Below are 113,178 nucleotides of genomic sequence, written 5' to 3' on the forward strand. Positions count from 1 at the left end.
CCAAAGCTCATCTCCACAATACATTCATTTTAAGAGAAAGCTGAATCCCAGACTGCAGCTGCTCGGGTGTCACTCAAACACCTCAGGATGACATCATCACAGAAGATTTAAATTGTCCTTTGTCCTTTTGTAATAAAGGATGCAGAGACAGAGAAGTTTGATATGGCATAGGTTTCATTCAAAATTCAATCAACAATTTTCTATTTCAAAACAAAGGACACTGAAATCGTCAAACCGCAACTCTTTCTGTGCATCCTTCGCTCTGTTCATCCAGTAACCTTAGCCTCGAGGTAAAAGCTCAATGTGTCCTTTGTCTTGCCAGTCCGTGTCTGTCAAGCACCACAAGCAACAACAGATCATCGTTACACCGATGGATATTAGAAGATGCAGGGATGATTTGGAGTTGAGTTTCAAACAGGAGTTTCATGTTAAAAATGCTTTAGGAAGTGGGTCACTCTAAATTGTAGAAAGAATATCAGTGTCCCGACCACGTCTTTCCTGCTGCAGGATACTTCACTCAGAAAATTACCATTTGTATATCAATTACTCACCTAGTGTTTCCTTGAGTTCTTGAATAAGACTTTGTTTTTCTCACATGCCTCCAAGGTGAAAAACGGAGAGAAGTCTTGATGAGTTGAAGTAATGTCAAAACATTCACACACCTCGTGCACTATAATCTAAGTCTCATTTATCCAGTTGTATGCTCACTACTTTTCCAAACACAGGTATCTTCTCTTAAACCTTAATTTAAAACACTTCCGCATAACCAGTCTCACGCTTACGCAGGCGCACTACTAGTCTGAAGTGTTTTAAATGGTAAGGTTTTAGCAAATTATCAAGACTTTTCTTCGTTTTTTGAATCTTCGTTCACCATGGAGGTATGCGAGAAAAAGGTTTTCTTCAAGAATTCAACACGCGCTGAGTAACTGATATACACATTTTGTGGGTGAAGTATTCATTTAAGGGAGATAGCTGTGATAAATGTCATATTCAAACCAATCTAAATAAAAAGTTACACACTGATAATTTACTTTTTTTTCATGCCACTTTTACCTGCAATACACTAAAGTGTTATGACTAATTCATCAGACATTATACCCATCATTATGTAAGTCGTAGGTGTATACTTTCAGGTGTGTTTGGTAAAGGTATTTGGTGCTTGAATACCATAACATGTGACTCATACAGTAGCAATATGATATGTGAGACTGGAGTGACGTTACACCCTGCATACATTTTCTACTTTTCGGTCTCTGTTCCGCAGTGTAGGATGCCAAACGATAGGAGGAGAACACACACAGCTGAGATGAACGCAGGGATGGCGAGTATAATTGGTGAGAAATCCCAAATGTTGTTCCTATATTTCTATAATTTTACTGTATTATTTTTGTCAAAATATGGCAGTTCATTCAACTGTAATAACACGAGTTGTGCCTCTTACAGTGGCTCTGCAGCTCCTCATTCAGACTGGTAAGCAACATATTTTAAGAACAGGAACAGGAGTGTTATAATTAAATTTGTTTGCAAAGCCAATGTTTTTTTTTTTTTTATTATTTCTTTTTCGTCTTGATCCAGCAACCACAGCCAAACTGGTATGTTATTTCACCAACTGGTCGCGGTACAGAACTGGTGTGGGGAAATTCCTGCCAGAAAACATGGACCCCTTCCTCTGTACCCACCTGGTTTACGCCTTCGCCATCATCAACCACGCTAATGAGATCAGCGAGTATGAGTGGAATGAGAAAAGCCTCTACAGATCATTCGCTGAGCTCAAGAACAGGTAATGATTGATCGGTAAATGGATATTATGTATACCTGCAATGAACATTAGGATTTTAAAATGTAATGTCATTTTCTTTTGTGTGTGCCTGAACAGAAACCCCAAGCTGAAGACTTTACTGTCAGTCAGAGAGGAGGACGATGGATCTCAGTGAGTTGATTCTCTGTTGTAGAACTCCTCCATCTGCTGGCAGAAAGCATGAACGGCTGCAGAGGAACACTTTGATTTGACTGAAGTTGATTGTTTGGCTGTGAAGAATGACTATTCTTCAGTAGGCTACAGTATTTAGACAGACTATTGCCTTCTTATGCCAGTGTAGGTAACGTTAGGAATTTACATTAGATCTTTGTAAGTACACATTACTTGCATGAATTACAGGAGTAATAGTAAACTGCCGTTTTAGAGAACAAACATCTTCCTTATCATCTACTGCAGGTTCTCCATCATGGTATCCTCACCAGCCAACCGTCAGACTTTCATTCAGTCTACTACCAAATTCCTGAGGACTCATGGATTTGATGGTCTGGATCTGGACTGGGAGTTCCTCGGATCTGCTGGAAGTCCTCCAGAGGACAAGCACAGGTTCACTCTGCTCTGCAAGGTACACTGACTGACTGGACACTTTCTCCTCTAAAATCTATATTTATTCAATTCGTGTTCTACTTTAAGGTTTTCTAGGTCTAGGTCTAGGTTTTTTCTTGTATTTTTTTTTCATTTTAACTTACAACCGCGAGTTAATTCTTTCTTTTCTTCCATTTATTTTTGTCTCTTTTTCTTTCTTTCAGAGCAGTACATAAAAATACATGTAACAACAAACACATTGCTTACATCAGTCAGCACATCAGGATATTGCAAATTGTTTTTATTATTACCAGTAAGGTACGAGTGCACTGCTCTCAGCGTCCTGTTGCTCGCGCTTGTGCTCGCTCTACATAGACATGAACGAGCTCGCTCAAAACAGTGAGGAGACACACGTCAGCTAAAAGCACAATATCACTCTATATTTCAGCTGCTTGGCAGTAATGTTAGCTGACCAGACCAAGGTCTCTCCATGAATCAATGCTGATCCTAGTGTTGGCTTTTCCTGCCTCAGCCTCCCGATCGTGGCCGGAGGGAACAGGGGAGACACCGGAGTTTTGGTCAGAGACGATAACGTTTCTCTCTGCGGAGCCCCGTCACTTCACAAGACACGGGAAACCTCTGTTGATCTGGAGGAGCTGCAGCAGTTATTCCTGCACAAACTTCCACTGTACATTCACTAGATATTCTCAGAGCTAAACTAACTATTCTGCAGTGTGGAGTGTGCGCGCATGCACGTGAGAGGGGGAGCGAGTGAGAACGAGCGCGGTGTGTGAGTGAAGGCAAGCAGGCAGAGTAGCAGAGGAGCCGACTACATCGGAGACTCCGGCCCTGGAGACCAAAGCTACGGTCTCCTCTGTGTCCTCTGACCGCGGTCGGGGGGCTGAAGCAGGAAGAGTTAACACTATTTAACAGACGGGCTTCGCTAGATATAACTTATCGGTTTTGGTGCTTCCGTGTAGATTGTGTTGGAGTCTGAGTCTGAACAGCGTAGCCACACGCATTGATTTATACGTGTAAAAGGTTACAAACAGTCCCTTTAATGCAGCGCAGACATTTCAATCAGTTTAAACTGATTGCCACACATTGAACAGTTACATCACATATGGTGTTCAGTGTGACGGGTTATCTTACAATTTCAAGTCTCCGCATGTTGGTGACTGGACTGAGCTAAAAGCTGCCTGGTAGATTGGGAAAGAGGTTTCTAACATAAAATATAGTGTGATTTTTGTTGTTCTGGTGTACATTTCGGACCACTGACTAAAGTGCAAATGAATTTCTATCGATTTCTAGGAAATGTCAGAGGCCTATGAAGCTGAGAGTCAAGGAGTCAGTGAAACACAACTGATGCTCTCTGCAGCCGTGGCAGCACAAACAGATGTTACTGACACAGGATATGAACTCTCTGAGATGTCAAAGTAAGACTTAGATTTATGTCAGCTCCAATCTGAATGCTTTTGTCATTTCATGATCACATTATGCTTAAATGCCGCCTCATTCTATGTTGTATTTGTGTGTGTGTGTGTGTGTGTGTGTGTGTGTGTGTGTGTGTGTGTGTGTGTTTAGGTACCTGGACTTCATCAGTGTTAAGACTTTCAACCTCCACGATGGTCAAGATGGAGTGACGGCCCACCACAGCCCACTCTACTCTGAAAACAAAGCTAACATAGTAAATCACCCATTTTATTTAAAGGAGCAGTGTGTAGCATTGAGGGGGATCTATGGGCAGAAACGGAATATAATATTAATAAAAGAAAATAAGTCATGTTTTCGTTACCTTAAAATGAGCCGTTTATACATACAGAGGAAGCAGCTCCTCTTGCAATTTTTTTTCTTTCTTTCTTTTTGATGAGTATTTTTGTAGAGGCAGATTTTTAATGTTTGAAGCAAACAGTCTAAACATAACTGTCTCTAGAGCAGCCATCTTTTTTTTCTTTTTTTTTTTTAGATCTAGGCTTTTAGGAGGCTAAATGGTTTGATATAAATCCCTCACATCATTAACAACTCTTCCTCTTCTTTCCTGTCAGGATTATGTGATGCGGTACTGGATGGAGCGAGGAGCCCCAGCAGGGAAGTTGTTGCTGGGATTTCCCGTTCATGCTCGTTCCTTCACGCTCTCCACCACAGCAACGGGCCTGGGAGCCCTGATCAGCGGCCCGGCCAGCCCGGGGCCCTACACCCAGCAGATTGGTCTCTGGTCTCACTATGAGGTAACACCAGCACATTGACATACACATTGCTCCAGTCTTTTCACAGGTGCGATGGTCTCAGTTTGAATTTAAAATGATTAAGAAAAGAGGGGTATGTTTGGAGGGTTAATGATGTGGAAAACTTTTGGTCAATCTTCACTTGATGAATAATAGAATAAACTGGATGAGCCTCAGTTGTCCTTACTTGAATATTTGGCTATTACAATACAAAGCTGTCAATCATGACGTCTCATCTCATTTTTATAGCATCAAATAACTAACCATTTTGTCCCAGCTGTCCAGACGAGTTTGCTCATTTTAAACATTTAATTAAAATGTTTACCGGCATATGAAGGCAGTAATCGCACTTTGGTGTGGACCAAAACAAGCGGGCATTTGTTGAGATGGACACAGGTAACAACATGTTAACATGAGTTGGAGAGCACTGACTTCTACAGAAGTCCAATGTTTGCTTGACATCTGGGAGAGCACACAGGATATGCTAAATAAAGTCCACAAATATAGTGACGTTTACAGTATAAAGTCATTTGAGAGAAACTGGAGGAGAAGGGAATTGTGACACAGTAGATCAGTGCCGAGTCAGAGTGAAAAAACTTCGACAGCAATATTTCAAAGTCCATGATTCCCTGCATAGAAGTGGCAGCTATCGAAACAAAAAAAGATACACACCCCCTCAGCAAATTACGTTTTTGATTTGGACTGCTTTGATTTGTGCACTGTGAAACCAAACCAGACTAAATAGAAACCAAACCAAAAGTATTAATTTCATTCTGATTCAGACAAGCCAAACAGACTATGGCTTGTGAAAGCCTGTATAGGGTCCGGGTTGAAAAATACCGAAGTTACCCTTTAATTCAGAAAGTTGTCAGCGATGTCATTCAAGTAGATATTACGTGCGTATTTCTCTGCAGTCTGTGATGTTGACATATTTTCCACTGCTTGCGTTAACCCCAACATTAATCCCAGCAAAAGGGAAAAGAAATCTCATGAAAAGAGCGCACATTACACATTATGAAAAATGAGCTTTAGTGCCTTTTCTGAAAATAATAGCATGATTCAACTCTTGGAGGCTTGTAGATACTCAGCATATCAGACCTGATGTTTAAAATACTGGTCATTCAAAGAAAATTCTTGTATCAGTTTTTGCGTCATTTATTATGCGTACCGAGATGTCTTTATGGTCCTGAGGACATCATGTAACCTGCGGTTCAAACTGTGTCCACGTCATGTCCCTGCATGGGGCCTTCTAACTACCACTACTAATTCTGTTGTACTGCAGCTCTTCTAGTATTAGTGAGACCATTACTACTCCTGCTACCACATCAACTACATCCTCTACTACCACTACTGCTACAAGTACTACTAGTACTACTCCAGCTTCATCAGCATGAACAACACTTTCCTTTCAGCTGTGACCAACATCATCATACTGTGATGTTTCTTTCCCAGACCTGCTCCTTCTTGAAAGGCACGTCAGTCGAGTGGATCGACGGTCAGAAAGTTCCTTACGCGGTGAAAGGCAACCAGTGGGTCGGCTTCGATAACCAGAGGAGCTATGATGCCAAGGTACAGTGTGTGACTTTGTGGTGGGAAAGAGCAGATATTTCTACATGAGAGGTGTACTTGTGTTGCTTCTGATTGTCTTACAGGTGGACTATCTGAAGAGCATGCAGCTGGGAGGAGCTGCCGTGTGGACGCTGGATATGGATGACTTCTCTGGACAGTTCTGTGAACAAGGCAAATATCCACTGATATCACATCTGAAACGCAAACTCAGTGAAGGTGAGGCTACAGCGTCTTACACTTTCTTTACTCCATGCAGACATTTTGAGAGGCAGTGGCTTACAGGTCCATGTTTTTAATTCTCTCCTATCCCATTAATCACCGTGTTACCTCTCAGATTCATCTCACGACCCCTTTGGGGGTCCTAAAGGATCCTGTAGCGTCCTACAAAAGCTATTGGAAAAAATATATATAATTAATATTATGATTAATGTGTAGTCAAGATTCTGTTGCATTTTTCTATCTTTAAAACATACATAAATGTATATTTTCCTTTCGGCTTTGACAAGAGAAGCTCCTCCTGAAAACACTAAAAATAATCAGAACTGATATTACTGTTCCATTAGCTGGGCCTCTTTTAATTTTTTGATGTGCTGTATGTCCATTATTTCTTTTTTACTTATCTAACCTTGATTTATCCAGGCATATTTCCCATTGAGATTCAAAATCTCATTTTTGAAGGAGTCCTGGCCAAGATGGCGGCATAAAAAGTTTCACATAAAAGAACAAGCAGCCGACTTAAAACAAACAACATCAAACAATAAAATTCGCAGTGGGATGAAATTCACAGCATATCTATTGCCTCCACACGGCTCTCAGCATGGCGACGGTGCTAACAGCGTTAACAGTTCAAACAACGACAACAGACAGACAGACCAACAGTGTTAATACTTTGCCTCTAACCTATTTTGTCATATGAATAATAATAATATTTCTATATTTCCTATAAAAAAAAGTTTTAAGAAGGGATTTAAAAGAAGTAGCAAGTCTGATTTCAATAGGCAGAGTGTTCCACAGTCTGGGGGCTTTAACCGCAAGCCGAGATCTGGGAACAACCAGCAAAGCTGCATCCACTGATCTAAGGGAACGCCCAGGCACGTCGGGGGTCAATAGATCCTCGAATAGTTTGGGGCAAGGAAGAAACCTCATGTAGCATCACTACTTACTGTAAAGGGGGAGTCTAGCAGTTTAGTATTGCACTTCTATAAGGTTGGAAGTCTTAAAGGTGAACAAAAGAATGATAAAAATCAAAGCAGCAGTGGTGGAGACATCCAGACTTGTAGTCCATAGTATGGGCCAAGTTCCAAAAACACTGGATCCTACATTCCCCATGCAACAAATACCATCTTTTCATTAGACCTTCTCTTCTTGCGAATTTTTGTTTTGTTTTTGTCAAGTCATATTTTCTCAGACAAAGCTTCTCCAGAGCCACAGACAGAGATTAAACAACTGTTTTCACACGTTGAGCAACTACAGCTCATGATGCGTAAACTCAATTTCATGTGTCAAATTGGTGGTGATTCCCCTGTAAAATGACATCCATCGGTGTTAAACATTACAGTTGTGATTGATTTCAATGCTGTTCAATATCTTTCTCCTAGACTGGACAACACAGGAAACAGCTCCAACGGAACCTCTCCCCACGACCTCTTCCTTTCTTTCTGACAGCACACAACCCACACAGGAGCCATTCACCACAGTCAGCAGCACCACCACCACCACAGCAAAACCAGACAACAGCTGCTTCCAGAACATCACCGTCATGTATCCTGTCAGCAGCTTCTGCACACGCAGAGCTGACGGACTGTATGTAACATCAGACAATCCAAAGACATTCTACAGATGTGTGCAGAGGAAGACGTACGTCACAAAGTGCCACACCGTGGGAACGCAACACAGCAGCGGAGTCACAATTATACCGTCAAAGAATTCAGTTATAGTCAGCTTCGTAACAGCCACTCTATTCCTGTCGTTAAAGGACGTGTAAAGGAAATTCTGAGATTTGTTTCTAAACACGTTATAAATGTTGGAAAATAATTACTGAAACGTGAAAAGGCTGTGAACATTGTAGTACTGGATTGTGGAGTTAGACCGCTAAACTGTTTTTCAGCAGTTTTGTGTTCAGGATTTTTTAGGCGTGGGCTGAAATCATGGCTCGATGACGCAGTGGAGCCATCCTTAACATGACCCCATCCGTCTTCACAAACCTGATTTTGGAAAGCCAAAAGAGAAACCCAGAGATTTATTAAGGGTTATCTCCGTTAGCTCAGTCGGTAGAGCATGAAACTTATTCTCCTAGGGTTGTGGGAATGAGTTCCACGTTGGGTATTCACACTTTTATCACTGTTTTTGTATTGTAATGTATTTTTATGATTGTAATCCATCCAATGTCCTATGTATATTTATTCTTTTTCTGTAAAATTGTAAAAAATTAATAGTCTTTAAAAAAAAAAGAAAATGACAAAGTTCAGGTTTCAGAAGAGTACAGGTGATTTTGCTTTGTGTTTGCTAAGTGTGCAGTGAGTAAAGCTCCTGGTTTACTATGAAAGAAAAGATGGTATGAGAATGTCAACATTTAAAGCTGAACGGGGTACGCACATCGAAAGAACTTCAACAGGTGCTGGATCGACAAATACAAGAATCAAACAAAGCATCCAAATTGTATTAAAAGTTCCCAGCAAGTTTAACAGTGCAATGCTTCTATTTAACAGAGATCTTTGTCAGGCATTTTAGAGCCATTTGTACAATGGAGAAATAACTGGATAATTGATGATGTGTTTTATTTGCTTAAGATAAGTAGCTCTGTAGTTTCATTGCAGTGTGCTCAATCAGGACCAATTATGACTGCAGCCAGCCCCGTCTTCTGATTGGGTAAAAGCTAAATTGTGCTGCATGTGCTCATAAAATGATTCAGTTGAAGCTATGGAGCCTTGAGAAAACACTAGTCTTTTGTTCTTGCTTGTTCACTGCTTATGTTTTTGATATTTTGTTACTATCTTTTTTGTATTTGAAGACTTGAGAAAGATTTTCAGTAAACAGTTGAAACGAAGAACATGGACTACGGAGTTTTATTGAAACACGCGTCTACTACATGCTTGGACTCTATAGCTTAAGTGGGCATTTTCAAGAAGTAGACGGAGCCACACTTAGAAAGCATTGTCAAAAACCTTTTAAAGCTGCCAATCAGGCTCAATGAGGCAAATAAGTCTGTGATAGATGATAGAATAAACATGATGCAGTGCTCTCTAGAGTGGCCTTAACACTGAGAAAACATGATGCAGTGCATAGGCTTCCCTACATGCTAGAAAACTTTCTGCGTGCTGGTGCCCCACCATGTGCAGCTGGCAGCAGTTTTTTTAATTTATTTTATTTTTTGTAGCAGGGAAAGCATTGTAAAAAGGATGGTAAAAGCGAGTCTAATGATCAAATTGTGAAAATGTGCATTTTGAATGTAGGACCCTTTAAAATACATATCGTCCAGCGCCCCCCAATGTTCTCTCGTTATCTGAACGTCGTTGAGAAATGCCAAACTAAACTAGATCCTGTTCTCTTATATGCTCCTTCTGTAAAACAGAATCTGAATCCATATCTCACTTATTCTATGAATGCACATTCTCTCTAGAGTTCTGGGTCGAAGTCTCCCAAACGGTTTATACAAACTGTAATATATTAACACCAATATTGGAGGACATGGTCTTGTTTTTGAAATGTAATACAACATCTTATTTTATCAACAATGCTATGAAGCTTTTGTGTCTTGTTAGTAAATAGCATATACATAAAGCTAGAGTGCTTCAAACAACCCCAAATTTCCACTTATTTTGTGTTGAATTGTAATATCTCTTTGACTCTGTCTCCAAGATCACTACAAACAAAAAAGCTATTTTGACTCACAATTGACAATCTCTACTCAGTTGGATATTTGTAACATACAAATTAAAAAGTATTAATCTGTATCTGTTTTTAACTTTAAAAAAAATGATTGTCATAAAATACTTGATCATTGTATCTCCCATGCCATGTAAATATGTGTTGGATGCAACTAGCATTGCTCAACACACAGCTTCACAACATACACCAGACACTGCTGCACAGCAACACTGCCACTTTTCTGGACATTTAAATTTAGTTTTCCATACATCATTTCGAATATTCATACATATCCTTTTATGTATTACACTGATGTCATCGTCCTTTGATGTGATGTCATCGTCCATTGATGTGATGTGATCGTCCTTTGATGTTGTCACACATTCTGGAACATTAGGCTAATTTGGGTAGACACTTGAAGCGTGCTGCTACAATACACTCACAGTTGACAATCTCTACTCAGTTGGATATTTGTAACATAAATATTTTTTTCTTCAAAATAATGCTTCTTTTCAAGAATATGGCTGGTATTAATCTGTATTTTTTTTTTACTTTAAAAACTAATTATTGTCATGAAGTACTTGATCATTGTATCTCCCATGCCAGTTAAATACCAGTTGGATGCAACTCACATTGGTCAACACACAGCTTCACAACGTACATCAGACACTGCTGCACAGCGATCTGCCACTTTTCTGGACATTTAAATTTAGTTTTCCATACGTCATTTTGAATATTCATACATATCCTTTTATGTATTACAGTGATGTCATCGTCCTTTGATGTGATGACTTCGTCCTTTGATGTGATGTCATCGTCCATTGATGTGATGTGATCGTCCTTTGATGTTGTCACACATTCTGGAACATTAGGCTAGTTTGGGTAGACACTTGAAGCGTGCTGCTACAATACACTCACAGTTGACAATCTCTACTCAGTTGGATATTTGTAACATAAATATTTTTTTCTTCAAAATAATGCTTCTTTTCAAGAATATGGCTGGTATTAATCTCTATTTTTTTTTACTTTAAAAACTAATTATTGTCATGAAGTACTTGATCATTGTATCTCCCATGGCAGTTAAATACCAGTTTTATGCAACTCGCATTGGTCAACACACAGCTTCACAACATACATCAGACACTGCTGCACAGCAACACTGCCACTTTTCTGGACATTTAAATTTAGTTTTCCATACGTCATTTTGAATATTCATACATATCCTTTGATGTATTACAGTGATGTCATCGTCCTTTGATGTGATGTGATCGTCCTTTGATGTGATGTGATCGTCCTTTGATGTGATGTCATCGTCCTTTGATGAGATGTCATCGTCCTTTGATGTGATGTGATCGTCCTTTGATGTGATGTGATCGTCCTTTGATGTTGTCACACATTCTGGAACATTAGGCTAGTTTGGGTAGACACCTGAAGCCTGCTGCTACAATACACTCACAGTTGACAATCTCTACTCAGTTGGATATTTGTAACATACATATTTTTTTCTTCAAAATAATGCTTCTTTTCAAGAATATGGCTGGTATTAATCTGTATTTGTTTTTAACTTTAAAAAAAAATTATTATCATAACATACTTGATCATTGTATCTCCCATGCCAGGTAAATATGATTTGGATGCAACTTGCATTGCTCAACACACAGCTTCACAACGTACACCAGACACTGCTGCATAGCAACACTGCGACTTTTCTGGACATTTAAATTTAGTTTTCCATACATCATTTTGAATATTCATACATAACCTTTTATGTATTACGGTGATGTTATCGTCCTTTGATGTGATGTCATCGTCCATTGATGTGATGTCATCGTCCATTGATGTTGTCACACATTCTGGAACATTAGGCTAGTTTGGGTAGACACTTCAAGCGTGCTGCTACAATACACTCACAGTTGACAATCTCTACTCAGTTGGATATTTGTAACATACATATTTTTTTCTTCAAAATAATGCTTCTTTTCAAGAATATGGCTGGTATTAAGCTGTATTTGTTTTTAACTTTAAAAAAAAATTATTGTCACAACATACTTGATCATTGTATCTCCCATGCCAGGTAAATATGAGTTGGCTGCAACTCGCATTGCTCAACACACAGCTTCACAACGTACACCAGACACTGCTGCACAGCAACACTGCCACTTTTCTGGACATTTAAATTTAGTTTTCCATACGTCATTTTGAATATTCATACATATCCTTTTATGTATTACAGTGATGTCATCGTCCTTTGATGTGATGTCATCGTCCATTGATGTGATGTCATCGTCCATTGATGTTGTCACACATTCTGGAACTTTAGGCTAGTTTGGGTAGACACCTGAAGCCTGCTGCTACAATACACTCACAGTTGACAATCTCTACTCAGTTGGATATTTGTAACATACATATTTTTTTCTTCAAAATAATGCTTCTTTTCAAGAATATGGTTGGTATTAATCTGTATTTTTTTTTTACTTAAAAAAAAATGATTATCAAAACATACTTGATCATTGTATCTCCCATGCCAGGTAAATATGAGTTGGATGCAATTCGCATTGCTCAACACACAGCTTCACAATGTACACCATCCCAAGTATACAAAAAAATATCATGTAAAGAAAATATTAATAAATGAACTATACAAATTGAAAACATCTAGTCATTTCCCTTGTACTAAATGTCATTCTGTCGCTTATTTTTATTCATTATATGTTTTTATTTTACTGATGTCATCGTCCTTTGATGTGATGTCATCGTCCTTTGATGTTTTCACACATTCTGGAACATTAGGCTAGTTTGGGTAGACACTGAAGCATGCTGCCACAATACACTCACAGTTGACATCTCTACTCAGTTGGATATTTGTAACATAAATATTTTTTTCTTCAAAATAATGCTTCTTTTCAAGAATATGGCTGGTATTAATCTGTATTTTTTTTACTTTAAAAACTAATTATTGTCATGAAGTACTTGATCATTGTATCTCCCATGCCAGTTAAATACCAGTTGGATGCAACTCACATTGGTCAACACACAGCTTCACAACGTACATCAGACACTGCTGCACAGCGATCTGCCACTTTTCTGGACATTTAAATTTAGTTTTCCATACGTCATTTTGAATATTCATACATATCCTTTTATGTATTACAGTGATGTCATCGTCCTTTGATGTGATGACTTCGTCCTTTGATGTGATGTCATCGTCCATTGATGTGATGTGATCGTCCTTTGATGTTGTCACACATTCTGGAACATTAGGCTAGTTTGGGTAGACACTTGAAGCGTGCTGCTACAATACACTCACAGTTGACAATCTCTACTCAGTTGGATATTTGTAACATAAATATTTTTTCTTCAAAATAATGCTTCTTTTCAAGAATATGGCTGGTATTAATCTCTATTTTTTTTTACTTTAAAAACTAATTATTGTCATGAAGTACTTGATCATTGTATCTCCCATGCCAGTTAAATACCAGTTTTATGCAACTCGCATTGGTCAACACACAGCTTCACAACATACATCAGACACTGCTGCACAGCAACACTGCCACTTTTCTGGACATTTAAATTTAGTTTTCCATACGTAATTTTGAATATTCATACATATCCTTTGATGTATTACAGTGATGTCATCGTCCTTTGATGTGATGTGATCGTCCTTTGATGTGATGTGATCGTCCTTTGATGTGATGTCATCGTCCTTTGATGAGATGTCATCGTCCTTTGATGTGATGTGATCGTCCTTTGATGTGATGTGATCGTCCTTTGATGTTGTCACACATTCTGGAACATTAGGCTAGTTTGGGTAGACACTTGAAGCGTGCTGCAACAATACACTCACAGTTGACAATCTCTGCTCAGTTGGATATTTGTAACATACATATTTTTTTCTTCAAAATAATGCTTCTTTTCAAGAATATGGCTGGTATTAATCTGTATTTTCTTTTACTTTAAAAACTAATTATTGTCATAAAATACTTGATCATTGTATCTCCAATGTCAGGTAAATATGAGTTGGATGCAACTCACATTGGTCAACACACAGCTTCACAATGTACACCAGACACTGCTGCACAGCAACACTGCCACTTTTCTGGACATTTAAATTTAGTTTTCCACACGTCATTCTGAATATTCATACATATCCTTTTATGTATTACAGTGATGTCATCGTCCTTTGATGTGATGTCATCGTCCTTTGATGTGATGTCATCGTCCTTTGATGAGATGTCATCGTCCTTTGATGAGATGTCATCGTCCTTTGATGTGATGTGATCGTCCTTTGATGTTGTCACACATTCTGGAACATTAGGCTAGTTTGGGTAGACACCTGAAGCCTGCTGCTACAATACACTCACAGTTGACAATCTCTACTCAGTTGGATATTTGTAACATACATATTTTTTTCTTCAAAATAATGCTTCTTTTCAAGAATATGGCTGGTATTAATCTGTATTTGTTTTTAACTTTAAAAAAAAATTATTATCATAACATACTTGATCATTGTATCTCCCATGCCAGGTAAATATGATTTGGATGCAACTTGCATTGCTCAACACACAGCTTCACAACGTACACCAGACACTGCTGCATAGCAACACTGCGACTTTTCTGGACATTTAAATTTAGTTTTCCATACATCATTTTGAATATTCATACATAACCTTTTATGTATTACGGTGATGTTATCGTCCTTTGATGTGATGTCATCGTCCATTGATGTGATGTCATCGTCCATTGATGTTGTCACACATTCTGGAACATTAGGCTAGTTTGGGTAGACACTTCAAGCGTGCTGCTACAATACACTCACAGTTGACAATCTCTACTCAGTTGGATATTTGTAACATACATATTTTTTTCTTCAAAATAATGCTTCTTTTCAAGAATATGGTTGGTATTAATCTGTATTTTTTTTTACTTAAAAAAAAATGATTATCAAAACATACTTGATCATTGTATCTCCCATGCCAGGTAAATATGAGTTGGATGCAATTCGCATTGCTCAACACACAGCTTCACAATGTACACCATCCCAAGTATACAAAAAAATATCATGTAAAGAAAATATTAATAAATGAACTATACAAATTGAAAACATCTAGTCATTTCCCTTGTACTAAATGTCATTCTGTCGCTTATTTTTATTCATTATATGTTTTTATTTTAATTTAATTTCATGTTATTTCATTTGATCTCTTTTCTGTCTTTATTCTCATGTTGTCATATATTGATGATTAATAAGTTACGATGTAAAAACCTAATTTTCTAGTTCCATGTAAAGTGTATTGTTGAAAGAATCCAATTAAAACAAAAACAATAGATCCTGTTCTACATACTCCGGTACGATAGGAGGCAGTATGCACCGAAGTTATTGCAAAAAAACGCAAAGAAGAAGAAAAAATACCGAAATGCTTTTTAGGAAATTGAGTTTTATTTGAATGTACAGACTGTTAACGGAAAGGGTCTAACGAGTCACCGTGTACTTCATTTCCCACAATTCCTATATCCATACTTCCTGTCTGTTAGATTACAGGCAGCTTCCGGTAGCATCACACAGCTGTTAGTGAGCTCCAGAGGTGGAAAATAGCGACAAACGACGACTTTTACCGACTTATTAGACGCATCTACGATTGTTGGTCACTTTATTGATTTACTAACGTTGATAATAATGAAGCCAGAGTGGCGCTTGGCGCTTTGTTTGGCCTCGTATGTAGGCTAAACTGTGTTATATCGAGCTAACATTAACACGACTGGTTAACAAGGACTCGTGTTGTTTACATCTTTCCCCCACCATGTATACTCTGTTATCTGGGTTGTATAAGTACATGTTCCAGAAGGACGAGTACTGTGTTCTCATCCTGGGACTGGACAACGCCGGCAAAACGGTGAGTTACATTATAATGTGGATTTATTACAACAGGGTTCATCCACACTGACAGTAGACAGTAGCATCGGTGGTGTTATTGTCTGTCTTGTTCTGCTTTCATCCCGATGAGGCTTTGTCGTCTGTCAGTCTTTCTTTAAAGGTCCCATATCATGCTCATCTTCAGGTTCATACTTGTATTTTCTGTTTCTACTAGAACATGTTTACATGCTGTAATGTTAAAAAAAAAACTTTATTTAACTCATACTGTCTGTCTGAATATACCTGTAAATGCGCTAAAATGGAGTGTTTCAGACAGAGGGTCTGTCTGAAACGCTCCGTTTTAGCGCATTTTGACGGAATGGCAACAGAATTGTGTTGCTAGGCAACAGTTTGGGTCCATATTTACTTCCTGTCAGCTGATGTTATTTACATCCACTGCAACAGGAAATAAACCGGGACACATTTAGAAAGTTTACGTTTAAAACTGTGAGATGGTCTAAATATTGTAGATTTGTGACATCACAAATAGACAGAAATCCTGACGGCTTGTTTCAAAAGCTCAGTTTCTGAATACGGGCTGTGTACATTTCTCTGTGGATTAAGCGTTTTGATACTTTCACAGTATTTATATAGAACTTAAACCTGCTTTATAATATAAAATACCTGAAAATGTCACTTTTTACAATATGGGATCTTTAATATCCTCAAACTGTACAGTGGATTTACTTCACATTTCATATCTTTATAGACAGTGTCGTCCTGAACTGGATTACAGTGGGATTTTCAGCAAACATCCTAAGGAAAAGCTTTCATGAGAATTTCACCAATATTGTACATTAGAATTCATATTTTATTTGAATTAATATTCAAATTTTATATATTTTGACATCCCAAAATGGGGGATTCTCATAACCGTAATATCGTTTGAAATGTGAGAATTCATTGCTGTTTCAGTGAGAATCACTTATGTCCTTTTTTGGCCATTCCCAGCACCGGTACCATCATTGCATGAATTGCCCTGGTCACCTACTGATGAATGTGTATATATGCCATGTCAGCCTACTGAATATAAATGTGTCTAGTTGTCTGTTAATTTCACTGTCGTCTCTCTTCGCAGACCTTTCTGGAACAAACCAAAACCAAGTTCAGTAAGAACTATAAGGGAATGAATTTATCAAAGATCACAACCACGGTGGGCCTGAACAGTAAGTGGATGTTCCAGTATTTAGTCTCCAGTTGTGCTCGTCCATGAAGAGTAATTGGCTTGTTACTCCAAACAGTGACTACCTTGGTTGGATCACTTTTCTGTTCCACCTTTACAGTTGATAATGTGCTCCTCTCTTCTCAAATCAAAGTAGCAGGGGGCCATTTGAGCACCTGGTCAGCTGAGTGCGCAAATGACCTTTCTGGGGCCAAAGTCAATTGAATTGTGATACTTAAAGGGGGTTATTTTCAATGGCTAACTGCACTGATTCATTCACATTTGCTACAATAGTCATGACTAGGGAACATCACCATATTATTGCGTAGCTGCTTCCTGAACAACTTAACTCAATCCAGCTCTTTTTCATTCCACTTCACCTCTTCACTCTGTGATCACCTGATACTGCTCGTCTTACAATTTACAGCGGGTGCTCGATTCCTCCTGCTGCTCTACAGTATAACATTTCTTATTAATGTCTCACTTTCCTTCACAGTTGGTACAATCGATGTGGGCAAGGCTCGTCTAATGTTCTGGGATCTGGGGGGTCAGGACGAGCTCCAGTCTCTGTGGGACAAAGTGAGTTAAGAATTAAACCTCCTCATGTCTGGGCTGAAGACTCTCTGTATGTCTTCACCAGAGTGGAAGAATGTACTCTTAAGACAGAATTGCTTTATTATGCAAATATGTGCATGTATTTTTAAACACCCTGTTCTACCTTTTTACAGTATAACCGCGCAAACCCCGATCACACCGAAGGCATTATGTCCAGCAATCAGTTTTTTGTCAAAAAGAAAACTAGAAATATGTTGAAACTCAGATGACTTTCCTACGACGTATCAATGAATATGAATATTGTCGTTTACATGCAGCCTGCATACTCGGATTGAATTTGGCTGTGTTTGACGGGTTGATACCCTAAAATGTCGTTTATCACGTCAAAATATGAAAAAAAAAAAAAAAAATGGTACAGCTGAAGCCGCTTGTGTCATTTTGCGTCTTTGCATCAAAATAGGATTTTTAAAAAAGTTTTCCACCGGTAGCGGACTTCTTGGACTGTGCGAACACAGCTTCCCTCTTTCATTCCTTCAACCGCCTTTCTTGAAAAGGTCGGCGTTTGGATATACTTATTCCAAGTCTTTCATAATGTTTATAAGGAAGTGTGTTTCTCCCTCCGAGCAGAAATGTGGGCTTTTCTTTTGGCCATGCATCTCTGTAGACTGTCGGCTAGTCGGTTTGTGTACAACGCGCAGAGCTGACCGTATACACCGACTGGCTGTACTGCAAGCTGAACGCTACTAAAACCAGAATAATATCTGCACATCCCTCATGTCTGAATCTCAAAATGCTCCATCCGGAATAAAGCCCAACTCAGGATATCCAAAAAGAATATGCTATATCAAATATCAAATTTGGAATTCGCCTTGGTTATTTGAGCCCAGGAGCCTGCTCTAATATGTATTCTTCATGTTTTATATTTAGTACTACGCTGAGTCCCATGGAGTCATCTATGTGATCGATTCAACTGATGAAGAGCGCCTGTCAGAATCAAAGGAGGCCTTCGGTGAGTGACATTCCTCTGTTATTTTCCAGACTAGTGCGGCGCCCGTTGAAAACATGCCCGTTCAGAACGGCCTGATTTCTCGGCCTGTGGTGCTGCTTCTCGCAGCTTTCTCTAGAACCGCTCATACATCATACACCCAAGCCGCACGTGTGGTTTGTTTACAAATAACAGTGAGAGAAAAAGTGGGCGGTGTGGGAGTCAACACTTGACGTGGTAACATGAAATGCTGTATTGTGTGTTATGTTTGCTAATTGATGAATCAATAATGTGTCTGTCTGTCTTCTCCAGAGAAAATGATCAGCAGCGAGACGTTAGAAGGCGTCCCGCTCCTCGTGCTGGCCAACAAGCAGGATGTACCGGTACTGTGTGATCTTTTTTAACTTCCTAGAGAGACCATGTTCAGGTTAATGCAGATTTCTTTCTCTATGTTTTGACCCTGCATCCACACTAAGCCAGCCGTTTTATTCATAACTTATTTGAGTCATATATCAAGAAAAAAATGCCAAACATGCTCTGGTTCCAGCCTCTCAGTTGTTGTATATCATTGTTAATTTAAGTTGGGGCTCGATCTGAGTTAGGGATGTCAGGAGAACCGATACTTCGGTACCAAGTCGATGCCAAAATTCGAAAAACGTGACGGTACTCGTTTTCTACCGTACCGAAGGTACTGTACGATGCTTGAAGGGGCCAAAATTAACACCCGCCAAGCGCCAAATGCGGCTGCTTCTGTCCTCTGCTCTCTCTGTCGGAGTTTGACACATACACACACACACACACAAACACACACACACACACACACACACACAACAGCGCCATGCAGCAGCGAGATCCAAAGATGCAGAGATCCTTTATGTTCGAGAAGAGGATTCACTCGTGGGGGAAAAAAACTGAACTGAACTGAATAAACTGAATTTCTATTTTTTGTTGCTTATTGCTAAATCTCTGAAAAGTGGTGTTTTCTTTTGTTTTTTTGATTGAACTCTGGACTCTTTATTTCCGGTGAATTTTATTGGGACTTGCATTTGATTTCTTACACTTAACTCCCCAGATCCACTTTGTTTGAACCAATCCAACAGCATCCAATCAAGTTTCAGGAGAAAACCATGAAGAACTGACGTTACGTTACTGAGCACCAGTTGGATCCAGTCACTCTTCTGTTCAAATGACGTTACATTTGATGAAGAGTGCATATGGCTTGTTTAGGGCTCGAGACCTGAGTTGGGACTTGAGTCTCAGACTTGAGACTTACTTGTGACTTGCAAAACAATGACTTGGTCCCACCTCTGGTAGCCTTTACCAAGTGAAATGTCACCATGTCAGTGAATTTAAACTACTGCTTGCAATCTGAGGATATATATAGACACATGTACACATTACAAAGGATTTATTGTTTTTATTTTTATTTTTTTTACTGTGGTATCGAATTTGGTACCGAGAATCGTGGAAATTCACTGGTATTGGTATCGACTACTAGATTTCTGGTATCGTGACATCCCTAGTCTGAGTCACCCTTAGTAAGATTAAAAACAAAAACTGTATTAGAGATAATGATTGGCATGGCCTTGTGGTTTTTAACAGTTTTGTCTTTGCAGCCTTCAGTCATGTCTTGTTTCTGCTCTGTTCTCAGGACTGTTTGTCAGTGTCGGACATTAAAACAGCCTTCAGCGACTCTGCCCCCAAGATCGGCAAGAGAGATTGTTTAGTCCAGCCTTGTACTGCCCTGACAGGGTAAGACTGCTACTGTGTTGAATGAACTTTCCCCTCCCTCAGTTCTACTTCCATATGCTACGTCTGTTCACAACTAACATTACTATGTAAGTCACATTACACTGGTGGCAAAATCTTCACAGACATATTTTTTGTAGGCACAACCCAGAAGTTAGAGTTCACACAGGTCCCCTCGACAAATTGGGATTGTTCCACTGGATTTAGCATTATTGCAGAAAATAAGCTCTGTGGCAAACAGATATTTATGATACTTACATGTTTTGTCAATCAAAGGGACTGTTTGTAACTTCTTACACGTATAAATCATTGCTGGTCAGTGTCCCATGCGCGCTCGCGTGTGGCTACGCTGTTCAGACTCAGACTCCAACACAAACTACACGGAAGCACCAAAACCGCAAAGTTCTATCTAGTGAAGCCCGTCTTGCAAAACAGTGTTGGCCACGGTCAGAGGACGCGGGGGAGACCATGGCTTTGGTCTCCAGGGCCGAAGTCTCTGCTGTACTCTGCTCCTCTACCTGCCTGCCTTCACTCACACACCGCGCTCGTTCTCGCTCTTTCGCTCCACCTCTCATGTGCATGCGCGCACACTACACACTGCAGAAGAGTTAGTTTAGCTCTGAGAATATCTAGTGAATGTACAGTGGATGTTTGTGCAGAAATAACTGCTGCAGCTCCTCCAGACCAACAGAGGTTTCCCGTGTCTTGTGAAGTAACGGGGCTCCGCAGAGAGTAATGTTATCGTCTCCGACAAAAGCTCCGGTGTCTCCCCTGTTCCCTCCGGCCGCGGTCGAGAGGCTGAGGCAGGAAAAGCGAAAACTAGGATCAGCATTGATTCATGGAGAGACCTTCGTCTGGTCAGCTAACATTACTGCCAAGCAGCTGAAATATAGAGTGATATTGTGCTTTTAGTTGACGTGTGTCGTCTCACTATTTTGAGCGATCATGTCTATGCAGGGCGAGCACAAGCACGAGCAACAGGACGCTGACTTTCGTTGACTTAACGGCCACAGGTGTCGCTGTTAACAAGACATTTCTGATTCTTACAAACAGTCCCTTTAAAGATAATCTCCATGAATGAACGCCAATGTATGATTTTTGAAGTGTGAATGCAATCAGCAGAAGTAAAAAGCTAACGTTGGGCTATAAACGAACTACACCACGGTCAGACGAGGCGGCATGATTACGTTTAGTAGCCTCTGATGTGATTCTGATTTACTGATATGTTTTATATCGTTGAACAAAACGTTAAAATGTCTTCAGCTCGTGTTAACCGCAGACCTTATTTCAGGCATCTCACTAAAAACCCATTGACGTCCAGACGAGGGAACAGGAAGTGCTAAAATGTCAACTAATTTCAGGGTTGTAGGACTCATTCCTGTACCACTTCTATGGTCACATCCTTAGTTGGCTAATGTTAACAAAAACGCTAGCTAACGTAAAAAAAAAAGATTTGGAAGAAGACGGATAGATCGGTTGCTGACCTATTTTTTAGATGACTTGAATTTATCAAGGGGTGGGACTTACGAGATGTCAGAGTCAGTTATGAGATGGTGAGCCAAAACATTTGACTTGACTTGTGATGTTAGAACTTAGATATCAGAATACAAGTATTTTAAGCTCCCAGTAAAATCACTAAACTCTAACAGACATGCAATATTGTAGAGATATATATAATATAATTATTCAACATGGCTTGAAATGACACAGCAAATGCCCTTTATTGTTTTCGTTTGTTCAGCTTTATGGTCTATTTGACTCTAAATGGGACCATAATTTACTAAATGGTAATCACGCTGTATTGAAAAAGACTTGAAACTAGCGATCGAGACCATAAACTCAATCAGACTTCTTTTTGCAACCACAGGGGTCGCCCCCTGATGGCCATTAGAAAGAATGCAAGTTTAAAGTTCCCATATTGTAAAAAGTGAGATTTTCATGTCTTTTATATCATAAAGCAGGTTTAAGTGCTATATAAATACTGTGAAAGTATCAAAACACTCAATCCATGTAGAAATACACACAGCCCGTATTCAGAAACTGTGCGCTTGAAACAAGCCGTTAGGATTTCTGTACATTTGTGATGTCACATATCTACAACATTTAGACAATTTCTACAGTTTTAAACGTAAACATTCTAAATGTGTCCCAGTTTATTTCCTGGTTGCAGTTGATGTGAATGACATCAGCTGACAGGATGTAAACATGGACCCAAGCTGTTTCCTAGCAACGCAATTTTCTATGCCATTCCGTTGAAATGCGCTAAAATGGAGCATTTCTGATAGAGGGTGTATACAGGTATATTCAGACAGACGGTATGAGAAAAATAATATGTCGTTTGAACATTAAAGCATGTAAACATGTTCTAGTAAAAAACCCAAAATACAAGCACAATATGTCCCCTTTAAGGCACTTCTGCATTGGCTTCACTTTTCAGTACTGGAGGTTGTTGCCTGTTAAAAATGCTCTTCCAGCTCGATCCAAGGGGTTGTGTTCCCTTTTTAATGTGCTTGGTCAGAAGAAATTAGAAAAGGCAGCACTACATGACTTCTTTGTTTCGATACAGGGATGGAGTGAACGAAGGCATCGACTGGATGGTGAAGTGCGTGGTCAGAAACATTCACAGGCCACCCAGACAGAAGGACATCACGTAAGACGTCACCAGCAACTCTTTACACTTAAGTTTGGACTTTTTCTCCTTGAGGACATTCCATGTAAACCCTGGAGTCGATAACTCTCCTCTCCTCCTCGTGTTTGCTGTGACTTTGAACAGTTTGGATATCTGCTTTTTTTAAGAGTTCGTTACCAAACAAGTCATCACAGCATTTTTTTATTTTATCACCGGGCATAATTTCAGGTGTGCTTCGACTGGACTCTGTTTCACTTGTTACACTTTTTTGAAGCGGTGTTATGATTTCTGTTGCTTCATGTGTGAGCAGTCTGACTGACACCCGGCACTGTGATCACAAGAGCATCAGTTCTCACATGAAATATACCAAACTGTGATAGGGTGGTTCTCTGTTTGTTCACAGTGTCAGTTTAACCATTTTTTTGAACAAATTTGTGGAAACAGTTTCTCTATTTTATCCTTATATCCTTTGACTTCTGTAAGACATTCGTAGTTAGATCAAAACGGAAATTTTTGTTTTTGATTGACTTCTGGAAGTGTTAATGTTCATAATTTGGCGGCAGCGACACTACAGGCTGGGTAACTGGACACCATATCTGTAAAAAACCAAACGCACAAAGTGTGCTGAACACACTGAGAAATCTCGCTGACCTCTGCTGAATCACTTTATACCAGTAGTGTAACTTGGGATGTATGAAGTGGTTAAAAAAACAACAACAACGAAGGTGACGTCCTCTGTCAGTCTCATATATGGTAGATGATGATGATGATAATAAATTTCTGATTTCAAGAAACAAAATCTGTGATGTTTCAATTTGACGTTGTTGTGGAAATTGTCTGTAAAACTTTCAACACATATTGAAACTAGAATGGCACCCGGAGAGCGCAGACCTCCGCCAAGCTGCCTGAGTACGATTGCCCCCCGCTCTCCTTTTCAGCTTGCGCCATCATCCACGTGTATTTTTGTTTATGATGAGATCAGCTGTACGTAGCGGAGCATCGTAAAACACTTCATTCAAACTGGACAGAAACAAAATAAAACTCACCTAAACCCTCATCGCTACTCTTTCCAACAATCACCAAGTGTGCTTTGGTCCAACTCAACTCTAATTTCACCGAGTTTAATGTGAAAAAAACACAGAATCTACAGTCGACGTCCCCCCCTGCTCTCTCTCTGTCTCTCTCTCTGAAGGAAAGAGGCGGGGTCATGCGTCATCAACGCGTCATCAGTTACGCTGCGCATTTGTAATAACCAGAGGTCTTAATGTTGTGGCTGATCGGAATCCTTAAAAAAATTCCTGAATCCGGATCGCCACTAAAATCTAATGGATTGTTCACTGAGCCACATCCCACCCCTCAAAACAATTTAATTCAAATCCATCTCAGACTTTTGGAGTAATCCTGCTAACAGACAAACAAACAAAGAAACAAACCAACGCCGGTGAAAACATAACCTCCTTCAAGACCCTTGGCCTTGGCGGAGGTAATAAGCACAAAACACTTTAGGTTTTAAAACAAAACAGTTATATTGGAATTACAATAGGAGAGAGCACAAACCACATCCTAAGACTCAGAAAGGGGTGTCTCAGAAAGTTTTTATAGCACTCCGAGGAGAAACCACATGAAGCTGATGCAGAAGTTCAGTCAGAAAGATTCTCATTCAGTCTGAGTCTACACTCATTCATTCACAAATATCTCTCTGTGTCTCTCTCTCTCTCGGGTTCCTACTCTTTATCAGTGGATTATGGGCATTTCACTCTTAGTAACCAACCAGATCTTCCCACGATCTCCCTAAGCCAATCACATAGTTGCTGTCAAAAGTTTAAAACTGTTCTCCTCTCTGCTGCTGTCAGTTGTCATTACAGCACGAACCGATGTGAATGGGGAAAAAAATATCCTTCCCATGTTTAGCATCCTGTTGTTGGTCATCAAGTCCGATGTCGGATTCCGACTTCGGTCGTCTTCTGAAAGAGCCAGACCTCGGAACAAATGCTCCAAGATCCAAGTTTCCCAGCTCAGCGAGCTGGCGATGCAAGTAGTCAGCTGCAATCCTGCCGAGCAGTTCCCACGCCCAGGTCTCAACTCATCAGCCATAGTTGATCCCCCCCCACAGCGCCTGCTCCCTGGTGTAAAATGGCCAAGAAATCAGGCCCTTCCCAAGCTCCTCAGCCGAAGACAAGGAACACATCTGCTCCATCCATACCACAGTATCGATCTGTTCCATCCCTATCACTCACACATACACCTGTTGGTCCTAATTCCCTCTGAGTGGTGTTAAATCATTACAGGTTCTTGTGCTGGGATCTATGATTAATCAACATTATTATAACTGCCATAATTCAGCCGGTATGACTCGATCAACAAGAGAGAAAAAACTCTGGACTGTACTGGATGGAGTCATGCAGATCTTTAAAGGGTGTGGGAGGATAGAGATACACTATCTCAGCGTGTCTTCAGAGTGACTGTTCATCATTCCAGCCGATAACATTGACTCACTTACAAGAAGTGACTTATTCCTGAGTCATACTCCTCATGACCTTTGACCCCTGAGCCCTTCCCTGCAAACCCTCTTTACTGTCACCACACACTCCTCCTCCTCCACAAACTCCATCCTGCTTTCTCTCAAACCACGACGAGCTTCACCATCCTCTGATGTCATCTTCTGGTTGTACAGTATGATCTGCAGCTTTGTAGGCTGAATGATGAAGATAAAACATCTGATACTATCACTAATTATTATTATTAAATGATAAGTCTGGTGATACATTTTCCTTTGATGACAAAATCAGTAACATTCAATCAGATTTTAACAATGCTGCGGTTTCCTCCGATCCATCAGTCTACTGTCCTACTCAGCTGCCTGCTGCTGCTGGATTTTAATCATCACATTACATTGGTCTCTAGGTGCAGACGGCAGTAAGACGAGTGGTCAGGGAGCGTCTACAAAGTGCAACGCCAAAAAAAGAAAAATGTTCAATAACTTCAGTATTATACAGTGTAGTACCACAACATTTACTTCACACATCAATGACCTCCTCGTAGTTGTATTAAAAAAAATAGTTTGGAAAAATATGAATTTGCATAATTATTTTGAATTTGTAATGCGAAAAAATATTCAATAACTTCAGTATTATGCAGTGTAGTACCACCAACATTACTTCGCACATCAATGATCTCTTCCTGATTATACATTTATACACTACTATACATTTTGACGGCACTACACTTTATAAAAGTGAAGTTATTGAATATTTTTCCCTTTAAAAATTCACCGAAATTATGCAAAGCATATTTTTTTCAAACTAAGTGTTGTAGTACAACAATGAGGAGAGCATTGATGTGTGAAGTAATTTTGGTTGTACTATACTGTATAATACTGAAGTTATTGAATATTTTTCTCTTTTCAGCGTTGCACTTTGTAGATGGCGCATAGAGACCAATGTTATGTGTTATGTGTTGATTAAAATGAGGTTGTAGCTCGTTGTCTACCTTGCTACGGTTCGAAAGAGCCATTGTTTGTGTTTTAACAACGTTTCGGTTATGAGTTATTGATCCGAGAAGTTTGAATCTGTAAATATCTTTCCAACTTTACCGAAGTACATCATCTAGGGGGGCTCCGTACATCAGCGATGCGTGGACTGTCAGGAATGATTGAAGGAAGTGCTCTATGAAGTAACTCGAGGAAACAAATTACTAACTCGAGGGAACGAGTTAATACAACATTTCTCCTAGGGGTCTAGGGGGGCTCCGTATGTTCATGTGTTTCAGATGGGAAGAAAGTCTTTGTAACATAGGTCAATGTTGCGTGTCGTGTTTTGTTTCTGCTCTCTCCTGTGTCTCTTGAGGTGCCGCCCTCCCCCGCCGTGCAGCTGCCGAACACCCATCTGAGCCGGGTTTGCTACTAAGAGACTGGGAGAGAGGAACAGATGGTGCCTGTGGACCAGTACACAGTGTGGCAAGCTGTGTGTGTAGTTAACGTTGGTGGTAGACGTGTGTGCCGGGTTCTGCAGTGACCTGTCTCTCCCCATCCCCTGGACCCTAAATGGGGGAACGTAATAGTCGACATGTCACAGGATCTGTTTACTGATTGGCTGCGGGTCCTCTCTGGCCGCACTTTGCCGCTAAAAGGTGAACGTTTCCCAACTTTTAGTTTAGCTGCACATCGCCACAGAATGAAACGGGCGCAACTCGCTGAGCTCGGAGCAGCAGCCGCAGCTTTTCATAGACATTGCATGGCAGCCCGCCGCTGCTCTGGTGTGAATTCAGCATTACTGTTAGATACTGTTAAGAAGATGCTTCCTTAACTTCAGCTGTGCTTTTTATTTTAATCCTTGACTGTAATTTATGTTTAAGTCTGTAGTTTATCTGTGCCTTCAGAAATCAACACTAATAAACTACACAGCACATAAATAGAAGTGCCATCTTACGGAATTCAAAGCGTTTTCATGTGTGTTCATGTGTCCATATCTGCATCATGTCAGATAAATGATATTTGGTTCCATCCCTCGTGTGACTGTTCCACCACCACTGCTTTACCCCACCCACCTCCTCCCTTTCCTCCTCACCACACACACCCACACATACAAGTCCCACCGGCTGCCCATTGTTCACATAGACTTGTGCACTGCACCATACCGGGTACAGTCACACGCCCAGCCCATCTCCTCTCTCTCTCTCTCTCTCTCTCCCTCCTCCTCCTCCTGGATCCTTCACATTCTCTCCTCTCCTCCATCCGGCAGCATCTTCCAGCTCTCTGCTCTCCCTCCATCGTCAACAACAATGACCAGCACTATATCAGGTAAGACGACAAGCTCTACACCAGTTCGACGCTTAGTTGAAATAGTGTGGATAGTGTGTGTGTGCGTGTGTGTGTGTGTGTGTGTGTGTGTGCGTGTGTGTGTGTGTGTGTGTGTGTGTGTGGCAGGGGGAGGGGCGTGTCTGTATTGTTTTAAGTGTATTTGATGATAAAGCAGAGAGGGTGGGGAGGGTCTATTTGTATCTATGCAATTGTCATGGCAACAGGATCTTTCTTCTTTCATTGTACTACTGGGGCTCTGATGTAGATCAGAGACCCTTCCATAGTCCCGTACGGACATGGAGGCGCAGCCAGATTCTCCCAGAAACAGACGGTTATTGATCATTCATTTGCAGTAATGTGTAACCACAGCTGACTAACTGCCAGCTCGCTGATAGAGATCAATTGACACGGAGACTGGCTGTGCACCAAGCATTTCATCAGTACCAGTCTGGTGACTTTATACTCCAAGTAAGGGAAGACAAAATGAACACTGGGATCATTATCACAGTGGTGTGTAAATATTGGTTTATGTCAATAGGTCAGATGTTTTAATTTCTTTTGTAGAATTTAAATATAATATATTAATATATAATTAACCTTTGTTAGACATTGTGTTAATCTTGAGAAAACACATTAAACCTTCTGTCACATAGCACTCAATGAAAATCACTTGTCCCTGCTGTAGCCTACTGTGGTAGTTCACACAAAATGCTCAGATAACTTGTAACCAAATTTAACACATTTGCATTTAAATGCTTATTAAAACAGGATATATCGGTGTACATTTTCATTACGCACTACTTTGTGCACTACTTTGTGCACTCTGTACTCACTTGAGTAGTGCGTAAATTTCAACGGGGTAGGGTCGTCTCAAATCGAATACTCTGCGGCGCACTGATCGGAAATGACGATCGCAACATTTGACCGCGGCTCGCTACCCGCCAAAATATCTTCTGAAAAAAATGAAAGCAGAGTGGAAATTACGTTTCCAACGTCGTCGCCTACTCCTATGATGTGTCCTCCTGTTGGCTGAAAATGTACCGGTATGTTTACGTATTGTATTGTTTTATTCTGTTATCTACGTATGTTTGAATAGTGGTCGTGGCTCCGCCTCTTCCGCTACGTAGCCAAGATGGAGGCAGTTGAGTGTGGAAAGTGTCCAGCGTTCCACACTCAACGATCTGACCGTTTTGAGTACAACATCCGGGTACTTTGAGTGCATTGCATTTTGCCGTACTTCCCAGTGTGAACTCACTTATGCACTCAAAGTAGTAAGTGTAAGTACAGAAGTACGCGGATTGGAACACACTCATGTTCACAATGACAATACTAACATGCTGATGTTAAGCAAGTATAATGTTAACTATGTTCATCTTTGTATCTAATTAGCACTAAACACAAAGCTGAGGCTCAGTTTTGCATTTGGTCAAAAGGCGAGGGTGTCAGAGGATCACTGGATACATTGTCTAAGAACCCTGAATGTCTTTACCATATTTTGTGCCAAGCCATCCAATAAATGTTGAGAATTTTCACTAGACAATAAAACACTTAAACCTGCAATAACTCATGAAAAAAAACAGAAAAATTGGCCACTTATGGGAAACAACCTCCCTAGTTCCTTCACCCCAAATTAAAAAAATAAAAAGTATTTCATTTTGTCCTCTTCGATTCAACCAATCATCAAAATACTATGTCTTACTAATATGTGATTGGTTGGTTTGGCCCCATAAAACATGGAGACGCAGCAAGAGAGCAGTGTCTCTTAAGGTGATAAATCTGCAGCCTCTGAAAAGTGCTGCGCCAGAGTACAGAGCTGTTACGCACGGCTGTTCATTCTGTTCACCTTCATTAAATCACCTGAAACCGACACCAGGCTGCTACAGTGTAACGTAGGTTAGAGGAGTCTGAGACATCTGGTTACCAGGGCTCATCATAGCCTCTTTTCCAACTTTCTTTTGAGCAAAGGTGCGGTGGAATCGCTGTTGTGTAACATTAAATGTGCTCTTTACAATATCCTGAGCATTAATATATAGCAGCAAACAACTATCGTCTATGTAAGGATATAGAGGAGTAATGTCTACCTGAGCAGAGAATGAAGTCTCTCTCCCTCTGTGTGTGCGTGTGTTAGAGTCAGAGCTTCTCTGTGCTTTGTTGACATAGCCGGCAGGCAGCGCGTGCTTTTAGTGCATGTGAGCGTCCCCCACTTGCTAGCTCACGGCTGCTGTTCTGCACTGCTCTCATACGGCGGTTACAGTTGATAACGCCGTCCCAATCCACGTCGTCGTCATGGAAGCGTAGCACCCACCCTCCGGTCCCCCCCCCCCCCCAGGTTAGCACTGTTAGCTCTGTCAGCACTTTCGTGTTTGTTTGCACTGTTTGCTCTGTTAGCACCATTAGCTATTAGCTATTAGCGTCGACATGTTGAGAGCCATTGAGTGGCAATAGAAATGCTCCCAATCTCATACTTTGCACCTTTAATTACTAAATTGACCATGTATGAGCCGAGAAACATTAATCATTGTTAAAATAGCATTGGTCATATAGCCTATAATCATAGAAACGGTTTCAACGAATCAATTTCATAATTTTTTATTTCTATGAGTATTTCTATGAATGTAAAATGTTCATCACGGGTTATCACAGCAGTTTTTTTCTAACTTCTCATTGGTGAGCAGGTGTCTTACAAGACACTTACGATCTTTGGAAAACTTGTTTTTAACTCTGAGGTGTGTTGAACCAGGGTTTTATTGTCACAGGCACGTCTTTATTACTTTATTATTTTGTCAAATTTAGCATAGTTCCACATCTACGTCAGGCATCAATCATGAAGCTAGTGATATTACCACCGTCAGCCTTTAAAATCATTTTCACATAGGTGAGGTTATTCAGTAATAGTTTGAGTGTCCTGGTTCATTGCATATCTCAGTCTCATGATCATGAAGCCCAAATCATTTTTTAATTCCTTTTTATTCCTCATGTTCGCCAAATTGCAAATTGAATTTGGAGTCTTTCCCTTTGCACCAAACTAGTGAATAATGTATCAAACACTGCGTGCTCTCTGGCTCTGTGAGAAAGCCTCCGCCCTGTTCCTTGTCTCGCTGATGTCTGCCTGATGTCTCCCTGTGTGTACACACCTCCAACACACAGTTCATTACCTGCTGCTGCTCAGCCTCAACAGAAAAGCACAGCAGGAAGCTAGTATTTACTTGGAAGAACAAAAAAGGAAGAGACGGGAATTCACAGTTGATGTTGTGTTATGCCGGCAGCTCACGGCGAGGGGTCTGAAGAACATGACTAATAAACACATGTGATTATTATCATACCATAATACTAACCTGTGGTGCATAAATCAGCCATTTTGAGGATCGAGTGGAGTAACAGAGCTGACTGTGCCTTATTTTAGACTGATGAAATGATGTAAAGTGCTTCATCCAAATACTCCTCTGAGCTGTGACTCACATGTGCATGATACACTGGAGGAGTGTGAGCACTTACCATCAGCCATATATTATAGCTGTCTTTCATATATTCTCGCTCAAGAAGAACAGTAAGATGCAGATGAATAAATGGATGCATCATGGTTGTTTCTCTGGTGCTTTCAGGGCTGCAGGATTTAACCACTCCAACCAAAAACGTGAATCTCAGATCTGTACACATAGAGGCTGAAGGGGCTCAGGTTGCTGCCACCTTTTGCCCTCTGGCTGAAGTGCCTGTCTGGGCCAAATAAATAAATTAATAATATTGTTGTTTTGTATCATTATGGTAAGGGCCGAGATATAGTAGAGAATTCATCCACGTCGGGATACAAAAGTGTTTATATTTGTTCTGAACAGCCACTCGGAGGCGGTGCAAAAGTCAAAGAGAGAGGGATGACTTGATTATTAATCAGATTTCATGTTGCACTGGGTTGTTCACATGAAAAGTGACAGAAATAGTTGTGTAATGGAAGAGGTTCTCACATTCACACACACACCTGGTCAATCCGTGTAGTGGGTTTAGTATTTTTTCCTCAAAAGTAACTAGGTAACTATAGAGTGCTGCAGGGATGACATATTTTTAGAGGCCAAACAGGAAGTTAGCATCACACTGATTCCCTCGACAAAAAAAACAAATGGGATTGTTCCATTGGATTTGGGATTATTGCAGAAAATAAGCTCTGTGGAAAACAAACGTTTATGATACGTTTACACGTTTTGTTCCGTAAAATAATCTCCACAAATGAACACCACTTAATGATTTTTAAAGCGTGAATGCAATCGCTAGAAGTAAAAAGCTAACGTTAGGCTATAAACAAACCTACACCACGGTCGCATGACTTCACGTCACCATCATTAAAGGTCCCATATTATAAAAAAGTGAGATTTTCATGTTTTTTTTTTTATTATAAAGCAGGCTTAAGTTATTTATAAATACTGTGAAAGTATCGAAATGCTCAATCTACAGGGAAATACACACAGCCCATATTCAGAAACTCTGCATTTGAAACAATCTGACAGGATATCTGTCCATTTGTGATGTCACAAATATACAATATTTACACCCTTTACACAGATTTAAACATAAACATTCTAAATGTGTCCCAGTTTATTCCTGGTTGCAGTGTATGTGAATGTCATCAGCTGACAGGAAGTACACATGGGCCCAAGCTGTTGCCTAGCAACGCAATTCTGTTGCAATTTCGTCGCAATTCCGTCGAAATGCGCTAAAACGGAGCGTTTAAGACAGAGGGTAAATACAGGCATATTCAGGCCGACAGTATGAGGAAAATAAAGTTTTTTTTGAACATTACAACATGTAAACATGTTCTAGTAGAAACACAAAATACAAGTATGATCCTGAAAATGAGCATAATATGGGGCCTTTAAGCTAAAGGCTGACTAGTGTTCGGCGTGATGACGTTTAGTAGTCTCATTTAGCCACTTGTTGGCAACCGCCTTTTTCAAGACACGTAAAAGCTTCAAAATTCACGGGTGGGATATTTACTGATGTATTTTATGTCGTAGAACAAAACGTTAAAATCTCTTCAGCTTGTGTTAACCACAGACCTTATTTCAGGCATCTCACTAAAAACCCATTGACTTCAAGACGAGGGAACCGGAAGTGCAGAAATGCAAACTCATTTCCCGCTTATGGGACTCATTCCTGAACCACTCTTTTGTAAAATTAACTTTGCAATATGCAGAACAACAATTAGATGCAATTAAAACCAGTATTATAACCTGAAGCTCGTAGGTCCATGTGTGTATAATATTGCACTTCTCTTATTTCTCAGCTTGGGTGATATAAATCCTCTCACTCTTCCCTCCTCTGTTTGCCCATCTTCTTTTAATTGGCTGTAAAAACTGAGCAGCCACTAAGTGTTCTTTGTCTTCATTTGGATTTTAATGGAGCAGATGGGCAATTACTGTATATGGCTCGTATAAAACGCTAATATAATAAAGTATTTAGTGGCGTGCTATGGCTGCCTCACCCACTCAGTGCTATACTGTAACTCTGTGGGCAGAAACAAAGAGGCTGCTGACTGCAGCACATTTGGAGACATTTGATACGGGAGACGTGATGCCGTGACAGATTGAATAAGGAACCACGTGGTTGGGAGGCTGAGAAGGACTAATGCGTCCATCCCGATGAGCATCTCAATAATAAATGACCTCGTGGTGAATGACATAGCCTAAACCTCGTTAGAGAAGGCTTTCTAAATTTGTCCCTGCAACTGAAAAACTCAAGGTTCTCTCAACAAAAACACGCCTCAGTGGGAAAACATCCATCTTAGCGACTCACTTCATCTCTTATTCAGCCCCCCAGGACCAGACTGTGTAACTCAGCACTTTGAATCAAAGCAGCTACACTGTGGATGCTTCTATCACACGTATACAGCATTCAGCAAGTAAATGAACTGTTCCAACCAGTTGGCATGTGCCTTTCTGAACAGCAGAGGGCGCATTTCAGCATCATATGTGGTGCAAATAAACTTTGGGCCTGGAGCGTTGTTCATATGTATATTAATGTACATTCAGTTGTCAGAGGGGTGTTTCTGCTATCTAAACCCTTGTTGATGTAAATGATTTGGGCAAAATGACAGAAACACTTGTCAGTACAAGCATTACACAATCCAGTTCAACCGCAACCAACATTATCACACAATTGAACACAGTTTCAACAATAACTGAACATTCTAACCTCCATGAAGGTAGAATTAATTGCAGGACTACTATGTGCGCTTAATATAATAAGATGGCTACTGATTGTATGTGTAGTGTATAATGGATGTTACAGGCCTATCTGGGCCTCTAATCCAGTGGTTCCCAACCTATTTTCCTTAAAGCCCCTCACCCCCCTACTTGTATCTAATCTGTCATCACCCTTAAAAAATTACAAATCCTCGAATAAAATCTTCAATTTGAAGAAAGGGATTCATTGTATTAAACGAGTTTTTAATTAAATCAACTTTGTTTAATGAATATAACTCGTCATTTTCGTTAACAGAAATAAAGTGATGAAGTCTCGACGGATTTCACCGAGCAGATACAGAATGAAGATACATAATATAATCTCTTTTTTGTAACAACCTAATTAATTTACTACGATAGCATTTGAGCCAAAATAGATTTGTTTTTATTGTAGTAAATGTAATTTATGTTGTTGCTAGATTGCTGCTTGACCAACCCGTTAAAGCTGAAGTAGGTGAGATTGGAGAAAATATGATTAAAAAAGTTATTTTTATAAAACGGTTGCTATATCGTGACAGTAGTTCAAGAAACAGGTAACCTGAAAAAAATCATGTTCTCCAGTGCTCCTAACAGCATCTGCAAGATTTCACAGACCAGAGGGAAACAAGCAGTAAGAGCTGATCTGAGGTCTGCTGTCCAGCTGCTGTCTATGAGAGCCGGCTGTCAATCACTGGCCAACTGCGACCAAACGGTCAAACTAGTCAGTGCTGATCAAATATGAATCAATATTATGTTACGTTAATGTCTATTTCTCTCCTCAAATGTTTTCAGAATCATCTTGTAGTGCACGGTTTAGCTGTAAAATGAGAAAGTTTGTGACCCGGAAGTCTCCCATCACGGGTTAAATTTTCTAAAGCCTGAAAACAGAGCCATGAGGAGGAGAAGTCTAGTTTTCTCTCAGAACACTTGAATTACTATATGCTGAAAGGTTATTATGGAATGTTTGCCCAATGATGAAAAAAATATACCGCCTAGTGAAGCTTTAAGGTGTGGGACTCTGTTTGTGTGCGTCAAGCGGGAGAGCAAATACGTTTTTGACAGCAGTGAAAATGTTCTTTTTGAAAGACTAAACGCCAATAAATATGGATTGAAGGCAAGGCAAGGCAAGACAGCTTTATTTGTATGAAACATTTCAACAACAGGGCAATTCAAAGTGCTTTACATAAACATTCAAGAACATTGCGACAAAGTGCAAAAGAACATTAAGACATAATTAAAACAGTTATAAAACATAAAAACATTAAAACATTAAAGATTAGAAAATAAAAAGAAGCTAAAAATAAAAGCTAGGATAGAAGCTAGAATAGAATAAAACACAAAAGAGTAAAAGCTCTCGTGCAGTATCAGATCATTATCTGGTTTAACTAAAGGCAGCAGCAAACAGGAAAGTTTTAAGCTTTGTTTTAAAAGAACTCAGAGTTGTAGCGGTCCTGCAGTTTTCTGGGAGCTTGTTCCAAATATTTGGTGCATAAAAACTGAAGCAGAAAATGTTGTTAGATTTTGCTACTAACTAGCAAAAAAATATATATTTTTAAATAGTTTCATATACAGAATTTTGTATAAATTATCCAGTAAGTGTGTTATTGTGATTTTAGCGATACATGAGTAAATCTAATTTTGACAGCCTCAGAGCAGACAAATCCTGGCGCACCCCATGTGATCTTTGGCGCCCCCCCTGGGGGCCTGGACTGGACCCCATGTTGGGAACCACTGCTCTAATCTACTGTAATCTAAACATCACACAGTCACAGACCTTCATACTGACACCTATTGAACCACACAGACTATTTGGGAAGCTTTAGCTCAGATAATGTATGCTATGTTGTTGATTTGGTGCAGAACTGTCAAACTGTGATAGACAGATAACAGTCATCATTTTCAGTTGTTCAGAATTAAATTAAACTCGTTATTTATTGGGGACCTTCTAGAGTCCTCTCCGTGGCCTGCAGGGAGGGACCCGGACCATATATTGAGAAACACTGAGCTATCATATTTTACTGCAGGTGTTTTTCTTGTGGTTGAGAGGTAGCCTATTCACTTGCACTTCCACTTCAATGATGTCACCTTGGCAACACCCATTGGGGCCATGACTGCCTTTTATTTCAGGCTTATCAGCAAACATACAAACCACACACACACACACACACATACACACACACATGCAGAAAGAAGCCTTCATGTGGGACTGGTTTGTTTTGTAGCCATGGTGCAGGTGCAGAGAGGGAGACAAGGACAGATCACCTGCTAGGTCACTTGAGGACAAGCATCCCTAAAAAACGATAAAAAAATACTTGATGCATTTCTTAATCTACACTTACAGTTTAATATGAAATGTTTGTTTTGTATAAACTTTAGCTTAGTGGACAGGTTGCCTATATATAACTTAAATAAGTGCTTAAACCCGCTTGAGAAGGCCGATGACCTGATTTGCTCAAACAGCTTCTCACTAAGAGTGATGGGATCCTACATAACACGCTGCTCCTCCGTGCTCCTCTCTCTGGTTAGAAGTGGGTGGGGTCAGTTAGAAAAAGGTGATGTCACATCCTTTCATGCGCCACTCGGCATTTGATGACATTTGAATCCAAAATGTGCTGACACTTGGTGGATTGTTTGGTCACTCACTGTCAATCAAATGACCTGTTTAGATTCCCGTTTCAACAGCAGGTCAACGTTTACTGGGAAAAATCAATACTGTACTAACAGAAAAAGAATATGCATATGTGTATGTACTGTATACAGTAAATGTATCCGTGCAGTAATGTGTTACATGTTACTGTAAACATAAAATTATAGTTCAATATTTCATATAAAATCATATACAGTGAACAGAAATTTTGCCACAAACAACAAAAATATGGTGGGAGGGAGGGTCGGTGGTTGAGAGGTGAAGAGAGTTGGCTGAAGGTCGTGGAGGGATGGGACGTGGAGTGGGACTTCTGATGAGGTCGATGGAAGGAGCTCTGGGCACTGGATCGGATGAGAACTGGAGGTGTACGGGGCGGAGGAGGGTTGCATCCCTTCGTACTGAAATGACAACTGGCAGCAGAGAGGAGAACAGTTTTTATTTAAAGTTAACGGCAACAATATGATTAGCTCAGGGAGCTCGTGGTACAATCTGATTGGTTTAACGTACCGTAGAGTTAACGCCCATAGTCAGCTAGAGAGAGAGAGAGAGAGAGATATTTGTGAATGAATAAAAACAGAGTCTTCCTGACTGAAGTTCAGTCAAGCTGAATACAACTCTTAATAAGAGGCAGCAGCAGCAATATTATGGGTTGTGTCGTTCTGTAATATTTTTCCTGTGATACAGGACTGATGGCTGGAGCACTTTGTTGACTGTGTTGTATACAAGGAAGCTGAAATATAGTGAAACAATAGCAAGTACAGAACCTAAGGTTGACAAGACAGACCTGTCACTCTGGTTCCACAACAACGCCTGAGGTCTGGTTGGAAGATTGCCAGACAGACTGACAGACAGACAGAACACACAATTCATCACTAATCATACTCATGTGAGCTCCTGTTGGCCGGAGCAACAGCTATGCTACAGTAACTTTATTCTTAATCAGCTCACTAGAGGCTGCTGCTGTGGAGAAACACAGTAGGCCTGTCATAACTTTTCAATTCATTGCACAATCAAAACCACATTTAGATGACAGTTACACATATGGCAGTGGTGGCCTAAAGGTTAGAGAAGTGAGCTTGTGATGTGGAAGGTAGTTAATTCAATCTCCAGACCGGCAGGATAAATTTGGGTGGGGAAAGGCAACCCCAACAGTGGAGCTGCTCTGTGGAGATCAGCAGATCAGACTGTGTTTGTACTGGGCAGCTTCCAGGTGTGATGTGATCAGGCCGTTCCTGAAACTGAGAGCATTGCTCTCAGTGAATCTCCCCTGAATAAATAAAGGTAAAAAAAAAAAAAAATCCAAACAAAGCAATCCTGCTTTCTGCTTTTTCCCCGACTAAACCAGTAGCTCGTCAGACTGTTCTCATTCACTGGTCGTACTTATACGTATATGTATAACTATATAATTGTAAGCCAGGACATGCAAGGCTGCTGTTGAGGAAGTCAGCTGACGCAGTATAAAGAGCGATAAGGTCCACAGAAGGATGAGGTCCGGGTGGATGGATGGAAGGATGGATGGATGATGGATGGATGGATGGATGGATGGATGGATGGATGGATGGATGGACGGATTGATGGATAGATGGATGGATGGATGGATGGATGGATGGATGGATGGACGGATTGATGATAGATGGATGGACGGATGGATGGATGGATGGATGAATGGATGGATGAATGAATGGATGGATGGATGGATGAATGAATGGATGGATGGATGATGGATGGATGGATGGATGGATGGATGGATGGATGGATGGATGGATGGATGGATGGATGGATGAATGAATGGATGGATGGATGATGGATGGATGAATGGATGGATGGATGGATGATGGATGGATGGATGGATGGATGGATGGATGAATGAATGGATGGATGGATGATGGATGGATGGATGGATGGATGGATGGATGGGTCAAACAAACTCAGGACTTCCACCCAGGAGGCCGCTGTTCGTGTCCCGTATGGAACCAAAAGTCAGCGTTGACTGATTTGACCTTACTGTTGTTATGTAACTTACGCAGCCTACTTAAGTTAAGTACATTATGCAACAAACATATTTATTTTACATAGCAAACATACTTATTTTAACCCAAACTAGGCTGTTTTCCTAAAAATAACCGAGTAGTCTTGGTGCCTAAACAGGTTCCTCATTACAGGAGCTTGCACAGGCGCACCGATCACTTGTGTTGCTGGAGAGTCGTCGCATGAAAAATGAGAAATAACTTTTCACAAGATATACAAATCGTTGAATGAGGATACGTTGAGTGGGCGGATTGTTTGCGACAAGACTTTTTATGTCTGCTTTTCATTTGAAGCTTTATTGCCTGTATTTACAAGTTTGACCTGGTAATACCTCAGCACAGCGTTAGCTAAGAATATCTGAACACATGCACGGCTGTCATGAGTTTCAGGAGTTTCTTCTTCAACAGAGTGCCCATTCTTCACGTAGTATCAAGGACACAAATAGCATGTTAGCTGTAAAGAAAGGCCACTCTTAAACAGGCTCTGTGGAGGAACCTGGAGGGAAATCTAACATGCAAATCACACAGAGGCATTAATACACAACACAGGATCGATTTGAGAGAAAATTGTAAATTAGGAAATTTCATTGTGTATCATCGCTTGAATTAATAAAGATGTTACAAGTGTAAAAGAGGTGACAGTTACTACCCAAGAGGATGTTGACACAGTAAATATGGAGATACCTAGAAGTGAAATCTGTTGTCGGTTGTCTCCAGGTCTTTGAGTTGTTCAAAGGAACACATTTAAATGCTGTTGGTTTTTCTGTGTTGTAGTATATTACTAACACAACCAACCAAATTCCCTACAGGCGTAACTCCAGTTTGATTCTGTCCCGATAAGTTGACAGGATTTTGGATGGTTTCACATGTAACATGTTTTCTTTCTTGTATCTCTGTATCTGTTACAGCCTACACAGACAAGATCAAGGAGATGTCCATGCTGTCTCTGATCTGCTCCTGCTTCTACACACAGCCACATCCCAACAGCCTCTATCAGTATGGAGGTCAGCTCGTCTGTCTGTCTGTCTGTCTGTTGTATATCCTTGTAAAGCAGTTTGATTGTCGTGTCTTCTACCCGTCCAAATTCCCTGGTGTCTTTTTTTTCTTCTAAAGATTATGTTTATGAACTTTCATTATGCTCTGCTGGAAATAGTCTACTTTAGTTTTGTTTCTTTAAAGGTGCAATGTTATGTTATGTTATTAAAAAGTTCATTAAAAAAGCCAACTACTAACTAACTAACAGCAGGGCAAGAATAGGCAAAATTCAACCAAACTGCTGAAACGAAACAAAATAATACCGCTATCTGATAATCTTCCCGTGTGGCGTCGGCCTAATAGTCTACGTTAGCCATCTGTGTGTTTACTGTGCCACTAACCGGGGTCTGTACGCTCCGTGTACGTTTTGATAGTTTGTTTATTGGATCAAATCCAAAGTCGCTTCGTCCTCTTCGCCACCAGGAGAATACTTGGCTGGGAGGAGAGCGGGCGGCAGCTCCGAGAGATGGACCTTCAGTTAGCGGAGTTGCAGCAAATCAAATTCAGCCCGGGCGCCCCGACTCCCCGACGGATTAGCAAACTTTCTGCTGCTGCCGTTAGACCCAGCGCTCCACCAGCCTGCTGTTGCTATAGCTAACTGCTAAATGAAGGTCCGTCTCCTGGTGGTTAAATTACGAGTGAGGGTGAGGGTAAGAATCAGAGGCGGAGTAGGGCAGGTCGTGCCTTTGCCATAGTGGGATTCATAATATCACCTCCTGGTGGCGGTCAATAAATACACTATGGAAACGTACACGGACCTCGGGGCAGCTCTACTTCCTGGTCCTCTAATGTTGGACTGAGGACAGACTGGACGCTACAGTGACTCACTATCACCTCTAGAGGAGCAAGTGGTATTACGAGACAGGACGTGCCGGGGCTAGCTGGTTAGCATGCTCATTTCAGTAGATATCTCTGCAACACGATACATAGACGTCTTTGACATAACACCAACACTGAAACCTATTTACATCCTGTTGATAACGTTGCATTGCACCTTTTAAAGTGTCTTTTTAACTCGGTGTGAACTTCTGTTTCAGGTAGTATAGATTGATAATACAAATTCAAAAAATACTTTTTCAGGGCCTAAACAGAATTTAATTTGCATCCCACAACAACTACAACATACTACAATCGCTGAAAGAGAGAAAATAAATGAACTTGGTAAAAACAGAAACAATATCTAAATTATATTCAAGATGCAACAGAAATAAACAGCAGTCATCATACGGCATCTGCTTAGTTTAACACCCAAACTAAGCATCTGCTTAGTTTACCACCCAAACTAGGCATCTGCTTAGTTTAACACCCAAACTAAGCATCTGCTTAGTTTACCACCCAAACTAGGCATCTGCTTAGTTTAACACCCAAACTAAGCATCTGCTTAGTTTACCACCCAAACTAGGCATCTGCTTAGTTTACTTATACCTTCATTTATAAGCTGCTCTTAAAAAAACTAATAACAAATAAGACGGCCTTTTGCCTTGGAGCTTGTGGTGGTTGGAACTAGCTAATGGTAACAGTAAATGGTAAAACATGGCCCGTAAAGTAGGCCATACCTATAAAGTGCAGCATATAGAGCAAAATACAAGAATATGATGTGAATATTCATATATAAAGCTTGCACAGAACAAAATGCCTTTTTGCCATTAGAATTGAACATGTCTTTGCTCTACTGCGCTTACAGGGTGTGTGGGCTTTTGGCCATGTCATTGCCTCTCTTATCTGTTACAAGCAGAGAGACACACTTTTTTACTACCAACCACGTTCTTAACTCCTTTCAGATCACAGTTCACTCCTTGTGCCACATTTTTATGCCTTTATTCGATAAATGAAAGTCAGTAGATGACAGGAAATGAAGAGGGGAGATAGAGAGATGGGGAGGGAGGTGCAGCAAAGGTCCCTAGTGTACACCAGGAATGTTGCAGTTCATGGTCGATGCCTAAAACTCTGGGCAGCCCCAGATACAGTGCTGAGATACAGTCAAGAGATGTATCACCCACCCCTCTAATATGTGAAAAAAACAAGCCAGAAGAAAGAAAGAAAGAAAGAAATAACTTGCACCTGATATCTTACTAACTTGTGTTTTATCATTGGTGTGTGGACTGGATCGTGGCTGTATCAGATCTGGAGGTAAAGGGCTTGAACAAGCGAGCGTCGGGCCAGTCGTTTGAGGTTATCCTGAAGGATCCCGATCAGTCCGGAGACAAAAGCCAGCCTGAGCTGCTGCCCTCCCCCCCGAGGAGGGAGGTGTCCCTGGAGGAGCTCCAGAAGAGGCTGGAGGCTGCTGAGGAGAGGAGGAAGGTGAGCAGATAATGTTGTCACAGCATGGACTCATTGATGGAGTACCACTGGTAAACTTTGTGTTTTATTTGACTTAGTTAAAGATTAATCTGCACTGAGCCGCGTTACGCTCATTTACCTCCTTTCATTTCCAGTTGAGACGTTTCTGTACATTGTTACTGATTCTACAGTAGCTCAGATATATTTTCATGAAACAATTATACTCTTAATTTGGTATTTACACATTTTTAAAACCCTTTTTAGATTTAACTTATCATTCTTAACATCTTAATAATTATAATAATATAATGTAATATAATTAAATCAAATCTTATTATCTTATCTTCTAAGCTGTTTTCACCCTGTTGAAATCCAATCCGGTTCAGCCATTGTATGCTCCATCTGATGGATGTTATAATGCAATTTGAGAGATTATATTACATGCTAGGCTCTTCTCATGCACTGTTCGTAGTTACACCTACAAAAGTGATGCACTATGATTCGTATACAACCCACATAATCAATTCATGTGTAATCCACGTAAACGTGAGCCAGCACAGGTGTCGTATAGTATAAAGAGCGATAAAGTCTACGTAGGGAGGAGGTCGGGGTAACACCGGACATTCACGCTGTTCGTGTCTTGTGTGAAACCAGAACCAAAAATATAACAAAATAACTTTTCATAAGTTATCGTGTCTAAGGATATGTTGCACATGCGAACACTATTTTTTATCATCTGTCAGTCTTGTCCTGAACTTAGATTTTTATGACATTCATGTCAGAAAAAGCTGCTTCACAACAATATGTAGACCCAAACAGAGCAGAAATTTTCAGAGCTGCTTGGTGAAGGTTCTTATAGTTTTCTGGCTCTACTAGGTTCCAGAAATGCTGCTGTGAATGCTGTTAAGATTTTAGCTGGACATCATTTTGGAGGTTTATAACCTCCATCTCCATCTCAGCAGGATTGACACAGAACAGTTTGAGCCATCTGTCCTGAAATCTCACCTATATGTTCACCTTCATCAAGGGGTTGGCAATAAATGTCAAGCTTGGACAGTAGATCACAGTACTTGTGTACATTCACAACGTCAGCTGCCCCTGCGTGGCTTTCCAACATCTTTGACACTGAGGGGAAGTGCTGAAACCTTTTTTTTTTCTCTTGCTTAATGTAAAATGAAAAAAAAAAACACCACTTTTCAGAGATTTAGCAATAAGCAACAAAAGATACAAAACAGTTAAATTTGTTTCCCCTCACGAGTGAATCCTCTTCTCGAACAAATCAGTAACGGATCTCTGATCAGTTTGTTCAGTTCAGTTCAGTTCATTTTTTTTCCCACACGAGTGAATCCTCTTCTCGAACATAAAGGATCTCTGGATCTCGGTGCTGCATGGCGATGTTGTGTGTATGTGTGTGTGTGTGTGTGTGTGTGTGTGTGTCAACCTCCGACAAAGAGCAGAGGACAGAAGCAGCCACATTTGGCGCTTGGCAGGTGTTAATTTCGGACCCTGCCAGCATCGTACGGTACCTTTGGTACTGTAGAAAACAAGTACCGTCACGTTCTTAGAATTTTGGCATCGACTTGGTACCGAAGTATTGGGTCTCGTGACATATCAAATTTGTTTACATATTCTTTGAACCTTTGGCAAGCGACTCAGAAACGGGCCGCGACGTGTTGGTGACCCCCGATTCAAATCAATCAAATAAACAACAGCTTATGATCAAATTGGTTATTAAGACAGTAATGTAATGTTAAAGGTCCCATATCGTATTCATTTTCAGGTGCATACTTGTATTTTGTGTTTCTACTAGAACATGTTTACATGCTGTACTGTTCAAAAAATCCTTTATTTTTCTTATACTGTCTACCTGAATATACCTGTATTTACCCTCTGTCTGAAACGCTCCGTTTTAGTGCATTTCAATAGAATTGCAACAGAATTGCATTGCTAGGCAACAGCTTGGGCCCATGTGTACTTCCTGTCAGCTGATGACATTCACATACTCTGAAATCAGAAATAAACTGTGACACATTTAGAATGTTTACGTTTGAAACCGTGAAATGGTTTAAATATTGTATATTTGTGGCATCACAAATTGACAGAAATCCTAACGGCTTGTTTCAAATGCACAATTTCTGAATACGGACTGTGTGTATTTCTCCGTATATTGAGCGTTTTGATAGTTTAACAGTATTTATATAGCATTTCAACCTGCTTTATAATATAAAAGACATTCAAAAAATCTCACTTTTTACAATATGGGACCTTTAACTTGACATTATTTGTCGTTTCCTTTATAGATAGCTGACACTTTCTGATAATTGTTGTATTTGTATCTTAACAACGAAGACCATTGGGCTTTACTGTCTTACTTTTGACTGATGATCTATACTGATGTCTCTTTAGGTGAATATTAACTGTTTATGAAAATAGAAATGAAATTCTTTTATTTTTTAATAAATGAGTGAGTCAATATTTTTATCAGCTCCTGTCTTCACTCATCTTGAAAGAACGGTGAGATAAAATGCTCAGAGAGACTTAGAACATCAACCTTTATCTATAAAAGTGAGGGGGATATGCAGTGGAAATACGCCCTCAGCTCCAACATGTTACTCCCAACATTGCTGGCAGTTCCATCCACATAACATCCAATATTAACACAATCAACTAATTTAAAAGGGAGATTGTCTGTATCTGGTTTAATTTGTTAACGAATCAAAATACATTACAATTTGCTTATTTATATGATATGACTACAAGTTGAGAGTGAGAAGAAAGGGAAGTTTAACATACAGACATGACCATACAGACATGACATTGATATCCATCTTCTGCATCTCACAGTCTGAATTAAGGCAAATAATTATTTCCCAAACATGCTCAGTTGCTTCTTTAACTGTTCGTTCTCGGTCCCCCCATTATGTGAAGGGCAAATAAGGGCGGACACATTTTATTAATTTAAAATAACTGAACAGTTGTTGTTGTACTGTAGAAAACACAGTTGGTGGATCTATTTGTGTTACTCGAAACACCTCCGACGGAGTTCACACTTAGGAATGTCAGAGCCTATTGTGCGGTTGTGTAACCTTGACAACTATCTGTCACAGACAAAACATTTTCATTGTGAATACCAAAGCGTCACAACTTGTTCTCCAGGTGTTAATCATATTTTGACTGCACACACATTACAGAGGATGAAACTTGAGTCGACCTAACTGATGTGTTAAGAAATAGCTGAAGTAACCACATGTCTTTCTCAATTCATAAGGCAGCACTGCACTCATAGTACAGCTCCTGTGAACGCCACCGTACTGGCAGACGATGACGCTGAACAGGTTTGCTGAATGTACACTAAGGTTACTGTACAGTGAAGTACAATTCCAGACACAAATACTTTTAAATGAGTGCCAGCTAAGCCGCTGCCGCCTCTTCATGTCAAGGCAAGTTAACCTCAAGACGTGTTTACGAAACTACTGTAATCCTGCTCTAAAGGAACCGACGCCGGTGTGTTCTTCTATCCACCTAGTCTTCCTGCACTTTTCTACTGCAGCATCCCCTCAGACTGATTATTGGATGTCAACATAAAACAAGATAGAAGTAAAAAAGCAGAACAAAGAAACAATGGAAAGAGGGTTTGAACACAACCTGGCACAAGGAAGTGTTATGTCAAAATAATCGAGTTGACACAATTAATAGGATGTGCAAAATGACAGTTTAAAGCAACATAGAGAAACAAAAGCAAAATAGATCTATGCCACTGCTACTAATTAAAGCTCTATCACCACGTGAGGAACACTGAACAGACTGTGCTATAAACAAGCTGTACAAGTAAATCCTGCTTGTTTTTTTCTCCAATCCAAAGGGAAACTAGAAAAGTGCACTAGTGCAGATCTCCACAAGGCGTGTCTGCAGCGACCACTGCTGTAATGTTTGATTGAATGAATACAAATTTACCACAACTGACCCCCGTGTAGACCGCAAGTGTATTGGACGAGTTTTTCACTCACACGTAGATAGAGACGCGTGGTGTGAGAGTGTGTAAAAAGTGACAATTGGCAGCCCTGATTAAAACAAAGAATTTTATTTTATGAAAACAAATGCCCCCTCGCAAATTTTAACTAGCTAAAAAAGTGTAACTATAGGAAATACTCATCTGTTTCAATGCATATGCCCTCCCTCCCCCCACTGCCCCTCTGTGTGCCTTGAAATGATGGCCCCCTTGTTCAGATGCGTTCAGCGGAGTAGACAGACAGACAGACACACACACACACACACATACGAATACATAATCTCCTGGTAGAGATAATTTAATGACTCATAGAGCAGATATGGATTCACTGAGGGGCTGTGTTGAAACTTCAGCGGGTGGCAAGCTTTTATTTCAAAACAGCACGAGCCGTTAAGTGACTTTTGAAATGTAAAAGTCAACAAGTCAACCCCTGCAGGTGTGTCATATTTATTTTGTGCTACAGGGAAGTACATGTCTTATTGATTGCATCTTCAAAGCTGTCAGGAAATTCAGCTAATCTTGGGGGAAAGACAGACATTCATTCTTTTGTTACTGTTGATTGATGAACTTGTTTTTTTTGAATCCCTGCCAACCCCAACTGCCATAGAGTGCTGCAGGGATGACGCATTTCTGTAGGCCAACTAGGAAGTTAGCATCGCCCTGGTTCCCTTGACAAAAAGCCAATAGGGTTTCTCCATATAGGGTTTTGGAGTATTGGAGAAAATAAGCACAGTGGCAAACACACGTTCAAAACTTCAAAATTCACGATTTCTACTGACATATTTTAAATCTTAGAATAAAACCATTAAAATCTGTTTTGACTCTGTTAACCACAGTCCTTATTTCAGGCATCTAACTAAAAACTCACTTACTTTGAGATAAGGGGACCGTAGGTGCTAAAATTGGAACTCATTTCCAGGTTTTAGGACTCATTCCTGCAGCTTTCTATTGCTGTAATCATTATTGCCATAATCATTATTGCCATAATTATTATTGCCATAATCATAACGGTGACTCCACCCTCTTTGTCTTCCCCCAAAATCTATATCTCCCACCCTGCTGCAGTCCCAGGAGGCCCTGGTGCTGAAGCAGCTAGCGGAGAAGAGGGAGCACGAGCAGGAGGTTCTCCAGAAGGCGCGCGAGGAGAAAAACATCTTTAGCAAGATGACGGAGGAGAAGCTCATCCAAAAGATGGAGGTCAGCAAGGAGAACCGGGAGGCCCACCTCGACGCTCTGAAACAACGGCTGCGTGAGAAAGCAAGTCTTCCCATTCTGTCATAATTGGTGATTGTGTGACTATGAAAAATATGTGACAATAATATTTCACCACGTTATGTTACACCGGAACAAATTGGACACAATCCCCGATTTTACCATATAAATTATAAGTGTTCATAATATAAAGTAATTCATCGTGGTGCAGTCAACCCTTTTGGTTATGTTTAGAGCAGTTTTGTGCCATAAAAGATATGACTGCAACTACTTGGTTAAAGTTTTAATCCTTAAAGGAAAAGGTCGACATATATATGCTTAGGAAAGCTGCTTATTCGCTTTCTTATTGAGAGCTTGAGGAAGAAGATTAATAGATAAAATTAGAAGAGAAGATTGATGCCACTCACATGTAGCTATAGGCCTACGCTAGATATGAAGCTTTGTGCTAAGCTAGGACATGAGCGCTATCAATTTTTTCATCTAACTCTCGGCAAGAAAGGAAATACGTGTAATTTCCAAAATGTTGAACTATTCCTTTAAAGCAGGGGTCAGCAACCTTTACTATCAAAAGAGCCAATTTAGGCAAAGAAAAAACTAAATCTGTCTGAAGCCGCAAAACATTTGAGCATTGTGATGAAGGTAACACAGTTTATAGTCTAAGTATATAGTATATAAGTCTAATGCAGTGAGGGCCAAAGTGCAAGGAGTATTAGGGCCACATTGAGGGGAAAAAAATTGGAGATATCCAGAATTAAGTCATAATATTATGAGAAAAAAATTGTAATATTACGAGAAAAAAGTCGTTATATAACGAGAATAAAGTCATAACTTTACAGGAAAAAAAAGAGAACATTTTTTTTTAATTATAAATTACTATTTTATGATATTATGACTTAATTCTCATAATACTACAACTTTTTTCTCTTAAAATAATGACTTTATTCTCGTAATATTACGACTTTTTTTTCTCGTAAACTTCTGACTTTATTCTCATAATATTACGACTTTATTCTCGAAATCTCAGATTTATTTATTTTTCCTCAATGTGGCCCTAATACTCCATCATACCGTCATACCATAGACCTACAACAATGATAAATAAAAATGAAAATGTCAACAAAAAACAGTTATTCATTTCCATTTTTAAAAATCCACAGGGAGCCACTGGAGAGGAGCTAAAGAGCCGCATGTGTCTCTGGCGCCGCGGGTTGCTGACCCCTACTTTAAAGGAACAGTGTGTAGCAATTAGGGGGATCTATTGGCAGAAATGTAATATAATATTAATAAAATGGACCCACCCTTTAAAGACAATGCGCTCAAATCACAAAATTTCAGGAAGCCAGGAAAAAAAAGCCCATTATGCCATCATATATAGGCTACCATTACGCTAAAAATGAATACATAGACTAGTAAAAAACTGTTTGAAGTCATTGTTAAATGAGCACTGTGGATGTGACTCTAAATGTTTCCACTTGAATAGCTTATCTTCTGTAGAATTGTACATACGGCATGTGATGTAAGTTTATAACCTGCTGGTTGTAAACTAGAATGAATGACTACTGTGTGACAACAGGAACAAAGATAGTGGGTGAGAGCAGGCACTGTACTGCATGTTGTTAGGATTATAAAGTGCAGACCTTAAACTAGACATTTTATTCAACCACCAACACCTCAGGAAGGCTCAAAATTATATATCTTACATCCAGAAACATTAAAGTAGGAACATGTCAGACCCCATGGGAGAGAACCCAGAGGCAGACAACACAGAAGTCTCTTTAGTGAGTTTTAATGACAAAAAAGAGTTTTCTCTAAACCCACTTTCTGGAACATATCGCTCTGGTCGGGCTGTGACAGATAACACATCTCTGAATGCAAACAGGATGAAGCGCAACAGCTGAGCAGCAGGCTGAACAGAGCATTAAGGCTGCAGGAAACACAAAAGTGTCAACAGCTCAGCAGTCCACCGTGTTTCCTGTTTTCAGAGATTAAAAAAGAAATAGTCGTGCCTCTAAGTTTCGTGTTCCACAGAAACCCCTCCTTCTGTCATTCTTAGTCGTTAAGTTTCATTTTGCGTCATGTGACAGTTTGTCATTTGTTTTACAGGAAGTCCATGCCGCTGAGGTACGCAGGAACAAGGAGCTTCAGGCTGACCTCTCGGGCTGAAGATGTTTCCTACACTCTTGGCAGTGGATGCTACTTTTCAAACTCTTCTGTGTGTCACAAAGTGTTCATGTTGTTCAGTATTCTCCAATATCATCCTACACAGTGCACCTTTTTGGACTCAAACTAGTTGTTAATACGCACCAAATAATCTCACTCATCTGTTTCATTTTTGGTAAACCACACACATTTGGAAATGCAGTTACATATTGTGATAAAAAGATCAGTGGGAATAAAGTCCAATCATGAGCCAAACAAGGTCTGTGTCGGGGTTGAAGTGTTTAAGTGAGAAGAAGGCGCTGAGCAATAAAAGTCTCTATAAAGTGTGCGTTCATACCGGCCTTGTTTAGTCCGGTTGAACCGAACCCCTGGAGCGTTTAGCCCATGGCATGTAATACTTCACGTCAGCATAATTACCTTCGCCAAGGCCGAAGGCCTAGGAAGGAGGTTATGTTTTCACCGGCATTGGTTTGTTTGTCTGTTTGTCTGTTAGCAGGATTACTCCAAAAGTCCGCAATGGATTTGAATGGCTGGAGGGCTGGGGTGTGACACAATGAACAATCCATTAGATTTTGATCGCGATCCGGATTATGATCCGGATTCAGGAATATTTTTAAGAATTCCGATCAGGCTGAGCATTAAATCCACAGGGTATAACACATGCGCAGTGTAACTGATGATGCGTGAGCAGACAGATACGTGTGTGGATGTGTGTGCGGCAGCTGCTGTCCGTCCACGGTGAGAAAGAAAAAAGCGGTAGATGAAGGGATGAGAGACAACGTAGTGTAACGTTTTACAGACATAAGAAGGCTGCTGAATGAGAGAGGCATCCGCCGATACGTTACACGGAAACACACTGTGTTAATAACAAGCCAACCACCTCACGGTACTGCCAGCTGTGAGATGTGATCTGTTTTTAAAGTCATGCACCTTGGCGGAGGTCTGCGCTCTCAGAGTGCCATTCTAGTTAAGTGCATGCAGTAAGCATGATAACATGATAACATTTAGCATGAAAATGTATGATAATCAGTCATTAGGATTCATTATCTGGCACCATGGATGTCTGGACCCAATTTTAGAGGCATGTATTTAATCTACCTTTCAAACTCTGAATGAATAAAGAGAAATGTAGCGTTTGTTTTCCATGCCTTTTAATCTTGCCATAGATGTTAGTTACCATAGATGGGTAATGTTCTCAGTAACAGCAGTAAAAACCTAAAACATGCTGTCAGGTGACATATTGTCACCTAAAGGTCAATGAACGCGACCAGACTGTTTTACAGGAAAGAGGAACCACAGTTAAGAGCAGAATAACAGCAGCTCTTACTGAGACGAGGAGAAATGATTAGGCCTTTTTAACAGCACATATTCTGACACAGACTTAATTGAAAGAACCTTAAAGAGTCTATAATTAAATGAATTTATTTGACATATAGTGCACAATAGGAAAGTAGAATAACTATGAAGTCTTTGGAGATTAGACCCCATCATTATTTGAAGGGGGTAGTGATGCCATAAACTGTACTGGAGTAACTCCCCCCTCCCTCCCCCCATGGAGTCTAGACACTGGAGGTGGTGGTGGTGGTGAAGGGGTGAAGAGCAGGTCTGGATGGATGTGATGTGGAGCGGGACTTCCGACGAGCTCAGCAGAGAGACCAAAGTCTGCATGAAAGTTGCATCAGTCTGACAGAGAGAACAGGTTTGTGGCAAAGTCTGATTGGTTTAACTGAACTAGTGAACACCCAGTCAGCTGATCGAGGTGGAAACAGGGACAGGAAGAGAGGGAGAATAAATAGATAGATTACAAATTGTTTATTTTGTTTATTTAGTAATTTTAATAAGGACTCTATAACCAAAATGAGTAGCTGACTCCTCCTGCACTGTGCAGTACCACCATGAAGGTTTTTATATGAAGGAAAATCAGTGAACTTCAGGGCGCATCAGCTATTGTTACAATGAGGAAGAGGACTGAGAAGAGAAGAAGAGCGCATGCTTGATGCTGACGCAAAATATGGGAAACGAAACTTAGTGAGGCTAGACTAGCTCCGGTTACCGTGCAGGAGAGCAGAGACGCTCCAGCTGCGCTCCGGTCCGTCACCGACACCGGGACACTCAGAGCAGGTGAGTCCACACTTTATAGCTTCCACTTACATCGAGGACCTGCACAACCTTTATTAAAATCAGCCTGTTTAACGGCGATTATTATTATTATTATTATTATTATTATTATTATTATTATTATTAGTGGTTCTAATATTATTATTATTATTGTAATCATAGTAATTATTATCGGGTTATTAGTCGTCTAGTAGTACTTGTAGCCTAGTAAGAGCAATATGGTTAAAACAAATTGGAAATTGTTTTGAATCAGACAACAAGAAATGGTTGTACTTTGAACGTCTTGATTGTTGAGTTGTAGGATATGCAGGTTATAGTACATGAAACAAACCCAGGTTTTAATATGATATGAGTCGTGGTGATGTGAGCAGCCCTCAGAGCCACTGACTTCATCCTGAGTCGGTGCTGCTCCTGTAGAATGGGCCACTGTGCGCCACCGAGTGGCGAGCTGCATGTAATGAGCCCGGGTTGGCATCATCAGTCATACAGCCAGGGTTCAGGCTCATACTTCTAGGTGTTAACAGTTTTTTTCTCGATCGCTTTGGCTCATTGTTTTTTTTGAAACAGTCTCAACTTTCTCTAAACTGTGGGTGCTGTTTGATGGGACATCACAACTCTATTTCCTGTCTGCAAGGCAAGGCAGCTTTATTTGTAGAGCACATTTTAGCAACAGGGCAATTCAAAGTGCTGTACACAAACATTCAAGAACATTGTGTCAAAGTGCAAAAGAACATTGAGACATAATTAAAACAGTCATAAAAACATAAAGACGTTAAAGATTAGATAATAAAAACAAGCAAAAAATAAAAGCTAGAATAGAAGCTAATATGGAGTATAAAACACAAGAGTAAAAGTTATAGTGCAGTATAAGATCCTTAATCCCATATTTCTTTAATTTACTTTCTTTACCACCCGCCTTCTCTTAAATTTTTTATTTAAAGGTCCCATATCGTGCTCATTTTCAGGTTCATATACTTGTATTTTGTGTTTCTACTAGAACATGTTTACATGCTGTAATGTTCAAAAAAAACTTTATTTTCCTCATACTGTCTGCTTGATTATACCTGTATTTACCCTCTGTCTGAAACTCTCCATTTTAGTGCATTTTGACGGAATTGCAACAGAATTGCGTTGCTAGGCAACAGCTTGGGTCCATGTTTACTTCCTGTCAGCTGATGTCATTCACATACACTGCAACCAGGAAATAAACTGGGACACATTTAGAATGTTTACGTTTAAAATTGTGTCAAGGGTCTAAATATTGTATATTTGTGACATCACAAATGGACAGAAATCTTGACAGCTGGTTTCAAATGCAGAGTTTCTGAATACGGGCTGTGTGTATTTCCCTGCTGATAGAGTGTTTCGATACTTTCACAATATTTATATAGGACTTAAGCCTGCTTTATAATAAAAAAAATTAAAATCTCACTTTTTTTATCATATGGGACCTTTAAATGTTTTAGGACCCCGGGCCCGTGAACATTTTCCATCTGAGAAGCAGGTCCCTTAGCGGGGATCTTGCTTCCACTCTTTCCCATTTTAACCCCTGGTTAAAATTAAACTATTCCCAGAACAGTTATTATAAGCCCCCAGGACTGCAAAAGGTAGTAACTCACCCAAAACACTTCATTCATGCTTCAGAATGTAATTATTGTGTCAGTAAACTGGCCAACAGCACCAAAATGAAAAGTTGTTTTGTCATGGTGTGAGCCGTACTGGTCAAAATGTTGAGGTGTTTTTTCACCATCAACCCTGGAAATGTTTCTTATATATACAAAGCTCTGTTTTGTTCTACTTTTTGTTGTTACTGTAGACGAAATGTCAGTTTTGTCCAGCTGCATGTTGTTGTGTAGTGCACTGAGCTTTTTAGATTCCCATTTCATTTTTTTTATTTTTTATACTTTATTTTTCCCCCTTTTTTTCGAGGTTGTTTTCGTATGTGCAATTTACAGTTCTTAATCACAATAGTTTATAAACCAATTTTCAAAACTCAAAATTGAAATAAAATAAAAATAAAAATAAAAATAAAAAAGAATAGAATAAAAAAAAAGAGTAATAATAATAATACAAAGAGAAAAAAGTAATAATAATAATAATAAGTTAAAGGTCCCATATTATAAAAAATGTTCTTATGTTTTTTTTTATTATAAAGCAGGCTTCAGTCCTATATAAATACTGTGAAAGTATCGAAACGCTCAATCCATGGAGAAATAAACACAGCCCGTATTCAGAAACTCTGCATTTGAAACAAGCTGTCAGGATTTCTGCCGCTTTGTGATGTCACAAATATACAATATTTAGACCCTTTACACAGATATAAACGTAAACATTCTAAATGTGTCCCAGTTTATTCCTGGTTGCAGTGTATGTGAATGTCATCAGCTGACAGGAAGTACACATGGACCCAAACTGTTGCCTAGCAACGCAATTCTGTTGCAATTCTGTTGCAATTCTGTTTCAATTCTGCTGCAATTCCGGCAAAATGCGCTAAAACGGAGTGTTTCAGACAGAGGGTAAATACAGGTATATTCAGGCTGACAGTATGAGGAAAATAAAGTTTTTTTTGTACATTACAGCATGTAAACATGTTCTATTAGAAACACAAAATACAAGTATGAACCTGAAAATGAGCAGGATATGGGACCTTTAAATAAACAAATAAGTTAATAGAAAACCAAAAAAAGGGAGGGGGGGGGTTGTGCAGAGATATAGCAATATCATTTACATAGGCACACACATGCATCCGCCTTCACATGTAAGGTCACCTCCAGGCATATGTACATGTGCATGCGTGTTAATCCATGTGTACCCATGTAGCTATATTTTTCCTTCTGTTAGACTCCATCTCTTCTCAAAAACATCCTCCATATTCCTTATTTTGTGAGTTCCCTTTTCCATAACTTTTACTTTTTGAATTCAACTATTCCATTTGATAAAATCGGGGGTTTTAGTTTTTTTTTCCCACCCTTTCGATTATTTGCTTCAGTGCTGTGATTCTGAGTATTCTAAATAAGTTCATCGTTCATCTTTACCGAGACCAATTGGAGGTTTTCCCCGGAGTATAATATGCTCTGCTTTTAACTACAGAGGTTTTTTTGAAAATGTCTTCTATAAACTTAAAAACTTCTGACTAAAACAAATTCAATAGACTGCATGTGTAGAAAATGTGTAAATGATTCCCATTTCAACAGCAGGGAAAGTCAATACTAGTAGCTATACAGAAAAAAAAAAGGATATGCACATCTGCATGTATACAGTAAATGTATTTGTATAGCAATGTGTTATAAACAGAAAATTCTCTTTTTATCTTTCATACTAAGTCATATGCTGTGGACAGAAATTTTGCCACAAAATGACATCTAGGCCAAAACAACAACAACAACCCTGCAAGAAGGAAAAAAAAACGCCGTAGTTCAGTTCAACAACCACCAGTTGTACCTCCTCGTCATAGATATTTATGGAATATACATGTGTGTCTGACAGATTTTGATAATTGAACGGATAATTCTGCATGTGACGGCTCAATGATGAAAGAATGTTTAGAAGTTGTGAAGAGGGCGACAGTTTCACTGAGATTCATCTCATCAGTTTTGATCAAGACTTGTGCAAGTGGCTGTTGTACTGACTCTTTTGTACAGGTTATAATTTGCGTGAATGAATGAGATTCTAATCTGTTGTGAACAACAAAATAATTGTTTAGAGATTTGAACTTATTGTTTTGAAAAGAAGATCAAGAAATGAGTCAAAGCGAATGAGAAAAACTGTAATCAGGCTACTGGGTGAATGGCTGACTGAATTGAATATATTGAGCTCACTTCTCATCCGGCTGTCTTCTCCTTTTTTTCAGACACATTGAAGCAAAGTTTGGACATTTTTCTCAGACTCCGGCCTTCAGTTTAGATATAGATAATGAAAAGTTACGACCTAATTCTGTCAGAGGTCCCTTAGTTAATCGGACTTGTAACTAAATCTGGGTCTATATTGTGACTGGCTGCTTGAGCTCTGAGCATATTCCTACAATCCAAAACAGTTTTGAACCCAGGTGCTGCCTTTAGCATTATGAACGCATCACAATGTCAGCTAGTGAATCTAAACTGGCTCCTCTTTCGTCAACGCATGACCTCAAACTCGTGTGCGCTAAGTGCTCCGTCCGGGCGAAAGAGATCACGTATACGTTAAAACCAGTCCTCCACCAGTGTGCGCGCGATCTCCTGCTCTGCAGAGCCAAAGGTGGCGGCAAATGGAGGCCCGTTGCTAAACGGCCCACCTTTCCAAATCCAAGTCAGTATGCGGTATGTTGTTTCTTTAAGGAGGGCTCTGGATGCACATACCACAAGAACCGGTGCACCTTTGCCAGAAGTGACGAGGAAGCCGTCGTTTGGACATTTGAAAAGCGTGGCAGACTAAACCGCGTGCTTCTCTGTAACCTGATAACTCAGTCTGAGAGAGGATATGTTCCGCCTGATTATACTGAGGGACCACTGAGGGACCACTTGCCAACTCTAGATTTGAAGGCTGTGTGTGATCTGTGTTCTATCGAGGAGAAGGAAATAACATACACAGTTCAGTCAGTTAGTCACAAGTGCAGTAGAAATGTGCTTTTAGCCAAAGACAAAGCCTCCGACCAATGGAGGCCTGTATCTGAGCGGCCAACGTTTGGAAACTTTGGTCGGAATGTTCTTTACCAAGTGTGTGACTTCTTTGTTGAGGGCTCTGGATGCACACAACACGGACAGGGATGCACTTATGCCAAAAGCCTCGAAGAGGCCTCTGTATGGAACTATTTTAGAGACAGAGGAATTGACAAAGACAAGTTACTCAGACTCGTAATCGAGTCTGAGCCTAGTTCAGTAACACCAGAAAGTGCAGCTGAAAGCATACTCCAACAGCTTTCAGGGGAATTCATCGAGCTCTGCAAAGACTGCTTTCACGATCGAAAACTAACAGCCAAGAGGTGGAATTCCACTTGCTCGGCAGAAGAAGCGCACACCTGGGACCCGGTCTTAGTTCATCACCTAGCAGAGAATAGTAGAAAGCACATCTACAGCCAGGTGCGCCCTCTTCACCCGAACTGTCAGTTCGAGTACTGCAGTCATGTCAGGCAAGGCAAGCCCTGTTGGCACCAGGCCGGCCACTGCCAGTCTGCCCAGAGCGAGGTGGAGATGGCTGTGTGGAAGGCAGAGCACAGCGGGCTCTCCGTACGGCCTCATCTCCTTCAGTTGAGCCGGAAGGAGCAGACGGAGCCCAGGAAGGTCACCATGTACTGCAAGGTTTGCCTCCTGGTCCTTTCCTCTCCAGAGAGCTTCTACAAGCACTGCTCCTCGTTGGAGCACGCCCAGTTACTCTCCGAGGACACCACCACCAAGTGGAGAGGACGACAGCCGCCGCCACACAACCACCGATCAGAGTTGTGGCTGTGTGAGAGGTAAACTTTACATGTTTTACAACCATACTGTAGATTCAGGCAGGTTCTTTATCGTCCCACTATGAGGGGCAATCTTAAAACACCCAGAACTTAACCCTTTTGTTTGCCCAAAAATGCCTTACATTACTACATTTGCATATAATTTTATGGGGCTCTCACATTTTTTTCTGTTTTATCCGATTTAAAGGTCCCATATTGTAGAGTGACATTTTCATGGCTTTTATATATATATATATATATTATAAAGCAGGTTTAAGTGATATATAAATACTGTGAAAGTACCAAAACGCTTAATCCACAGAGAAATACACACCTCCCGTATTCAGAAACTGAGCTTTTGAAACAAGCCGTCAGGATTTCTGTCCATGTGTGATGTCACAAATCTACAATATTTAGACCATTTCACAGTTTTAAATGTAAACATTCTAAATGGATCCCAGTTTATTTCCTGTTGCAGTGTATGTGAATGACATCAGTTGACAGGAAGTAAACATGGATCCAAGCTGTTGCCTAGTAACGCACTTCTGTTGCAATTCCATTGCGATTCCATTGAAAAGTACCCTCTGTTTCAGACAGAGGGTAAATACAGCTATATCCAAGCAGACATTATGAGGAAAATAAAGTTGTTTTTTTTAAACATTAAAGCATGTAAACATGTTCTAGTAGAAACCCAAAATACAAGTATGAACCTGAAAATGAGCACGATATGGGACCTTTAAAGGACAAGGCTAGTGATATTCACACCAACATTGTGTGAGTCTGTCTCTCAATACTTCCCCAGTCTGTCTGTGCTCCAATTCGTTCCTACTGAAGACGCAAATCTAAATATAATTTATATACAGTATGTTTCATGGGCACTGTCGTTTTTTTTTTCCAAACAGAATGGAATAGTGCATTTGTTGGGGACTAGGAATGTTAATAATTAACCGTTAACCGACATTAAGCATTTTAACCTATTAATACTATCGGTTAAAATGGTTAAAAGAAATGTTAATAATTAATCAAAAAGCTGAGAAAAACTCTTCACTTAAAGGAGAAAAGCTGGTCCACCTTAAGACAGTCTGAGCCGGCGTTACAGATACAGGAAGTTAGCTCCCGTCTATAGCTCGCTTGAGCGGAGGAGTTGTAGCCTCGTAGCATTTAACCACCGACAAATAAACTGTACACACACTGTCTGCTACACCTACGTACGCAGCTATGACGCCACCAACAACACACACACACTGTCTGCTACACTTACGTACAGAGCTAGAGTGCCGCCAACAACACGCACACGGTCTGTCGGGAAACTCGCTGAAGTTACGCCGCGCTGACAGACTGTATGTGTGTGACTATTGTGAGCACGAAGCTACCAGCAGAGCTACAGGTGCTAACGTAGCACAAACACACACAGTTTGTTGGCCACTCGCTATCGTTAATCCGGGCAGACACACAGCTGACAACCTGCTAAACTAAACTAAATGTGTGGTGGAGACTTTTACTGGGAAAGTGGCTGCATGTCCGCAACACTACACGAAGCACAGTGGCTGCTAAGCTAACACTCCCGGACGGGTGAACTGGAGACAGTGAACGCAGCACCGTGGTCTGTTGTGCTCATACACTGCAGCTGGCGCACCGCTGCATTTGAGGCAAAAATCTTGTCGGTTAACGGTTAATAATCGATTAACGAGGGTCGGTTATCGGTTAAGAACATTTTAAAAAATTTGCATCCCTAGTGGGGACTATTTTCAGCAGTGAATTAATCCACATTTGATGCTCTAGTGAGTGTTTGTGGCAGCAGGACGGTGTATGTGGGATTGAGTCAGAATAAACTAGTGTGTGGAACATGTGACCCAGAGCAACAGTGTGGCTGATGTGTTTTAATAGTTTCTGAACAACAATGGAGCTCTATGGCACAGAGGAAGAATATGAAGGCTTATCAGGTTTAATAGACACATAATACTTGTTATTGTATATTTATTTGTTGTTAGTAGATACGTTCATTGTTGGTTTAGGTCTTTTTATGAGATCTGTTTACATATAAGAAAAACATAGAACGTCGTCAGAATTATTCTTTGAAGAGAAACGTTGTCTCAGTTGCGCGACGCTCACTGATGATAACCAGCTTTAGTGTGTTCATATTGTAAGATCATCAAATTATGTACATACACTCAAAGATGCCAGCATGCATATTAGATTCCTTAGATTTTTCAGTGCGGTGTTGATGGACACTTTTGTCCACCAACGCAATACACAAAGTAAAATAAATGCAAACTACTAGCATAAGGTAGTGAGGTATGGAAGATATAAAATGTACAAATGCAAATGCAAATCAAACATTAAATAAAGTGAAATACAATACAGATTGTTAATTGCAAGTAAATGAAAAATAGGTTAAAAGGATGATTATTTGTCTTCAATAACTGATTGAATTGTTTGTCATTTAGCATTGACAATGCGTCTCCATCTCACCTCCTCATGAAAGCTAATGGCAGTGCTCTACATTTAGTATTAGCAGGTCTATGCTGCCTCCTGCTGGGCAACACTGAAATTCAACACACCTCCACTTTATTTTCTGTGTTGAGATTTTAATTTGAATATGGAAATGGAACATTTATGCTGCAATGAAGTGTTTTTCAGGTCTTAAAGATAAATAATTGTCCTTTTTAAAATCAGTTTTTCATTTGATTATGACACAGTAAATGTATACACAAAAAGGAAATTCATATAACAATATATATTTCACTTTTTTTCTCTGTTTGATTTGTTTCAATTTAGGCATTTTATATCTTCTCCAGTAGGGGAGCTCCAGGAACACCTTCAAAAACAATAGTAATACAATACTAGAAAAAATAGTAAAAATCTAAATTAGTATAAATCTTCTGAGAAACATTTAGATGCCTTTTTTTATAGTTTTTTCTGTTTCAAAGTGGCAGTTTGATTTTTTGCATTTGCACTGTTAAAATTGCCATTTCATCCTAGACCACAAACGTGCGAGTATGGCGACAAATGTCCAAAAGCTCATTCTGTAGGAGAGCTGCAGGAGTGGTTGATGCGTGCTGCAGAGGAGAAGGAGATCAGAACCAACATGGGAGCCCAGGGTCTCATGTGCTACAACGAAAGGCTCTTGGAGGAGTACAAAAACAGCAGTAATGAAGTACACGTTGTGAGTACAAGGCTCTAATATTTTGTCTCATTATTATCTAATTCTGTGAAAGATTGGTTGGATGTTCCCGTGGTTCAGTCAACTGGCTCATCATGTTCTCTTTGAATCCAGCCTTCATCTCATACACAGTCTTTCTCAAGGTCATAGCCAACTGTATCACTCAAAAACACTGTAGTGCCGTCAGGCCTGAAGAGACACACACAAAGAAGACAATACATACATACTATAGAACATCAGACAAAACAAATAAAATGGGGATATGACAAGAATTGGTGTTTCCATCAAGTAATAAGTGAACTGTGCACAGGTCATAATATACGCAGTCTGTCGCTGATGTTTTTGTGACTTTGCTTCATTTGATAAACTGCAGTCGAGATAAAAATGCCTGACTGAATTTGGACCTAATGCATTGTGGTTACAGATTAGTTTACCAGAGACATTGGCCCGATTCCAATCCAGTCCCTACGCCCTCCCACTCCGTGGTGGAGTGAACTCTGTTTGTAGTCACACTCATAGCTCAATGAAGCACCCTTCTTTAAGGTGGAGGGGATCAATACAGCGGCCACTTCGGGACAAACTTCCTTCTCTCCGGCAAGGAAATAAATATCAGAATCAGAAATACTTTATTGATCCCCGGGGGGGAATTGAGTAACATTTTGCTCCCATTCTCGAACATAAATATAAATATATAAAAATAGAGAAATCATAAGAAAATATAAATAAGAAATATATATAAAAACAGTGCAAATAATAATGAAAAATAGGATCTATGCAAATAATATAAATGTTTGCATTTATAAAAATTCAAGAATAGTGTAAAATAAGAATATTATTTTAAATGTACTGTATAAATAAACCAGATTATTTCACCAAATTATTTATACTTAATACTTAATACTTAATACTTAATAAATCAGTATTGCACCGTTGAAGATATGATGAATTATCGGGTTATAGCTCCTGAAAGGAGTACAAAGTAATAAATATATGTTGTGTGTTACAATACAACAATTTACAATCTAATGAACATGTCTACCATTTTCTAGTCTAGACGAGGGTATATTTGATCCTAAATACAATCTATTTACTTTATGTTGTTGACGTCTGCATGACAATAAAGTAGGATAAATTAAATGTCTATCTCAGTTTGAGTAGATTACAAGTAAATGTTTGTACCGGTAGTCGCACGGAACTTACATTGCAGCGTGTTCAATATGAACACAAAACAGCGTTGCACGTCGTCACTCAGGGCAGCTGGTTAAGTCGGCATTGATGCAGACTCGCTGTTGGAGTTTCATAACTCACTTCCACTCCCCGTGAATTGGTTTGGAATGGCACAAAATATGGCGGACCCTCCACGCGAACGCGCAAACGGACTGGAAGTGGGTGGGGAGAGGGTGTAGGGGCTGGTCTGGAATTGGGCCATTAATCTCGAGGTATCGAGTATAGTAGAAAAGTTCCCACACCATTTTTTTTCTTCCTAATACCGACTCCGATACCTGAACTTGCAGTATCGGCCGATACTGAGTACCGATCCGATACCAGCATGATAAAATATATATATAATATATTATATTATTATTTAACAGCTGTATGAATGGCTGTGATGTGATTACTATCTTTGTTGTTTGGCCTGGCTCAGGTTAAACCCTTTGTATAACGTGAACAAATACATACAGAGAATGAATACAATAGAAGTTGGCAACACTAGTGACATCCCTCAAAACAAAAGCGTTACAAACCGTACATATCGCTGTTTTACTTGTTAAATTTTCCACTGTGAAATGTTGCCAGATGGCTGACATTTTCCCCGCTCTGACTACCGTCACCGTTACACCCTCCACCAGCACCACACTGTTGTTGTTTGCTATTGTCACGTGACAAACTACCTGCAATCAGTTCTTCTTGGCTGCTCTAAAACAGTAGCAGCCGTGATACATCCAGGGCGACGGCACAGTGAAGGCTGTTTTGGAGCGGTAAAGAATAATTGATTTCCTATTAAAGAAGTGGATTTTTTTTCCGGGTTAATAAATTATGGTATCGGATCGATGCATAGAATGGCATATTCGCCGATACCCGATCTTGAATTTTGGGCAGTATCGCACGCATTTCTAATACCGGTATTGGTATCAGAACAACTCTATAGTGTAGTTTATACATAGTATAGTGATTTCTGCTTACCAAAGACTTGCAACTCTGTAGAATGATCCCTTTATCATATTTAGAAAGAGGACAACATTTCAAGCCCAAATTGTCTCTTGTCATTCAGGTATAACAAATAATGAATCTAACAAAGGCAATTAGTTAGTTGACAAAATACAATGTTGACATTTGAATCGATTTATTCTTCAGTTCCTCACCATCCTAAAATCACAGTATTTTAATTAATTGTTTCAAACGTTGAACAGATATCAGAACAAGTTGACGATGTCAGCATCTCTTGTGACGAAGATTTGACTGTGGAGTGTCAACAGGTCAATGCAACACTGCAATGGAACTTCCAAGTTGAAACAGAGGTAAGAATTTCACAATAAGGCATGAAAATTAAGGCATGGACTGTCCCGCTGCAGTGGCCATCACCAGCGGGGATCTCGTCAGAAAAGTGCTGATTGAAGATCCTGCTTTTGATTACGATGGTCGAAATTGGCCGCTAATTTCAATTGACTTCTGATTTAGAATAAAAATTTGTGACACCCCTAATATATACAGTATACCCTGACCGGTCTGCGGCTACACAGCCCCATACGCAATAAACCGCGATGCACTGCGTGTTCTGACACCTTTCTATCGGAACCAGCCTTAACTTTTTCAGCAGTTTGAGCTACAGTAGCTCTTCTACTGGATCGGACAACATGTCCTGTAAATGTTTTGTTATAGTATACTTAACTGCCACTTTTCTGTATGTACAGAGACAGCTTGTGCATGTGGCGCTGCTGAAGCAAGAACCAGGAGCTTCATTCACCCTTGGTGACATCAGTTCTGAGCCCTGCATCTACTCCTCGGGTGAACACTTTCTCAGCAAAGACACGACCTATGACATCACCGTGTCTTTCAAATCCATCAACCCAGGCCTATATGACCAGTGGTTAGTGCTAGATTTTGACATGAGGCCAGTGCTCTTGAAGAAACTCAGAGTAAGAGTAGGCCAGCCGTCACTGGATGACATTGAACAACCAACTCTGAACCGTGGAGCCAGATTTCAAAGTGCTGAGCGTTGGCATCGAGGGAACAGGGTTATCATCCCATGTTCGTCCAGAACAGAAGAACAGGAGGAGCTGCTAAAGCAGTACAAGCCTCCTCAGATTAGCTTTGTGTATAAGTCCTCCTACAACAGCCAAACACCTCTGAACAATGAGAACTACAAAGAAAGAATGCACCACTTCCTGTACACTGAGGAACGGGCAGAGGACCAGATTGTTTCAAGGTAATATGCTTATCGGGTAGCATTTTCCTTTTATGTTGTTTGGAACTTGCACATATTTACTAAGCTTTTTTTTCTTGTTTACTTTAGATTAAATGTTTGTGGAGAAATTACAACATTGGATACGTTGAACAGTGCAAAGTTTGGCATGATGATGGCTCCTTGGGGAGCACTGTTCTGTGCTGTGCCGATTCCTTGTAATCTCACACCAGACACCCCTGAGGGACTGGCACTAAAACGAAGCATCCAGTCTGGCCTGATAGCCCCTTTATCTTCAAGTGGTCGAAACTCCAAGGTCTATGAAGCCATCATTCTGCAAGACGAAACAAGTGAGAACAAAATGTATTTGCAACTGTCGAAAAAATGTTGCTCCGATCTTACACTCAAAAGCAATGAATCCTATCAAATGGAGGTGCAGTTTCAGCTGTATCGCCACAGCTTCTGCGCCATGCACAAGACCATAGACCTCCTTCCTGATACAAAAAAAGTGCTACCAGACCTTAAAAACTGTGTAGTTCCTGTGAGTAACATCCACTATGAGAAGCTGAATACAAAGCAGCAGTCGGCAATTGACTTCATCTCAGGTCATTCGAATGTCCAAAAAGAGGTGGCACCACTCCTCATCTATGGACCATTTGGAACTGGGAAAACATTCACCCTCGCTACGGCAGCCAGAGAGCTTTGTAAGCAGCCTCACAACAAAGTGCTAATTTGCACCCACACCAACAGGTAATATATATTTTTGAAAATGTGTTTGAATATTGATTGATTCATTCATATAGACATGTGCTCCCCAAGTAATTTTGTAATCCTTGTGTGACTTTCAAAGTGTCAATCTAGGCTTCGTTCTTTGCTCTAAGTTGCACTGTTGTAAAGACGTTTCAGTATAACAACACCAACATTGTCCTTGACATTTTTGTGTCCATCCAGTTCTGCAGATCTGTACGTCAGAGATCACTTCCATCCATTCATCGACAAGAAAAATGATGGAATGACGCCAATCCGCATAAAAGCAAACAATAAGAGTGCTTTGTTTGCCACAGATGCGATTACTTTGAAATACTGTTTGCTTTCGGAAGATGGACAGTATTTTCTACCACCTACAAAAGCTGCCCTTGATGGCAACAAAATAGTCATCACCACCACAACAATGACGAAACGTTTTCATGACCTCAAGCTCCCAGAAGGATACTTCACCCACATACTAATTGATGAAGCCTCTCAGATGCTAGAATGTGAAGCTTTGATGGCCCTTGCTCTTGCTGGGCCAAACACCAGAGTTGTTTTGGCTGGAGATCACATGCAAATGGGACCCAAGCTGTTCTCAGTCGATGATCATCACCGTTCAAATCACACACTCCTTAATCGCTTGTTCCACTACTATCAAGGCCAAAAGTGTGATGCTGCCCAGAACAGTAGAATCATTTTCAGTGAAAACTACCGCTCAACCAAAGAAATTGTGGAGTTTGTGTCCACCCATTTCTATGTTGGTAAGAATGATGTCATCAAAGCTAGTGGAAAGATTCCGGCTCCTGCAAATGGCCATGCTCTAAAGTTTCACCATGTTCGGGGAGAGTGTCTCTTGGACACTGGGTCAATGTCTTGGTACAACAAAGAAGAGGTTGCCAAAGTGGTTGAAGCAGTGGAAGAGATTCTCGAACACTGGCCACTGACCTGGGGGACCAAGGACCAAAGCTCAATCTGCGTTCTATCAGAGGGATTTCAGGTAAATTACTACTTTTTAGTTGTCACAAGACTGAAACAAAATATTACATCAATGATACAGTGAAGATTTCTGCATGAATGTTTTTGAATTGTCATTGCGTTATAATAGTTTAATTATCTCAATTGTTTCTTATGATTCATAGGTTCGGCAAATTAGGACAGCCCTTTCGAGAAGAAGGCTTGCTGGAGTCTATGTTGACAACCTTGCAAATGTGCAAGGTAATTTTAATTTAGCTTTAAGAACTTCTGGATGATTATCCCATTATGTACATAAGGAATGCTAAACTGCACACCTGTCCGACTATTTGAAGAGGCTTTGCCTTTTGTAAATAAGAATTTGTTTTTAAAGGGATAGTTTGGGTGTTTTGAAGTGGGATTGTATGTGGTACTTATCCATAGTCAGTGTATTACCTAAAGTAGATGGCGGTCGGCATGCCCCCAGTTTGGAGAAGCAAACTGGAATACCAGCACGGTAGCTTAGCAATATCGAAGATACTAATTTTTTTAGGTGGGCTGACGTCCCCGTCCAAAGCAGTACATTGCTTTGCTCCCGTGCTGGTAGTCCTGTTGCTGTTTCTCCAAACTGGGGGCGTGCCGACCACCATCTACTGTAGGTAATACATTGGCTATTGAAAAGTACCTCTTACAACCCCAAATCAAAACACCCAAATTATCCCTTTAAAGTTAAATAAATAAAAATGAAACATATTTATATTACCTTTCATATATTATATTATTGTAATTTTTACATAATACACATTGTTTTCATGTGTTAACAGGCAAACAGTTCAGAGCAGTCATAATGACAGCTGTGCAAACACGTGACAGCCTAAAAACATCTCACCTGCCTGGTCTGGAGCTGTTCAATGATGCCCGTGTGTTAAACACTGCAATGACTAGGGCTCAGTCCCATGTGGTTGTGGTTGGAGATGCTGCTGCCCTCTGTTGCTTTGGGAAATGCTCAGGAGTCTGGAAGAGCTACATAGACCATTGCATCAGCAACAACAGTGTTGCACCACAGCATTTCACCAAAGATTTCTTCGAAAAAGATGTTATGGAAACTGCAAGGTTTCAAAAGTCTGAACATGTGGATGAGAGCCACATTCTCAGCGACGCAATTCTTCAAGAGTTGAAAGATGAATATGAACAGCTGCAAACAGAATATAACTCGGATGAAGACAGAACGCAACTTAAAGACGTTGACCACCACAACTCAAGATCATCACACACTATCAGTAATGTCAATACAGACCTTTTGGAGTTGTGTAAAAAACAACCAGAGGTGTACAAGCATGGAAAACTGGTCAGGGAGTCATGTAACAGAGGTTATGTCATACCATTTCATAACCCCAGCAGACGTATCAGCATCGAGGGAAGGGAAAACCTGGGTAAGGTCTTCACTGGAGATGAAGTTGTCTTAAAAACAGCAAAAGTGGTCAGCATCACCAAGGAAGCTGAATCAGCCCGTGTACTTGTGTGTGTGCTTGAGGATATGGATCACAGCAGGCCAAGACATCTTTCTGAAAACACATTTCATGTCAAAAGGACGATGATGCCCATTACAAAATCTGCACCCAAAGTACGCATACTGATCAGCAAGAAAAAACGTAACTTCCTTCCAATATATGAGCAAATTAATGGAAAGTGGACGATCGCAGCATACGAACGTCTTGACGAAAAGCTCACACAAAACAATGTGTTTGTGGTGCAAGTGATTGACTGGAAAGAAAATTGTACTTTTCCATTGGGGAACGTCATAGATATTCTTCCAATCGGAAATTCTTCGGCTGATGGACTAAAGATCCTGAATGAAGAATTCAAAGTTGAACCCAATACATGTAAATCAGACGAGGTTCTCTCCTCCAAAGATGAAGACAGGACACACAGAAAGGACAAAACTGAGATAATCACTTTCACTGTTGATCCAAAAGAAGCACAAGACTTGGATGATGCCATCAGTGTCAGGGAAATTGAAGACCACTATGAGTTGGGAGTCCATATTGCAGATGTTGCAAGCTTTGTGAGTCCAGGTGGTGAATTAGATGAGGTTGCAAAACAACGTGGTGCTACATATTATGGCAGTAGGGAAAAAAACATGCATATGTTCCCCCAAAAGAGCACTGAATGCTTCAGTCTGCTATCAGATAACAAATGTCGCAGGGCGGTTTCATTAATGTTCAAAGTAAACAAGAAAACAAATGAGATAATTGGACAGCCCGAATTCCAGCTGTCATCGATCAAGTCTAACAAGCAGTTGTCTTATGAAGAGGCAGAGGACATGATCTCCGAAAGATATAGAGAGAGACCTACATTTGACTCTGTTGCAGGCTGTGTCTCAGTGGCTTATTGTTTTGCAAAAGCTCAAAGGAAGATTAGACTTAAACTGGATTGGGTTTATTCTCAACCTGATGATGAGAGATTGCCCGGAAAGCGCAAAGCCAATCTGATGATTGAAGAGTTGAGTGTGTTATTCAATACACATGCAGCTGAGAATTTGATTGGTTCAGAGAGAACCAGGTATTGCACACCCCTTCGCTGTCAGGCAGAACCAGATCCTGAAAAGATTGAAGAATTCAAGAAGAAATGCGGAGAATTAATACCACTGTCTTTTCATGTGCGACACAAAGTTGACCATGATGAACAACAAGCCCCAAACTGTGAAAACTTCCGCATACTCACAGAGGTGTGGGAAGATATCCAGGCAGCTGCCAGAACAGATGATATCGACAAAATGGTGGACCTGATTGCTGCAGATGACATCCACCCTCTGCTCCAGCCAGTCACTGATCAGTTCAGAAGGTGCTCTAGCAAAGCTGAGGTCATCTGTTCCAACTCCTCCTCCGAAGCACAGGTTGGGCATTATTCTCAGAATGTAAGATCTTACACACAAGCATCCTCACCAATACGGCGGTACATGGACATCATCTTGCAGAGACTTTTGCACTCCTTCATATGTAACAGGGATGTCCAATACACTGCACCCCAGATTATGACTTTGTGCAGTGAATTTGAGCACAAGCTGAAGGATGCCAAGGTATATGAACAAAAGGCTGAGCAGATCTTCTATGCAGTGAGCATGATAAAACAAAGTGCTTCAAAGCTGGCCTTTGTTGTTAGTCTCAACAGAGAAAGTTTTGCAGTGGCATTTCCTTTCAACAAGAACATATTTGCAGAGAGTCTATCAATTATGTACAAAGATTTACAATTGTGTGACCAACCAATTCTTGATGAAACAAATGACTGCGTCACTCTTACATGGAAAAGGCGGATCTATGCAGTTGACAACATGCAAATCCACCAAGAGTTGAAAATGCCAGACTGTGATCGCTGTGTTGAGCTTCCACTGACAATATGGAAAGCCACTGTCGAAGCAATTGACAAAGAAAACTGGGATCTCGCAAAGTCTCTCACAATGGACGCTAACAAAAAGCGACTGGAAAAACTAAATATTCTGCCACAATCATCTGAGGTACCTGAGGGGACTAACTCATGTACCTCCGAGGAGCAAGAGGAACAAAGGGAGCATGAAGTTGACATCGAGCTCCAGTTGCAGAGAGGTGACACCCTTCAGGTCCAAATGACAAAAGAAACAAAAAGAGGTTATCTCATGCCTGCTGTTCAGTTGGTGCGCATTAAACCAAAGTTTGAGATTTGTGTGCACCATGTCCACAGCCCTATCACATGCTTCTCCAGATCTGCAGATGATCCATCAAGGATTTATTATAGCGACATCGAGGAGTATGTACGGATCTGGACACCAATGTGTGAGATGGAATCTGCTTCCAATGCAGTGGGCGAAAGTGACAGCATAGTCATCGAGAACCTGGTGGTAAACTTCAATCAAGAGCAGGGAGGCACACTAACTGGAAGTTTCTTCTTGCCTCTGGCATGGATCAATGAATGGGCCATTGAATGTAACTTACTGAAAACGTGCTTACTGTGCATACGGAAAAGAGGTTTGAAGTTGTCTTCCACCCTGGAAAGTTCCGCACTGGTGGACCCAAGAGAGTTCACATGGGTGGCCCATGGTGTCACAAAGGAAGAAGAACGGAAAAAACCTCCAAATGCAGGAAGTAAAGTGGAGTTCTATGTCAATCACCTGCCAATGGAGTCCATTCCCGATTGTGTCTTTCAGAAAAACACTTGTTTCACAGTTGAAATAATCCCAAAGCTTGTGCCTGACATGTAAGTTAAAGAGTAGTTCACTTTGACCTCACACAACTCTCATTTTTCTTGCGTTGACATTGAGGTTATATGTTGATAGACAATTTATTTTGAAACGGTTGACATATGGTTTTATCTTTTCTTTTTGTAGCCGGAAAGAAAGTGCTGTGGACAGCATTACAACTGCATGTTATCTTGTCAAGACTATAGCACTTGGAAAACACATTCCAAGAGAGGGTATGTCCATTTGTCAGCAGTAAATAGTTGCATAGAATTGACTCAAATATTTGTATCGGTGTGAGTCACACATAAGATTGAATACACATAACACACTTTGTACATTCCTATAGTGTATTTTAAATTTGATTCAATTGTTTTCTGTTTTGCTTGCAAAAAAAACAACTTGTCATTTTGTCTTTGCAGTAAAACCAATGTGGCACACCATGAGGAATAAGCTACCAAATGAACTGCCACCATTTAACCTGAGTCAGCATCTTGCAGTGGAGAAAGCTCTAAATAATACCTTCACACTTATACAGGGACCACCTGGTAAGAGCTGGAACTTATATTCACCCTGATGCTTCATATTTTCTTGCAAAGTCTTAAGTCGTTTTCCCATTTGTCTTTAAGGAACTGGAAAGACAGTAGTTGGTGCGTACATAGTGTTCTGTTTCTTTGAGATGAACTCTAAGAACCAAAGGAAATTGGATGACCCAAAGGATAAAAACAAAAAGCAAGTTATTCTCTACTGTGGCCCATCCAACAAGTCTGTTGATGTTGTTGCAGGCAAGTTACTTTGTTTCTCTGCTAAAATTTCACTTGGATTTATTTCTGTTACTATAACCAATGTTTTACTGTTGTAACACAGAGTACTTGTTGAAGTTTGGGGACAGACTAACGCCCCTCAGGGTCTACGGCCAACAAGTGGAGATGCTTGATTACCCTTATCCAGACTGCACTCATCAGTTTTCCCGGAGGGCACTCCGCCAAGAACGTGCCAAATCAGAGCTCAGGTATTGTAATCACACCAGTTGATAACTTTCAATTCTAAAAATGTCTTTAATTATTAACTAACATTGGCATATCGTATGTGGTTTTAGGAGCATCACTCTGCATCACCGCATGCGACAAGAACAAAACCCTTTTTCGGGTAAAATAAAAGATTTTGATCGACGCATTAAACTTGCCCTTGAGGAAGAAGGAGAGGAGCTGACTGATGAAGAAGTGAAAGAGTAAGTTCAGTTGCACTATTGGTTTAACAAACTTTAAAGCTGCATGAAAATATCAACTATTAGTAAATAGGTTGTCAAAGCGTGGAATAAATCAGAGAGAAGACGTACAAGAGAAAAGACTTCAAGAATGAAGACTAACTTGTTGCTTTGGCAAATAAACGTCTGGTTAACTTCTCCACCTTCATTAAAGAACAGCGCACAGCCGCTTCCCTGAGATTTTCTATGGGACTGTCTCCTACGCAGTGATGAGACAGTGGATGAGACATTCCCAAAATGGGGTTATGTCCAACTCTAATGTCTTGTGTTTGTTAGCATCATTTTAGTTTACTTTACCCTAACTGTATGGATTGCTTTTCCTCCTAGATACAAAAAACTTCTCCAAGATGCACGGACATATGAGCTTGAACGGCATGACATCATACTGTGCACATGTACACAGTCGTCCACCCCGAGTTTGACTAAGACAGTCAGTGCACGTCAGATCCTCATTGATGAATGTGCAATGGCCACTGAACCCCAGACCCTGATTCCATTAGTCTGCAACAACCCAGAAAAGGTGAGCTTTTCATTTAACAATCAGTATCCTGCTTATGCTTTCCATTAACACGGCCCTGGATGTGTCTGTATGTTAAGGATGAATGTTGCTCTAATTGTAGCTTGATTCGTGAAAATACGGTCCTTAAATTACATTTTCAAAGCACAATGAGTTTTAATGTCAGATTATAAATTGTGTTGTTTTTTTATTAGCCTAATCCCTATCAGACTTGTAATGTTATTAAAAAAACTGAAGGTACCCAGCAGTGCTTCTCTCCTGGGTGCCAGCTGGTGCAGGGTAAACCACAGTAAACCAAAAGAAATCAAAGTTCCAGCGCACACCAGGATACTAGGATAGACACAATTTTATATGTGTAGATCTCCGCCAGGTGTGTCAACAACGACCATATGCTGTAATGCTCGATCCAATGAATACAACCCACAATTGGCTAACCCCCCCATCTAGACTGCAAGTGACGTGTTTTTCACTTGCACATCTCTCACAACAGATACGCTCTCATTTGAATCTATTAAGATGTCTGCACCGGCTCTGTGCAGGCACACGTCTCAGCTCCGTCTCACGGGCGTAACCGTTACTTCTACTGTGCCCACTGTGTCTCTGGGCGCAGAGTAGCAGCTGAGAGGCGGCGATGCACTCAGCCGTGTAACCACTTGGGGGGCCGGTTAAGAATAGTGAGTGAGCAGTCAGCAGTTGCAGTCAGTTGTCAGTGTTCTGAGAAAGTGTGAGTCACTGCAACCACGAGAGACCAAATGAGCACCCGAAATATTATGCAGTTTGCTGAAGCAGTATGTGAGATTAGCCATGGACAGACACAGAGATTCTCGCTCACTCGTGCACACATGCAACCGATCTCATGATCCTCCTGGTGGAGATCACAAGAAGGAGAGAACTATGCGTTTCACATGTTTCTTGTGAAACATGGGGTTTGCTCCTTTAAATGTAATCTGTTAACAAAATAGTGTCTATACTGGTATCCTGGTGTGCACTGGAACCTTAGGAATTGAACTGCCAACCTTCAAATTGGTGGGTGACCCGCTCTACCCCTGAGCCATAGTCGTCCCAGTATGGGACATATTGTCCACAGGGGATGAATCCTTATGTTTATGATGACCCCTTAATTTTTGCTCGAGTGCCCCCCACCAGATTTTCCACTCATCAAAATATAATTGGCAGATTTGGACACATTCATGCCCCCCAATAGCATCAAGTCTTTCCATTTTGGACACAGGAGGTTCTTCAAGTGCTGGTTTGCCTGCTAAACAGCCATCTACTCATCTCTGTCTCACTGGCTATTTACAGGAGTTTGGGGCACTGGTTGCATCATGACACACTAGGTATTAACTAATGTCTTACAATATCACTTTCAGATTATTTTGATTGGTGACCACAAACAGTTGCGACCCATTGTGACAAATGAACGTGTGAGGAAGCTGGGAATGGCCAAGTCGCTGTTCGAACGCTACTATACAATTCACAAGAGCAGGGCAGTGATGCTGGATACCCAATACAGAATGGTGAGAATTATGTATACATACAGTATATATACTTACTGTAGCAATATTGTATTACCATATGTCTGAGTTTAGTATTTTAAATTGTTATCAACTATCAATTATTCGTCTTTATAGCACAAGGACATATGCGAGTTTCCGTCAGAAGAATATTATGAGGGAAAACTGAAAACTGGGGTGGAGCAGCCGAGCAGCGTCCTGCGTGTTGAAAAGAGGACGATGCCAATTGTTTTTGGGGACGTCAAAGGAAAGACCATCAGTCTGGTTGTCAACACGGCCAAGGGCAACCAGAACTCCAAAGCAAACCAGGAAGAGAGAGACAAAGTGGTACTGTATTGGGCACCCATGGTTTTCATGTTGATTTTAAACAGTAATATTAAACTAGAAAAACTTTGTAAGAAATGTTCACAGTGTGCCTGCTCTTACATAATAAATCAACGCTTTTATTTTGCAGATTGAGATTGCTGAAAAGCTGGTGAAGGATGCCAAAATCGAAGAGCAAAGTATTGTGATTTTGTCGCCTTATAATGCCCAAGTGTCAGAAATCAGAGACGAGCTGAGGAAGAAGAAGAATCTGACTAAAATCACCGTTACCACAATCACTAAAAGCCAAGGTGACAGTGTACCTATCTGCTGCCTAATGACAAATCTTTACTGAAAGTAACCCGTGTCTAGAAGGTACCCTGCAGATTGCAAAAACTCCGCAAAGACTCGCTGCCCGTTGACATATCCTAACCTCAACCATTGCAGGTCAATGCCTAATCTTAACCATTGGAGGTCAATGCCTAACCTTAACCATTGGAGGTCAATGCCTAACCTTAACTATTGGAGGTCAATGCCTAACCTTAACCATTGTAGGTCAAAGCCTAACCTTAACCATTGGAGGTCAATGCCTAACCTTAACCATTAGAGGTCAATACCTAACCCTAACCATTTGAGGTCAAAGCCTAACCTTAACCATTCCAGGTCAATGCCTAACTTTAACCATCTCGTGAGAGTTTCGCAATTTGCGTGTTATCTTCTAGACACAACCAAAGTAGGGTAGCTACACAACAATGAAAAAATATTCCATAGTAAAACTACTCATTCTGAAGAATTACTTGTAACCAGTACAGTATGTTGGTGCTTGTCCCAGTGATGCTGGGTATAACTACTTCCTGTCCTAATGGGTAGTTTAAAGTAGTGTGTCATATTTTATGACCATATCTCACATTTTGAATTTAATATCATAATTTGATTTTTTCACAACATAAACTATTTTTCTGGACATGTGAATGACAATCCCATGACTCAATCTGGTATTTTAGAAGAAACCAAAGAACAACCTCCACTCTGTGGTTAGACATTGGTTCATCGTGTGACATACAACATTTTGTCTTCTAGGAAGTGAATGGCGGTATGTGATCATATCTACAGTGTGCTCTCTGCCAAGTGAAGAGATTGAGAGAGAACCAGACGGAGCTTGGCTGTCCAAACATATAGGCTTTGTGGGTGATCCAAACCAGATAAATGTAGGCATCACCAGAGCCAAGGAGGGACTTTGCATCATTGGTAAGATACTGCAGCTCATCTCTTATTTCTATGCTTAAAACCCAAAGCTCCTATGTAGCTTCATAACTGAAATGTCTGTGTCCTCTCAAAGGGAACCAAGAGTTGCTGAGCTGCAGTAGAGCTTGGAAACAGCTCCTGAAGCACTACAAGGTTCACAATGCAGTGACAGATGCAGACAAGATTTCAGTGTGTCGTGCCACATAGCTGATCTCATCTATCATTTTTAAGAGACTAGACAAGCTGCAGACCAGAGTTCCTACACTCACGCAACAGCACAACTTCATGAAATATGTATATACTTTTTTCTATGATGTCGCAGTAACATTTTATGTACTTTTTACAGTTTTATAGCATATTTGGGGTTTTTGATATTGTATTTGACACTGTTTTTTTTGTGCTTTGATTTACATACACCTTTTTATTAAATATACATCTGTAAAAAGGAAACCCTACAACTACTAGATAGGTTTTTAATGTTTTTCTTTATTATTATTTGTCATTTTTGTTACTACAATTTAAGATATTGCATTTAAGAAAAGCTGTAAATACTTTATTACACAATGCTAATCTTAACTACAGACAGATGACAGTTCAAGAGTTCAGCTCTTGTTGTTTGGATCTTTTAATTCATCTTAAGGTTTAGTTTAAATGTATTTACCACTATGAAGTCACCTCCAGCGAGGCATTGTTCCTGTTTACTGCTGAATGAATCAGCATTTGTTTTCATTGCATTGACACCATGGTCTTAACCATTAAGTGAGTCTAGTCTGTAGGTTTTTTTTTTATGTTTGACCTCTCATAGCATTGGTTTTTTTTTTATACTTTTTAGATGTTGTATGCTCTGGGATTAGCTTTGGCTAAAGACATGTTAATAAAACATTTTCATTGCTTAAAACAGCTACTTTTCCGTCTGAATTTTTTTACAGAAACATGAGCCAGGCAAGGGCGAGACAGAGGCACAATGCGATGTTTACAGACTGTGATGCATGTCTACAATTCAGAATATACATTTTCAGATTTATTCAACTATTTCAGAATTTTATCTGGATATCTACTCATCTGCTCTTGTCTGTAAGGGTCCCAAAATGTATGACCGTGTGGACTGTAAGTGCCCACAAGTGCACATTTGCATACACAAATGTAATATGTACAGAAATGTGTGTGCATCCGCTGTCCACCTTGCAATCCACATCCGTTTTTGGACTATATCAATACTTTAAGAGGGAAACTATCGAGTTGCATTATGGGAAGTGTAGGATCCAGTGTTTCAAAGATTGACCCGTAATAGGGGTTAAATGTGAGGATATCTCGGCCAATGCTGCACCAATTTTGATCACTCTTTTTTTGGCTGGACCGCAGAGGGCGAGCCCTAAAAACGCAAAAGTCTGTCACTGAGTGAGTGAGTGAGTGACGGACTGACTGACTGAGTGAGTGATGAAGTTACAGGATTGGTCGGCCGACTGTTGGAGTTTCCTCATTGGCCGTTGCTCTTTCAAAATGAAAAGGCGGAGAACAGTTCTGTGTTTACATTTTCTGGGGAGCGTGTCAGCGGTTCAATAATATCATTACATAGTGCTGTTGTTGTGCATGTGCTATTGTTTATGTTCGTTTAAGTTACATTATATTGTGCTTTGTTTTGTGTTACTGTACATTCACACCAAGAGTGAAGCAAATTTTCGCCCCGCTTTCCTCCATTTCCTCCATCAACCATGGAAGAAATAACCACTGTTGCTGCTTTGTACACGTTGTGGAAGTCCCAGATATGCCAGAAAACCAAACGCCGTCGTGTCTGGGTTCATAATGTCACCCGATAGCGAGCTGTATTCACATAAAGCGCCACTGAACTGATTATCTAGCAAGCCACACGTCGCTACTGCAGAACCCAAAATAAACAGACTGTGTTGTGATTTAATTGCAATAAACAGATAAAAATGATGCCGAAATAACAACATGATGATGTCGATTTGTAAAAAGACCGAATTCATGCTTTGTCAAACAACTTTTAAAATGCTTGTTTTCCGAACGTAGTTCGTATCGATCAGTGCCAGGCTATACTAACATTGTAGCTACTCCATCAACACTCAACATAATGTCATCCAGGTATAAATACGGCAGCGACGTTGTTGTAAATGTTACCGGCACCAGACCTAGGGGAAATGTGGACCGGCAGCAAGGGTTACACAGGCTAGGAAGCACTGTGTAGCCAATATATACAAATATCGTTTCTGTGGATTGATAGAGAGAGGACCAAAGTTAGCGTCTTGCTCAGGCCACAGCTTGTTTATTTCTGAATACAATTGCATACAATTCACAGTCACATTATCTTGCTGTCTGATTTAAAAGTGCATTCGAGCTCAAATGATTTAACATACTATATTCCCCATAAACAGAAATTAGCTTAACTCAAAATACTAATATATACCAGCATAATATACTGTAACTCAAAACACACATTCACTTTACCCTAATACCTACAGACACTCACATATTAACATATACAGTCCCACTAACACTCATCCAGCATTATCACATTAGACACAAAACCTTCCTACAACATTCGTACACATTATACTCTCTCACACTTGCACTTCACAGCAGCGCTTGCTAATATGGTACGACCACGACATGTTAGCAAGTGACCGGAGATGTGGAAATAGTTTGAATATGGTATCTTGCTCATCACCGTGTTTACTCACAGCTGGCTGGCTAATACTCTTTCAACATTTGGAATACATTTTCTTACACTTACAAAGCTACTGTGTAAAACTGGAGTTCACGGACAGAACTACTCAACATGGCGAGCTTCGTCAGAGCAATTAGCTACGAAGTGGAGCTTGCTACGCTTCCCCAACATGTCAAAATCATGGTACAACATTACCAAACGATTCATATTACATTCACATTTGATGCTGATGCAAACTAAAGATCGAAAAATGAGTTTTGCAGTACCTGTGGATTGATAGAGAGAGGACCAAAGTTAGCGTCTTAGCTCAGGCCACAGCTTGTTTATTTCTGTACTGTGTATGAGCAGAGCATGTAGCTACAGTCTCCCTCATGGATCCACAGCAGCACCACAGCGCCATCTACTGATGGGAAGGTGTAATACCTTGAAATAAGGACTGTGTAAAAACTGTTAGAATAGTTCAATTATTAACAAAAAATAGAGGGGGTGTCTGTTTAAATAAAAACTAAACATGTAGCATTTCCAACTTACTACATAAACGGATGAAAAGTGTGCCGAAATAAAACCACATAATGATGTTGATTAGTAAAAAAAGAAAGAATTCATGCTTAGTCAGGTCGGTCCGCAAGACGACAAGCAAACAACTTTTAAAATGCTTGTTTTCTGAATGGAGTTTGGATCGATCAGTGCCAGGCTATGCTAACATTGTAGCTGCTCCATTAACATTCCATCTAGGAATAAATACAGCAGCGATAACATCAGTGATGACAGAGGGAATATCTCAACACTGATAACCTTTCGAAAAGTATGTATATATTGTTACACACCACTTATATGATGAATGCTTTTGATACACATGCTTTAATAAAAAAATGAAATACCTTTAAACTTGCATACTGTATGTCATGCTAATACCCTTTCACCTTGTATAAAATGTATAATATACTGACTAGTAAATGTTACCATTTACTATTACTATTACAATTGCTTCATTATAAATTGTCTTTCAATCAAACATTAAGATATAAGTGGGAAAAAACTGTTCACAAAACATTATAGACATGACCACTGACTATTTATGTAACAATTTAGCCACAAATTCACATGCTGACCAGATACGGTCCAGACATACTCAGTTTTGACCGAGTCTTGTTAATCTGTCTCCCACAATTCCCCCACTTCCTGAAGTGCAATACTGAATAGCTGGAGTACCCTTTAATGTGAATTTGAGTATAACGTTCTTTTGTTATGTTTTTTTTGGTCTTTCAAATATTTCAAATGAATATTCACACAAGATCAACTTTCTATGCTGAATATCATTCATTCCTGCATAATGTAGTCCTGCTAATAAACACAAGGGGGGGCAGTGGCACATGTGAGAGAATGCTCCAGTCCTCTCTCCTCCCGTGACCCAGAAATCGTTCCCCCTCAACCATCATAAAGTTTTCTTCCAATCCTTAAATGCACTTCAAGGAGACGAGGAGCAAGTAGACAGGAGGCTTCTGGAGGAGCTGAGGGTGAGGAAACACCGGTGTGTCCTTTGCGGAAATTTTTTCAGCAGCCGTGATGTTAAAGAGACGGAACACACAGCTGAAATAATCTCAAACCATGGCAGGACTCTACAAATGTAACTGTTCCTTTTGTATTCATAAATTGTAGTTTTTAAGATGATCAAACTTTCTGCCCTTCACCGTTTGTGTAGCGCCTTGTAGGGGCTGTTTCTAAACGCATTCCTTAAAGGGACTGTCTGTAACTTTTTAAGTGTATAAATGTACCGGGTCGGGACACATGCGCGCTCGCATATGCACGCTCGCGTGTGGCCGGAGTTTCTGCTCTTCTACCTGCTTACCTTCACTCACACACCGCGCGCGTCCTCGCTGTATCGCTCCACCTCTAGACGTGCACGCGCGCTCACTACACACTGCAGAAGAGTTAGTTTAGCTCTGAGAATATCTAGTGAATGTTCAGTGGACGTTTGTGCAGAAAATAAATGCTGCAGCTCCTCCAGACCAACAGAGGTTTCCCGTGTCTTGTGAAGTGATAACGTTGATAACGTTTGTGATAACGCTGATAACGTTTCTCGCTGCGGGACTCCGCAGCGAGAAACGTTATCAGCGGGGCTGAAGCAGGAAGAGAAACGTTACCGTCTCCGATCGGGTGCCGGTGTCTCCCTGCGGGCGCGTTCGGAGACGATAACTTCTCTCTTCCTGCTTCAGCCAGCAGGAAAAGCCAACACTAGGATCGGCATTGATTCATGGAGAGACCTTCGTCTGGTCAGCTAACATTACTGCCAAGCAGCTGAAATATAGAGTGATATTGTGGTTTTAGCTGACGTGTGTTGCCTCACTGTGTTGAGCGATGTTGGTTCATGTCTATGTAGAGCGAGCAAGCGCGAACCCGACGCTGACTTTCGTTGACTTCACGGCCACAGGTGTCGCTGTTAACAAGCATTTCTGAAAGTTACAAATAGTCCCTTTAATGACATTTCACCTTGATATATTACTGATGCTTTTATCTCGAATGTAGGCTATACCCCCAATTCTACTGCTATAATCGTGACATGACGTTTACAAGTGCAAACAGCTGTTGACGTCAAATTATTAGATCAATAAGACCATTCTCTCACATTCAGCACTAATTTGTTGAATTTCATGTTGTCATATAGACAGGAGTGTGTATATATAATATATATCAATCAATCAATCATATAATATATATATATATACTGTATATATATATATATATATATATATATATATAACACTGTTCTGCTCACCAGACAGAGATCATAAAATACAATATAAGAGAACAATGGACAGCTGATCCAGCTGTGACACAAATCATATTTAATTGACGTTGCTTTAAAAGGACGGCTCCGATGATGACAGGATGTTGCCTTCGATTCCTCTTTCCTCGCATCTCCCGTGGGCGGGACCAAGACGTGAGGTTAGGAATCGAGAAAAGGAATTGAGGAGACACGTTAGCAAAATAAAAAGCAACCAAGATATTTTAGTGATTTTCCAAAGTAATGAATTCATAAAAATATTAGTTGAGTTTGAAGGTCATGAATATATGATGTGCATAATATAGTTTTTTATCTGGATGATCTTCCATACATACATCTATCTACACACTCATTGCTAAACACATTACAGCTTGCAGTTTGGAGGGTCTCTTCGACCCAAACCGAAATAGCACATCAGTATTTTATCTTCATTGGATTACCAACAAACATGTTGGGAAATAACAAAATAAAGCGTAACTTTAAAAAAAGAGGCGTATTCTGTAGTGCTGTGTGACACGTGCTTCAGAGGAGATGATATTCATCTGGGAATGGACAAATAAACAGTATTACATCCCAGACATTCTCTCATCAGGGACACGGCAGACCGATGAAGTCATCTGAGGTCAATCATAACTTTCGTTTCATAAGGGATGATGTCAGCACAGCACAAAGAAAAGACTATTCTGCCATTCACAGAGACACAAACAAACACTGGACAAGTCCAGCTGACTATACCTGCTGTGCCAAAGACCTGTCCCTGTTGATGCACTGGACAGTCCAGTTTGGAGCACAACAGTTTGTGCAGGTGTTTAATAAATCAAAGACAGAGGCCTTATGGCAGTTTCAGTTTCAGGTTTATAGTTCCTGTACAGGGGTCAGCAACCTTTACTATCAAAAGAGCCATTTTAGGCAAAGAAAAAAAAATCTGTCTGGAGCCGCAAAACATTTGAGCAGTGTGATGAAGGTAACGCAGTTTATAGTCTAAGTATATAGTATATAAGTCTAATGCAGTGAGGGTCAGAGTGCAAATGGACTACGGAGTATTAGGGCCACATTGAGGGGGAAAAAATTGGAGATTTCCAGAATAAAGTCACAACTTTACGAGAAAAAAAGTCATAACATTACGAGAATAAAGTCATTACTTTACAGGGGAAAAAAAGTTGTAATATTACGAGAATAAAGTCAGAACTTTACGGGAAAAAAGAAAATAACATGTCAAATTACTACTTTATAAAATTATGACTTTATTCTCATATAAACATTTTTTCCCGTACACCTTTATTTATTTTTTTTCATCAATGTGGCCCTAATACTCCGTCATACCATAGACCTACAACAATGATAAATACAAATTTAAATATAAACAAAAAAGAGTTATTCATTTCCATTTTTAAAAATCCACAAGGAGCCACTGGAGAGGAGCTAAAGAGACGCATGTGGCTCCGGAGCCGCAGGTTGCAGACCTGATATATATATATATATATATATACCAGTGGTGGCTGGTGGATTTTTTTTTGGGTAGGGCCAATCAATTTCAACAAACATCCTAGTACGATTCAATGCAAAAAAAGGTATCAAAAACGCATTACTACTTTGCAGTTACATTTCTATCATTTATTCCAACACTGACATAAGGACATCTTATTCATACAATTCAGTATGTTAATATAACATACGACAGATCATTTATAAAGGAACTTTGCTCTTCTGTCCTTCTGAGTGGCAAACCTCTCAATGACCTTCTTATTGAAGTCAGGCATGTTCCTGACAAGTTTCTTCTCCATGGAGAGCATAGCCAGAGCATTAAGGCGATCCTGTGTCATGGTGTTTCTCAGGAAGGTCTTGATCCTCTTCAATGTAGAGAAGCACCTCTCGGATTCAGCTGTTGTCATGGGTGTGGTGATGAGGATGCTGAGGAGACTGACAGTCTCTGTGAAGGTGCTCTGAAGGTTGTTCTCCATGAAAAGCTGGTACATGGGCACTGCACCACTGCAAGCCTTGAACTCACTGTTCTCATAGATATGGGACAGTTCTGTTTTGAGCTTGTCCTTGTTCAAAATGGGGTAAGCCTGCACTGTTGTTTCAAGCACCGACTCAGGGAACGTCTCACTGTGTTGTGGGAACAACTCTCCATGCAACAGTGTTGCGCTGACGAGGTGCTGGGTGAAGGAGAACCGCTCCTTAGCTTGCATCAGGATAGTATCACATACCTGTAAAAGATAAAATCAACTTAAATTTGCAATAAAGCTGTTTTGATGAAAGTGATTCTGATTGAACACATGCTTATGTCCAAGTCAAGTATTTCAAAAATACAATGTATGTAAAATCTTATAAATAACTTTAGATGATGGGAAATTATAACTACATCATCAAACTGTATCAGATGGTCAGTTACCAACGTGTCCTCCCCTTTTCAGGAGACAATCGACTATGTTATTGAATATTTGACTACTTCCTGTAATTAGCATGTGCTGTGCATACACAGCCACATAGTATATGCATGTGTGTATAAAGTATTTATATTGACAACTACATCACAACTTACCTCTGTAGCCAGCCTCTGTAGCTCTCCTGGTCCCAGCATCCTGCGCTTTTTGGGCTGCTGGTCAGATCCACTGTCCGCACACAGAGAGGAAATGGAGGCCCTGGTCCAAAAAATAAAGTTTAAGTTGCTAACTTGCCATCTTCAAAAACAACTAGGCCTCTTCTAGAAATTGACTTGGTGGACACCTGAATAAGCATGATATTGCAAATTGTGTTTAATAACTAACTGCATTCTTTTTCCTTTTAAAATATTTAAACAAATATCATTGTGATGTTTTCTATCATAATCATTCACTTTGATGACTAAGCCCATTTAGGGTTTTACAGATTGTTGGACATGAGCAACTCATCTTTCTAACAACAACAGCTTTATCAGCTAGTAGTAAATATAGTTATTTACCTGATTTTTGGAATGCTGTCTGTGAACCTCTGGACAAGTCCTTTGATGAAGACAGGGTCGATGTTCCTCTTCTGCAGCTGGTTGAACAGCACGTCCACATTTGGCATGATCTTGTGGAACAATGCCAGGAAAAAACAGAAAGTCTCGTCTTCAAGCAGCCTCACATAGCTCCCGGCCTCTCTGACAGTTGTGGGATCAAATTCCGCAGAGTCTATGATGGTCTGGAAACACTTCAGGAGGTCATCCTTGTGCTCGTACACAGTGTTTACAACGCGACTCTGGAAGTTCCACCGTGTTACGCAGGCTCGAGGAAGTCTATGCGCTACCACCTGGTCCAGCACGGTGGTTCGCTTGGGTGACTTGGAGAAGAAGGCAGAGAATCCACCAAGCTCAGAAAAGAAAGTGTGGATCCTGGGGATGCGTGCTGTTGCCTTTTGCATGATTAGGTTCAGCTGATGCGCGTAGCAGTGGACATAGTGAGCGTTTTTGTAGACATCCAGTATCTTACGCTGCACACCGCCGGTAGCTCCCCTCATGACGGCAGCCCCGTCGTACGCCTGGGCAATAAGTTTGACTGTTTGTCCGGGTGGGAGTATGGTGCTCAGCCTCTCCATAAGCGCTGTAGCGATGGTGTCAGCGGTCGCGTTCTGGATGGTGATATACTCGAAGAACCGCTCTTGTACATTACCGCTAGCATCTATGTAGCGTAGCACGAGCACCAGCTGGCAGTGGGTGGAAATGTCCGTCGTCTCGTCCGCTTGAATGGCGATAAAATCCGCGTTTTTGACTTCCTCCAGAATGTAATCCCTTACAACCGACAGCATGCAGTCCAGCAGCTCGTTCTGTACCGTCTTCGACGTGCCTTTGAAAACGCTGGCTGTCTCGAGGTGCTCCTCCAGCACACTGTCGAGGGACGCTACAAAGTCCACAAGTCCCTTGAACACGCCGGGGTTGTCCGAGGAGTCAGTCTCGTCATGCCCACGCAAGGCTAACTCAAAAGCCCCGCAAAACTTGACACAATCAATTATTTTTGATAAAATGTGCCGGTTTTTATCCACCTCCTCATTGTGCTTCTTTACCGCAAGCCTGTGTCCTTCGTCCAGCTGCATTGCAATGTTCACTCTGCCTAGCATAGCTAGCTTCACGGAGTTATCTATGTGCATCCTGGTGTTCTCGTGTTTTCTTATTTTTTCAGACAAGTGTTTCATGTCTCTTACTCCCGTCTCTGCCCATGCTGAATCTGACCCTGTCGACTTAAAAAGCACGCATGGGAAGCAAAATACAGCATTAGCTTGACTGCATCCAGCTAGCCAGGCCTTCCTCGCGTACCAGTCTTTACAGAAGCTCCGCATGTGTGGCTTGCCTTGTACGCCGGTCTGTTGTTTTATGCTGAGTCCAGGAGGTTGATCTGGGCCCAGTTGTTTCACCAGGAGTTTCTCCGCCAAAGTCCTTCTCTCAAACGGGTCTTGGAGGAGAGATTTGATCGAGTTAGGGTTGAGTCTTGCAAGAGTAGCGCTACTAGTGCTTGGCTGTTCCATTGTCAAGATCACGCGAGAACTGACATGAGCCCTGACGAGAACAGAGAGAGACACACGTGAACGTGAACGTGAACGTGCGCCATGGGCCAAATCAGTTTGGCCCCCCCGGAAGTCTTTTTTACGGCGCTGATTGGATGAATTGTATGTCATTCATGCTTGTAATCATATATTTTTAATCAGTGATTGGCTGTACTGCTTATTAGACCCGCCTTCCTTGGGCCAAATCCATTTGGCCCCAGAAAGTGCATGTGAGCAGCTGAGAGGTGCACTAGCAGAGAGTTCAAGGAGGAAAGCAGATATTTGGCGCAGTTATCCTATTTTACAAATATTACGGGTATATTCCATAGGTCAAAAACACACATATTGACAATTTTTAGAATTTTTAGAATTTTTATAATTAATAATTTTATAATTTTTTTTTTTTTGGTGGCTCAAGGTGGGTGGGGCCAGGCCCCGTGGCCCTCTATTGGCCGGCCGCCACTGATATATACATATATGAACTAGGAGCGTTTTATGGCTTTTATGTGTCCTAATACAGTAAACTGAGCGATGGAGTTATCCACTCCATTACACTAAATTTGCCAACACATATTGTCTTATTACTTATTTGTACTCATGTGCTTATTGCAACAACACAACCCGTACTAAAGAGTTCAGACATCTCCATTCAGGACAGACCTTTAACACACCACAGAAGTACTATTAGGAGACCGGGTCTAACCTCTCCGGTAGCAGAACATGTTCTCATCTAGAACACAACCACACAATGTCTAGCCTAGTCTTCGCTCTCAAGGCCCTGAGAAAGTGCACTGCAGTAGGCGAGGTGGCAATCTATCTAATCTATTGCTCTTGAAACATGAAGCATTTGGAATAAAATTTGTTGGAAATTTTATTGGAATACATTTTTTTTTTAATTTTATTCTTTTTATGTATTTAACCACAAAATGGTGCCATAATAGGCTAATATATATTTAAGGCAGACACAGGTAGCAAACTGGCAATGCAGGTGAGGTGATACAGATGATCACTTGATTACCAACGATGTGATTGTCCTATATAGGATGCCTTGTTATGTTTTACAATGTTTGGAAATGTATAAAAAGTGGATTGCAACCCAGCATTCTTGTTGGGACACATCAAACATTGGACTTTTGAGTCATGCAATGTTGTTGAAATAAAGAGATTGACGAAACGACTGTGTGCAGTTCTCCTTCAACTACCCTACTTATTTGAAGGCTACTCGCAATGCACAATCTCGCTGAGTGAATGACAGTATGGGATAAGCGTTGAATGGATGGATGGATGGATGGATGAATGCATGCCAAGTTCATTTTATGGAAATTAATCTGACTTGTAAAGGTCCCATATTGTAAAAAGTGAGATTTTCTTTTATATTATAAAGCAGGTTTAAGTGCTACACTGTAAACAATTGCTGTTAATTTACAGCAGAATTTCAACAGTATTAACCTGTTATTGCTAAAAACAGCGCTTTACTGTTAATACAAAAGAAAATCTGTTAAATTACGCTCATAGGCCGTTTTTTAACTGAACTATAATGTATTCTTAAAAAACAGCACTTTACTGCTGATCAACTGTCTAAAGTATCATGAATAACAGTTTCATGCAGTATTTTTTGAATTCTGGGAAGAGCAATTTCACCTGATCTGCACATGTGAGGCTGGATCCGTTCTTTTATTCATCCATCCCCATCTTACTGATTATTGGTGAGTAGTAATTTTATTTAATTAATAAATCTGTGCAAAGTTTATCAGTGATGTTTCCAGTTAGTTTGCATTACAGAATATGTGCATGTCATGATAGAGGGATTCAACAGCTAGCTAGAATTTCACAGATGATTGCACATTAATCGGACAACACAAGGAGCTCATTTTAATTTCTATGTATTCAAGTTAATATCTAAGTTAATGTGCTGATACATGTATTTTGCCAGTGAATTCATGCATAACGACGGTGTATACATTTTACAGTCTATGGAAGTCCCTTCAACATTTAAAGTAACATTAAGACTTCAGTGCACGTTGGTTATTGGGTGGTAATTCAGCAGAGCAGATACAAAATTGAAGGCAAGTTTATTTACTAGCTAACTAGTGTTTTTGAATGATATCTGAAAACCACATGTTCTATAGATCAGATGATCAGAATATTCATAATTGATCAAAAAACGGTTTCTCAACCAGTAATGCACACCACTCAACACAATTCATTTCAAACATTGACTAAAAATCCATGAAGTTGACTGAGGAAAATTCTTTCTAAGTTTCAGGTGAAACAGCAGGAAGCTATTGGCGCTGGATGGTCAGCCTTGAGGGCCACTTCATATGTGAAGGGATCCAGCCCACCTTCTTGATGGGGCTTGCTGCATTATTTTCCACCTTCTACACCTGCACGCTCAAATTAATCTCAAGGTTAGATACTTTCAGTAAAACCTGTATTTTTATTGTGGCATTAATCTAAGTGATTCACACAACTTGATTTTTACACAGTACCTGAAGAAACACTATCATTTTTCAGGTGCACCGTAGGAATAAACCCTGAGAGAGGCACCAAGGATGGACAGGGCAAAGTCTTCTCAAAGAAAACTGGCAAATTCACGAGCTACAAGACAAGACTACAACCGTATATCCACATGTATCCACTCTGCTGATGGGACTCATGGACTTGAGTGGGACTTCATTTAAAATGGTGAGTTTACATCACATACATGATAAGAGGAAATGAGGGCTACACACGCTGATTTTGTATGTGAGAAGTTACAATGAAAGTTATGTTGGAACTCATATATCTCTCTCTCACACAGTCAGCGGGCTACCAAGGCTGGGTTGAGAGAACTGGTGTCTTTGAGTGGGCCATAAGTCATTCGCTAACTCACTCCCCCATTATCGCCCAATACTTGGACTTCCACACTTATCCATGTGCCTTGTTAGAGCCTGAATATTCATACTTGGACATGATGTCACATGTCTGGTGGTGTTGGTGCTCATTAGTATATAGACAAATTATTTTGTATTTAATGTTAATTTTTTTTTTAAATTTGTACCACTGATATGCCTTAAGGCTCAGCAATATATTCAGTATATTCACATGTTACATGATATAAGGCAAAATATTATTTGAGAGTTTTGTTTTAACTCTATGATATAGCTCAACTCTCTGTAACTGTTCCACAAAGTAAGGTTAGTAAGATTGACAGATGTCTTCAGAAATGCTATTTCTTCTGAAATTTGGTTTGTTATCTGTGTCAGGTTTTTGTTGGCGCTGTGTTGAACTTCATATGAAAATAAAAAATAAAGTGCAATAAGATAAGCTGTAGATGTTCTTTTCTCACACATTGTACACGATTGTAAAAGCAGTGAATTAGCTCTGTTCTTCACTCACATGTTGTTATGGTTTGCATTCTGTGCTTGTAGCCAGCTAGAGACAGACATTTTGGGCCTTATAGCCTTAATTATAGCCTTTTTCTTAACAAGTGCCTTTAATTGTATTTAGTGTGACTATTCCTATGTCTGTAACCTGCTAAGTCGATTCATCTAGGTAAAAAATTATGTTTATTAAAATGTATGTAAAAAATACAACCTAAATAGTGCATTGAAACAAATCAGTAAGATAATGTAAAAGAAAGGTGAAAAACAGCTATATAATGTATCCTTAAACAGTAAATTAACTGTAAAATACTGTGAAATTAATCAAAAAACCAGTATATACTGTATTTTTCATTAACAGTACAAAGCTGTAAATTTCAGCGACAGTATAATACTGTTAATTTTACAGTAGAATAATGGCAACCCTGCTTCCAGCTCTTTACTGTTATTTTACTGGGAAATTCTTAACAGTGTATATAAATACTGTTAAACTATCAAAACGCTCAATATACGGAGAAATACACACAGCCTGTATTCAGAAATTGTGCGTTTGAAACAAGCCATTAGGATTTCTGTCCATTTGTGATGTCACAAATATACGATATTTAGACCATTACACGGTTTTAAACGTAAACATTCTAAATGTGTCCCAGTTTATTTCCTGTTGCAGTGTATGTGAATAACATCAGTTGATAGGAAGTAAACATGGATCCAAACTGTTGCCTAGCATTGTAATTCAGTTGCAATTCCGTTGAAATGTACTAAAACGCAGCGTTTCAGACAGAGGGTTAATACAGGTATATTCAGACAGACAGTACGAGGAAAATAATGTGTTTTTTTGAACATTACAGCATGTAAACATGTTCTAGTAGAAACACAAAATACAAGAATGAACCTGAAAATGAGCACAATATGGAACCTTTAAACTACGTCTAGCTAGGAGAGAGAATGCTCCTATACCTAAAAACAAACATAAACAATACTCTGTTTCAGAGTAATGCAACAAACTTCAAAACATATATTATTTGTTAACTTGCATTAAATTGCCAGTCATTTTCAAAATTCAAAAAAGAACTGAAATAAATCAATACAATTTGTGCTAAGAATAAGAAATCTATCCCACACTTCAATCATATGAGATATTGTCCAAATAGTGGAAGTAGGAAAATAAAGAATGAATGAATGATCATGAATATTTTTCAATGACAAATAAAATTATTTTTGATATTAGATATGTGTTTTGTTTTGTTATTTTGGTATCAGCTTGGCTGTGATTGATTCATGTGCCCTAAAATGTGTCCCGTCATCCTTTGCCTCTGCAAGGCCTACTGAAAGAGGCTGGGACACGTCTTGAGCTGTGGGGTATGTATGACGCATGCGCAGTGTAACTGGGTAACTGCGCTGCTTTTGGCTCAGTTTGGCTCCAATCTTGTCCCAGGCTCCAACACGTGTGCTCGCGGGGTAAGGACGTAAGGACGCGCGCACGTGAGGTACCATGCTGGAACCGGAGGGACGAAACCATCCGTGGAAAACGGGTGGGGGGGTTAACTGAAAATACGGTACTGTAAAATAATCCCAAATGACGAATACATTGCCAGCGTCATTGATCTGAGTATTTACCGCATTGTACCAAAAATACCTAAACGACCGCTGAATCTTGATTTCACGTCTAAATGTACAGACAGTTATGTTCATCACGTCACCCGACCCGGAAGTAGCCACGCGGAAGTGCTTGAGGGCGGAACCATACACACTAGGGATGGGAATTACGTCACTTTTTAGTGAGCCGGCTCTTTCGGCTCCCAAACGGCTCTTCGTTTTACCACTTCTGCCTTTTATAATTCATCCAAAGTTAGCGCTGTTTTGACCTATGATTAGTATGTGTGCACATATATCACTGAAATTATTCAATATAATTATACTAAACATTATTTCGGGATGAGAATCAGCACCTCTAAATCTGAGGCCATGGTTCTCAGCAGGAAACCGATGGATTGCCTACTCCGGGTAGGGAATGAGTCCTTACCCCAAGTGAAGGAGTTTAAGTATCTCGGGGTCTTGTTCGCGAGTGAGGGGACGATGGAACGTGAGATTGGTCGGAGAATTGGAGCAGCAGGGGCGGTATTGCATTCGCTTTACCGCACCGTTGTGACGAAAAGAGAGCTGAGCCGGAAGGCAAAGCTCTCGATCTACCGGTCAATCTTCGTTCCTACTCTCACCTATGGTCATGAGGGTTGGGTCATGACCGAAAGAATGAGGTCGCGGGTGCAAGCGGCCGAAATGGGTTTCCTCAGGAGGGTGGCTGGTGTCTCCCTTAGAGATAGGGTAAGAAGCTCAGTCATCCGTGAGGGACTCGGAGTAGAGTCCTTGCTCCTTTGCGTCGAAAGGAGCCAGTTGAGGTGGTTTGGGCATCTAGCACGGATGCCTCCTGGGAGCCTCCTTTGGGTGGTGTTCCAGGCATGACCAGCTGGGAGGAGACCACGGGGAAGACCCAGGACTAGGTGGAGAGATTATATCTCTACTCTGGCCTGGGAACGCCTCGGGATCCCCCAGTCAGAGCTGGTTAATGTGGCCCGGGAAAGGGAAGTTTGGGGTCCCCTGCTGGAGCTGTTGCCCCCGCGACCCGATCCCGGATAAGCGGTTGAAGATGGATGGATGGAAACATTATTTCCAGAATACCATAATTTTACATGCTTCTTCGTTTCCGACTGTCACTCATCTCGTCTGCTATTCGCGCACCACACTCCTCTCTCTTTCTCTCCTCCTCTCCCTCCTGCTCTGTACCTGTAGACTGTCAGCGCGCTGTGCAACCCCGCCCCTCCCTGCTTGATGGTATGATCCTTGTCTGTCATCACCTGATTGGTTGCACGGATGTCAATTACACAACATTTATGGTACGTGTCCACAGGATCTGTGCTTTCCACGCTTCCCATTCATTGTCTACGTAAACAGCCGCGCAACAAACAGCGTCACGATCGAGAAACGGGGACGCCCGCTCCTTATTTGCATAAAGTTGAGGGCTCGTCTACTTTATGCAAATCACTGGCGTCCGCCGCGACTCGCTCCCTCTCGAAACTTCTGAGAATCTTTTAAAATAAATGTTGTCGATCGAAAATAAAGACAGATTCAGCAACTGCATGGATTATTTCTCGCCTCAAACGTTCTCAGAAACACATTTCGGTGAACTATTTTCGTGAAATAAGAGAAGAAAGTTTCCAAACGAGCCTCCATACTGTTTCCGGTTTGAAAGCTGGGAGCAGCAGCCCACGGAGGGAAAGCGTTTGTCCAATCCGGTGGGGACAACCTTGTGTCTAGTGACAGCCCACCAAGCGTCCAATGTTGGAAAGCGTCGCTTTACCTCACAAACACAGTCAGTGCATGGAGTGCCCTTGGCGCGCAGAAAATCGTCCAATCATTCTGCCTTGAATTAAGTAAAGAAAAAAAAGAAAAAACTGCTCCTGAACGGGAGCCGGGTCTTATCGTTCACTTAGAAGAGCCGGCTAAATGAACCGGCTCGTTCGTGACCAACACATCACCATTCGACATTACAGGTTTTATTTTGAAGGTCTTGACCGGAAATGTCTTTCTATATCGTCGCTGTGTTGTTTAGCCTCCTAAAAAAACCTCCACCGTCACTTTCTCTGCTGTTCAAAGAAGAGAGCGGACTCACATGGACGCCGCTGTCGCTGACAACATGTGGACATGTTTGTATGTAACGTTTGACTCGTGAAGGACTCTCTCTGGGGGACGGATGGAGGGGGGGACAGCCGGTGGTGGGGACAACTGGCGGAGACGCACGAGGAGCGCGCGAGCAGCCTGCCGCAAACAACAAACCGGAGCGCGAGCTGACGAGTCCCCCAACGTGCTCCGGAGCGTGAGCGTCGGCAACACGGAAGAAGAAGACGGACCTGACCTGGAGGAGGAGGAGGAGATCTGCGGCCTCTTCAAGCAGCAGCACGGCGGCGCGGCGGAGCAGCGACGGGTCGTCATGGCGCCCCGCTACAACCTGCTGCGGGAGGTGGGCCGCGGGACGTACGGAGTGGTGTACGAGGCCGCGGCCCGGAAGACCGGAGCCAGAGTCGCGGTGAAGAAGCTGCGATGTGACGCGCCGGAGAACGTGGAGCTCGCGCTGCAGGAGTTCTGGGCGCTCGCGAGTCTCGAGAAGCGGCACGAGAACGTGGTGCAGCTGGAGGAGTGCGTGCTGCAGAGGAACGGCGTGGCGCAGAAGATGAGTCACGGGAACAAGCGGTCCAAACAGTACCTGCGGCTGGTGGAGACCTCGCTCAAAGGTGTGACAGCCTCTTTAAAGCTGTGTGTGACTGAGCTGGTCGAGATTAATGCCGAATTAAAGAGCGACCCTTCATGCCCTAGGGTGCTTCAGAAACTAGCTGTCATGTTTGGTGGTCAAACGTTATGTCCAATGTAATGTTAAATTGCTGGATATTTACATGGAGTTCTGACGTCTTGTCCCAGGCAGAAGGAGGCTAGTCATGTTTTTGTCGCCATGACACAGGCTCGCTGGGGGGGGGATGGGTAGATTCTGTGAGGAGGGAGCTCCTGAGGCTCTTGGACTCACTAAAATGGAGTCTGCTGTGTTGGCTGTGTTCACAGAGGTGTTTTACACATTCCTCTGACGAAAAGTGCACTTTAGTAGCCACATCAACAAAGTCTGTGCCCCTTTTTAAGCCTGTCTTCATGTGCTGTGTGCTGGTTCTCTTAATGCTTCCTTATCCAGTTCAGGTGTTGTGGTTTCTATGATGAATCGCATTATGGTAATGTTGTGAACAGAATGATTTATCTCAACTGTCACTCTAAACTACTGATGAGTGTCCAGCTGTAGCTCCTTTTTACAGTAATGGCACTTGATCTGTTCCCAGGTAGTTGAAAGATGCATCTCAATCAATGATCTGTATGGATCATTGCACTTTTAGTAGCCAAACCCACCACATCAACAACGTCTGTGCCCCTTTTTAAGCCTGTCTTCAAGTGCTGTGTGCTGATTCTCTTAATGCTTCCTTATCCAGTTCAGGTGTTGTGGTTTCTATGATGAATCACATTATGGTAATGTTGTGAACAGAATGATTTATCTCAACTGTCACTCCAAACCACTGATGAGTGTCCAGCTGTAGCTCCTTTTTATAGTAGTTGCACTTGATCTGTTCCCAGGTATTTGAAATATGCATCCCAATCAATGACCCGTATGGAGTAGTTTTAGCATCATGAGTAGAATATGAATAATGGATTCAGCTCAGTTAATTTGGCTTACGGTGGCTCGTTAATGGTGAATTTTTAACTTTAACCGTCAGTTTGACACATTGTTCTTATTGCAAATCTGGTTCCGCAATGTGTCAGCATGTTGTGATTCCGATAAACACCCGCCCACACGGAACGTTTTACAAGAAACACCCTGATGCAGAAAGGCAGGGCACAGCCAAAGAGATTGGAGTAGAACACATTGTTAGAGTGCACAATCACTGGCTGTTATGCCGGGATCAGACTACACAATATTTTTTGTCTTTGACGATGGTCACCATGTCAGATCTAACGATCACAGCGCCATAAACTCTTGGCAGTGTCTTGGTCGGGTGACTGGCAAGACTACACGTATGACCACGATCCAATCATGGCACGTCGTATTCCATGATCATGCGCGAGGTTCAGAGGTCATCGGGGAGGCGGTTGAAGCAACTGTCAGTGCTCGGGTAATGATAATTTAGCATATTCCCGCAATTGGGACCGTGATATGCCGGCATATAGCTAGCATATCATAGAATATCTACTCACCTGGTTGATGAAGTGCTTCTGCCACTTCTCGCAAACATTTTTTTTTTTTTTTACTCTGTCATGGTACTCCCTCGACAAAACGTCAAATAGGCAGGGGAGCAGTCGCCACAACTTCGTCAGTTTCGTTGTCCCACCTGACAGCAGCAAACTCGGCATCCCTCCTCCTTTTCGCCATGTTCGTTTATTACCAAGTGACCTGACTGCGACTGCGTGCTGGAGAGAGCACCTGATTGGTCAACGAAAATGGAACACGTCGTTGGAGATATCACACTAGGCGTGTCAAGACGAAAAATTCGGGCAGGCTAGACTTTTCCTCGGGGTGTTGTGGGGCGTCCCACACGTGGCGACGGTTGTCGTGTACAATGTCACGCTACACGAGATAAGAGAATCGATTTTCACACACAACACACATTTATCGTTCCCGATCCCCTACGACGGCCGTGTCGGGTTATAATCGGGCAGATATCGTGTAGTCTGATCCCGGCATTAGGAAACATTTAATCATCTCAACCTGGTATCAAATGGTAACAATTATTCACATACAATTGCATGAAATAATCCCAAAAATGAATCTAAAAACCACATCTGTAGCAGGCGGCCCAATGTATTTTCTCAGTGAAAATAAGTGATCATTATTGGTTGGTTTTAGCTAACTTGGAGTAGTGTGTATCATTGCATCACTGTGTGCATGACCGATGTGCATCTGTTGCAGGTGAGCGAGTGCATGGTCCTCCGGAAGAGCCTTGTTATCTCTGGTTCGTCATGGAGTTCTGCGAAGGCGGCGACCTCAACCAGTTCATCCTGTCTCGACGGCCCGACCCGCGGACCAACAACAGTTTTATGCTCCAGCTGACCAGCGCCGTCGCTTTCCTGCATGAGAACAACATTGTCCACAGAGACCTCAAACCTGACAACATCCTCATCTCGGAGAAGTCAGGGACTCCGGTCCTCAAGGTGGCCGACTTTGGCCTGAGTAAAGTTTGCGCCGGTTTAGGAAACACCTACGAGGGCGAAGAAAAGAACAAAAACGTCAATGTGAACAAGTTTTGGTTGTCGTCGGCGTGCGGCTCAGACTTCTTTATGGCTCCCGAGGTGTGGGAGGGCCACTACACAGCCAAGGCTGACATATTTGCCCTCGGCATCATCATCTGGGCCATGTTGGAACGAATTACTTTCATTGACGCCGAGTCTAAGCGGGAGCTGCTGGGTACATACGTGAGACAAGGAGTGGACATTGTGCCGGTGGGTGAGGCACTGCTAGAGAATCCAAAGCTGGTACTGAACATACCACAGAAACAAAGGTCATGCATGTCCGACGGAGTGAGGAAGCTGCTGCAGGACATGCTCGCCGTTAACCCTCAGGACCGGCCCGATGCTGTCGAGCTGCAGGCCAGAATGGACCAGGTCATGTGTGCTGCATGACCCTCAAGCAGATCGTTTTACAGGTACTTGTGTCTTTTATCTTCATATAATCACCCCATGGCTTCTTTCAACTTTCTAATGTGCTGTCTGTTCTGCTATCTGCCTTGTTTATGAATTACTGCAACTCCAATTTAATGTGGGAATAGTAATTGTATGTGGTTCACTGTAACTAAAGAGCTGAGAGACTCAAGTATGACTAATCATTCACACAATTGAAAAAATTCTTGCAGGCAGAATTTCTTTTAAGTATCATTCATTTTATTTATTCTTTAATATTTATTCATTTTATTTTATTTCTTAATTTATTATTGACTGACTCTGACAGACTGAATGTATGTGAATTTGACACATTGACCGGAGGATCACTCTTACTTTGAAGTCGGTTCTTGGTCGCTTTTATTTTGAAGCTAGGGCTTACACGCTCTTACCGTAATGCCTAGTATATACTAGGCATGTCACGATACCAGAAATCTGGTAGTCGATACCAATACCAGTGAATTTCCACAATTCTCGATACCCAATTTGATACCACGGTACAAAAAACAACAACAACAACAACAACAATAAATCCCATGTAATTCAACACGCACTCTTTTATTAAAAACATTTGAACATTACAAAAAACAGAGGTATGTAGCCTTTAAGTAATAAATAAAAATAATTGACCCATTTCGTTCATTTTGGAGGCATCAGCAGCATGTAATCAATCGATAGTCAGACGACGGACACTACATACTGACCGTGAATGCATCTGGTCTGCCAGCTCAGAGTAGCAGGTGTCACACACAGGACAAGAGAGTTGACAGCCCGAGAAATGGCAGAGGTTCTGTTGTCGAAGTGAAAAGCAAACACCTATTTGGCAATATTTCACGTTTAATCTCAACGCTATAAGGGAACCATAGCGTTAATGAGGTAATCGCCGGGAGATGGATGGAGCCGTCACAGCCGGTGTGCACGGAACAGCGGCGCCAGATAGACCCCCGCAGCGGAGCCCCGCAGCAAAATCACTACCGGAGAGGCCAGACACACCGCCACCCGACGGTAAATATCGGAGTCAGCGCTCTGCACATGTTGACCGTCATCTTTTCTTGTAAAATGTCCGATGTAATCGGTGTCACCGGTGTTGTCACAAGTTTATTAACCGGTGAGAATTTTTCTTCACCGTCACATCCCTACCAATGACCTTTACAGGCATCGTACGGTACCTTTGGTACGGTAGAAAAAAAGTACCGTCACGTTTTTAGAATTTGGGCATCGACTTGGTACCGAAGTATGGGTTCTCGTGACATCCCTAGTATGCACTAGGAATGGGTCATGAGTTTCGTAAAGTCGTTAAATTATTAAAAATCAAATAGTTTATGCGACTATTCGTAAAAAATATCTATATTTCCCTTGTATTAACCGTCGCAGGTTTTTCCCCAAATTCTGTGTATTCCGTTTTTATTTTTCTGAATTCTGTGTTTGAGGATTGATGCACATTTAGTCATCAGAAAAAGTGCCTAATCATGTGGTGGATGAATAAAATGTCAACAATTCCTAAGAATATATTCAAAATTGTATGAATTTGATGTGAATTTTGACAACATGGCACTATTTTTTTTTTTGTCAGTGAAGTTGCTTCAATACAGCTATAAAAAAAAACGTTCCGTCCGTTTGTAAAATAAAGTGCTCTAAATTTAGCTGTTAGTGTCGAATTCCTCAGGTTTTTGGAGGACTGACCGGTGACCCCCTCTCTCAGGTTTCCCCTCAACCTGTGTCTAGCGCCCTCATTGGCTGTAGCTCCTTAACAGGTCACACATTAAGCCCGCTAGGTGATGCATCGGCGAGCACCGAGCCAACGCCAGTTTGCCTCTGATCTGGCGCTTTTGTTGAGAAGCTCCAAAAACTGTTGGCGAGTGTAAAATCAGGTCTAAAGTCGTGTAGTGTGAACTACGCTAGTCGTCTGAGAGGACCTCTTCGACAGGAGTGTGTGAGTGTGTGTGTGTGTGTGTGTGTGTGTGTGTGTGTGTGTGTGTGTGTGTGTGTGTGTGTGTGTGTGTGTGTGTGTGTGTGTGTGTGTGTGTGTGTGTGTGTGTGTGTGTGTGTGTGTAGCAGCTGGGCTCGCTCTCGGTGAAACACAGAGGAGAGAAGGGAGGCAGCGTGCCCGTAAATGAAACCAAAACACAGCGGCATCGTTGTTTCTGCTAGTCGACTTAGGTAATGTGAAAAAAAACGCTTGTAATGGCAGGGAAACCCCAATTTTCATAAATTGCATCCACATTTTGGCAAATTCCACGCTATTCCGCGATTTACAGTTGATTCCATTTTTATCAACAGATTACGTCTGCATAGCAGGAATCATAGGAACCTATAATATACACGTACCGCAAAACTACACGGGGGCTAGTTTGACCTTCTTTTTTTTTTAAGTGGAGGCTGGCATCTTCCATCACCGTTTCCGACCTCAACACGTATAAACTCGCTTTGGCGCTTCATTTCTTTCGCTCTCTGCTGGCTCTTTCCCTGTTACCTGCTTCCCTCCAGATACAACCACACACGCGCCATACGCACATCAATGCTCGTACGCCACGCACACACTCGCCCAGGAGAGTGCGCCTGTGGGAGGAGCCACAGAGAAGCGAGTCTCATGCCGGCGGATTTAAGAAAAATTACAATTAATATTTATACTCGATGTTGGCGATATAGTCATTTACTACATCCCACGTAGAGTAAGCCGCGATACATTGAGTATATCAGATATCTTGCCCGTCCCTACTTATCAGCATGGCTCTATCCCTTGGACACTCTTTCATATGCAGATATTTATGGTGTGTTAAAAGACCTGTGGTAATGCAGGCAAAAAATCATAACTGTCAAATATAAAGATTGTTTTAATGTCCTAGAACATGTATAGTACCACTAGGGATGTCCCGAGAACCGATACTTGCAAATCAAGTTGATGCCAAAATTCGTAAAAAAAAAACGTTAGGGCACTCGTTTTTCTTCTTCAGGGTCAGGACTAACTGCGTCCCATCGTCCCGGGGGACTATAGAAAAATGTCCTGATAATGCTACATTGTAAACAACAGATCTGTGTTGAAACGGGCTGGAGGAGAGCTAAACGTTAGCTGTTATCAGCCGGTGGGCAGCAGCACAGTCCTGCTTGGCTAAATGACGGAGCAATCGGCTAATGTACGGAGGTCAAATTGAGTTACATTATGATGTGTTCAAGCACTATTCAGTAAAAATGAATATTGGGCGAAGGGCGAATGTAATCTTGTAAAATGTAGTTTTTGGCGAGAAACTTGAGATGGCTCATCAGGGGTTAGTAATAAGTTTTCCAAATTCATTATGCAAACTGTAATAAGAATGTATGTTGAAGTACATGGGGTTTACTGTTTTGTTTTTGTATTTTACCGTGGCATCAAGTTGGGTATCGAGAATCGTGGAATTTCACTGGTATTGGTATCGACTACTAAAATCTGGTATCGAGACATCCATAAGTACCACTGACTGCCTATGGCCATTTCTTAATAATATAACTTATTCTGAGAACAACAATATGTGACGTGTGTCTAACGCCCGCGACAGATTGGGCACACCAGGAGCGCTTGGCGGCTGCATGATTCACGCGTCGGGTGTTCAGACCAGCTGCGTTTCTGCTGCTGCAGCTGCTACTGCCAGCCCTTTCTTTCTACATAGAGTTTGCCTTTCATAAAGGCCATTCTATTTCATTATAAATGTCATTTATATTTATTTTAGACAGAGAAAGGTTAAGAAATGTGTGGTAATTTGTAAATAATAGTAATAATCCAAAATTAAAACCCCATACTATATTCATTCATTGAGCTCTGCAAGTCATTGCATGTTCTACAACACTGTCCTGCAAATATTTCAGAATAAAAGCCTTGTGTTAACAAATGAAGGAATTCTGTCCACAGGAAAAAAAAACGCTTGAGGGCTTTTATTTTGAAATGAAAGCAGGAAGTGTTGATTTAAAAATAAATCTTTACTTTTTTTCATCTCCGTAACATTTTCTACAGATAGAGACATCGAAACTGTATTAACGTTGCTGGTATAATGTCAATATATTGTCAATAGATCACTTTCACTATCTGTTATTGCTGTGAACCGCGCATGTGAGACGCGGGCTGTGTGGCTGCTCGAACATGTTAACACGGACGCCGAAATAAAAAACAACAGGTAACGCAGCCGAAAAGCGCCGCTCACACGGGCGGTCTGTCCTGGGCTTTAGACATGTTGAGACTATGCCACTAGCCTGTTAACGGGTGAAGTTACCTTCTAATGTTCCCACTGTTCTGATGTCATGAACTACAATCAGGAAACATCTTGCAAGGAATTGCGTTTGATTGTGCCTTTGATATAATTAATATTATTTGGTTGAAGTTCAGTGTTGTGTACAGTTGCCTGCAGGGTTTTTAGTTCTCAGGGACTAATGTAAACACTTGTGAGAAGTTTAAATGCTCCACATTCATACCTAAATCGTTGCCCTCGGGTCTGTTCATCCCTGTAATTTGAAGGCTGTCAGTCAGTTGCACAAAATGACATTTGCAACGTGCGGTGTCCTGACATGTTCCATGGAGTTTATTTATGTGTGCCAGTGAATGGTAAAGAGGGAGGGTGGGGTTGCTTTTAGTGTCCTGCCCCGAGCACATGTTGAGTAACTTCAGTGACTGCCTTGAGTGTATAGTGCTCTCGTACTGACTTATGCAACCAAAGCCTCAACCGCCCCCCGCCTTGGCCTGCCGGTCACAAATCCATCAGCACACAGATGCCTGTTGTTTTTTAAAGAGGTTGAGTGAGCCTGTACCGGCTCCTCCTGTTGTTTGGTACTTAAATCGTTCATGTTACTACATGTATGATGGTGAGCCGCTTATCTCTTAACTGAGCTCCCGGAATCACTTTCTCGTGTGTATGTGTGAAAGACATTGTATCACACTTTTTGGCCATTGTTTGTTCTTGTTACGTCATGTGCCTTGCTCTCTCTCGTAGGGGGGGATGGGTAGGAGTGCATATTATGTGAGCAGGGTGTGGGGGTAGGAGCTGCAAACATCCCAGCTGACCTGCCCTCTCCCGCTCTGCTTTCTGCCCTGCCATTCTGCTGACCGGCACTTTCACCAGTTGAATTGACAAACATTGCTGGCAAGAAAATGAGTTGCAGTTTATTAAGGTTAACCCTTTGAGGTCTGAACCATTTTTTTTTTTTTTTGCTGTTTTTGGTCTGCCTGGTCTCCCTTTGTAATAAATATATTAATATACATTTTTCAGGACACACTGGGCTATCATAATATGTAAGCTGCAGTGATGTCAATGTATTAATAGTTGTATGACCATAAAGACTAGGGATGCACCGATACCACTTTTTTTCGGACCGAGTACAAGTACTTACATTTGGGTACTCGCTGATACCGAGTACCGATACGAGTACTTCTCTGTGCCAAAAAAAAACGCGTTAACAGCCAGCTGGAGGGTGTGAGCGCTGAGGAGTCCCGCATGGCGGTGTGCCGCTACCAGCTTTAGGTCGAGTTGGAAAGGCTCAGGGCGAAGGTGGCTCCCGGCCGCAGCTTTACAGCCTTCCCGCTCTGACCTCACCGCACCGTGACGGGGCTCCCTGCTTCCGGTGCGACTGTCAACCGGGGCTCCAACCGCATCGTGCCGCAGCCCACGTAAAAGGCGCCAGGTGGACTGTGGCGTTGTCGGCAACCCACCCGACCTATCTTGAAACACGGACCAAGGAGGCTAACGCACGCGCGAGTCAGAGGGTGCAAGCAAAACCCTGTGGCGCAATGAAAGTGAGGGCCGGCGTGCGCCGGCTGAGGTGGGATCCCGTCTCGCCCACACCGTCAGGGAGTTGGAGCATGAGGACCCGAAAGATGGTGACGAGATGTTAACGTTGCGCTGCTGTAAAGTGGTATCGGTGCCGTTGTATCGGAGCCGTTTTGCGAGTACGAGTACATGAGCACAGTATCTGACCCAATACTGGTACCGGGTAAGCAAAACGGAAATTGAATCTTACATGAAGTTATTCAAACCACACAGAGAACAATAAGGAACAAGGTTTAGGAATAAGGGGAAGTGGGGGGGAATAAACATTCTAACCAAGACACATCAAAAGATATTTACATTTCTTTTACAGAGAAGTCCTGGCGTTTTTCTACATAAAGTTAGCTGTGTCATGCCTCAAAGCAGTTCCTGACAGCACTGATCCAGAGAGCCACAGCACACTCCTTACACTTCCAGGTGGTAGTCTGATTGACCTGCCTGGTCTGCCTGCAGTGCACACAGGTCTTAGGTCCGTACCTGGCCCTCCAGCTTGCATTAGGTTGATCAGAGATTGCCACGGATAAGTGGCCACTCCGTGCCTCAGTAGGAGGAACAGCAGCTGTGACTGCACCCAACTGGGCTGTGAGCTCCTGCAGGAAGGTTCATGGCTTCCTACTGCTTCTCTCTGCAGAGCTCCTCGTCTGTTGCCGGGGAGGATGCTCTTCACGCTCTTCAGGCTCATCATCACTGTAAAACAAATAAAAATCATTAGAAATATTGATGGTTTGAAATGTCCGATCATATACACCGATCAGCCATAACATTCAGACCACTGACAGGTGAAGTGAATAACGTTGATTATCTCGTTGCCATGGCACCTGGTAGTGGGGGGGATATATTAGACAGTAAGTGAACATTTTGAACTTTGTGTTGGAAGCAGGAAAAATGGGCCAGCGTAAGGATGTGAGCGACTTTGACGAGGGCCAGATAGGGCTGACTAGACGACTGGGTCAGAGCATCTCCAGAACTGCAGCTCTTGTGGGATGTTCCCAGTCTGCAGTGGTCAGGATCTACCAAAAGTGGTCCAAGGAAGGAAAACCGGTGAAACGGCGACAGGGTCAGACCCGATGCACGTGGCGAGGTGAGGCTGGCCCGTGTTGTCCGATCCAATAGAAGAGATGATGTACCTCAAACTGCTGAAAAAAGTTAATGCTGGTTCTGATAGAAAGGTGTCAGAACACACAGTGAGGAGCAGTTTGTTGAGTATGGGGCTGCGTATCCACAGACCGGTCAGGGTGCCCGTGCTGACCTAATGTTATGGCTGATCGGTGTGTGTATGGTGGGCAACATGCATGCTACGAAAATATTGAAAAATTAACCTAAGTAGATTTGATTAGGAATTACAAAGGATCAGGCTGATTCAACACTGAATTCTAGGGGTGTGACGATTCACTCAGCTCAAGATACACGATGTTGGGTTCACGATCTCGATACGATATTATAACAATAATTTTAACAAATTAAAATATATGACTGTGAAAAAATTGCTTTTTTTATTCAAAAGACATAAAATGCAAAACAATGCTGTTGTTTGCCCTATAGTTCCATTTTTTTATGGTGTCAGTCCTTCCTCCTGTCCTCTGCTGATGTCACTCACTGCAGCAGGTAATATTAGGGCTGGTATGGGGGGGGCTTTGTCTCAGCCAGCTGATCAGGTCACCAGTAAGATACATGACAAACTAACCTAAACAGTTGGACTACACGGCCTACTGCCAGCTTTAGTTTCAGTCTTGTGTAGCCGAGGGTTACGCTGCTCCTATACTTTATGAAGATAATAAATTAATAACACAGAGCCTCCGTAGTCTTCACCCTCATCAATAACAGCGCATCACCGCTTCACGTCTTACGGTCCTCCCTTCACAATAAACTCCCCAGACACATACACTTGAAACACGGCTTACTAGAGGGAAGTAAAGTCATTCACAACTAAATAACTTACATGTGTTTACAGTTAGCTGTTAGCCGCCGAGCTAACGCACTCTGCTTGTGTAAACAGCAGCAGAGGATGACAGACTACACACAGAGCAGATTGAAACGTTGCTTTCCTTCATGTTTAACCGTTTCATCATGTTTATGCTTGTTGAACAGGTGTAATAACGTATCATGGCTTTACACTTGCAAAGTTTTATTGCACTTACAGCTACAGGCATAGTTGTCAACTCGTCTCCACCTCGGCCTCTCTGATCAGCTGTTCACTGACTGCGCTGTGTGTGTGTATGTGTGGGGCTATGAAAGGAGGCTGGGTCACGGGCAGACATGGCTCTCGGGGTATGACACATACGTAGTGTAACTGAAGCTCCGGCCGTGCGTTGCAGTTGGTTCAATTTCGGCGAGGGCAGACCAGATTTTACTGCAAATGTGTTGTACCCCCAAAGATATGATGCGTACTCTGCCTCCTTCCATAGGCCTTGAACAGCAGCAGGAAGAGGCTGCAGCTTCAGCGCCAGAGCTTGTATGTACGTAGCACCTATTATGCCATGATATCGCGATTCAGTTTTTTTGTCTCGACGATGCATATCGTCACGTTTTTATATCGCGATATTTCGGGGCATGATATTTCGTCACATCCCTACTGAATTCACATTCCATAAAATGCTCTGACTGGATATCTGATCTGGATAAGGACAAACGCATGTTAATGCAAGTGTAGATGTACTCAGAGAGCATTGTAAGCGGAATGCCGTCCAGTTGGTCAGAAGTGGAGGTGGTCTGGCTCACATTGTGATCAGATCTCAGTCTAAAACAATGCCGATCGTAACACAACTGTTAAATCGGATTGGACTCCGACACAGTGATCCGTTTCTCTCTAGCAGATTGCGTCATGTCAATTTCAGGAGTCGTATTCTTCCAGTTAACCATTCATTCATATTATATCAATAATTTAGGTGTACAAACTTTATAGTGTTGAACCAGAAAACGTCACTATTTGGATCGAGTAGCTTGTGAAATAAGGTGTGCTAATAATAACCTTTCAGCATATTGTAATTCAAGTGTTCTGAGAGATAACTAGACTTCTCCTCCTCATGGCTCTGTTTTCAGGCTTTAGTAAATCTAGCCCGTGACGGGAGACTTTGACCAATCACAGGTCATTTCAGAGAGAGAGAGCGTTCCTATTGGCTGTGCTCCGGTCATGTGAGCGATGCTTGGTATTCCATGAAGAGGTCTCAAAATGGGTGCCGGTCAAAAAACGTTCTCATTTTACAGCTAAACCGTGCACTACAAGATGATTCTGAAAACATTTGAGGAGAGAAATAGGCATTAACGTAACAGAATATTGATTCATATTTGATCAGCGCTGCCTAGTTTGACCGTTTGGTCGGAGTTTGCGAGTGATTGACAGCCGGCTCTCATAGACAGCAGCTGGACAGCAGACCTCAGATCAGCTCTTACTGCTTGTTTTCCTCCGGTCTGTGAAATCTTGCCGCTGCCGTTAGGGACACCGGAGGATACAGAGGCTTATGATTTTTTTCATGTACTACTGTCAGGATATAGCGACCGTGTTATAACAATAACTTTTTTCAATCATATTTACTCCAATCAATTCATCTTTAAATGATGTACATGTGTTGGTACCGCTAGGGATAAGTGAGAAAATGGGTTTGTGATTTGGGTGAATTAACCCTTTTTAGAGTTTGTCTTCTACATTCTGGATCATTTTTCAGTAGTATATATAAACAGGATCAAAGACTTTGGATAGAGGCAGTCCAGAGCATGTCGTCATGTTAAGTACCGACCAGCCCAGCTACCAGCAACAGATTGTGCTCTGTTACAGTCAGGTGGCTCAGGGTGAATCCCGACTCTGAATCCGTCAGATGAGTCGGCACTGGCCATTAAAACGTGTTGCCTCTACGGGCTGCAGGATGAAGCTCTGAATCCCTGCCTGAAGCTCTATAAGACAGTTATGTAACAGTGAGTGTGTGAGGGAAATCTATGACGGCAAAGCTGAGCACAGACTATCTGTGACTGACGAGCCGAGCGGCTGCACATCTCCAAACACACCAGTCCCCCTCTCGCACGATGCTGCAGGGTCAGATTTAACAAAGGACCGTTTGTGCTGCAGGATTCACCGGAGGCTCTGGCTCCTCGCTGCTGCTCGGTGGCTGATGATAATCCTCAACACACAATGCTTTACAGACTGGCACGCTGTCAGACACATTAACTGTTTGTGGCCCTGTAGTCAGTTGCCCCTGTCAGTGTGACTGACGGCAGGCCTGTGACCTCACCTGATGGCCTCTCCCACCACACCTCACATGCTGAATAAATGCGTTTACTGCTTTTAGTTGTGCTGGTTAGGGTAAGGGGCTAGGAAATACTAAGGGTGCTCCGATCAGCATTTTTCGGGCCGATCGCTGGAAGCAGAATCTATTTGCAATTTTTCTGAGCCGGTCAACATGCGATTCTCTCTCTCGCTCTCTCGCTCTCTCTCTCTCTCTCTCTCTCTCTCTCTCTCTCGCTCTCTCTCTCTCGCTCTCTCTGTGTGTGTGTCGGTCCACATGTCTTGGAAGAAACAAATTTCCCCAAGGGGACAATAAAGTGTATCGTATCGTAATTTCAGTTCATAATCGATGTGTCACCTGATCGGCCTTTATAGAGACCACCGATCAAACTATATAGAACAATAACGATCGGTGACTGACTGATCAGAACATCCTGAGGAAATACATTATGTCAATGAGCGTCCTCACAAAGATAGAAGTACAAGTGTGTATGTGTGTAGCATTGCTATAAAAGAGTCTGAGACAGAATGCTGCAGCAATCGCTGCAGTGACTCAGCAGATCTGTGTGTTTTTAGGCTGCTGCAACCCTCACGTCCTCACTGCTGCACAATAAGACTGTGTTTCACCTCAGGTTGGTAGAATGTTAGGAAGGTCTCTCCAGCCGTCTCTATGCCACACATACCATGTGTGTAAAGCAGCTGGCTGTTGGGTGAAATCCTCCGGGGGAGAGGGGGAGGGGGGGTTTCAGTGTGTCCTCAAGGAAAACAGTTTGTTTATAACAGAGCTGCTGACAGATGTTCCTCAGGCAAATAAATATGTATCAGGGGAGCAGCACAGTGTTAGAGGTCAAGATATCAGATACATGAGTGACAAAGAGAAAAGTGTAGAGCAGTGGTTCCCAATCTATATTCCTTGAAGTCCTCCTCCCCCCCCCCACGTGGATCTAAGAAAGCAGAGCCCCCTACCTCACTTCTTTAATGAATGTATTATCTTTAAATAAATATAATTTATGTTGCTGTTAGACATATTAATACGGACATTCATGTAATATTACGTCACAACGGCTGCTGTATAAGCCGTGTGTTTACTACGTGTTTATTTGCATATCGGGCGGGGAAGTGAGATCAGATCAAAAGTGATCACTGAAGAGACGCATGTGGAGACGCATTCTAATGCCAGGTGTGAACAGACGTACCTGTGATCCGATCACTGAGGATGTATGTTAATACCAGGTCTGAACGGGGCCACACTGTTTACAGATGATTGTCAGGATGTTTACATGCACACAGAAAACAGGTTACTCAGAGAAATCGTGTTACACAGGTAATCAGACAACACACTACATGCTCTGTAGTAGGGATGTCACGGTACCAGAAATCTAGTAGTCGATACCAATACCAGTGAATTTACACGATTCTTGATACCAATTCGGTACCAAGGTTAAAAAAAAAACAATCAATCCCATGTAAATCAACAAGCACTCCTTTTATTAAAACATTTGAACATTACAACAAACAGAGTTATGTAGCCTTTAAGTAATAAATAAAAATAAACGTATATTAACACTACAAAACAGAACAGTGATATGTAGCCTTCAGGTATTTCAAACAAACTATATTGTCTTGATGTTTGTCTTTGAGGTGCTTTGCTAAATTGGATGTATATTTCCTCCTTTAGAAAGAAAAGTACGACGGCACCCTTTCTGCACCGCATTCTGGTTTTTGCAAATCTATTGTAACGTTGCGTGTGGCTAACTTGTAGAAGAACGGAGACTGGAAACGGTTCCTCTTTTGCTCTCAACAGAGCCGGATTTATTCTCTGCTGCAGCTCACAAACTACCCGGAGTTGGAGGTGTGTCGGAAAATAATAACACCTGGCCGGTCGGTCGCTCAGCGTTTTCACTCTCGTTCATTGCACGTGGCTTGGCTAACTAGCCAACTGCCTTCTTTCACGTCTCGTGTTGTTGTTTTTTTTCCGTGCTGTTACGGCGTTCTTCTTCTTCCTTCATTTCACGGCAGATGAGAACACTTGTAAGCGTATACTGCCCCCATTAGATCCGGAAGAATCGCATCTCCAGTACCTCCGATCCGGTACCAAATGACAATTACAGGCATCATTCGGTACCTTTGGTACCGAAGAAAACGAGTACCGTCACATTTTTTAAATTTTGGTACCGAGTTGGTACCGAAGTATCGGTTCTCGTGACATCCCTACTCTGTAGTAACCTGTTATATGTGCAGCAGGTCCGTAATCCTTCCAAAACTCTATTCCAGAGATTTGAATCAGCAGTAATCCAGCCACAGGCACGCTTCTTTGTACTCCAGGCTAACATATCCCACGTAAACATATTGCAAAAATCTCAGTTTTGTGCTTGTTTCTGTTGATTCACTTGTGTGTTTGTTTTTTAAACACCATAAATGTGATTTCTCTTGTGTTTCTCTGCAGACTTGTGTTTCTCCCGGGAGCTGCTGCTACATCAGTGAGGGTCTCACTGTTTTAATCTGAAGACTGTGAAGATAAAGGAGAAGCAAAAGGAAAACACGTTACTCCTGAAGTTCGGATGCTGAAATGGGATTTTTATGTTTTCTGTGAACTTGTTTACACCGAAGCCATCTGCCAATACTTTTGTCTTGCCCCTGAATATTCTAATGAAGCCAGAAATGGTACGTCTGCTGCTTAGTGGGGAAGTTTGGTTAAACTGACGTGGCCGTGAAAGAATAGTACTGGAGAAATTCCCATCAGAAAACACGTTAGTGACACTGCTGAACCGAGGACGGTGCGTCGATTGACTCCTAAATTTAAGCTACGGTGCAGCATTAGTCTATTATGTGTTAATCTTTATAAACAGATTCTACATTCGTACTTAGAATCTGTAGGCGACGGGACAAGATGTCGGTATCGGAAGCGTTCTGGTTTTCGTTTGATCATATGTCCACGGGGGCGATCATCACTGACGTCAGATACACACCGCTACTGGAATCCTCTCGCTTCATGTGGCGGAGTTTCTGTTATTTATTTTGTCTAAAAACTTCAGTGAAGTCCGGTCTCATGTCAGATGTTTTACTCTGCTGACAGTTAGGATTGTATTCCCCGTGCTTACCTGCCCCGTGGTGGTGTATTTCCTGTCAGTTGCCTGTCGTCCCCAACTAGTAAACATCATTGCCACGTGTTGCCCTCGTGAGATTTGACGGCTTTATGCACTTAACAGAAAACACAACGTCAACACCCTTTTTTCTATTGTTGGGGGTTTCTCCAGACGTCTATGGTTGGTTTACATGGAAGTACACTACATAGGAGTCATGGTTAGTTATTAGGAGGAAGGTGGTGATATGTGTAAAGTCGTGGTATATGTACTTTTATATTGCGATATTGAAAATCCTGTGAAAACAGTAATAAAGTGATAAAATAGTCCCGCTCATTGATTCACAGCATTGCCTACACTGTCCTGAAGCATCCAGAGCTTTTAAGGTGATAGTTGCCTTAGTATGAACGATGATGCCGAATTTGTAACTGGTCGACAAATTTTTTTAGTCTCACAGTAAAAAATCCTATATCATATCACCCGACACTACTGGCCACTGAATAATTGTAGAAATTTTTAGCCTGGGTTTTTTTTTTCTTCATAACTCTACCACCTTTCTAATAGGGATGCACCGATACCATACCAGTATCGGGTATCGGGTCCGATACTGTGCTCATATACTGGTACTCGCAAAATGGCACCGATACCACTTTACTGCAGCGTGACGTTAACCTCTCGTCACCATCTTTCGGGTCGTCACGTTCCACCTCCCCAATGGTGCGGGCGAGACAGACCGGTGGTGCGCCCGACCCCGCTAGGCCGGGATCCCACCTCAGCCGGCGCGCGCCGGCCCTCACTATCATTGCGCAACAGTTTTTTTTTGCCACAGACCCCTTGCGCCTTTTACGTGGGCCGCGGCACGACTGTTGACCGGTGCGCACCGAGGGCAGTCCGCCCCGGTCGACAGTCGCGCATGGCGCTCCGTCACGGTGCCGTGAGGTCCGGGCGGGGAGCGCTGTAAAGCTACTGCCGCGAGCCACCTTCGCCCCGAGCCTTTTCAAGCCGGCCTAGAGCCGGTCGCAGCGCACCGTCTCATATGCGGGACTCCCCAGCCTGCCGTGTGTCGCTCACACCCTCCAGCTGGCTGTTAACGAGGGTAATTTTGGCACAGAAAAGTAATCATATCGGTACTCGGTATCGGAGAGTTCCCAAATGTAAGTACTTGTCCTCGGTCTGAAAAACAGTGGTATCGGTGCATCCCTACTTTCTAAGGTTCACATCAGTGTTGCAAACAGTCTCTCCATTTAGTGCTCAAATATGCATCTCCAGTGAAACTAGTCAGCAGACTTCATAGTTTCACTGGAGATGCAGTCGCTGAGCATTTTGTTGTTTGAGTTTCTCATGGACATATCGGAAAGAATTTTTGTTCGCATGAATGCAAAACGCTATGAAAGTAAATCCCAGGTTAAATTTAAGCAGAATAGTAGTTAAGGAGTTGAGTTTTTGTTTTTTTATTTTTTGTTATTTGTTTTTTTTCGCCCCTTCCGGGTAATAAAAAGTTGATGTTTAATTTTTCAAACATATTGTATCAATACGTTCAAGAAAGCTAGACTGTGTTAAAAAGAAAAGCAGAAACGTGGCCACGTGATGGAGTGAATGTGTTTTTTTTTAATAAGGAGTATCTGGAGACGTGCACGATTTTCACATGCCCAGCGTCACTTTACCCCACTTCTTTGCCTTTTGACTAGAACCCAGTGTGGAGAGGAGGATATTTCAAATTTGACTTCATGGACACTCCTTTGATTTTCTCTGTGATCTCATCGTCTATACCTACGGTGCCTTGAATTTGCTAGTCAGGTAAAAATTTGGCTCAAGATCAGCTGCTATACTTTTCTTTGATTTGGCACTCCCAAGTACATTATTCATGGTATATGCTCTCCATCATTTAGTTTCTTCTGTATTTTGAGAGTAATTATGGATGATGCCTATAATGTAATTTGCCCCCAGCCCAAAAAAAATATATATTTCCAATATTCCTATCTGATCATTTGGAATAAAACATGTAGTTTTTAAAGGGAACTGAAGACTAAATGGTTGAACGATTTCATCATGTTTAGCTTCTAAAACTGTGATGAACAGGATTTGTTTATTGTTGAGGAATAATAATCACACTTAATAACGCAAGTAATGCTAAAAAAATCAGTCACAGGCCTTTGTGAGGTGGAATTGTGCCTGCGATGGAAAGTGGAATGTGAAAAGTATTTGGAGCGTTTGTAAAAGTGAACCGTCGCTGAATATTGTGACTCGATTTGATATTTTTTTTGCCCTAAAACCAAAAGTCTGAAGTCTGTCGTATGTTGAACTAAACTGGGGCCCTGAATGTTGTAAAAGAATCCTATTTCCTTTATAATTGTACTACCTCATGTTTCTGCACACTTTCACGTTTTCTTTACTGAGCCATAGTTTAACTTTTTCCAACAAATTTCAAGGCAACAGCTTTTTCTGAAATGTCATCACAGTGTTTGTTTGTCGAGTGTTTGCCGTTTTCCTCGGATTGTGAATGCATCACGTTTCTCTGGAATAAGCGACACTGTTTTTGACTCGTGTCAGTTGCTTGACTGTTTTTGCATATGCATTGTGAGGAAATGGGTTTACAGTCACACAGATGTTTGCACACCTTTAGCTCAACACAGGCCATGATGCACTTTGGTTCATTTCTTGATCTTCTGTGAAAAAAAAAAGTGTACCTCAGTTCCCCACTTTTGTTTCATTAATGTTTGATTGTACAGGGTTGAAATGATAATCTTGAACTGGAGATGAGCTAATGGTAAGCTTGAGATATAGCCGCTCACACACACAGTTCTGTGTTCTGATTTCTGAGGAATTGCTTTAATTTAGAAGAATATACTTTAAAATATCAAGAGATTTAAGCAAACCCTTAAAAAATATCCCCCCTCGATGTCCCGGTAGCTGCCTCTGGAGGGTTTCCGTCGGTGTTGGAATAACGTACCTGTAAATGTGTTTGCAGGAGCTCCCACTAATAGTTCACACGTGTTACATGCAACATTCTTCTATGCAACTCTGCCTCTGTGGAACAATCGCTGCCCTGGCTGATTGTGTTTTTAGTCCTCTGCTTCTCATCCATGACAGGAACTGTACTTCACATCTGAACCTTTTGTTGTGTTCAGACGACTTGACCCTTTATTTCAACAGAATTTACCGTCCTACGTGATATAGTACACGTTACTAAAGATGTTTGCTTGAATGAAAACATTTTAGTTTTTTTTTTTTTATTGCTGACTTTGTACATATCAGGGCTCTGTTTCAATAAAGGTTGGAAATACCTCGAATCTGTGTGAATTCTTAAGATTCGTACGCCAATGACTGACATGTGTATAGGGGACGTGGGAAGGCATTCAGTAAAGTGTAAAGAGAGTGCTGGAGAAACCATGAGCGTGTTTCCATGGCAGTTAGCCGGGTGTGCCGGTTTCGCCCTTCCTTGTGCCCACAGGATCTGGGCAAATGGAATACCTGACAAGATACTGATGATTCTCCACACATGGCCTGTTAATTACAACTTGATTTAAGCTGCTGGACTGATTAAAGGGGACATATCATGAAAGTGCTCGTGCACATCCATCTGGGTATCTGGAGTTCCTACCAACCCACAAACTGTGAAATAAGACAAGCCAGTCGTTTTTTTTGTGGGCTGTCTTGATCAGAAAACATGTAATTCAACAAGCCATTGACATTTGGCTCCCCTTCCTATGTCACATACATGCTCATTAGAATATACATTACAATATAAATTATTAGAATATCTCCACTCACGGCTCGAGAACTACGACTATTTTCCAAATCACATACTTTTTCTTTTTACTCTTAGTACTTACTGCACCTGCCTTTATAAAGTACATGCTGTTGCATGCAGTATGCATACACTTAGTACATGCTACTTTGTCATAACATTGTGCCTTGATCTTTGAATCAACTGCGTTCTCCGAGTGCCAATCTAGCTATTATTATTATTAGTAGTAGTAGTAGTAGTAGTAGTAGATTTTTTGTCAGGGACAGACAAACATTGACAGTTGCAGAAGCAGCGTCCCATGGACTGTACACGCGTATGTAACTAAAGCTGGGCACCGATAGTTCAAGTAATCATTAAAAGTACATGTTATAGAGTTTAAAATCTTAAAATCAGTGCACATAATCACAAACAAGAAGAACCATTTTGACAACAACAAAAACAAAAAACATTCAAACAGACAAATGAAACATTTATACTTCTTGGAGTTCTTAAAGAGCTCAGTGGCTGATATCCCATTCACAGAGAGGAGAGCAGACAGGATGTAAATCTACACTGACACAAGATCCAGTTTCTCTGTGTGAAACTGGTCAGGTGAGTTCACTGCATACTGTATCATCAAGCCCAACGTGGCTCATTAAACCTATCCGGAGTGTGTACACACTCCTGATGTAATGAATAACATGTTATTAATTCATCATTTATAAATAGTAATGAAATATAATTATTAATTACCAAATGTAACAGTCTGTTTATTATTCTATTTACTTTGAGTCAAATGTAATTCATCAATTTGTAATTGATCACAGATTAACACTGTTATTATTCTTTTGGTACACTCTGGACTCCGTGCAGGTCGACATGGGTCATACTGTAACACACACAGTAATAAAGTTCCTATCATGGACACATTTTGTATGTTACATTTAATATTTACCACATTCTTGAGTATATTATTCGTGTGTCAGAGTTTTCTCTCTGCAGTTTGAGCGTAAACTCTGACTGCTCTCAGAATCTGGAGTCTACAAGCCATGATCTGTCTAATTAATTAACAACAATAGCGCACTCATTCCTCCTCAGAGTTTCCCAGCCCTGAAACAAAGCACAGTTGGAATGAGACAGGCTAAACATTGTATGACAATCAGTATGCAAAAGCAGGATCCCTCTGTTTGTTTCCAGTAGTTGTTCCCCTCTCACTACTCCGGTGGGACGAAGCGTTCTGCAGCCACTGGAAGCAGCTCAGCCCAAATGTCACTGACCAGTTTAACCAGCTTAACACTATGGAATGCATTTGGAGTGCACCACACAACAGTGGTGTTCATCCTTTATACCCTCCACTAGACACCTCCTCCCTCTACCCAGTCATCCATCAAGTCTTAAAGAGTTCGGTATCACGCCAAAACGTGTAATAGACCTGCCTGCAAAAAACTGCATGTGATGATCATAAAGTGGGCATGTCTGTAAAGGGGAGACTCGTGGGTACCTATAGAACCCATTTACATTCACATATCTTGAGGTCAAAGGTCAATGGACCACTTTGAAAATGGCAATGACA

At 41.2% G+C, this 113,178-nt stretch overlaps 5 protein-coding genes and 1 long non-coding RNA gene across 7 annotated transcripts; all 6 read left to right on the plus strand.

Annotated features, from left to right (window-relative positions):
- The first annotated feature begins 1,466 nt into the window (after nucleotides 1–1,466).
- Nucleotides 1,467–2,776, plus strand: LOC119485584 (acidic mammalian chitinase-like). The gene is made up of 3 exons (XM_037765268.1): nucleotides 1,467–1,780; nucleotides 1,877–1,930; nucleotides 2,216–2,776. Exons 1-3 carry the CDS (start codon nucleotides 1,533–1,535, stop codon nucleotides 2,388–2,390), a joined length of 477 nt encoding a protein of 158 aa, XP_037621196.1. The 5' UTR covers nucleotides 1,467–1,532; the 3' UTR covers nucleotides 2,391–2,776.
- Nucleotides 2,777–15,535: 12,759 nt separating this feature from the next.
- Nucleotides 15,536–23,792, plus strand: arfrp1 (ADP-ribosylation factor related protein 1). The gene is made up of 7 exons (XM_037765223.1): nucleotides 15,536–15,893; nucleotides 16,992–17,079; nucleotides 17,572–17,654; nucleotides 18,558–18,639; nucleotides 18,928–18,998; nucleotides 20,267–20,367; nucleotides 22,931–23,792. The coding sequence occupies exons 1-7, from the start codon at nucleotides 15,801–15,803 to the stop codon at nucleotides 23,016–23,018; spliced, it is 606 nt and encodes a 201-aa protein (XP_037621151.1). The 5' UTR covers nucleotides 15,536–15,800; the 3' UTR covers nucleotides 23,019–23,792.
- Nucleotides 23,793–27,593: 3,801 nt separating this feature from the next.
- stmn3 (stathmin-like 3) lies at nucleotides 27,594–49,628 on the plus strand. 2 transcript variants are annotated; one of them, XM_037765234.1, is made up of 5 exons: nucleotides 27,594–27,791; nucleotides 39,583–39,678; nucleotides 41,832–42,010; nucleotides 47,064–47,255; nucleotides 49,314–49,628. In XM_037765234.1, exons 1-5 carry the CDS (start codon nucleotides 27,773–27,775, stop codon nucleotides 49,371–49,373), a joined length of 546 nt encoding a protein of 181 aa, XP_037621162.1. In that variant the 5' UTR covers nucleotides 27,594–27,772; the 3' UTR covers nucleotides 49,374–49,628. The 2 variants fall into 2 exon arrangements, with proteins under 2 accessions (XP_037621162.1, XP_037621172.1); XM_037765244.1 differs by lacking the exon at nucleotides 27,594–27,791 and adding an exon at nucleotides 37,233–37,245 and having other exon boundaries at nucleotides 39,603–39,678.
- Nucleotides 49,629–51,163: 1,535 nt separating this feature from the next.
- LOC119485218 (helicase with zinc finger domain 2-like) lies at nucleotides 51,164–75,119 on the plus strand. The gene is made up of 20 exons (XM_037764620.1): nucleotides 51,164–51,491; nucleotides 55,339–56,916; nucleotides 59,878–60,061; nucleotides 62,470–62,577; nucleotides 62,971–63,485; nucleotides 63,573–64,211; nucleotides 64,413–65,208; nucleotides 65,351–65,426; nucleotides 65,987–69,392; nucleotides 69,523–69,608; nucleotides 69,795–69,920; nucleotides 70,002–70,157; nucleotides 70,240–70,384; nucleotides 70,472–70,603; nucleotides 70,967–71,159; nucleotides 72,527–72,673; nucleotides 72,788–72,997; nucleotides 73,125–73,284; nucleotides 74,054–74,221; nucleotides 74,313–75,119. Exons 2-20 carry the CDS (start codon nucleotides 55,565–55,567, stop codon nucleotides 74,423–74,425), a joined length of 8,712 nt encoding a protein of 2,903 aa, XP_037620548.1. The 5' UTR covers nucleotides 51,164–51,491; nucleotides 55,339–55,564; the 3' UTR covers nucleotides 74,426–75,119.
- Nucleotides 75,120–86,350: 11,231 nt separating this feature from the next.
- LOC119485634 lies at nucleotides 86,351–87,009 on the plus strand. The gene is made up of 3 exons (XR_005206318.1): nucleotides 86,351–86,597; nucleotides 86,704–86,874; nucleotides 86,990–87,009. It is a non-coding gene; the product is annotated as an uncharacterized LOC119485634 (long non-coding RNA).
- A 4,047-nt stretch (nucleotides 87,010–91,056) lies between these two features.
- On the plus strand, nucleotides 91,057–111,168 carry LOC119485477 (serine/threonine-protein kinase 35-like). The gene is made up of 3 exons (XM_037765117.1): nucleotides 91,057–91,840; nucleotides 94,048–94,780; nucleotides 107,242–111,168. Exons 1-2 carry the CDS (start codon nucleotides 91,303–91,305, stop codon nucleotides 94,755–94,757), a joined length of 1,248 nt encoding a protein of 415 aa, XP_037621045.1. The 5' UTR covers nucleotides 91,057–91,302; the 3' UTR covers nucleotides 94,758–94,780; nucleotides 107,242–111,168.
- Nucleotides 111,169–113,178: the final 2,010 nt, after the last annotated feature.

The sequence above is a fragment of the Sebastes umbrosus genome, chromosome 1, assembly GCF_015220745.1.
Source record: "Sebastes umbrosus isolate fSebUmb1 chromosome 1, fSebUmb1.pri, whole genome shotgun sequence".
Taxonomy (NCBI): Eukaryota; Metazoa; Chordata; class Actinopteri; order Perciformes; family Sebastidae; genus Sebastes; species Sebastes umbrosus.

What these genes read in the sequence shown, in the direction of transcription:
- LOC119485584 (XM_037765268.1), top strand. Translation starts at nt 1,533, where the DNA reads ATGTTTTTTTTTTTTTTATTATTTCTTTTTCGTCTTGATCCAGCAACC. An exon ending in TTCGCTGAGCTCAAGAACAG is followed by an intron (nt 1,781 to 1,876) that starts GTAATGATTGAT and finishes GTGCCTGAACAG; the next exon opens with AAACCCCAAGCTGAAGACTT. An exon ending in GAGGAGGACGATGGATCTCA is followed by an intron (nt 1,931 to 2,215) that starts GTGAGTTGATTC and finishes CATCTACTGCAG; the next exon opens with GTTCTCCATCATGGTATCCT.
- LOC119485218 (XM_037764620.1), top strand. Translation starts at nt 55,565, where the DNA reads ATGTCAGCTAGTGAATCTAAACTGGCTCCTCTTTCGTCAACGCATGAC. An exon ending in GCAGTAATGAAGTACACGTT is followed by an intron (nt 60,062 to 62,469) that starts GTGAGTACAAGG and finishes AACGTTGAACAG; the next exon opens with ATATCAGAACAAGTTGACGA. An exon ending in CAACCTTGCAAATGTGCAAG is followed by an intron (nt 65,427 to 65,986) that starts GTAATTTTAATT and finishes ATGTGTTAACAG; the next exon opens with GCAAACAGTTCAGAGCAGTC.
- stmn3 (XM_037765234.1), top strand. An exon ending in CTGCTGAGGAGAGGAGGAAG is followed by an intron (nt 42,011 to 47,063) that starts GTGAGCAGATAA and finishes ACCCTGCTGCAG; the next exon opens with TCCCAGGAGGCCCTGGTGCT. An exon ending in AACAACGGCTGCGTGAGAAA is followed by an intron (nt 47,256 to 49,313) that starts GCAAGTCTTCCC and finishes TTTGTTTTACAG; the next exon opens with GAAGTCCATGCCGCTGAGGT.
- arfrp1 (XM_037765223.1), top strand. Translation starts at nt 15,801, where the DNA reads ATGTATACTCTGTTATCTGGGTTGTATAAGTACATGTTCCAGAAGGAC. An exon ending in AACCACGGTGGGCCTGAACA is followed by an intron (nt 17,080 to 17,571) that starts GTAAGTGGATGT and finishes TTTCCTTCACAG; the next exon opens with TTGGTACAATCGATGTGGGC. An exon ending in CCAACAAGCAGGATGTACCG is followed by an intron (nt 18,999 to 20,266) that starts GTACTGTGTGAT and finishes CTCTGTTCTCAG; the next exon opens with GACTGTTTGTCAGTGTCGGA.
- LOC119485477 (XM_037765117.1), top strand. Translation starts at nt 91,303, where the DNA reads ATGGAGGGGGGGACAGCCGGTGGTGGGGACAACTGGCGGAGACGCACG. An exon ending in GGTGGAGACCTCGCTCAAAG is followed by an intron (nt 91,841 to 94,047) that starts GTGTGACAGCCT and finishes CATCTGTTGCAG; the next exon opens with GTGAGCGAGTGCATGGTCCT.